Below are 104273 nucleotides of genomic sequence, written 5' to 3' on the forward strand. Positions count from 1 at the left end.
GGGTTGCTAGAGAGATGGGTGATATCTAGGGTCAACATTTAAGAACATAAGAACGGCCATACTGGGTCAGACCAAGGGTCCATCCAGCCCACTGTCCTGTCTTAGAATCATAGAATCATAGAATATCAGGGTTGGAAGGGACCCCAGAAGGTCATCTAGTCCAACCCCCTGCTCAAAGCAGGACCAATTCCCAGTTAAATCATCCCAGCCAGGGCTTTGTCAAGCCTGACCTTAAAAACCTCTAAGGAAGGAGATTCTACCACCTCCCTAGGTAACGCATTCCAGTGTTTCACCACCCTCTTAGTGAAAAAGTTTTTCCTAATATCCAATCTAAACCTCCCCCACTGCAACTTGAGACCATTACTCCTCGTTCTGTCATCTGCTACCATTGAGAACAGTCTAGAGCCATCCTCTGTGGAACCCCCTTTCAGGTAGTTGAAAGCAGCTATCAAATCCCCCCTCATTCTTCTCTTCTGCAGACTAAACAATCCCAGCTCCCTCAGCCTCTCCTCATAACTCATGTGTTCCATTCCCCTAATCATTTTTGTTGCCCTTCGCTGGACTCTCTCCAATTTATCCACATCCTTCTTGAAGTGTGGGGCCCAAAACTGGACACAGTACTCCAGATGAGGCCTCACCAATGTCGAATAGAGGGGAACGATCACGTCCCTCGATCTGCTCGCTATGCCCCTACTTATAGGGGGCAGTGGCCAATGCCAGTTGCCCCAGAGGGAATGAACAGAACAGGCAATCATCAAGTGATCCATTTGATAAGATGCTACTTTACTTCGGTATTCCTTGAACATGCCTCCTCCCCAATCCCCCCTTCCATAGCAGAGGGCCCAGAGTCTCCCCAGAAAAAGAAACAGTCGTCACTTCTGCAAGAAGGCTGCAGGGCCTGTTATCCTGCTGCTGCAGCTATGTTCGCTCTCGCTGCCCTTGCTAAGGCCATATCCCAGGGTGCATGACATGCCCGAGACCCCAGGCAGAGCCAAATCTCTGGGGCTGTGATGATTCAAAAGCTTGGAGCATCCTGGTGTGTAAACAGGGAGCCTCACAATGCCAGGGAGGTAGAATGGAGCCGCTCTGTTTGGACAGTTTGGCAAATGAAGCAAGTGCCTGTCCCATGCCTGGTTGGCTAGGAGCTAGCCGGGGTGAGAGAAGGAAAACAGACCTATCCAGCGAGGTCTCAGTGCTCTACCAACCTCCATGTCTTGTGCACTGAGCTCCCCACCAGAAGCAAGACAAACTAACCTTGGAAGGACCGACCGTCTAGGGCATGTCTAGTGCAATCAGGCTTCCTGCTGAGCTCTGCAGAGGCCAGACAATTGCTCACACCCAGGCTGCCCCCGTGACTTTTCCTCCAGCAGACACCAGCCCTGTGTCCAGCCTTAGTATTTATTCCCCTGCCCCATCCAAAGTGGAGCAGAAACCTTTGCCCAGAAAAATGGTGTCCTGTATGGGTTAGCGAGCTCAGCTCTGAGGTGTGGAAACTGGACTTCAGGTCATTCCTAGAGGCGTTTCCGGTTGCATATTTTGGGGTCTGTGGGCGAGTAGGTGCCCCGGGATCCAAGTGATGCCATAGTCTGCTCCTGTGACTGTGCAGCAGCGCTGCACTGGCGACCAGCTGAATTCCCTGGAAGCCGCGTGGCCGCGCAGCAGGCCATCAAGGGCCGCACAGGTGGGGAGAGGCACCCCTCCCCCAGCCCGGCCCGGCCCTGCCAGAGCTGCTGCAGACATGGACAGGCTGCCACAGCCGGGAGAGGTGCCCTTCCTCCTGCCTGGTCCCGAGTTGCTGCAGCAAGAGAGGGCTGGGGGGAGTCCTCTCTCCCTGGGGCAGCCTGCACCCCAAACCCCTCATCTCTGGCCCCACTCCAGAGCCTGCACCCCCAGCCGGAGCCCTGCACCCCAATCCTCTATCCCAGCCCAGCGCCCCCTCCTGCACCCAAACCCCTCATCCCCGGCCCCACCCCAGAGCCTACAACCCCACTCGGATCCCTCACCCCAGCACCCCAATCCTGTGCCCCAGCTCTGAGCCCACTCCCCCACCCCAAACCCCTCATTCCCAGCCCCACCCCAGAGCCTGCACCCCTGACCAGAGCCCTCACCCCCCACACCCCAATCCTGTGCCCCAGTCCTGAGCCCCCTCCCGCACGCCAAACCTCTCATCCCTGGCCCCACCCCAGAGCCTGTACCCCCAGCCGAAGCCCTGCACCCCAATCCTCTGCCCCAGCCCTGAGCCCCCTCACACACTCCAAATCCCTTGGCCCCACCCCTGCCACACATCACCTCCATATTGGTGCACATGTAACCCTTCTGCCTGTCAAAGTTGGCAGCAACAAGGGCCGGGTTCAGTATCTAGGGGTTCCATTCCAATAACACAGTGCAAAACCGGCTCGAGCCCCCACCCAGTGACCTGAGACAAATATATACCACCCCCGCTGGGCGCCTCCAAGAGGCAATACTTCCCTCTCGCAAGCACAGAGTCTGAGTGTAGCAAAAAGCCTTTTCATAACAGAGAGAAACCATGTGGCATTATGCTGGGGAAACACCACCAACAGGATTCATAACACAACCCATGAGCAAAAAAAACCCACCCCAAGCAAATTGGGGCGTGTCCTTTCCCTTTGGTTCTTGAGTCCAGCAACCCAAAATCACCCAAAGTCCCAATGACCCAAAAGTCTCTGTCCCTGGTCAGGGTAGCTCCAGAGTTTGAAAGTTTATCTGCAGAGTTATACCTCCCAACCTGAGTAGAGATTGGGGGGGGCAGTGGGGGTTAAGGGGCACCTTACATGGTCCAAAGCTGATGGCCCCACCTCTCCATAGGGCTCCGCTCTGCCAGCCGCCCCATGAGCTGCTCTAGACATCCAACAAACTGCTCTGCTCCACAAGCCGCTCTGCTCGCCCTCCCGCAAACTGCTCTGCTGCACAAGCCGCTCTGCTCGCCCTCCCGCAAACAGCTCTGCTCCACAAGCCGCTCTGCTCGCCCTCCCGCAAACTACTCTGCTCCACAAGCCACTCTGCTCGCCCTCCCGCAAACAGCTCTGCTCCACAAGCCGCTCTGCTCGCCCTCCCGCAAACTGCTCTGCTCCACAAGCCGCTCTGCTCGCCCTCCCGCAAACTGCTCTGCTCCACAAGCCGCTCTGCTCGCCCTCCCGCACACAGCTCTGCTCCACAAGCCGCTCTGCTCGCCCTCCCGCAAACTGCTCTGCTCCACAAGCCGCTCTGCTCGCCCTCCCGCAAACTGCTCTGCTCCACAAGCCGTTCTGCTCGCCCTCCCGCAAACTCCTCTGCTCCACAAGCCGCTCTGCTCGCCCTCCCGCAAACAGCTCTGCTCCACAAGCCGCTCTGCTCGCCCTCCCGCAAACTACTCTGCTCCACAAGCCGCTCTGCTCGCCCTCCCGCAAACAGCTCTGCTCCACAAGCCGCTCTGCTCGCCCTCCCGCAAACTGCTCTGCTCCACAAGCCGCTCTGCTCGCCCTCCCGCAAACTGCTCTGCTCCACAAGCCGTTCTGCTCGCCCTCCCGCAAACTCCTCTGCTTCACAAGCCGCTCTGCTCGCCCTCCCGCAAACTACTCTGCTCCACAAGCCGCTCTGCTCGCCCTCCCGCAAACTCCTCTGCTTCACAAGCCGCTCTGCTCGCCCTCCCGCAAACTCCTCTGCTTCACAAGCCGCTCTGCTCGCCCTCCCGCAAACAGCTCTGCTCCACAAGCCGCTCTGCTCGCCCTCCCGCAAACTGCTCTGCTTCACAAACCGCTCTGCTCGCCCTCCCGCAAACAGCTCTGCTTCACAAGCCGCTCTGCTCGCCCTCCCGCAAACTGCTCTGCTCCACAAGCCGCTCTGCTCGCCCTCCCGCAAACTGCTCTGCTCCACAAGCCGCTCTGCTCGCCCTCCCGCAAACTGCTCTGCTCCACAAGCCGCTCTGCTCGCCCTCCCGCAAACTGCTCTGCTCCACAAGCCGCTCTGCTCGCCCTCCCGCAAACAGCTCTGCTCCACAAACCGCTCTGCTCGCCCTCCCGCAAACAGCTCTGCTTCACAAGCCGCTCTGCTCGCCCTCCCGCAAACTGCTCTGCTCCACAAGCCGCTCTGCTCGCCCTCCCGCAAACTGCTCTGCTCCACAAGCCGTTCTGCTCGCCCTCCCGCAAACTCCTCTGCTCCACAAGCCGCTCTGCTCGCCCTCCCGCAAACTGCTCTGCTTCACAAGCGGCTCTGCTCGCCCTCCCGCAAACTGCTCTGCTCCACAAGCCGCTCTGCTCGCCCTCCCGCAAACTGCTCTGCTCCACAAGCCGCTCTGCTCGCCCTCCCGCACACAGCTCTGCTCCACAAGCCGCTCTGCTCGCCCTCCCGCAAACAGCTCTGCTTCACAAGCCGCTCTGCTCGCCCTCCCGCAAACTGCTCTGCTCCACAAGCCGCTCTGCTCGCCCTCCCGCAAACTGCTCTGCTCCACAAGCCGCTCTGCTCGCCCTCCCGCAAACAGCTCTGCTTCACAAGCCGCTCTGCTCGCCCTCCCGCAAACTGCTCTGCTCCACAAGCCGCTCTGCTCGCCCTCCCGCAAACAGCTCTGCTCCACAAGCCGCTCTGCTCGCCCTCCCGCAAACTGCTCTGCTCCACAAGCCGCTCTGCTCGCCCTCCCGCAAACTGCTCTGCTCCACAAGCCGTTCTGCTCGCCCTCCCGCAAACTCCTCTGCTTCACAAGCCGCTCTGCTCGCCCTCCCGCAAACTGCTCTGCTTCACAAGCCGTTCTGCTCGCCCTCCCGCAAACTACTCTGCTCCACAAGCCGCTCTGCTCGCCCTCCCGCAAACAGCTCTGCTCCACAAGCCGCTCTGCTCGCCCTCCCGCAAACTACTCTGCTCCACAAGCCGCTCTGCTCGCCCTCCCGCAGACTCCTCTGCTCCACAAGCCGCTCTGCTCGCCCTCCCGCAAACTCCTCTGCTCCACAAGCCGCTCTGCTCGCTCTCCCGCAAACTACTCTGCTCCACAAGCCGCTCTGCTCGCCCTCCCGCAAACTACTCTGCTCCACAAGCCGCTCTGCTCGCCCTCCCGCAAACTACTCTGCTCCACAAGCCGCTCTGCTCGCCCTCCCGCACACAGCTCTGCTCCACAAGCCGCTCTGCTCGCCCTCCCGCAAACTGCTCTGCTCCACAAGCCGCTCTGCTCGCCCTCCCGCAAACTGCTCTGCTCCACAAGCCGCTCTGCTCGCCCTCCCGCAAACTGCTCTGCTCCACAAGCCGCTCTGCTCGCCCTCCCGCAGACAGCTCTGCTCCACAAGCCGCTCTCCTCGCCCTCCCGCAGACTCCTCTGCTCCACAAGCCGCTCTGCTCGCCCTCCCGCAAACTGCTCTGCTTCACAAGCGGCTCTGCTCGCCCTCCCGCAAACTGCTCTGCTCCACAAGCCGCTCTGCTCGCCCTCCCGCAAACTGCTCTGCTCCACAAGCCGCTCTGCTCGCCCTCCCGCAGACAGCTCTGCTCCACAAGCCGCTCTGCTCGCCCTCCCGCAAACTGCTCTGCTCCACAAGCCGCTCTGCTCGCCCTCCCGCAAACAGCTCTGCTCCACAAGCCGCTCTGCTCGCCCTCCCGCAAACAGCTCTGCTCCACAAGCCGCTCTGCTCGCCCTCCCGCAGACAGCTCTGCTCCACAAGCCGCTCTGCTCGCCCTCCCGCAAACTGCTCTGCTCCACAAGCCGCTCTGCTCGCCCTCCCGCAGACAGCTCTGCTCCACAAGCCGCTCTGCTCGCCCTCCCGCAGACAGCTCTGCTCCACAAGCCGCTCTGCTCGCCCTCCCGCAAACTGCTCTGCTCCACAAGCCGCTCTGCTCGCCCTCCCGCAAACTGCTCTGCTTCACAAACCGCTCTGCTTGCCCTCCCGCAAACTGCTCTGCTCCACAAGCCGCTCTGCTCGCCCTCCCGCAAACTGCTCTGCTTCACAAACCGCTCTGCTCGCCCTCCCGCAAACTACTCTGCTCCACAAGCCGCTCTGCTCGCCCTCCCGCAAACTGCTCTGCTCCACAAGCCGTTCTGCTCGCCCTCCCGCAAACTGCTCTGCTCCACAAGCCGCTCTGCTCGCCCTCCCGCAGACAGCTCTGCTCCACAAGCCGCTCTGCTCGCCCTCCCGCAAACTGCTCTGCTCCACAAGCCGCTCTGCTCGCCCTCCCGCAGACAGCTCTGCTCCACAAGCCGCTCTGCTCGCCCTCCCGCAGACAGCTCTGCTCCACAAGCCGCTCTGCTCGCCCTCCCGCAAACTGCTCTGCTCCACAAGCCGCTCTGCTCGCCCTCCCGCAAACTGCTCTGCTTCACAAACCGCTCTGCTTGCCCTCCCGCAAACTGCTCTGCTCCACAAGCCGCTCTGCTCGCCCTCCCGCAAACTGCTCTGCTTCACAAACCGCTCTGCTCGCCCTCCCGCAAACTACTCTGCTCCACAAGCCGCTCTGCTCGCCCTCCCGCAAACTGCTCTGCTCCACAAGCCGCTCTGCTCGCCCTCCCGCAAACTGCTCTGCTGCACAAGCCGCTCTGCTCGCCCTCCCGCAAACTGCTCTGCTTCACAAGCCGCTCTGCTCGCCCTCCCGCAAACTGCTCTGCTCCACAAGCCGCTCTGCTCGCCCTCCCGCAAACTGCTCTGCTCCACAAACCGCTCTGCTCGCCCTCCCGCAAACTCCTCTGCTCCACAAGCCGCTCTGCTCGCCCTCCCGCAAACTGCTCTGCTTCACAAACCGCTCTGCTCGCCCTCCCGCAAACTGCTCTGCTTCACAAGCCGCTCTGCTCGCCCTCCCGCAAACTGCTCTGCTCCACAAGCCGCTCTGCTCGCCCTCCCGCAAACAGCTCTGCTCCACAAACCGCTCTGCTCGCCCTCCCGCAAACTCCTCTGCTCCACAAGCCGCTCTGCTCGCCCTCCCGCAAACTCCTCTGCTCCACAAGCCGCTCTGCTCGCCCTCCCGCACACAGCTCTGCTCCACAAGCCGCTCTGCTCGCCCTCCCGCAAACTCCTCTGCTCCACAAGCCGCTCTGCTCGCCCTCCCGCAAACTCCTCTGCTTCACAAGCCGCTCTGCTCGCCCTCCCGCAAACTCCTCTGCTCCACAAGCCGCTCTGCTCGCCCTCCCGCACACAGCTCTGCTCCACAAGCCGCTCTGCTCGCCCTCCCGCACACAGCTCTGCTCCACAAGCCGCTCTGCTCGCCCTCCCGCAAACTGCTCTGCTCCACAAGCCGCTCTGCTCGCCCTCCCGCAAACTCCTCTGCTCCACAAGCCGCTCTGCTCGCCCTCCCGCACACAGCTCTGCTCCACAAGCCGCTCTGCTCGCCCTCCCGCAAACTGCTCTGCTCCACAAGCCGCTCTGCTCGCCCTCCCGCAAACTGCTCTGCTCCACAAGCCGCTCTGCTCGCCCTCCCGCAAACTGCTCTGCTCCACAAGCCGCTCTGCTCGCCCTCCCGCAAACTGCTCTGCTCCACAAGCCGCTCTGCTCGCCCTCCCGCAAACAGCTCTGCTCCACAAGCCGCTCTGCTCGCCCTCCCGCAAACTGCTCTGCTCCACAAGCCGCTCTGCTCGCCCTCCCGCAGACAGCTCTGCTCCACAAGCCGCTCTGCTCGCCCTCCCGCACACAGCTCTGCTCCACAAGCCGCTCTGCTCGCCCTCCCGCAGACAGCTCTGCTCCACAAGCCGCTCTGCTCGCCCTCCCGCAAACTGCTCTGCTCCACAAGCCGCTCTGCTCGCCCTCCCGCAAACTGCTCTGCTTCACAAGCCGCTCTGCTCGCCCTCCCGCAGACAGCTCTGCTCCACAAGCCGCTCTGCTCGCCCTCCCGCAAACTGCTCTGCTCCACAAGCCGCTCTGCTCGCCCTCCCGCAAACTGCTCTGCTCCACAAGCCGCTCTGCTCGCCCTCCCGCAGACAGCTCTGCTCCACAAGCCGCTCTGCTCGCCCTCCCGCAGACTGCTCTGCTCCACAAACCGCTCTGCTCGCCCTCCCGCAGACTGCTCTACCATATATCTTCAGGCTCCCCCAATACATAACACAGCACTCAGTGATTTCAGCTCTTAGTACGTTTAGCTCTTTTGTGGTTTCAGCTTGTAGTAGAGGAGCCTCAGTGCTGGTGCACCATTAATCCAGAGTGAATTCAGTTCAGCAGCCTGTAACTAGACTCTTAATGGAATCAGAATTAGCTCTGATATTCCACAGTGGAGAGGAGAAAGTGCAATTAGCATGTAAGGCCCTCACCAGAGGCCCATGTCACCAAGTATTAATACATATCCCCTACCTCTCTCCATTCACGGACTTTTGGAACCCATGTCCCTTGCCTAGTGAGTGCTACTTAGTTGATGGGTTTCAGAGTAACAGCCGTGTCAGTCTGTATTCGCAAAAAGAAAAGGAGTACTCGTGGCACCTTAGAGACTAACCAATTTATTAGAGCCTAAGCTTTCGTGAGCTACAGCTCACTTCATCAGATGCATATCGTGGAAACTGCAGCAGACTTTATATATACAGAGAGAATATGAACCAATACCTCCTCCCACCCCACTGTCCTGCTGGTAATAGCTTATCTAAAGTGATCATCAGGAGTTGTCACTTTGGATGGGCTATCACCAGCAGGAGAGTGAATTTGTGTGGGGGGGTGGAGGGTGAGAAAACCTGGATTTGTGCTGGAAATGGCCCAACTTGATGATCACTTTAGATAAGCTATTACCAGCAGGACAGTGGGGTGGGAGGAGGTATTGGTTCATATTCTCTCTGTGTATATATAAAGTCTGCTGCAGTTTCCACGATATGCATCTGAGGAAGTGAGCTGTAGCTCACGAAAGCTCATGCTCTAATAAATTGGTTAGTCTCTAAGGTGCCACAAGTACTCCTTTTCTTTTTACTTAGTTGATGGCGAGTCTGTTTCTTGACTTTAGCAAAACTTTTGACACGGTCTCCCACGGTATTCTTGTCAGCAAGTTAAGGAAGTATGGGCTGGATGAATGCACTATAAGGTGGGTAGAAAGCTGGCTAGATTGTCGGGCTCAACGGGTAGTGATCAATGGCTCCATGTCTAGTTGGCAGCCGGTATCAAGTGGAGTGCCCCAAGGGTCGGTCCTGGGGCCGGTTTTGTTCAATATCTTCATAAATGATCTGGAGGATGGTGTGGATTGCACTCTCAGCAAATTTGCGGATGATACTAAACTGGGAGGAGTGGTAGATACGCTGGAGGGGAGGGATAGGATACAGAAGGACCTAGACAAATTGGAGGATTGGGCCAAAAGAAATCTGAATAGGTTCAATAAGGATAAGTGCAGGGTCCTGCACTTAGGACGGAAGAACCCAATGCACAGCTACAGACTAGGGACCGAATGGCTAGGCAGCAGTTCTGCGGAAAAGGACCTAGGGGTGACAGTGGACGAGAAGCTGGATATGAGTCAGCAGTGTGCCCTTGTTGCCAAGAAGGCCAATGGCATTTTGGGATGTATAAGTAGGGGCATAGCGAGCAGATCGAGGGACGTGATCGTTCCCCTCTATTCGACATTGGTGAGGCCTCATCTGGAGTACTGTGTCCAGTTTTGGGCCCCACACTACAAGAAGGATATGGATAAATTGGAGAGAGTCCAGCGAAGGGCAACAAAAATGATTAGGGGTCTGGAACACATGACTTATGAGGAGAGGCTGAGGGAGCTGGGATTGTTTAGCCTGCAGAAGAGAAGAATGAGGGGGGATTTGATAGCTGCTTTCAACTACCTGAAAGGGGGTTCCAAAGAGGATGGCTCTAGACTGTTCTCAACGGTAGCAGATGACAGAACGAGGAGTAATGGTCTCAAGTTGCAGTGCAGGAGGTTTAGATTGGATATTAGGAAAAACTTTTTCACTAAGAGGGTGGTGAAACACTGGAATGCATTACCTAGGGAGGTGGTAGAATCTCCTTCCTTAGAGGTTTTTAAGGTCAGGCTTGACAAAGCCCTGGCTGGGATGATTTAACTGGGAATTGGTCCTGCTTCGAGCAGGGGGTTGGACTAGATGACCTTCTGGGGTCCCTTCCAACCCTGATATTCTATGATTCTATGATTCCCTCCATCATAACAAAAGGCCAAGCACAGTTCCACTGTCCTTGATTCCCATAATCAGGGTAATAACAATTTATTCTTCCTGCCCCAATAACAGAGACACTGGGGATCCCACAGCAGCCAAAGTGACCATTTGGGCAGCTATGGCCTCATTCTAGGCGGGGTGGGTGTGCCTATGCAAATGAGATCAGCCCCTGAAGTTCTTTTCCACAACTTGCCACACCTCACCACCAGATGTCAGGGTGGAGCTCATCCTGACTCTGCTTACACACATAACAAAATTCATTCTGCACATGGACGTAAAAAATTACAGAGAACAATGGTCAGCAGCCAGCAGAGACAGCAGCCCCTTCTGCGGCGTCTGTCTGGCATCCACCCCATCTCTGCAGCCTCCCAGGGAGCGAGTCCAGAAATTGCTTGTCAGCCTAGCTCTCCTCCCCAGCAAGGGCTCTAGCATTTCACAGATGTGCATTGCGAAGTCTAGTTCATTATGAACATTATTGTCCTTTCCGAAAATCACAGAAACTGTACATGGAATGGACCTATAGGGTAGGTTCATCAATCCCAATCGTCCACGGCAAGATTGTTTATGACAGTCAGGGCTTTCTCCAGTCTAGTGCAGACATCCTGAACAATTGGGACGCTTCTCATTTCCCCATATCTCACCGTCAGGCATGATTTCCGGAGAGCAAGCCTAGAGCTAACCCCCTTTGCTCCCATGACCCCTACAGGAAGGACTCAAAGAGAATCCCTGTAAAATCCACCCTCCTCCAAAGATGTCCAGGCCTGTGGATACATGGAGACACTTAATTGGAATCCACCCACCCATGTGTGAAAGGGACCCTGCCATCTGGAACAGCGTGCACACCCACAACTCCTGGTGAAGCCAGGCCTCAAGCACACTTATTCGACAGCAGCATGATTCCATGTGCATAACAGAGGAGGTGATGTTGCATTGTACATCAAGAATATATAAACTTGTTCTGAGGTCCAGAAGGAGGCAAGAGACAAACCAGATGAAAGTCTCTGGGTAAATATAAATGAGTGGGGAAAAACTGGGGGGATGTCCTAGTAGGAGTCTTCTGTAGACCAGGAAACCAGGAGGTGGATGAGGCATTTCTAGAACAAATAAGAGAAATATCCAAAGCCAAGACCTAGTAGGAACGGGGGACTGTCACTACCCAGACATCTGCTGGAAAAGTGATACGGCAAAACACAAAATTTCCAGTAAGTTCTTGGAATATATTAAAGACAGTATTTGTTTCAGAAAGTGAAGATAGAACCAGGGGGGCAGTCATTTTGGACTTGATTCTGACCAACAGGGAGGAATTGGTTGCGAATCTGAAGGTGGAAGGTTCTTTGGGTGAAAGTGATCATGAAAGGACAGATTTCATGTTTCTAAGGAAAGAAAGAAGTGAAAGCAGTGGAATAAGAAGAATGGACTTCTAAAAAAGCATGCTTTAACACACCCCGAGGACTGATAGGTAAGATCCCATGGGAAGAAAATCTAAGGGCGAAAGGAGTTCAGGAGAGCTGGCAGTTTCTCAAGGAGACAATATTAAAAGCACAACTGCAAACTATCCTGATGCAATGGAATTATAGGAAGAATAGTAAGAAGTCAATATGACTCCATCAGGAGCTCTTTAATGACCTGAAAATCAAAACAAATCCTATGAAAAGTGGGAACATGGACGAACTGCTAAGGAGGAGTACAAAAGAATAGAACAAGGATGTAGGGACAAAATCAGAAAGGCGAAGGAACAAAATGAGTTACACCTAGCAAGGGACATAAAAGGCAATAAGAAGAGGTTCTTTAAATCGATTAGGAGGAAGAGAAAGAGGAAGGAAAGCATAGTCCTCTACTTAGTGGAGAAGGAGAGTGAATAATGGATGACATCAGGAGACTGAGGTGTTGAATGCCTGTTTGTCTTCTGTAAAAAGGTTAATTGTAACTAGATATGTGATGTAAACAACAAGGGGAAAGGAACATAAACCAAAATAGGGAAAGAACAGGTTAAAGAATAATTAGATAAATTAGATATATTCAAGTCAGCAGAGCCTGATGAAATTAATTCTAGGGTACTTAAGGAAAAAACGGTTACTCACCTTCTCTAACTGTTGTTCTTCGAGATGTTTGTTCATGTCCATTCCAATCAGGTGTGTGCGTGCGCATGTGCATGGTGGCCGGAAGATTTTTCCCATAGCAGCATCCGTTGGGTGGGCCTGGGCACCCCCTGGAGTTGCGCCTTCATGGCGCCCAATATAGAGCCCTGCTGACCTGCCACCCCCTCAGTTCCTTCTTGCCCGCTACTCTGACAGAGGGGAAGGAGGGTGGGTATTGGAATGGACATGAACACCACATCTCGAAGAACAACAGTTACGAGATGTGAGTAACCATTTTTTCTTCTTCGAGTGCTTGTTCATGCCCATTCCAATCAGGTGACTCACAAGCCCAAGTTCAGGAGGTGGGGTCGGAGTTGGAGCACTGCTCATCCGAAGGTCACGTCGTCTCTGGCCTGCTGGGTAGTCGCATAGTGCGCGGTGAAAGTGTGGATGGAGGACCATGTCACTGCTCTGCAGATTTCCTGAGTGGGAAGCCTGCCCCCTGGTGGAGTGCGCAGTGATTGGAGGTGCAGGAACACCAGCCAGGTCGTAGCATTCACAGATACAGGACACGATCCATGACGAGATGCGTTGGGATGACACAAGCTGACCTTTCATTCTCTCCGCCACTGTCACGAGCAATGGGACCAACTTTCTGAACGGTTTGGTTCTCTCGATGTATAAGGCCAGCGCCCTTTGGACATCCGGAGAGTGGAGTCTCTGCTCCCTGCTGCTGGAATGTGGCTTAGGTAGAATACCGGGAGAAATGAGTCCTGGTTGATGTGGAACTACGACACAACCTTCTGGAGGAAAGCAGGAGGAGGCCTGAGCTGCAGCTTGTGCTCAGAACACGGTGTAGCGAGGGTCTGATGTCAAGGCCCTGAGCTCAGACCCCCTCCTGGCTGAGGTTGTCGCTACCAGGAATGCCACCTTGTAGGAGAGGTAGAGCAGGGAGCATGTTGCTAATGGTTCAAAGGGGGGTCCCATGAGCCTAGAAAGGACCAAGTTGACGTCCCAGGCAGGGACAGGCTGACAGACATTAGGGTACAGCCTGTCGAGCCCTTTTAAGAATCAGTTAACCATGGAGATAGCAAACACAGAGTGGCCCTCCAGCCCAGGGTGGAAGGCTGAGATGGCAGCTAAGTGCATCCTTATTGAAGACAACGAAAGTCCCTCCTGCTTTAGATGGAGGAGGTAGTCCAGAATGAGCAGCGCCGAATCGGGGACGAATGGCGCGGCGCCGAATCGGGGACGAATGGCGCGGCGCCGAATCGGGGACGAATGGCGCGGCGCCGACCAGATTGCAAATCTCTTCCACTTGGCAAGGTATGTGGCTCTCATAGAGGGATGACCTGTCTAACCGGGTCTGAACAGGAAAGCTCCAACGGATTTAACCATGGAGCTTCCACCCCATGAGATGAAGTGACTCGAGGTTCGGGTGCTGGAGACATCCATGATCTTGCATCAGAAGGTCCGGGAAGAGCGGCAGGTAATCGGGGCTTCCACGGACATGTCTAGGAGGGATGTGTACCAGTGCTGATGGGGCAAGGCTGGTGCTATCAATATGACTTGAGCTAGTTCTCTGTGGCTCTTGAGCAGCACCTTGTGAACGAGCGGTATGGGTGGAAAGGTGTACAGGAGAGAACCTCCCCAGTGGAGGCTGGAGCCTGGTCTGTGATTCTGGAAGGAGCAGGACTGCTGGCACTTCCTGTTGCGTCGCATGGCGAAGAGATCTATCTGCGGGAAACCCACCTCTGGAAGATTGAAATCGCAACGACCAGGCAAAGGGACCACTTGTGGCTGTGAAATGACCTGCGGAGGTGGTCCGCCAGCTTGTTCTGTACCCCAGGGAGGTACAAACTTGTTGAGTTCTCACAGGTCCAGGATAGGCCTGAGGCTGCCTTTGGCTTTCACTATTAGGAAATGCCAGGCATAGAAGCCCTCACCCCTGTGCTTGAGGAACCTCCTCCACTGCCCTTAGCAATAGGAGCAACTGCACCTCCTGGATGAGTAGATGCTTGAGAGAAGGGTCCCTGAAGAGTGACAGGGAAAGGTGGTAGAAGGGCGGGAGGGCACAGAATTGGTTGGAGTATCCCCTCTACTGTGAGGAGCACCCAGCGGTCTGAAGTGATATGGGACCATGCACGGTAGAAAGGGGACAGTCAGGAGGAAAAGGTAAGGGGGGGCTAGATCCAGTCTCTGATCTGGTGCGGTGTCCTCGACTGCACCTTCAAAAGGCCGGGAAAGAATTTTCTGTAGTATCTGGCTGATGAATCTTGCCCATATGCTCAGGGTTTAGCTGATCGCCATATTTGGGGTCGGGAAGGAATTTTCCTCCAGGGCAGATTGGAAGGCCCTGGAGGTTTTTCGCCTTCCTCTGTAGCATGGGGCACGGGTCACTTGCTGGAGGATTCTCTGCTCCTTGAGGTCTTCAAACTACAATTTGAGGACTTCAATAGCACAGATATAGGTGTGAGGTCTTTTTTAGGAGTGGTGGGTGAAATTCTGTGGCCTGCATTGTGCAGGAGGTCAGACTAGATGATCATAATGGTCCCTTCTGACCTAAATATCTATGAATCTAGGCCACTTTGGGGCCAGACAGCAGTTTGGGTTGCCCAGAGCCCTGGCCTGAAGACGGGTGTTGTCTTCTCCTGCCATTCCTGTTCCTCCTCCAAGAACCATCCTGTCGGTTCTGTTGATGGAATCTCGGAGGAGATTGCGGCCTGAAGTGTCTCCACTGCGTGACGGGAGTGTGCAGACCCAAGGACTTGAGGGTGGCTTGTGAGTCTTTCAGGCTGTGCAGCCTCTTGTCTCTTTTCAGAGAAAAGAGTCTCACCCTCAAATGGGAGGTCCTGAATGGTCTGTTGGACCTCATAAGGGAGCCCTGAGACTTGAATCCAGGTGCCCCTCCTCATGGCTACCCCAGTCGCCATGACCCTAGTGGCGGCATCTGCACCATCCAACACGGCCTGGAGGGAAGCCCGGGAGACTAGCTTTCCCTCCTCCACCAAGGCCGAGAACTTGTCTCAGGAGTCCGAAGGGAGGAGTTCTGTAAATTTGGCCATCGCCGCACAGGTGTTGTACGAGTACCTGCTGACGATGGCCTGCTGGTTCGAAATACGGAACTGCAGACCCCCTGTAGAATAGACCTTTCTCCCAACAAGGTCAAGTCACTTAGCCTCCCTGTTTTTGGGGAGGGCCCCTGGAAGCCCTGCCACTCATGCTGGTTAGCAGCATCCACGACAAGAGAGTCAGGAGGTGGGTGGGAGTACAAATGTTCGTACCCTTCGGAGGGCACAAAATAACGCCTCTCGTTGCACTTGGCAGTGGGTGGTAAGGAAGCTGGGGTCTGCCACAGGGTCTTGGTGGTGTCCACAATAGTCTTAATCAGCAGCAGGGCAATAGGAGAAGGTTCTGAGGGGGCGAGGATGTCCACCATGGGATCAGCCTCCTCAACTAAATGCCCAGATCCTGAGCAGCCCTGCGCAGTTGCTCTGTTGTCCTCAAGCGCCGGGGCTACGGCTGCGCCTGCCAATGCCTCATCCGGAGACAAGGAGGAGGAGGAAGCCCCTGTAAGAAGCGGATGCTCCCCGCCCTCTGCTCCCAAGGTGTCCCGCGACTCTTGGGGCAACGGCAGTGCCGATGGAGCTGGTTGGTACAGCCATCAGCAACCCTGCTGGAACCACTCATGAAGCTGGTGCCAAACCCCTGCCTGCCCCGACGAAGGGGGCGGGGCCGTTGCTGGTGTCAGGCCGGGGTCACCAGTGCCTGCACCGTAGTCGGTGTCGAGATCGGTGCTGGCACCAAAGCTGAACGAGTCCCTGGTGCCGAAGTTGGTGCTGAGGCGGGCGATGGTGCTGCAGGCAAAGGCGTTGGCATGTGGGTGGCACCGAGGCTAGCTGCACGGTTGATGGCGGGATGAACGTGGCTGAGGCCAGAGAAGATGCAGCAGAGTGGTGCCCTTGAATCCCTCTCTGGCTTTGGTGAAAGGCCCAGGGGGTCCAGAATGGCCACTGTGGTGGATTCTGCCACTGCAGCGGCCACTCCTGGGGCTCTCTCCTGTCTCTCCCTGACCTCGATTGTCGGCTCCTACTTCTCCTGGAGCGATACGAGTGGGACTCTGACTCCGAGGTCTCTGAGACTGAAGACCACGGAGGAGCCGAGCTTTGGTGCCTCGAATGTCAAGAGCTTGGGGAGCAAGTAGGTTCTCTGTCCGAGTGGGCCAGTGCCGAAGGACATGGAGAGGGGGAATGCATGGTCATAATTGCTGGCTTCCCTCTTGACTGCCCGTAGGGGTGGGGCGGGACTGCCAGCGCCGAAGGTTCCTCTCTCCTAGGGGGCGAGAACAGTGCCGTAAGGTGTAGCAGGTCCCGTGCAGCTTCAGAAGCTTCTGGCGTTGAAGGAAGCTGTAGCTGGTGGCCCGTAGGGACCTCCCGGGATGAGTCTTTTCTCGGCACTGAGCTTGACGACGGTGCCGGGGTGCTCCACGTCAAGGATGGTGCGTTAGGAGCTGGGTGCCCTGAGCCCTGGTCTGAATGGGAGCGTAGAGTGGCCTCCATGAGGATCACTTTAAGCTGCTGCTCCCTTTCTTTAAGAGTTGTAGGGTGGAACTTGTGGCAGATCTTACAGCGATCCTTTTGGTGGCCCTCCCCTAGGCACCATAAGCACGAGGAGTGTGGATCACTCGTCAGCATGCGCTTTGCGCAGACCACCCAGGTTTTAAACCCCAGAGACTGAAGCATAGCACGGCTCCAGGGAGTCGAAATGTGGTGGGGACCCCCAACAACTCTAATCACTAATAACTAAGGTAAACAATGTACAAAGAACTGTTGAACATGCTTGCTAAGCAAGGGCTATGGGAAGTTCCAGCCAGCGTTACTGGCAGTAAGACGGAACTGAAGGGGTGGCGGGTCGGCAGGGCTCTATATTGAGCGCCATGAAAGCATGACCCCAGGGGGCACCCAGGCCGGTGCGACAGATGCTGCTAAGGGAAAAATCTTCTGCGCATGCACACCTGAATGGAATTGACATGAACAAGCACTCGAAGAAGAACAAGCTGAAACAATCTTGGAACCATTAGCAATTATCTTCAAGAACTCATGGAGGACGGATGAGGAGCAAACATAGTACTTATCTTAAAAAGGGGAGAAAGGAGGACCTGGGGAATTATAAGCCAATCAGCCTAACTTCAATATCTAGAAAGATACTTGAACAAATTATTAATCAATTAGTTTGTAAGCATCTAGAGGATAATAGGGTTATAAGGAATAGCCGTCATGGATTTGTCAAGATCAAATCCTGCCAAACCAGCCTAATTTCCTTCTTTGTCAGGGTTATTGGCCTACTGGATGGGGGAAGCAGTAGATATGATGTATCTTGATTTTCGTAAGGCTTTTGGCACAGTCATACATGACATTCTCACAAGCAAACTAGAGAAATGTGGTCTAGATGGAATTACTAGAAGGGGGGTGCACAACTGGTTGAAAGACCATATTCAAAGTGTAGTTATCAGTCAGTCCTGGGTTTGGTGGTATTCAATGTTTCAGTTAACAAGCTGGATAATGGAATGGAGAGTATGCTTATAAAATATGCGGGTGACACCAAGCTGGGAGGTGTTGCAAGGACTTTGGAGAACCAGATTAGAATTCAGAATGACAAATGGGAGCATTGGTCTGAAATCAGTGAGATAAAATTCAGTAAAGACAAGCGCAAAGTACTTCACTTAGGAAGGGAAAATCAGGTGCAGAACTACGAAATGGGGTCTAGCGGGCTAGGTGACAGTGCTGCTGAAGAGGATCTGGGGGTTACAGTGGATCACCCACTGACTAGAAGTCAATAAAGTGGGTGAGGTGATAGCTTTTAGTAGACCAATTTTTGTTGGTGAGAGAGACCAGCTTTCGAGTTTACACAGAGCTCTTCTTCAGGCTGGCAACAATGTGCGGCAGTTGTGAAAAAAGCTAATTTATTGGGGTGTATTAACAGCAACGGCCTAACACTCGGGAGGTCATTGTCCCGCTCTAGCCAGCAGTGGGGCGGCCTTGTCCCGTTCTGGGCACCGCTCTTTAGGAAAGATGGGGAGAGAGTCCAGAGGAGAGCAGGAAACCAGGAAGAGGCCCATCTCCCGCTGTGCTCTCAGCGCAACGCACAAAGCCAGGCCAGCCTCCCTGCAGCACAGAGCTCAGCGCCCCGCGCGGCGGGCTCACCCCAGGGGCTGTTTTCTCGGCACGGCAGACAGCGATAGTGCCACCTTGTGGCCACAGTAAACAACGCACGCGTCCATGGGGTAATCAGCCCTGAAAGAAATCTGTCCCGAAGCCCCCTCTTCTGGCCCCCAGAGCCGTCCCTTGGGTATGGTAAACTGGGGCAACCGCTCCAGGCCCCGCACTTTAGGGGGCCCTGTGCTGCAGTGTGCATGAGTCGTGGGGGGCGGGCGGTAGGCCGGCCTGAGGGGGGGGCTAGGGGTCTGGGCCAGCCCAGGGGTGGGGTTAAGTATTCGGGGGGGGGACCCCGTCCGTTGCCCTTCCGCCCTGGACACCTCCATTTTCTGGGACCCCCCAGCACAGGGGGGTCCCTTGCCCCTAGCATAGGTGCCACCTTGTGACTCTCCATCGTCCCTCATCACTGGTGTCCCCGCCCCACACCAGATTTCACCTGTATAAAAATGTTAAGGGGGCCCCATACAGGCTGAGTTGTGCCAGGCCCCGCACCCTGCTAGCCCCCAGCCCCTCCAACCTCATCATCAGAAGCAAGCTCCCCACAGACCAGCATCCACCTACTCAAAGCGGCGCCAGACCCTGCCAGAGCAACAGATGCAAAATCTGCAGACCTCTCTCCACTGCTACAATGAGCAACACGCCCCACAACTCACTACAATGAGCAACATCCCCCACAACTCACCTTTCAATATACGTGCCTGTCCCAACACGCGGTATGGTGCGCCTCATCCCGTGCACCCCAATGCCTGTCCCAACAGCAGATTACTGAGTAGGGATGTTAATATCCCTTTAAAAAGTTAACCATTTAAACAACTAAAATTATGTCATTTAATCTGTTAACAGATTAAAGGGAGAGGGGCTGGGGCTGCTGGGCCTGCTCTGGCCAACTGGCGCGGCTGGGGTTGGCGGGCTGGTGCGGCCTGGGGCTGGGGGTTAATGGTTAGGGTCCATTAATTGGTAAGACTAATGCTTACCGGTTAATCGATCAGTATTTTACATAGAATCATAGAATATCAGGGTTGGGAGGGACCTCGGGAGGTCATCTAGTCCCACCCCCTGCTCAGAGCAGGACCAATCCCCAACTAGATCAACCCAGCCAGGGCTTTGTCAAGCCTGACCTTAGAAACTTCTAAGGAAGGAGATTCCACCACCTCCCTAGGTAACGCATTCCAGTGTTTCACCACCCTCCTAGTGAAATAGTGTTTCCTAATATCCCACCTAGACCTCCCCCATTGCAACTTGAGACCATTACTCCTTGTTCTGTCATCCGCTATCACTGAGAACAGTCTAGATCCATCCTCTTTGGAACCCCCTTTCAGGTATTTGAAGCAGCTATCAAATCCCCCCTCATTCTTCTCTTCTCCAGACTAAATAAGCCCAGTTCCCTCAGCCTCTCCTCATAAGTCATGTGCCCCAGCCCCCTAATCATTTTCTTTGCCTTCCACTGGACTCTCTTCAATTTGTCCACATCCTTTCTGTAATGGAAGGCCCCAAACTGGACACAGTACTCCAGTGCTGAATAGAGGGGAACGATCACGTCCCTTGATCTGCGGGCAATGCTCCTACTACTGCATCCCAAAATGCCTTTGGCCACCTTGGCAACAAGGGCACACTGCTGACTCATATCCAGCTTCTCGTCCACTGTAACCCCTAGGTCCTTTTCTGCAGAACTGCTGCCTAGCCATTCAGTCCCTAGTCTGTAGCGGTGCCTGGGATTCTTCTGTCCTAAGTGCAGGACTCTGCACTTGTCCTTGTTGAACCTCATCAGATTTCTTTTGGCCCAATCCTCCAATTTGTCTAGGTCCTTCTGTATCCTATCCCTACCCTCCAGCGTACCTACCTCTCCTCCCAGTTTAGTGTCATCTGCAACCATCATCCAGATCATTAATGAAGATGTTGAACAAAATGAGCCCCAGGACCAACCCTTGGGGCACTCCGCTTGATATTGGCTGCCAATTAGACATCGAGCCATTGATCACTGCCTGGTGAGCCCGACAATCTAGCCAGCTTTCTATCCACCTCATAGTCCATTCATCCAATCCATACTTCTTTAACTTGCTGGCAAGAATACTGTGGGAGACCGTGTCAAAAGCTTTGCCATAATCAAGATATGTCACATCCACCGCTTTCCCCATATCCACAGAGCCAGTTATCTCATCATAGAAGGCAATCAGGTTGGTCAGGCATGACTTGCCCTTGGTGAATCCATGCTGACTGTTCCCGATCACCTTCCTCTCCTCCGAGTGCTTCACAATGGTTTCCTTGAGGGCCTGCTCCGCTCTGCCCTTGAGTGCGATGCAGCCTTGGTGGAGGCCAAGCCCACTAGACTCAGCCCACAGCCAGTGTGTTGGTGCTCCTCTGTCACAGGGCGAGCAGGCGCCTGCCCACGCCCCACCCTGGACCTAGTTCTTACAGGGCTTTTGGAAGTACCATAAAGGAGTGATCGTCCCTTCAGCAGGGCCCACCCCAGCTTTCAGGCACCTCAGCAGACCTGCCACTGCCAGCCCTGACGATGACGACGCCCCACGACTCTGAGCGCACGGACGGGGCAAGATGCCACCGGCCACACACCTCACCACTTTTCCCCAGGAGGCACAGCTCAGAGAGCACGAGGCCGAGCCCTGGAGCCGTAGGGCCGTGCTGTGGGGCCAGCCGGGGGTCTGTCGCTAGCTCGGGCGACGGGAGCGTTCGTCCGTCAGTCCAGCCGCAGCAGTGCGATGGCTGAGCGCAGACTCTGCCTGAACCCTCGTGTGTCGCGAACACAACCCTGACCCGAGTCTCAACGCCTGGGACACGCGGCAGGTGAGGAAACTGAGGCCTGGAGAGAGGGACGTGACATGGGCTTCGACCCCAGGAACTCCCGCCTCTGGGGCCTGCTCTCAGCTGGCGCCTCTCGCAGGGGAAGGGCCTTGGCTGTGTGGCCAGCTTAGGTCTGTTTGTTTTTCTAGAGGGAGGCGGGAAAAGCCCTTCAGCTCCACAGGGCAGCCTGGGAGTCCTGCCAAAGTGTAAAAGCCAGCACTGTCTTACCCAACTGTCCAATCACACAAACCTGAAACCCTTGCCCCGCCCCTTCCCCGAGGCCCTGTCCCTGCCCCACGCCTTCTCCAAGGCCCCACTCCACTCGCTTCACCCCCCACCCGTCACTCACTCTCCCCCACCCACCCTCACTCACTTTCACTGGGCTGGGGCAGGGGGTTGGGGTGCGGGCTCTGGGCTGGGGCCAAGGGGTTTGGAGTGGGAGGGAGCTCCAGACTGAGCCTGGGGTGGGGGTTGGGGTGCAGGCTCCGGGAGGGAGGTTGGGTGCTGGAGGGGGCTCAGGGCTGGGGGAGGGGGTGTGGGGTGCAGGCTCCGGGAGGGGGCTCAGGGCTGGGGCAGGGGATTGGAGCACAGGAGGGGGTGAGGGATGCGGGCTCTGGGAGGGAGTTTGGGCAGAGGATGGGGCTCCAGGCTGCGGCAGGGGGTTGGGGTGCAGGAGGGGGTGAGGGGTGCGGGCTCTGGCTGGGAGGCACTTATCTTGGGGTGCTCCTGGTTGGCAGCACAGTGGGGCTAAGGCAGGCTCCCTTCCTGACCTGGCCCCGCGCCGCTTCCAAGCCACCGGCACATCCCTGCGGCCCCTGCGGGGGCAGGGGTCTCCGTGCGCTGCCCAGGCCCCGACTCCGCAGTTCCCATTGGCTGGGAACTGTGCCAATGGGAGCTGCAGGGGTGGAGCCTGCCTTAGCCCTGCTGCGCTGCCGCCCGGGAGCCGCCCGAGGTAAGCAAGGCCAGGGGGCTCCGCACGCTGCTCCCGGAAGTGGTCGGGACGTCCCTGCAGCCCCGGGGGGAGGTTAGGGGGCTCCGCGCGCTGCCCTTGCCTGCAGCCACTGCCCCCGCAGCTCCCCGTGGCCACAGGTCCCAGCCAATGGGAACTGCAGAGTTGGTGCTTGTGGCAGTGCGCGGAGACCCCCTGCCACCCCCCGACTGCAGGGACCCGCTCGCTGCTTCCGGGAGTGGTGCGGGGCCAGGGCCCCACTGTCCCACCTGAGTTCTAGAGCCGAAAATCTCCCGGTTTGGCTTCAGGGGCCTCCGGGAGATAGATCCTGATTCCGGGAGACTCCCGGCAAAACCAGAAGGGTTGGCAACGCTATCCTCCTGCTCCTTGTGGCCGCGGGATGGGACGGGGCTCAGAAACCCAGTGAAGCTTACGTCTTGCAAACTGCTCTGAGGAAGCTCGTAGTAGGAAGGTGATATGGAAGGGGGGGGTTCAGCTGTTGTGACCTGCACTGGATGTGCCATGTTTGTCTTTCTTCCACAGGACAGAAGCGACTTTGTCTGTACAAAGTGCAAGCTGGTCTCCATATTGGAAGAGAAGATTGAAGGTCTGGAGCAACAGATAACAACCCTGCGTTGCATACGGGAAACTGAGGATTTTCTGGACAAAACTCAGGATAGGCTTCTAGGGGCAAAAAGCTCTACAGATATAGAGCAGGTTGCACAGAGGAGCCAAGAGGCCAGTGAAGAAGCTTGGCAACATGTGACCTCCAGAAGAGGTAAGCGGAATGTCCGGGTTCCAGTAACACAGACACAGGTAACTAACCGCTTTCATGTTCTCTCCACAGGTATCGTTGCGGAGAGTGGACCAGATGATATGTCTGGGGCGAGAAAGCAGAAGGAGACTCCGCTGGTTGGAAGGCATGAGATGCGCTGTCCTGAGGTTGGGGGTTCCATGACCACCGCTCCCAAGAGGAGAAGGCGGGTGGTGGTGGTCGGGGACTCTCTCCTCCGGGGGACTGAGTCATCTATCTGCCGCCCTGACCGGGAAAACCGAGAAGTCTGCTGCTTGCCGGGGGCTAAGATTCGCGATGTGATGGAGAGACTGCCGAGACTCATCAAGCCCTCGGATCACTACCCCTTCCTGCTTCTCCACGTGGGCACCAATGATACTGCCAAGAATGACCTTGAGCGGATCACTGCGGACTACGTGGCTCTGGGAAGAAGGATAAAGGAGTTGGAGGCGCAAGTGGTGTTCTCGTCCATCCTCCCCGTGGAAGGAAAAGGCCTGGGTAGGGACCGTCGAATCGTGGAAGTCAACGAATGGCTACGCAGGTGGTGTCGGAGAGAAGGCTTTGGATTCTTTGACCATGGGATGGTGTTCCATGAAGGAGGAGTGCTGGGCAGAGACGGGCTCCACCTTACGAAGAGAGGGAAGAACATCTTTGCGAGCAGGCTGGCTAACCTAGTGAGGAGGGCTTTAAACTAGGTTCACCAGGGGAAGGAGACCAAAGCCCTGAGGTAAGTGGGAAAGCGGGATACCGGGAGGAAGCACAGGCAGGAATGTCTGTGAGGGGAGGGCTCCTGCCTCATACTGAGAATGAGGGGCAATCAGCAGGTTATCTCAAGTGCTTATATACAAATGCACAAAGCCTTGGAAACAAGCAAGGAGAACTGGAGGTCCTGGTGATGTCAAGGAATTATGACGTGATTGGAATAACAGAGACTTGGTGGGATAACTCCCATGACTGGAGTACTGTCATGGATGGATATAAACTGTTCAGGAAGGACAGGCAGGGCAGAAAAGGTGGGGGAGTAGCACTGTATGTAAGGGAGCAGTATGACTGCTCAGAGTTCCGGTACGAAACTGTAGAAAAACCTGAGTGTCTCTGGATTAAGTTTAGAAGTGTGTGCAACAAGAGTGATGTAGTGGTGGGAGTCTGCTATAGACCACCGGACCAGGGGGATGAGGTAGATGAGGCTTTCTTCCGGCAGCTCACGGAAGCTACTAGATCGCATGCCCTGATTCTCATGGGTGACTTTAATTTTCCTGATATCTGCTGGGAGAGCAATACAGTGGTGCATAGACAATCCAGGAAGTTTTTGGAAAGCGTAGGGGACAATTTCCTGGTGCAAGTGCTAGAGGAACCAACTAGGGGGGGCGCTTTTCTTGACCTGCTGCTCACAAACCGGGTAGAATTAGTGGGGGAAGCAAAAGTGGATGGGAATCTGGGAGGCAGTGACCATGAGTTGGTTGAGTTCAGGATCCTGACGCAGGGAAGAAAGGTAAGCAGCAGGATACGGACCCTGGACTTCAGGAAAGCAGACTTCGACTCCCTCAGGGAACGGATGGCCAGGATCCCCTGGGGGACTAACTTGAAGGGGAAAGGTGTCCAGGAGAGCTGGCTGTATTTCAAGGAATCCCTGTTGAGGTTACAGGGACAAACCATCCCAATGAGTCGAATGAATAGTAAATATGCCAGGCGACCAGCTTGGCTTAATGGTGAAATCCTAGCGGATCTTAAACATAAAAAAGAAGCTTACAAGAAGTGGAAGGTTGGACATATGACCAGGGAAGAGTATAAAAATATTGCTCGGGCATGTAGGAATGAAATCAGGAGGGCCAAATCGCACCTGGAGGTGCAGCTAGCGAGAGATGTTAAGAGTAACAAGAAGGGTTTCTTCAGGTATGTTGGCAACAAGAAGAAAGCCAAGAAAAGTGTGGGCCCCTTACTGAATGAGGGAGGCAACCTAGTGACAGAGGATGTGGAAAAAGCTAATGTACTCAATGCTTTTTTTGCCTCTGTTTTCACGAACAAGGTCAGCTCCCAGACTGCTGCTCTGGGCATCACAAAATGGGGAAGAGATGACCAGCCCTCTGTGGAGATAGAGGTGGTTAGGGACTATTTAGAAAAGCTGGATGTGCACAAGTCCATGGGGCCGGACGAGTTGCATCCGAGAGTGCTGAAGGAATTGGCGGCTGTGATTGCAGAGCCATTGGCCATTATCTTTGAAAACTCATGGCGAACCGGGGAAGTCCCGGATGACTGGAAAAAGGCTAATGTAGTGCCCATCTTTAAAAAAGGGAAGAAGGAGGATCCTGGGAACTACAGGCCAGTCAGCCTCAACTCAGTCCCTGGAAAAATCATGGAGCAGGTCCTCAAAGAATCTATCCTGAAGCACTTGCATGAGAGGAAAGTGATCAGGAACAGCCAGCATGGATTCACCAAGGGAAGGTCATGCCTGACTAATCTAATCGCCTTTTATGATGAGATTACTGGTTCTGTGGATGAAGGGAAAGCAGTGGATGTATTGTTTCTTGACTTTAGCAAAGCTTTTGACACGGTCTCCCACAGTATTCTTGTCAGCAAGTTAAGGAAGTATGGGCTGGATGAATGCACTATAAGGTGGGTAGAAAGCTGGCTAGATTGTCGGGCTCAACGGGTAGTGATCAATGGCTCCATATCTAGTTGGCAGCCGGTATCAAGTGAAGTGCCCCAAGGGTCGGTCCTGGGGCCGGTTTTGTTCAATATCTTCATAAATGATCTGGAGGATGGTGTGGATTGCACTCTCAGCAAATTTGCGGATGATACTAAACTGGGAGGAGTGGTAGATATGCTGGAGGGGAGGGATAGGATACAGAAGGACCTAGACAAATTGGAGGATTGGGCCAAAAGAAATCTGATGAGGTTCAATAAGGATAAGTGCAGGGTCCTGCACTTAGGATGGAAGAATCCAATGCACAGCTACAGACTAGGGACCGAATGGCTAGGCAGCAGTTCTGCGGAAAAGGACCTAGGGGTGACAGTGGACGAGAAGCTGGATATGAGTCAGCAGTGTGCCCTTGTTGCCAAGAAGGCCAATGGGTGTAGGTGCGGGCGACGCCGGTCCGTAGTGTTAGCGCGAGGTGTAGGTGCGGGTGACGCTGGTCAGGTGTGTTAGCGCGGGGTGTAGGTGCGGGGGACGCCGGTCCGTAGTGTCAGCGCGGGGTGTAGGTGCGGGCGACGCCGGTCCGTAGTGTCAGCGCGGGGTGTAGGTGCGGGCGACGCCGGTCCGTAGTGTCAGCGCGGGGTGTAGGTGCGGGGGACGCCGGTCCGTAGTGTCAGCACGGGGTGTAGGTGCGGGGGACGCCGGTCCGTAGTGTTAGCGCGGAGTGTAGGTGCGGGCGACGCCGGTCCGTAGTGTTAGCGCGGGGTGTAGGTGCGGGTGACGCCGGTCCGTAGTGTTAGCGTGGGATGTAGGTGACGCCGGTCCGTAGTGTTAGCGCGGGGTGTAGGTGCGGGTGACGCTGGTCCGTAGTGTTAGCGCGGGGTGTAGGTGCGGGTGACGCCGGACAGGTGTGTTAGCGCGGGGTGTAGGTGCGGGTGACGCCGGTCCGTAGTGTTAGCGCGGGGTGTAGGTGCGGGTGACGCCGGTCCGTAGTGTTTGCGTGGGGTGTAGGTGCGGGCGATGCCGGTCAGGTGTGTCAGCGCGGGGTGCAGGCGACGCCGGTCTGTAGTGTTAGCGCGGGGTGTAGGTGCGGGCGACGCCGGTCTGTAGTGTTAGCGTGGGGCGTAGGTGCGGGTGACGCCGGTCAGGTGTGTTAGCGCGGGGTGTAGGTGCGGGTGACGCCGGTCCGTAGTGTTAGCGCGGGGTGTAGGTGCGGGCGACGCCGGTCCATAGTGTTAGCGCGGGGTGTCGGTGCGGGTGACGCCGGTCCATAGTGTTAGCGCGGGGTGTAGGTGCGGGCGACGCCGGTCTGTAGTGTTAGCGTGGGGCGTAGGTGCGGGTGACGCCGGTCAGGTGTGTTAGCGCGGGGTGTCGGTGCGGGTGACGCCGGTCCATAGTGTTAGCGCGGGGTGTCGGTGCGGGTGACGCCGGTCCGTAGTGTTAGCGCGGGGCGTAGGTGCGGGTGACGCCGGTCAGGTGTGTTAGCGCGGGGTGTCGGTACAGGATCTGAGTAGAGTGATGAAAGCCATTTTGGCCGCCGTCCCCTGGAGAGCTAGAGAAACCCAGCTCTTGACTGTGCCCGGGCCAGCCCCGCTGGATAGGAAATCTGGGGTGAGCAAACGACTTTGCAGCAACGCTTCTAGTCTGTAAATTCGGTTCAAGCCCCACAGCGACTTTGTACCTGGTTGTTTGTAACCGTTGGCAGCCAAACCCCTTTGCTTTGGCAGCACTGAACAAGCTGCTCGGTGTGTTTACACAGCCAGCCAGGCACAGTGGATAATCCCTTTAGCGGAGCGGCCCATGTCCCGAGGCTTTGTGAGCTTGACGGGAGAGGGGCTGTGTACGGCAGAGGAAATGCTTTGGGGCACACGGGGCTGGGGGTCACCCTGCGTGAAGGGACCCGGCCTGTGGAAGCCAAGGAGAGGCCGCTGTGCCGTCAGCAGGCAGCTGGTGTCAGGGCTCCGAGCCAAGCTGCACAGCACGGAGTCAGCCAGGGTCACAGGGCACGCACTGACCCTGCCCCACGCTGCCCTGGGTAGCCCCGTGGGACAGACCAGCCTGTGCTCAGCAGAGAGAGACTGACCAGGAGCAGGGCAGGCCAGGGATGGCTGTGCACTGTTGCCAACCCCCAAGGTTTAAAAAAAAGAGCAAATTTAAGACTCTCTGACTTTTAAGCCAATCGTGGTTGGGCTTGTCGGTTGATTTCCTGCTGGGCCCGTTTTCCAGCTGTTCCCTGCAGCCAGGTGGGCTAGAAATGCACCTTTTCTTTGACAGCCAGTGGCGAGTCTGATAATCCCCCGCCGGACTCCAGGAGCTGGGGCTGTCAGAGAAACCCTTAGAGTCAGCATCACTGAACGGACGCTCGCGGGCGTCATGTCCGTGCAGGCTAGTAAGCCGCTAACACGGGCCCGTTGCAAACAGACTCACCGCCCCTGCTGGGGCACTGGGGCCAGCGGGACAAGACGTGCAGGGCCCCAGCCAGCCGGCTACTCCTCTGCCAGCCGTGACCGGGGGCTGTGGACACCAAGGCAGCAGGCACTACCATGTGGCCCCCTGGCACCGTGCTAGGAGAGCGCGAAAGGAAACTGGCTCAGAAACAGGAGCGATTAAATGGCGCAGCAGGGCAGCCGCACACGAGCACTTACCTCTACGGACGGTGCCCGGCTGGCGCCCACACAGGAGCCCGCACCGGGGAAGGGAATCTGGTGTCGCCTAGGCAGTGACACCCCCAAGGACAGTCAGCGCGACGAACACCCTGCGCAGACAGGCTGGCGAGACAGAGTGAGGGGAGACGAGGGTTTGCGACCCAGGGACCGCTTGACGCCAAGTGGGCATAAGGGTGACCGGGATCCCGGGGGGCTGGGATTTACACTCAGACTCACCGGTGTGTGGCCTGGGAGGTCTCCGCTGAAAGCCGGTGTCCTGCCGGGCTCAGGCGCTGTGGTGCGGGGGACAGGAGTTCCGGAGCAGAACCAAAGATCTCTTCGGCAACCCCGGGCCGTGGCCTCGCATGGTGCCCCCAGCCGGGCGGGGAGACCCATTCGCACTCTGTGTGTATGGGGGAGTTGTGCGCTTGGCAACGGAGGCCCTTTTAATACTGAGTGAAACGGTAGCAAAGAGCTGGCGGAGGCCTCAGGAGGAAGCTGACAGGAATGGTAAGGGGGGCCTAGCTGGAGGTGAGCAGCAAAGGTGTGTCCTGGTATATTTGGGGGTGAGGAGAAACCCGGGCACCCTTCAGTCCATAAGCACAAGCTGCCAGCGGCTCCCTCTTATGAGACGCGACCTCACCCAAAGTGGCTGCAATCGGGGGGACAGCCTGTGGGGTACACACTGGCCTCTAGCGTATGCCAGCCCGGGGATACGCTGGCCTGTAGGGGATGCTCTTGTCAATGGGGTACGCTGGCCTGTAGGGGATGCTCTGGCATGTGGGGTAATCCGGCCTGTGGGGTGCGCTGGCCTCTAGGGGATACTCTGGCTCGTGGGATACGCAGGCCTGTGAGGGATAATCTGGCCCATGGGATACACTGGCCCATGGGGGATACTCTGGCCCGTGGGGGGGTACGCTGGCCCGTGGGGGGGGTACGCTGGCCTGCAGGAGAGTGGGGATGTCCAGCCCTAGGACGTGGTATTGTTTTATTTGCCATGGACCTGTTTGTCCCCATCTCTCCCATTGGTTTCACCGGCCTCGCTGTTCTTGCGGGTCTCTAATGGACCTGGTGCTGTGGGGCCACCGGCATGGCGGGCTAAGGTAAATCTGGGGCCCAAAGGGACTGGGTATCATAGGGGGACACTTGGTAGGGAGGGGGAGGCTGGCATAGGCCAGAGGGCAGCGCTGGGGGCGGTAGGGAGCTGATGCCCTGTGGCACAGGCTGCAGGCAGGGGAACGGGGGCGCTCGGCCCGTGGAGGGTGGAACGGTGCCGGGTGAGGATGGCCCCGGCGCCCCAAGGAGGGCAGTGCAGACATGCACCCCCACAGGAATTACCGTGCTGGCTGTGAGGTCACGGGTTTAGTGCCGACAGCCTCAGCAACGTTCTCAGGCCGTGTCCACACCATGGGTGCTGGAGGAACCGCAGCACAGGCCACACCAAGAACCGGGGGCCGGCGCTGTCATTACCCTGGAGCGGCAGGACACGCCTGCTGATGAAGCTGTATCTACACCAGGGGTTCGGGCGGGTTAGCTTCGGGGGGAGCATGGTAGCTAGTCTGAGCAGGCCACAGACGGGTCTTGGGCTGAGCGGGTACATTGCAGGGGGAGCTCCTGGGGGAAGCCAAGCCCTCTCCCCGGGCAGAGCCATGGCGCGAGCGATGGGGGGTGCAGCGTGGGTCTGTGAGTTCGACGGGGTTCAGGGAACTCCGGGGGTTTCCTTTACTGGCCCCGCAGGGCCGGCTCTGGCCTGAGCGAGGGTCCAGCAAAGAGGTGCCAAGGGAGGGAAGCATGGTGCTGGTGGGGTGTGCCAATGGGAACCACCTGCCTCTGCCCTGGAATCCTGGTTTTTGGTCGTGATGCCACGTTCTGGGCAGTGATGGCCGGGGCCCTGCCCTGACCTCAGGGCATTAGGTGCCCATCCCTCAGCAGCTCCAAAGGGCCTAGCCCTCCTGAGATGCCCATCCCCTTTGGAGCTGGGCCCCGGCCTGCTGCTCCGGAGGAACCCGGTGCTCCATCCCCTGGCCTGGGGTAGCCGAGCCAGAGATGCCCCCAGACACTCGTTTACCACACCAGTTTATTTGAAATCCAACGTAACACAGATGCAGGTTTGCACAGCAGGTGACTGGGCAGACAGGCAATACGAACAGGGAGACGGGCAAGGCAGCAGCGGCTGTGTGGCATTCTCATCAAAATGGCAGGCCCCTCGGCGGTGGTGCTGGAACCCGCAGGGGCAGGGACTGAGCCTCCCGGCCCCGGGTCTCCACCTCCAGGCCCGGTCCCGCACCCCCAGCAGCGGGCCAAGTGCCCTGCACTGCAGTCAGGGAGGGGCTCTTTGTGGGTGACCAAAGGGGAAAAAGAACATTCGCAGATCTCAGTGTGGAGCCTGGGGGCTCCCGCTCCCCCCAGCACAGTCGTGTTAGGGGTGTCCCCTGCTCTGGGATCCTGCCAGCCCCCAGGATAAGTGGACACCTCTCCCCCTGCCCTGGGCATGGCAGGCAGGGGGTGGGGCGCGCTGGGAAAGCCACATTTGCAGCTCAGTCGTCGTTTCTGACGTGAACTGAGACCAAGAAACCAACGCGCCGTCCCCAGCGCCTGCGAGGCCAGGGCAAGGCCAAACCTCGTGTGGTGCAGGGACGCTCCTGGAGCCCGCACGCTTCCAAGCCGTGACAACCGGGCCCCGGTGCCCACACAGGCAAAGTGCAAGTAAACTCCATCCCGGGGCTATACACAAAGGGGTCGGGCTGAGCTATAATACAGGGGCCAGGCTGGGCGGCGCGGGGGCCGGAGCCTTCCCTGGGAAGGCTGCAGCGCTCACACCAAAGGTGACAACTGAAATAAATAAGGGGGATGAGGGGGTGAGGGGCCTGAAGGGCCGGGGCCCTTCCCCACCCTGGCAGCCCCATGCATATTTACAACTCGGTTCTCCTCTCTAGGCATGTGTCGGAGTCCGTGGGTCCCAGGATCTGCTGGCTGGACAGAAAGCACTGGGGTGGTGGGCTGGTTGGTTGAAACTCTTATAATGTGTGATAGCACGGGCCGCGGCTGTACACGCAAACCCTCCAGTGTCTATGTCAGGACGAGCACGGCCGGCGCGTCATGGGATGCAGGAGGGCTCAGAGCTAGTACTCGTCCTGGTCCTCCGGCTGCTGGTCCTCCACCTCGTCATCCTCCGGAGGCGCAAAGCCTTCCTGTGGGGGGCGCAGAGACGGCGTGAGCCTCCCCTGGCCCCGTGCCACAGAAACCACCCGGAGAGACTCCCACCAGGGAGGAGACGGGGGGCCCGGCGCCACCTCCCCTGGGAACTCAGCCCCATCCCGCTCCCCGCGCCAGGTGCACGGCTCTGACCGGCCTCCCCGGGAGCGACCCGCTCAGTGCCCCGCGGGCAGGCACTTGGCCCTGGCAATGAGGAGAGACCTGTACCCAGCTCCCACAGCAAGGCCCCAGAACGGGACGGAGCCAGGCACAAAGATCTGCCCTGGCACCCGCTGACCGTGAGCCCCAGGCCCTGCCCAGAGCAGGGCCAAGAGAGGAGACAGCCTCCCCGATGGCCAGCAGGGCCAGCTGGCACCAGCCCAAGGACCAGCCAGCAGAGAGGCTGGAGCTATCCCATGGCGCTCTCGTGGGCACTGACCTCAGTGGCATACAGGATGCCAATGATGCCCGCGATGACGGGGCTGTTCTCGCTCTCGTGCTCCTGGCAGATCAGCTCAATATCCCGCAGTTTGCTGAAGTAGAAATCGCGCTCCTTCTCCAGCCCGTCCACAGTCAGCTTCAGGTCCATGAGCTGGGCAGGGCAGGGAGAGGAGCTGTTAACAGAGCCCGGCGGGACCCGGCGTCTGTGCCCCACAGCAGGACCTGGCTTCTGTGCCCCCCAGCACCCTGCAGGATTGGCATCTGTGCCCCCTGTGAGGAAGCGGGACTGTTCTTAATGTTTCCTCTGAATAGTGTGGGGGTGCCTCAGTTTCCCATATCCAGTTCTTAAGTATCTAGGGGGTGGGATGGGGGTGTATGATCGTTGCAGAACCCTAGAGGGCAGGGGTGTGCAGGGGTCTAGACACAGAGAATGGCCAACACCCTGTTTCCTGGCCACTGATGGCCTGGGCCCTTCCTCCCTGCAAGTTGAGAGCTAAAGGGCTGGAGAACAAAGGAATCAGGTGACCTCCTGGCCCGGGAAAGGGACAAAGCCCAGAGGAGGGGGGGCTGGAGAGAGTTTCAGTTTGGGGCTGGCTTGGGACATGGAGTGAAGGGCAGACGTGGTTGTCTGGCTCCCTGCCCCCCAAAATGGACCCAGCTGAGGGGTCCTGTTCTCTGCAGCTACAAGCTCTGTGTTAGACCATGTTCTTGTTGTCTAATAAACCCCTGTTTTACTGGCTGGCTGAGAGTCCCATCTGACTGCAGAGCTGGGGGGCAGGACCCTCTGGCTTCCCCAGGACTCCGCTTGGGCGGGGTCGCTTCGGGAAGCGCATGGAGGGGCAGAGGAGGCTGAATAGTAAATATGGCAGGCGACCAGCTTGGCTTAACAGTGAAATCCTTGCTGATCTTAAGCACAAGAAAGAAGCTTACAAGAAGTGGAAGACTGGACAAATGACCAGGGAAGAGTATAAAAATATTGCTCAGGCATGCAGGAGTGAAATCAGGAATGCCAAATCACACCTGGAGTTGCAGCTACCAAGAGATGTTAAGAGTAACAAGAAGGGTTTCTTCAGGTATGTTGGCAACAAGAAGAAAGCCAAGGAATGTGTGGGCCCCTTAATGAATGAGGGAGGCAACCTAGTGACAGAGGATGTGGAAAAAGCTAATGTACTCAATGCTTTTTTTGCCTCTGTTTTCACTAACAAGGTCAGCTCCCAGACTGCTGCGCTGGGCATCACAAAATGCGGAAGAGATGGCCAGCCCTCTGTGGAGATAGAGGTGGTTAGGGACTATTTAGAAAAGCTGGGCGTGCACAAGTCCATGGGGCCGGACGAGTTGCATCCGAGAGTGCTGAAGGAATTGGCGGCTGTGATTGCAGAGCCACTGGCCATTATCTTTGAAAACTCGTGGCGAACTGGGGAAGTCCCGGATGACTGGAAAAAGGCTAATGTAGTGCCCATCTTTAAAAAGGGGAAGAAGGAGGATCCTGGGAACTACAGGCCAGTCAGCCTCACCTCAGTCCCTGGAAAAATCATGGAGCAGGTCCTCAAAGAATCAATCCTGAAGCACTTACATGAGAGGAAAGTGATCAGGAACAGCCAGCATGGATTCACCAAGGGAAGGTCATGCCTGACTAATCTAATCGCCTTCTATGATGAGATTACTGGTTCTCTGGATGAAGGGAAAGCAGTGGATGTATTGTTTCTTGACTTTAGCAAAGCTTTTGACACAGTCTCCCACAGTATTCTTGTCAGCAAGTTAAGGAAGTATGGGCTGGATGAATGCACTATAAGGTGGGTAGAAAGTTGGCTAGATTGTCGGGCTCAGCGGGTAGTGATCAATGGCTCCATGTCTAGTTGGCAGCTGGTATCAAGTGGAGTGCCCCAGGGGTCGGTCCTGGGGCCGGTTTTGTTCAATATCTTCATAAATGATCTGGAGGATGGTGTGGATTGCACTCTCAGCAAATTTGCGGATGATACTAAACTGGGAGGAGTGGTAGATACGCTGGAGGGCAGGGATAGGATACAGAGGGACCTAGACAAATTGGAGGATTGGGCCAAAAGAAATCTGATGAGGTTCAATAAGGATAAGTGCAGGGTCCTGCACTTAGGACAGAAGAATCCAATGCACCGCTACAGACTAGGGACTGAATGGCTAGGCAGCAGTTCTGCGGAAAAGGACCTATGGGTGACAGTGGATGAGAAGCTGGATATGAGTCAGCAGGGTGCCCTTGTTGCCAAGAAGGCCAATGGCATTTTGGGATGTATAAGTAGGGGCATAGCGAGCAGATCGAGGGACGTGATCGTTCCCCTCTATTCGACATTGGTGAGGCCTCATCTGGAGTACTGTGTCCAGTTTTGGGCCCCACACTACAAGAAGGATGTGGATAAATTGGAGAGAGTCCAGCGAAGGGCAACAAAAATGATTAGGGGTCTGGAACACATGACTTATGAGGAGAGGCTGAGGGAGCTGGGATTGTTTAGCCTGCAGAAGAGAAGAATGAGGGGGGATTTGATAGCTGCTTTCAACTACCTGAAAGGGGGTTCCAAAGAGGATGGATCTAGACTGTTCTCAGTGGTAGCAGATGACAGAACAAGGAGTAATGGTCTCAAGTTGCAGTGGGGGAGGTTTAGGTTGGATATTAAGAAAAACTTTTTCACTAGGAGGGTGGTGAAACACTGGAATGCGTTGCCTAGGGAGGTGGTGGAATCTCCTTCCTTAGAAGTTTTTAAGGTCAGGCTTGACAAAGCCCTGGCTGGGATGATTTAATTGGGGATCGGTCCTGCTTTGAGCAGGGGGTTGGACTAGATGACCTCCTGAGGTCCCAGGAAGGTGGAAGCTGTGTGAGCTGTGTGTCCTGCAGACAGGCTGCTCACAGAGAGAAGACTTCCCCAGAGTCCTGACCGGCTTCGTAGGGAGCAGGTCCAGAGCATCGCCCGGGGACCCCGTGACACGCCCCAGCACCGCACAGGATCCGATGTTATGCCCCTCAGCACCCCGTGGGACCTGGCACCTGTGCCCCCCGGAACCCTGCCAGTGGGACTGGTGTCTGTGCCCCCCCCAGCACCCCACCTGGGATCTGGCACCTGTGCCCCCCAGCGCCCTGTGGGACTGGTGTCTGTGCCTCCCATGCCCCACCTGGGATCTGGCATCTGTGCCCCCCCAGCACCCAGTGGGACTGCTGCCTGTGCCCCCCCAGTACCCTCTGTAGGGCTTGGTGTCTGTGCCTCCTGTGCCCCTCGTGGGACCTGGCATCTGTGCCCAGCACAGCTGCTGCCCGTGCCCCGGGAGCAGCCCTGTCAGCCACGCCCCTCACCTGCTGGTTGAGCTCCAGGATCTGGGTGTCGGCCTCGCTGCCCCCGTTGCGGGCAGCAGGCGGGTTTTTCCGGGTGATGTTGCTGGGGATGACATTGGTCACTCGGGTTGGCACCGGCATCGTCTTCGGGGCTGTAGGGGAGGTTCTCTGGGGGGCTGGAGAGAGCCGCCCAAGACAGCCAGAGGTTAGCACGGGTCCCAGTGCAGCCCCCCCAGCCCCAGCACAGCCCCACCCCAGTGCAGCCCCCCCCAAGCATAGGCACCCCCCAGCGTGCCCCACTCCCGGTACAGCTTGCTCCCAGAGCCCCTGCTCAGCACAGGCCCTGCCCTCTCCTGCGGGGTGCGGGACACGGGCATGCGGGGCGCGGGTGTCAGGGGCAGGGGGTCAGGCAGTTGCTGGCCAGGGGTCATATAGGGCTGCGCTGGGCAGGGGGTTGCAGACACAAACCATGGTGCAGGGTGGCACTGCCCAGAGCACAGGAGTCAGTCAGGACACCTGGGTTTCACGCCCTAAGTCCAGGGTCTTCCCTGCCTCAGTTTCCCCAGATGGGAGAACAGGACCTCCCCCATGGTGGTGCGGGCTGCGGGGGGGGTGTCATTCATTAGCAATTGTGGGGGGAAGGGGAGGGCACAAGAATGCCTATGGGGCAGCCCCATGGCCCTGTGGGCAGCGGGGTACAGATATCACCCCCCCGAACTGGTGCTCCCCCCTGCCAGGAGCATGCGGGGGAGGTGCCACGTACAGCCACGCACCTGCCCTAGCTCTGTGGCCCCCCCTTGTGGCCCCCAGAGCTCAGCAGGCTCCTCCCCTGCTGCGCCCCCCACCCCACCCTGCCCTGCCCTGCCCCAGCTCAGCAGGCCCCTCCCCGAGTGTGAGGAAGCGGGACTGTTCTTAATGTTTCCTCTGAATAGTGTGGGGGTGCCTCAGTTTCCCCTAGGCAGTTCTTAAGTATCTAGGTGGTGGGGTGAGGGTGTATGATCACTGCAGAGCCCTAGAGGGCAGGTGTGTGCAGGGGTCTGGAGACAGAGAATGGCCGACACCCTGTTTCCTGGCCACTGATGGCCTGGGCCCTTCCCCCCTGCAAGGTGAGAGCTAAAGGGTTGGAGAACAAAGGAATCAGGTGACCTCCTGGCCCGGGAAAGAGACAAAGCCCAGAGGAGGAGGGGCTGGAGGGAGTTTCAGTTTGGGGCTGGCTGGGACATGGAGTGAAGGGCAGACGGGGTTGTCTGGCTCACTGCCCCCCATAATGGACCCAGCTGAGGGGTCCTGTTCTCTGCACCTACAAGCTCTGTGTTAGACCATGTTCCTGTCGTCTAATAAACCTTCCGTTTTACTGGCTGGCGGAGAGTCACGTCTGACTGTGGAGTTGGGGGGCAGGACCCTCTGGCTTCCCCAGGACCCCGCCTGGGGGGACTCACTGTGGGAAGTGCACGGAGGGGCAGAGGAGGCTGAATGCTCCGAGGTCAGACCCAGGAAGGTGGAAGCTGTGTGAGCTGTGTGTCCTGCAGACAGGCTGCTCCCCGAGAGGAGACTTCCCCAGAGTCCTGCCTGGCTTCATGGGGAGCAGTTCCAGAGCATCGCCCGGGGACTCCGTGATACCGAGCCAGCCCCCACTCCCTGCACTCTGGGGAACCCGCCTGCCCCCAGGGCCTACGGGCTGTGCCCCTCCTCTAGCCACCCCCTCCCTCCGCTGACACTGCAATGCTGCAGGGCCTGTGCCAGGCCGGCACTCACTGCCAGCGGCTGGGTGGGGCAGGTGGATCTGCAGCAGGAGGATCCCCCATCACGCACCCCTTCACCGGCCCCCCACCCCATCCCTCACCCCTCTGCTGGCCTCCCGCCCCCTTGCCACCCATCCCCTTGCTGCCCCCGATCCATCACCGCCCCCCACCTCTGGGAGCACCCCACCCCTCCAAACCTACTTGGCACTCCCGAGCCACCAACACACTGCACGCGGCGCCATGCCACCCAGGGGCTGCCGGCGCAATGGGCAGGGCCCGACTGGCACCACCGGGGCAGGGGCTGGGGCAGGCAGCCGAAGGCCATGCTAGCAAGCTGTGCGACCCCGGCGGAGTCGGGATCCTGCAGGCGCAGGGGCGGGGGCGCCAGCTGCCTCCAGGGGTCGGCGACTTTACCTGCAGTGCCAATGGGTTTCTTGGGTTTGTTGAAGTTCTGATCACCTGGGTTTGGAGACGGTGCCACCTCTTGCCCTTGCCGTGCCAGCAGCGGGTTGTATTCCTTCCCATCGTAGTTGGCATCAAAGAATTTCTTAAACCACTGAATAAACTCAAAGTTATCCTGGAACTTCCCTTTCACCAGCTTCTCCACTGCGATGATCTGGAAGGACAGGCAGGGCGTGAGGGGCCAGCAGGCTCGTGCCCCCCCACTGCGCCCAAGGGTGAGCGCCAGGGCAGCTCCTGCAGGGTCAACTGGCATTTGCCCACAACCACAGCTGCCGATTCCTACCGGCTCCCTGGGCCTGTCTCAGCCAGTCCAAAGCATTGGTGGGGGCAGGGGGTGCTGGTGGGGAGTGGCTGGCGGGCATGCGGGGGGTGCTGGCTGGCACAGGGAGGTGCTGGTGGGGGGTGGCTGGCAGCCACGTGGGAGGGGTACTGGCAGGAATGTGGGGGCGTTGGTGGGCACAGGGGATGCTGGCAGGGGGTGGCTGGTGGGCATGCAGGGGCTGCTGACTGGCACAGAGGGAGGCTGGAAGGCATGGGGAATCTTGCATGGGGTGACTGGCAGGTATGCGGGGTTCTTGGCAGAGGGGTGACCGGTAGGTGTGGGGGCTGCTGGCAGGCATGCGGGGGTGTTGTTGTGGGTATGCATGCGGGGGTGCTGGCGGCTATTCTGCAGGGTGCTGGCAGGTATACTGGAGCATGCTGGTGGGCACAGGGGGAGGCTGGCAGGCATGCAGGGGGGTTCTGGTGGGGGGTGGCCTGCAGGTACAGGGGGAGGCTGGCAGGCACACATGGGGTTCTGGTGGGGGGTGGCTGGCAGGCATGCAGGGGGGTTCTGGTGGGGGGTGGCCTGCAGGCACAGGGGGAGGCTGGCAGGCACACATGGGGTTCTGGTGGGGGGTGGCTGGCAGGTACAGGGGGAGGCTGGCAGGCACACATGGGGTTCTGGTGGGGGGTGGCTGGCAGGTATGGGGGGGCTGGCAGATATGCTGGAGGGTGGTCATGGGCACAGAGGGTGCTGGTGGGCATGGGGAGGCTGGCAGGGAGTGGCTGGCAGGTACAGGGGGAGGCTGGTAGGCATGGGGGGAGGGAGGGAGGCTGGTGGTTCTGTCTTGTCCGCACTCGCCTCAGGCTCCCAGGTGGGCTTCCAACCCCCGGATCTCTGACACCGGGGTCCCCACATTCCAGGGGTCACTGACCCCTGGGCACGCGGCTCAGCGCCTGGCAGGGCAGTCAGGAGAGGGGCCCAGCCCCCTTCCAGGCCGTATGGCACCCGAGTGACTGGGGCAGAGGGTGAGCAGTCCAGGCCCTCAGGTCAGTCCAGCTAACTGGGCCCCCACGTGCCGAGCCGCAGGGCAGATGGGAGCAGTGCCCGGCAGGGACCCACCTTGTCCACCCCCATCTTCTTGAAGGCGGCCTGCAGCACCTTGAAGTTGTGGATGAATTCGTGCTCCAGCTTGGCCTGGAACTTCACCTTCCGCAGGTGCACGCAGCCCGGGAAGAGCATGTCCATGAACTGGCAGTAGGCAGCACCTGCGGGCATAGGGTTGCCAACTTTCTGATGGCACAAAACCAAAACCCTGCCCCACCCCTTCTCCGGAGCCCTGCCCCCGCTCGGTCCTTCCCCCTTCCTCCCTCACTCGCTCTCCCCCACCCTCACTCACTTTCACTGGGCTGGGGCACAGGGTTGGGGGGCGGGGGCTCTCTTGTGGGGTGCAGGCTCTGTGTATAAGGGGTTTGGGTGCAGGAGGGGGCTCAGGGCTGAGGCAGGGGGTTGGGGAGCAGCAGAGGGTTCAGGGTCCCGTGGCACTTCCCACGTCTCCCAGGGCGTGGCCGCCAAGTCCCTGCAGCCCCTCGGCGCATGGGCGGCCGGGGAGGCTCCAGCCCCGCAGCTCCCATTGGTCGTGGTTCCCAGCCAATGGGAGCTGCGGAGCCGGCACTCGGGGGTGGGGGGTAGAGCGTGGCACCTCCCTGGCTGTCCATGCATGCAGGGGCTGCAGGAACCTGGTGGCCACTTCCGGGAGCTGCGCGGAGCCAGGGCAGGCAGGGAGACTGCCTCAGACCTGGGGCCCTGCTGACCAGACTTTTATCGGCCCAGTCAGCAGTGCCAACCGGAGCCGCCAGGGTCCCTTTTCCACCGGCCCTTCCGGTCAAAAAACGGACACCTGGCACCCTATGCAGGCAGCGCAGGTGCTTCCATGCCTGCCAGGAACGGCACAGCTCTGCCAACGCCCCCCCAGTCCCTGGATCCCGAACCTGGGCCCCCCCTTGCCCTGCAACCTCTGGCAGGGACAGGGCAGGAGTTGGGGGCTCGGCTGGTCAGAGGGCACCTCTCCCCAGCTAGGACAGGGCAGGGGCTGAGGACTCAACCGCCCAGAGGGCACCTCTCCACGGCTGGGCTGGCTGGCTGGGGCAGAGCCACTGGGCCCCTCCTGCCCTTGCCCCTCGAGCAGTTCTGGGCCCAGGACCCCTACCTGAGCAGAGCTGTTCGATCTTGGTGTAGTTGAGGTGCAGGGAATCATTGACCCAGGCTAGCATGTCATGGCGACTCAGGTTCTCGCTGGTCACGGATGTGGAATACACATTGACGGCCATGCCCCAGCTGGTGCACAGAGAGAGGGTATCATGGCAGGCTCGGCAACCCAGGCCCCCTTCCCCCCGCCATGGGGCCCCGCGGGCCACGGGCTGCTCCAGCTCAGCTCCCCGCCCAGCAGGGCCAGGGCCGGGGCCAGTGGGCAGCGTCTCCTCCATCCCAGGAGCCAGCCTGGGTCGCCTGCCACCCATCTGTGCTCAGGTGGGAAGTGTCCCCAGGAAACACTGGGCTCCCCAGTGTGCCCGGCTCAGCCTGCGGGTCCCGGGGCAATGGATGCTGGGCTGTGCAGGGCCATTGGCACATGACGTCCCCTGCTGGGGGCAATGCATGCCAGGGGCCGGGGGCAATGCAGGCTGTGGGTACACACCGTGCCCTGCTGGGAGAGCTTCCCCTGCAGGTGCTCCTTGAAAGCAGAACGTCACCAGGCTTTAGCCCAGCAAAGGGCAAGGGTGGGGAGTGGGGGCGCCCAAGAACCCCTCTTGGAAGCAGGTGCTGGGAGCAAACACCCCATGCGATGGAAAGGGCGACGGGATGAGTGAGGAATGTGCACGGCCAGGGCTCAGTGCCCTAGTGCCCCCACTCCCCACAGCCCGGCCCCCCACTGAGCCTCCTACCCTCAGCACTGGGTCTGAGGGGACAGCGTCCCCTAGTGCAGTGGTTCTCAAGCTGGGGTCTACAGACCGCAGAGGGCCTGCATGGCCTAGCCATTAACCCGACACACCCGCTATTTCGGTTTGCACCACACCCTCCCGGGGTACGGCCAGCGCCGCAGCGCTCATGGCACAAGTGTCAATGTAAAACAGTCACTGCCTAGGACAGCAAATCAGAAGCAACAACTTGTTTTTTTCTGAGACATCTGGCGGGTGGAAGTGGAATATTTGTATCATGTGCGAGCAAATTACATTAAAATGGAGACGTTTTTAAAAGGCCCTAATTCTAATCCTGCAGGCTGTGCTGAAGCCAAGGACAACGCACAGCCAAGGAGGAGGAAACAAGTGAAGGACGGAAAGTTTGAGGAAAGCGACAGTGATTTCGGTGTTATGGAACTTGGCGACAGATGAGCACAATGCGTTGTGTGCGTACAGATCCCATCCACCGGAGCAGTGAAACCTGCAAACCTGAACCCACAACTCCCAGCAAGGCACTGGAGTGTAAAGACAAATCCAGAGACTTTGTCCAACAAGAGAGAGAGGCATATAATCCACAGCCAACGCAAATGACAAATGTAACATTGGTTCCTGGCAAGGCTCTGAAAGCATCTTTCTCTCCAGCACTTTGGATTGCAGAGTGAAAACTGCCCTGGCACCGGAGACGAACCGCTTCTCCCAGCGGCTGTAGAAATGTGCATCGTGCTGGTAAGCAAAGCTGCAGCGAAGAAACTTAAGGCTACGCCACTTTCGAAGGACATGGCTAGGAGGAGAACTGACGAGAAATGCCGCCAAACCGTACATGTGAACAGTTTGCAGTTCAGCTTGAGGCGACAGCTGCTGTCGGCAGTGCAGAACGACAAGTTCTTGGTCATTATATGTTTGGCTGCGGGAAATTCTGGAAGATTTTCTTTTTTGTCAGGAGCTACCGGACAGGAGAAGAGGTCAGGACGAGTTCAGGGCTCATGACAGCTGAATTGCTGAACTGGGAGAAGTGTTGCTCTTTGCACGGATGGTGCAGCTGCCATGACAGGCCATAGGAGCAGTGTCGTAGCAAGAATCCGCGCCCGAAACCTGCAGGTGACGAACACACTGTCTGTTGCCTCGCCAGGCCCTTGCAGCAAAGAGACTGGGACCCGAATTCCATGATGTGCTAAATGCAGCTGAGACCGTTGTGAATTTTGCCGTTTTGCCAAGTCGCGGTTAGCGCTGGGAGCAGGACGTGACAAGTTACCGTTCCCTGCGGCAGCGTGCTGGCTGTCTCGCGGCAGCCTGGCCGAGTTCTGGAGCTTCGCACGCAGCAGCTGCTGGGTTTTCTTTCTGTGCACGAGCCCGAGGTCATGGCACTTCTCTGCCCCGACGTGCAGCGCGACACTCGCCGGCCCACAGACACTGTCACTTGCGGGATGCGCGACAGCCAGGCCCGGGGCCCAGAGAGCAGCTCTTCGGAAGAAAGCCGAGTTTGGGACACGGAGACTGAGCGGGGGAATCTCAGACCTGGGTCCGCCACTGAGTGGATTTCTGGACACTTCCAGCACCGCCTCACCGCGGGAGAGAGACGTGGCCGCGCCCCGTCCACGTCCGCAGAGCACTTTGCGCTGGGTCCGGGCTCTGTGCTCAGCGTTTGCTGGAGCTGCTCGAGCAGACCCCTGGCCAGGCGCCGCGGCGGAGCCCCAGAAGCAATGGAAGTTGCTGGTTTTCCCTACGCCATATCTCTGAGCAGCCCCAGTGGCACCATGTCACTGGGCCCAGGCTCCGAAGGGGCCCCAGCCCAGCCTGCTCGCCCCGGCAGCTCTTCTCTGCTCCCAGCCCCCTGCCCACCGCTCGGGCTCCTTTCCACCCCCTGGCCACAGCTGGGGCTCAGAGAGTTGGAGCCCAGTGCCGCCTGTCTGGGGCTTTGGCCCTCCCCCCACAGCTCCGCGCCACCGGGGCTGACCCTTCCTCTCCTCCCCCAGCTCCCCGGGGCCGTCGCCAGGGCTGATTCTCCCCCTCCGCCCCTGAGCTCCCCGCATTGCTGCCAGAGGGCTGGCCACCAACCCCCCCAGCTCCTTTCTGCCCAGGGCTGAGCCTGACCCCCCAAGCCCTGCTGCCTGACACCTCACGTCGCCACCCCCACCCAGACGTTCCTCCACGCCCCACCCGTGGAACACACCCGACGTTTCTGGTAATCTGGGCATGTGTTCGTTTGCTCTGGTCAGTTGGGAAGATCAAAAGGAACAAATGCCGTTTTTTGTCAAAAAAGTCGGGATGGCCAGGACAGGGCTTCAAAAGGGAACTGCCCCAGCCAAAAGGGGGCGTATGGTCACCCCACCGCCAGGCAACTGGGTCGACTGGAGTGGGGGCAGACCCCGGCCTGGCTGGCTGCACCATTTCCAAGAGGCCAGAGCAATTCCCCACCCTGGCCCTGGCCCGGCCCCAGCTGCGCTCCCAGCTCAGCCTGACAGATGCCATCACTTCCGAGCAGGACTGGTGAGTGTGGCCAGGGGCAGGGGGTGAGGGAGTGGGTCTCTGGGGGACTTGTGAGGGGATGCTGGGCTGCAACGAAGCGGCCTCTGGCAGCACACTACTGAGAGTATCAATTCAGGACAAACTGCTTAGAGCAGGGCAGTCACAGCCCAAGGCTGGGGTTTCTCCACTTCTAAGGCACACCAAACCAGCCAGACAGAGAGGACTTCAGTCTCACCCCACTGGCTAACCACAAGTCACACAAGCAATTCCCTCAGACACTCCAGTTTCCCAGTATCCCCACCAGTGCCCCTCGTTGTGGGGACAGATGGTTATGAAAACCAATACCCCAGTAAAAGAACAAAGGGTCCCTTGATCCCAAAGGACCAAGCCCCAGACCCAGGTCAATATACAAATCAGATCTTACCCACAGCTCACACTGTTGCCAATCCTTTAGAATCTAAAATCTAAAGGTTTATTCATAAAAAGAAAGAAATACAGATGAGAGCTAGAGTTGGTCCAAGTAATCAGTTACATACAGCAAGCAAGTTCCAAACACAAGCTGCCCAGCACATTGCCTGAAAGCCTTAAAGTCCTCTCCATAGACATGTCCTTGCTGAGTCCCAAGATGTATCTGCCTTCTCTCAGTGGGTCAGTTGTACAGATGATGGTCCTTGATGGGCCATCAAGCAGGCTAGGCAGAGCTGATCTGTCTGGGGTGTCACCCAGAAGCATAACACAAGTTTAAAATACAGACAGTATAGAACCAATACTTATAACTTTAAATACAAAAATGATACATGCAAACAGATAGCAAAATCACAACCAGCCAACCATAACCTTGTCTTAGACACCTTATTTGACCCCCTTTGTACAAGATTTGGTGCCACTACAGGACCTTGGTTGCAACAATGATCTATACGGTCACAGTTCATGTCAATAATGTCACACTCCCAATGCAAAATTGATGCAGGAAGGGATGACACAAACATCTCTGACTGCATCCCAAGGGCTCCCTCCCCATCCTTGGTTCTGTCTTACTACAGCTTGTACTGGGTTAGAAGCCGTATCCGTGTATAACAGAAACAGTTTATCAAAGTCATGGTCAATAACATGATTGAATCTTTTTACAAACTCAAGATAAAACTTGGTTAGAACAGTGGATTGGATCTGCTCTTGCATCATGGTTCCTGTATGTCTTATGTGATCTTGCCAAGAGCTAAAGAAAATAGCTATTTTATCCATACAAGCTCTGGCAAATGTTTGGAACCCAATTAACATCAAGTCAATGTAGATATTAATGTTGTTCATTGTATAGGAATCTTGGCATTTAGCCTTGAAAGCAATATGGTAGTGTGCCTCAGTTTCCCTTTTCCTACAGCACATCAGGTCTGGAAGTCTTTTCTCCTGTGAAAAGTTCCAAGACTGTTCATAGGCACTAACTGTGAAACATCAGTATAGCAAGGCCTTTTAACACAAAATGTGTTTATGTATCTCTTAACACGTTCTAGGGTTTTCCCAAAGAATTAGGCGCACTGTGCATTTTTACAGTGCTTGGTAACAGCAACGCATTAGTTACAAAAATCACAATTAGCAACAACAACAAATCCATTGCAAGTGTCCATCTACAATCATTTTTGTCATGCCCCACCTTTGGCTCAATACCACTGGGGTTTGGGCATTTTAGGACTACCCTGTGGCTTCCCTTTGCACAATTAAGTTATCTTTTTCCTCCTTGTCCTGTAGAATCAAACCCTGATTTCTCTTGCTTAACAGAATTCACTGGTTGATTGGGTGTGCGCTCTTTGCTAACAGCTATTAGCAAATTTCAGAGCAGCAGCCGTGTTCGTCTGTATCCACAAAAAGAACAGGAGGACTTGGGGCACCTTAGAGACTAACCCATTTATTTGAGCATGAGCTTTTGTGAGCTACAGCTCACTTCATCCGACGCATTCAGTGGAAAATACAGTGGGGAGAGCATAAGCTTTCATGAGCTACAATATAAATCTCCCCACTGTATTTTCCACAGCATGCATCCGATGAAGTGAGCCGTAGCTCACAAAAGCTTAGGCTCAAATAAATTGGTTAGTCTCTAAGGTGCCACAAGTCCTCCTGTTCTTTTAGCTATTAGCAAGTCTTTTCTCCCTCTGTCAGCCAGGTAATTTTCATCAACAGAGACAGGAGCCTGTTCACCAGTTTTCAGATCCTTAACTGCTACCGATTCCAAGGCTGGACTCTGTCTTAAAGATACCACACAAATCCAGAGAGTCCGACGGTGAGAGTTTGCTTGCTCTCCCCGGCATCCTTAAGCATTCAGCCCCACAACTGTTCTGCTCTGAAACACCAGGAACCAAATCTGTCCTCAGACCCTAAGACACAGACGGTTCACTCACAGAATCAGCATAGAGAGATTCCTCTCTCAACAACCTTGTCTCCCCAACGAGCTGGCCCAACACAGCCACTTGGCTACAGGGCTCTTCAACTTTCTTAACAGCTTTCCCTCCGTCTGAGACCTTCTCAAAGCTCTCCACACTGGATCGCTCAACAGGAAAGTCAGTGGATCCATTCACACCAGAAAATTTCTGGCTGTTAGGAACTGAAACTTCCTTGATCAAATCACTTCCACACCCTTCAGCTGCAGCCAATTGCTTGCACAGACCACCCTGAACAATCTTCTCTTCAGGAATCTAAGCACCAGTTCATCTTTACCTTGCTCCACAGAAGCATTGCTCTGCTGAGCCACTACCAACTCCTGAGTTTTACTTACACCCAGAATCACCTCTGGCCCATCAGGCAGATTCCTACACAATCCCCTTTCTGGCAAACTGCTAGGTTTCATAGTCACAAGGTCAGAGGCATTCTCCTTCCCTTTGCCACACACAAGTTCAGGAATCTTTTCCTTCTTGCTACAGGTTTCCACACCCTCAGTAGGTAACACAATCAAATCACCTTTCTGCTCTCCTTGTGCCCTGGCTAGGATCTCACCCTGATTAGACAGAGTTGCTGCACCCTTTCCCAACCACACACTAGCAACAGGCAAAATACAAGCACCAGAATTGTCTGGGCTCTGGGATTTTGCTAGGACACGAACGGGATGCGACCTAGTTACAGGGCCATTCTCCCGAGCAGACACAAACTTAGGACCCTTCCCTTCCTGGGGTTTAGCTGAATCCAGAACCAGCTCTGAGACACCTGCACAACCCTAAACCATCACAGGCTGAAAGGCCCCTTCTGTCTGCTCCACAGACAAAGAAGAGCAGGACACACTTTCTCCTTTCCCAGACACACAGCTTGGGATCTCATTCCCCTTGTCCCAGCACACAGGGCTGGTCACAGATAACTGCTTGGAGATCAGGGTAGCTCCCTCCACAGGCAAGTCAATACCCCTGACAGACACAGACACATTCCCTTCACTGTCCCAATTCTCCACCCAGCTAACAGGTAAGGTCCAGGGACACTCCTCTTCCACTCTCCTCGCCTTCCCACCCTGCTGACTAGACACAGCCATCAGCTCACAAGGCTGCCTAGGCTCATCCAGACTTTCCCTGCCTTCCTCTCCCTTGTCCCAGCACCCAGGGGTGGTTACAGACAAATACTGGGAGAGTGGGGCAGCTTCCTTACCAGGCAAACTGCTGTTCTCCACACTACACTGAGCTACTTCCAGCAAATCGCAGTCACCCTGTCCAGGTTCACTTTACAAGCTGAACAATCCATCCCCCATCAAAAATCCCCCCTTTCCTTCCTCAGTTAGGGCTTCCACCTGACCATTCACTTGAGATCTTTCTGTGCTTGATTGAATCCCAGATTCACTATTGAGACATTAGACAGACATTCAGACACTTCACTCACAGACAAACAGCCATTTCCCACCAGGTTAGAGTCCCCCTCCCCTGGTCAGAGCACAATGGGTTAAACACAGACAACTGCTCAGAGTCATACAACATGCCAACAGGGCCGTCCCTGGTACTATTCTGGGGGGCTGGCCCCAGGCCTCAGCGGTTTGGGGGGGCGGGGCTGGCTTGGGGGGCAGGAGGGAACCATCCCCCAGCACTCGCTGGCGGTGCGGCTGGGGCCAGGTTGCTGCACTTCCCGCCGCCGGTGAGCGCAGGCCTGACTCTGCTGCAGTCCTCAGGGGAGTGGGGGCGAGGCTGGGGCAGGAAGAGGCAGGGCTGGGGCAGAGTGGGGGGGTTTGGGGAAGGGGTGGAGTGGGGGCGGAGCAGGGGCAGGGGGCCTGGGGAAGAGACGGGGCAGGGGCAGGGGCTGGGGCTGGGGCAGTACGCAGCTGCGCAGAGCACCAGGGAATGCGGTGCCCCAAGTTTCCTGGTGCCCCATGCAGCTGCGTACTTTGCCCATGGGTAGGGACGGCCCTGCAGGCCGACATAGTTATAAACTGGACTTTCAAGAGGATCCCGTTTCTGCTGTTCTTCCCTTGCTTTTTTGACTTCAGCTCCAAGTCTGGCAGTTTCTTGTTGCATCTGGCGAACCCTCTCCTCTCTGCGAGCCCTTTCCTCTCTTTCAGCAGCTTCTCTTTCACATTCAGCCCTTTTTCCTTTCGCTTCTCTCCGTCTTTTAGCACCTCTTTTTTCCAGCTGGACCAAGACTTGCTTCTCTCTCATTCGACTTTCTGTCAGGTTTTGATTACGTTCAAACTGCAGGCTGTCTCTCAGGGCTTGCAGCTTCATTGCTTCTGCTGATTCTTTCTGGCTCTTGGTCACTGCTCTTTAACCAACAAAACTCTCATTCCCAAAATTCAAATTTGGACAGCGTGCAGTTCTGATCCAAAGCTTAATTGACCTGGCTCAGTAGCACAACTACACCACTGTAACAAAGCGGCCTTTGGCGGGACACAACTGAGAGTATCAATTCAGGACAAATTGCTTAGAGCAGGGCAGTCACAGCCCAAGGCTGGGGTTTCTCCACTTCTAAGGCAAACCAAACCAGCCAGATAGAGAGGACTTTGGTCTCACCCCACTGGCTAACCACAAGTCACACAAGCAATTCCCTCGGACACTCCAGTTTCCCAGTATCCCCACCAGCAGCGCTCCCTATAGGGACGAATGGTTATGAAAACCAATACCCCAGTAAAAGAAAAAAGGTTCTCTCGATCCCAAAGGACCAAGCCCCAGACCCAGGTCAATATACAAGTCAGATTTTACCTACAAATCACGCTGTTGTCAATCCTTTTGAATCTAAAATCTAAAGGTTTATTCATAAAAAGAAAGAAATATAGATGAGAGCTAGAGTTGGTTGAATGGAATCAATGACACACAGCAATGGCCAAGTTCTTGGTTCAGGCTTGTAGCAGGGATGGAATAAACGGCAGGTTCAAATCCAGTCTCTGGAGAACATCCCCAGCTGGGATGGGTCATCAGTCCTTTGTTCAGAGCTTCAGTTTGTAGCAAGGTTCCTCCAGAGGTCAAAAGCAGGATTGAAAACAAAATGGAGAAGACGCAGCTGCCTTTTATAGTTTCTTGCCATGCGGCCTGTGCTTCCTTTGTTCCAAAAACAAGCTGCCCAGCACATGGCCTGAAAGCCTGGCTGAGTCCCAAGGCGTGTCTGCCTTCTCTCAGTGGGTCAGTTGTATCCCTGATGGTCCACAATGGGCCATCAAGCAGGTTAGGCAGAGCTGATGCCAACTTGTCTGGGGTGTCCCCCAGAAGCATAGAACATGTTTGAAATACAGACAGTTTAGAGCCAATGCTTATAACTTTAAATACAAAAATGATACATGCATCCAGATAGCATAATCCTAACCAGCCAACCATAATCTTGTCTTAGACACCTTATTTGACCCCCTTTGTACAAGATTTGGTGCCACTATAGGACCTTGGTTGCAACAATGATCTATACGGTCACAGTTCATGTCAATAATGTCACATGGGCATCAGGAGTCGGGGCTGTGTGGCACGGCCTGGGCACACCCCCGAGGGGAAGGGGCAGGCTGATAGCACAGGGCCGGGTGGGCCAGTGTGCGTCTGGCAACTGCTGGTTCGTAGACAGTGCCCTTGCGCTGGGCTGGGTGGAGTGGGGACGGCCCCACCATGCCATGCCCCATTGCCCCTGGCCGGCCTCTTGCTCTGGGGACTGACCCCCCCACGCTGTGTTCCATTGCCCCCATGGGACCCCACAAAAGGTTAATCCGGCCCTGCTGCCCGGCCAGCCATGGAGAACGACGGATGAGTTTGCAAACCCCAGGGCAGACGGACTCTGCAGTCGGATGCAGGCAGGCCTAGCTCTGAGACACTGTCCCAAAGCCGGGGGGGGGGGGGGGGGAGCGGGAGGGAGGAGTGAACGCAACACTGTGCAGTCAGTTCTCAGCTGGTTCACATGCATCCAAACGGGGTATAGCAACAAAAACCACTTTCAGATGCTCTGCTGCCCCCGGCACAGCGCTCCCCAGTGAGCCCCCATTCTGCCGCCCCCGGCACAGCACCCCCCAGTGAGCCCCACTCTGCGACCCCCGGCACAGCGCTCCCCAGTGAGCCCCCATTCTGCCGCCCCCGGCACAGCACCCCCCAGTGAGCCCCACTCTGCGACCCCCGGCACAGCGCCCCCCAGTGAGCCCCTCTCTGCCGCCCCCTGGCACAGCGCCCCCCACTGAGCCCCCACTCTGCCGCCCCCGGCACAGCGCTCCCCAGTGAGCCCCCATTCTGCCGCCCCCGGCACAGCACCCCCCAGTGAGCCCCTCTCTGCCAACCCCGGCACAGCGCCCCCCAGTGAGCCCCTCTCTGCCAACCCCGGCACAGCGCCCCCCAGTGAGCCCCACTCTGCCGCCCCCGGCACAGCACCCCCGAGTGAGCCCCACTCTGCCGCCCCCGGCACAGCACCCCCCAGTGAGCCCCACTCTGCCACCCCCTGGCACAGCACCCCCCAGTGAGCCCCCACTCTGCCACCCCCGGCACAACGCCCCCCAGTGAGCCCCACTCTGCCGCCCCCTGGCACAGCACCCCCCAGTGAGCCCCCACTCTGCTGCCCCCGGCACAGCATCCCCCAGTGAGCCCCCACTCTGCCACCCCCGGCACCTGAGCCTTCTCCGGAGGTCCCACCACAGAAGCAGCCAGGACCCTGCTTATCCCGGGACAGCAGAGGGTGACGCTGCTGTCAGTCATGCCGAGAGGCAAGCTGCCCCCTCCACCCTGGGGCTGGAGTGGATTCCCCTCTCCTCCTGGGATCAATGCAGAGCCACCCCCATGTGCCGTGGGGCAGAGAGGGAGCCCTGGCCTGGATTTGCACCACTCCTGCTTTCTGGCTCCGTGCTGCACATTTCAGTCTCACCACCAGGGGGAGCCCCTTGAAAGGCAGAACCGGGCGCCTGGCAGCTGTCTACACTGCAGCAGGGACCCAGGCTGGGCAGACAGACAGGCACTAGGGGGGCTGCAGCTAGTGCCTAAAACTAGCAGGGTGGGTGCCGCGGCTAAAACAGCCCCCCGGACCCCCAGCCTGCCCTCGGGTGGCTAGCCAGGATCTCCGCCCAGCGGCTGCATCCACACTGAACTAACAGCTCAAGCCCCACTCGTGCCGGTCTCTCCGCCCAGGCTGGGAGCTTGTCCCCCAGGGCAGCACAGACATGGCCAGCAGGGGGGAAGCAAGCAGCCCTGGGTGTGGGGAGAGGAAGAGCGCAGCCCAGGGGGAGGGGGGAAGCTAGCAGCCAGCACCAGCTCCCTGCCCTGTGCCCAGGCTTTGCCCTGCCCAGGGTGGGCACGAGGCAGCCAGCGCTGCCCTGTTTGCACACAGCCCCTCTGTGCCCAGTCCCTGGGGCTGGAGGGGCTGCCAGGCAGCCTGTGCCCTCCCGCACCGGCAGCCCCCGCCCGGGGAGAGGCAGCCCCCAGCGCTCCCAGCAGAGTCACCTGGACGAGGCTCTGGCCTGCTGCGGCCCCAGTACTCAACAGGGTGCTGCCCCCCCGGGGCACTGAGCCGCTGTGTCACAGAGCCCCCCCCTTCCCAGCCAATCAGACGGCAGGACTGGGGGCACCTCACCACCAGCCACACGCACACAAAGGGCAGGGGCACAGGTCTAGCTGGGGGGAGGGGGGAGGGCACTGGCTATGGGGAAACCTGGTGGGGGTGCGACTGGATCTTGGGAGAGACTCCCTGGCAGGGGGGCCCGTCCTGGGAAGGGCTGGGGGCTCCGTCACTCCCCAGCAGGGAGATGGGGCTGGCGGGCGGGCGGGGGGGGTCTCCCCAGGAAGGGCTGGGGGCCCTGTGCTGGGATGTTTAGGCTCAGACCAGACACAGCCTGGCTCCAAGGGGGATGGACAAGCTGCGCCCCCACTCCCCAGGGCCTAGCCAGCCAGGCTCACCCATGTGAGGCGGAGCGGGGGCTCTGACAGGGCAGGTGTCCCCGGGCCCAGACCCTGTCTCAGGCCAGCCCTTGCTGACTGCCCAGAGCTCTTGGCCTGGCTCCCCACTTGGGCAGCACTGGCTGTAGCTGGGTCTGGCTGTGCTGCCTGGCGGGTCCCGGCCCCATGGGAGGGGAGAACAGGGGGCCAGGCCCACTACCCTGCACCAATCCCTACTCGGCCCCCCGTGGCCCGAGCCAGGTGATCCCCCTGGGGGTCTGCTCCAGCTCTGGGCTATGCCAGAGAGGTTCCCCCACCAGTGCCAGTGTCCCCTCAGGGACCAGTCCCCACGGCGCAGTGCTCAGCAGCGGGCTCTGGCCGGCGTGGGCTGGGGGGGAGCAAGGCCCTGTGTGACGAAGTGGGACTGTTCTTAATGGTTCCTCTGAATAGTGTGGGGGTGCCTCAGTTTCCCTATGCAGTTCTTAAGTCTCTACGGGGTGGGGTAAGGGTGTATGATCCTTGCAGAGCCCTAGAGGGCAGGTGTGTGCAGGAGTCTGGACACAGAGAATGGCCGACACCCTGTTTCCTGGCAGCTGATGGCCTGGGCCCTTCCCCCCTGCAAGGTGAGAGCTAAAGGGTTGGAGAACAAAGGAATCAGGTGACCTCCTGGCCCGGAAAGGGACAAAGCCCAGGGGAAGAGGGACTGGAGGGAGTTTCAGTTTGGAGCTGGCTGGGACATGGAGTGAATTGCAGACGGGGTTGTCTGGCTCCCTGCCCCCCAAAATGGACCCAGCTGAGGGGTCCTGTTCTCTGCACCTACAAGCTCTGTGTTAGACCATGTTCCTGTCATCTAATAAACCTCTGTTTTACTGGCTGGCTGAGAGTCCCGTCTGACGGCGAAGTTGGGGAGCAGGACCCTCTGGCTTCCCCAGGACCCAGGAAGGTGGGAGCTGTGTGAGCTGTGTGTCCTGCAGACAGGCTGCTCCCAGAGAGGAGACTTCCCCAGAGTCCTGCCTGGCTTCATGGGGAGCAGTTCCAGGGCATCGCCCAGGGACTCCGTGACACCCTGCTAGCCGCTGCCTGGGAGCCCGAGGGCCAGCTGCCCTCCCCAGACTGCTGCCCAGCAAGGCCAGGAGCACGCTGGCACCGGCTGCACGCATTGGCCACACCGTGCTAGGACGGGGTGGTGCCCCCGTGCAGGACGCAGGCTCGGACCCAGTGGGGGGTGGCCATGGGAGCCCGAAGGGCTGGAGCCAGGGTAGAACAGCCCGGAGCCAGCCCGCGGGGTGGAGCTGCCCTGCCAGGAGTCACTCTGTGCAGGGGGTTCCTGGGGAAACGTTAAGCTGATAAGCGGTTTACAGGGGTTCCCATTTTGCCTCAATCGCGTCTTAATCCGCCCGAGATCGGCCACAGGGTACGTTACAAGGGCTCAGGCCAGCAGCTCTGCCCAGGAGTTTGTCAGGGTCAGGCGCTCCAGCTGGCAAGCCCACATGAACCCCTCCTTGGCATGCCCGCGCTGGCCTGGGCACACGGCAGCCCAGCGGTCTGCACACGCTCCGCAGCAGCGACTGAGGGGTTAAGCACAGAGTGCTTCGAGCTGGCGCTTGGCTGAGCAAGGAGCTCCCCCGGCCCCTGGCGAGAGCCGGGGACCCGCAGAATCCCCTCCCTGCCAGCCTCAGCCAGGCAGAGCCGCGGGCAGCGCCGGGCTGGGAGGGACAGGGGATTTCCAGGGAGGGGCAGAGGAAGGGGGCCCTGGAGCCCGAGCAGCCATGGAGCCCGATGGCAAATCACACACCGGCTGCCGAGCGGCGCAGAGTGGGCAAAGGGGCAGCTCTAGCTCTGGGCAAGGTGCAGCGTGGGGGGCGGGGACCCCAGGTGTCAGACAGAGCTGGGCCAGCCCTGGCCAGGGTGAACTGGTCCTGTTCCCGGTCAAGGCAGCTGCCTCAGTTCCCAAGGCTTCAGCCACCCTGGACAGCTCCCCCCAGTCCCAGTGCAGCCAGCCCCCGCCCCCCCCCCCCCGGCTGTATCCGGAGTCAGCACAGGCCTGAGTGTGAGGCTGTAATGGGCGGGGGGGGGGGGGGAGAGGTGATTGCTGGGGGGTGCTTTCCTGTCTGGTTCAGAGGAGCGAGCCCCACAGAACTCTGTGTGCGGAGGGGCCAACAGGGCAGCATAGGTGGCAGAGGGGAGACCCAATGACCTCACAGCGTGGGAGGCTGTCGCTGTCCCCCCACACCCAGGGGAAGCTCGGCTGGTGGCAGACAGGCTGTTAAATACCCCCTGGCTCCCCCCCCCCGGGCGTTTTTTCCCTGAAAAATTAGCAGCAGCAGGAGTCTGCCTACAACCATGGCAGTGAGCGTCGCCTCCATCGCCTGGACCCGGGCCTCCACCATCCTCGGCCTGAGCCGAGGGAGCCACGTGCCCCCTCCCCCAACCCACCGCGCGGCCTTTGGCGTCCCCACTTTATTCTGCTCTTTCCTCTCTTGCTTTTCCTCCTGTCTAACAGGAGCCTGGCTGAGCCGGCCAAGACAGCTGTGAGCCTGGGATCACTGAGGCAACTCAAACAAATCTCCAAACTGGCTGATGCTGGCACGAGTTTGCCAGGTCTCGGAGTCGCTGCTAAAACAGCTAGGTGGGCCTGCGGTTCTCCAAGGCTGAGGCTGCACGGGCAGTCACCACCAACGCCAGAAGCTGCATTTTCTGTCTCTGCGGTTCTTTTCTCCCCCCTCGCATGAGTTTGTCCGGCTCAAGTAGCCAGGTTTAGTGTCACAGCAACAGCCCTGTCAGTGCAGCGAACACAAAGGTACAAAGCTCAGCAACCCTGCGGCTGTGGCAGAAGGACTGTTACCGAAACTCCAGCGTGAACCCCAGCCTGATACATGGGAGATCCTGCTCTGTCGTCCTCTCCCTATAGCTGCTCTGCTCTGCCCCCATATTCCTCCGCTCTCTTGGCTTTTCACCTGATCCCAAAATCAACTGTATGGAGATGAGACCGCCCATCCAGCTCTGCTTTGCCTGAGAAGGACCAGTGAAGGAGAGGATCTGACCAGACCAACCAGCTGATGTCCCTGACCAGGGAGGCGAGCTGGGGTCCAGAGCAATAGCTGGTTTGCCCAACCTTCCAGCACAAAGTATCCATCTGTGACTGACCAGTCGCCCTATACCCAAAAACATCAAGAAAAGCATTTCCCCAGCTTTACTATCCTACCTCTTCTCTCCCTTCTGCATCAGTCTGCCTTGTCTACAGCAGGACAGCGACTATCATGCCCGACTCAGAATTAAACACAACCAGCCCCTTTGTTGACTTGTTGGGGAAGAGTCAACATGGTTTTTGTAAAGGGAAATCACGCCTCACCAATCTACTAGAATTCTTGGAGAGGGTCAACAAGCATGTGGACCAAGTGGATATAGTGTACTTAAATTTTCAGAAAGCCTTTGACAAGGTCCCTCGCCAAAGGCCCTTAAGCAAAGTAAGTTGTCATGGGATAAGAGGGAAGGTTCTCTCATGGGTCAGTAACTGATTAAAAGACAGGAAACAAAGGAATATATGGTCAGTTTTCAGAATGGAGAGAGGTAAATAGTGGTATTCCCCAGGGGTCTGGACTGGACCCAGTCCTATTCAACATAATTTATTATCTGAAAAAAGGGGTAAACAGTGAGTTGGCAAAATTTTCAGGTGATACAAAACTACTCAAGATAGTTAAGTCCCAGGCAGACTGCAAAGAGCTACAAAGGGATTCACAAAACCAGGTGACTGGGCAACAAAATGGCAGATGAAATTCAATGTTGATCAATGCAAAGTAATGCACATTGGAAAACATAATCTAAACTCTACATATAAAATGATGAGGTCTAAATTAGCTGTTACATCTCAAGAAAGAAATCTTGGAGTCACTGTGGATAGTTCCCTGAAAGCATCCACTCAATGTGCAGCAGCAGTCAAAAAAGCGAACAGAATGCTGGGAATCATTAAGAAAGGGATAGATAATGAGACACAAAATATCATGTTGCCTCTATATAAATCCATGGTACGTCCACATCTTGAATACTGCGTGCAGATGTGGTCGCCCCATCCCAAAAAAAGTATATTGGACTTGGAAAAGGTTCAGAACAGGGCAACAAAAATTATTAGGGATCTGGAACGGCTTCCATATGAGGAGAGATTAATAAGACTGGGACTTTTCAGCTTGGAAGAGAGAGGACTAAGGAGGGATATGATTGAGGTCTATAAAATCATGACTGGTGTGGAGAGAGTGAATAGGGAAGTGTTATTTAGTCCTTCTTATACCACAAGAACTAGGGGTCACCAAATTAATTAATAGGCAGCAGGTTTCAAACAAAGAAAAGGAAGTATTTCTTCACACAACGAACAGTCAACCTGTGGAACTCCTTGCCAGAGGACGTTGTGAAGGCCAAAATAATAACAGGGTTTAAACAAGAACTAGACACAGTCATGGAGGAGAGGTCCATTGATGGCTATTAGCGAGGATGGGCAGGGATGGTGTTGCTAGCCTCTGTTTGCCAGAAGCCAGGAATGAGCAATGGGATGGATCACTTGATGATTCCCTGTTCTGTTCATTCCCTCTGGGGCACCTGGCATTGGCCACTGTCGGAAGACAAGATACTGGGCTGGATGGACCATTGGCCTTACCCAGCATGGCTGTTCTTATGTCACCTCCCTCTTCCCTAGCGTATCAAACAGAAGCTCCACTCTTGAGGCTCTTTCTGGCCTGTCCCACCCTACCTAGCATCGCTGACCTGCTACCGAGGTGTCGCCTCTCCCCGCCATCTGTCCATGGGGCCAGCATCCACTGCCCCCACGTTTACCTTTCACACACGTTTACCTTTCATTCCGCTCCCTCCTGGGAACAGCCACAGTGGTACTCCAGCTCTCCTGCAAACCTCTCCTTTGTCTGCAAAACCTGACCCCAGGGAGGCTGCTGCTGGGTTGAGCGCTGCCCAGCGCGGCCCCCTTGTCCTCTCACGTCTGCTTGTCTGTCTGCAGCTGGTCTCTCATTTTATTAAACTTTGATTGTCAGCCCTGTGGGGCAGGGGCTGGCAGTTCACTCTCTGTCTGTCCAGCACCTGGCACAATGGGGGGGCTGAGTGGGTCAAGATGGGGGGCCCAGGTGCTAGGGTAACCCAAATAATCAGAACTCTCATTTTAGAAAGAAATCTAAATCTAGTTCTGATGTGAATTCTCCAAGTGGGGGAGAATTCACGGCACCCTGGCCAGCGGACCCAGTGGTTAACTCACCGTGAGGGAGAATTCACGGCATCTTGGCCAGCAGACCCAACGGTTAACTCCCCTCACCATGAATAACCTGCAGTGTAATGCCTGTTGGAATCTGCCCCATTTCACTCACCAGCCCTGGGGCTGGTTCTGCCTTTGGCTGAGATTAAGGAGCTGCCTGCTCTCAGAAATCTTTCCACACAGATGCCAGCCAGCCGGTCGATCAAGGCACCTCTCAGCTGTCTCACAGATTATTTAGCCTCTCCCCAATCGCCCCGAACGGTCTCCCCAACGCAAGGTGGGTAACTCAGATGGGGAAGGTGAGAGCAGTGTCACACTGGCTGAGTCTGGGGTCAGAAGGAGTAAGGAAGCATGTCCCAGCCCCCACTTATCCTAGCCACAAGCCAAGCAGCTTCCAGCCCCGTGCCCACCAGCCTGCCCTGGAGCCCTGCCCACCCTCTGGGGAGACAGCAGAGAGAAGGGAAGTGGGCTGGAAGAGGCTCCTGCAAATAAACAAACACTGCTCTCCCCGCTGCAAGAACCCGCTTATCCAGAAGCCCTGGGGGCGAGAGCTGGACACCTGCCCTCGGTACAGGGGCACCACTGCCTGCTGATAACAGAGCCCCCAGGCTGCCCCTGAGGTCTCACCACTCCTGAGGGGGCTCTGTGCCCCCAGCCCTCTGCCACTGCTGTCAGGGTTCAGCTGCGGCCCCCCACCCCAGCAACGACCAGTATGTGCTTGGAATGTGTTCTTGCTGAATTACAGATCCCTTTAGAGAGGGAATCGGCGGGTGCGAGGCGTGCCAGGGCGGGTGCGAGGCGGAAAGCTCAGCTTGAGCTCTGCCCCATGAGCAGACGTATGAGTGTGGCATATTTGTGGCTGTACCACTGGCTGAGACCGGCTCCGAGGCTGCCGGCTGCCCGTGGATTAGCTCACTGGAGAAGCCCTGCGTGCTCAGCTCACAACGAAGGTGGTACCTCCATGCATACCAGGGAGGAGAATTAGGGCTGCATCTAATACCTCTCGTTGCCTGATTTCCGCTTGCTTTATAGCTCAGCCTCAGTGGGCACTAAGGCCAGCTTTCATCAATGTCACTTCACCTGCCAGGGCAATGCAGCCACCTCTGCTGGCCAGCGGGCGATCAGCACCCCATTCCTTTGAATGCTCACGCACTGCTGAGCACCACTGTTCCCATCTCTGCCCACTGCAGGGACAGCTTACGGTTCAGTTCGGGCCAGACACCACAGCTGCTGCCTCTGCCCTGGAGGAGAGTGCCGGAGACAGCATCATGGCTCTTCGCAGGGCTGTTGTAGCCGGGAGGGTCCCAGGACATCAGAGAAACAAGGTGGGGGAGGTAATAGCTGGATTGGATCAGCTTCTGTTGGGACAGAGACAAGCCGCCGGTCTAGGCCACCCAGAGCTCTGGGAGCTGAAGACAAGCTCTGTGTATCTTGAAAGCATCTCTCCCCAGCAGAAGTGGGTCCAACAGGAGATGTTACCTTCCGCGGGCCCACAAGCAGTCAGGCCTGACTGTCTCTCATCGCAATGACAACGCAGCGCAGCCTGCTAGGACACCAGCTCCGTCCTGGCTCCATAGGAGAGCAGCCTCCCGCAGCCCCAGGCCCCCCCTTGGAGGTCTCCCACCCAAGCTCTGCCATGTCCTGCCCCTCCCTCCCCGGACGATTTTAACCCTTCTCCTGCCCCCAGCCAAAAGCTCTTCCTGGCCAGTTCACCCGTTATACTCATGCCAGCACGGGCTTCTCTCCCTCCCTGGTGCCCCCAGCACCCCGCTGGGTTTACAGACAGCGCGCAGACCCGGTTCCACACATGACGCAGGCCCTCAGCAGATAGCAGCTCACGCACGCCTCTCTGGATTAGCAGGGGCCCTGCTTGGCCCCCCAGCTCAGCCAGGAGGGGGAGGGTGCCCAAGCCAGGTCTGTGCTTCTCGAGAAACACCAGCGAGGCCCCACTGGTGCTGTGAAGGAGACAGGGCCTTTGCCCTGCCGCCAGCACAGCTCTCGGTGGAGGGTGGGCTGGGCGAGGCAAGCTCGGACCAGCAGGCCGTAGGCCCTGAATGGGGCAGGGGAGTGGAGGAAACTGGCTGCCATCCTGTCAGGTGGGGATGGACGGGTGCCTGAGGTCAGAGCGTGCCAGCCAAGTACAGCCATCGGGCAGGGCGTCTGCAGAGAGACGCCTCTCTAGGACAGCCAGGGCCCAGGCCAGGCTGTGCCGCAGAGCCAACACAGCGCTTTGGAAACAAAGCAGCAGCGAGGGCAGGTGCCTGGCACCAGCGCCGTACTCCCCCAGAGCCACTCTGCGCCAGGCCGCACCGTTCCCTCAGCAGCCCGTGCTCAGAGCCCACTCCGGGCTCCGCCGCGGCCGGCAGGAAGGCAGCCCCAGAGGCAGGCTCTGCCTGCTTGCCGCAGCCCCCTGGCCGTTGTGTGTGTGTTTTGACGTCTCCAGCCCTTCTGATGCCTGGAGCCTCGCGCTCAGCCAACAACCTGCTCCGGCCGCTTGCTCCAGAAATCCATTCCGGGCTATTTCCAGCACTTCCCCACGTAGCCCCAGAGCGTGAGCTGAAGCGGGGAGACCCTGATCGGGGCTGGGCTGGAGCAGGGTAGCTACTTGAGGCCTGCAGAGCGCGGACTACAGCTCCCAGCATGCAACACTCCAGCAGCTGGGACCGGCAGCCTCAGTGGCCCCTTAAGGATGGCCAGGTACCTCCCCACCCTGCCTCTCTAGTATCCTGGGCCTGGACAGCTACAAGAGCCCAGCCGATGGCAGCGATTCCAGCAGCGCCGATCGCTGCCCGCTGCTCCCGAGTGAGCCTCAGAGCCCTGCTGACGGGGGTCAGTGGCACTCCCGGCGACAGGGCCGGGGGGAGGTCCGGCGCCGAGCGTGGAACCCGGTGGGGCCCAGGCAGCGTGGAGGACGCTGGCCTCACAGGGCTGTGCGGTGCTGAAGTGCAGGCCCAGCACCCGTTCACAGGGGGTGGGGGCGATGCAGCCTTTGAGGCGAGCGTGGCTCACAGGCAGGCTCTCCTGCTCTGCCAGGGGTCGCAGGTACCGCCCCGTCTCTGCGGTTCGCATGCGGAAACACCCGCGGGCTGTCACGGCAGAGACTCGGTGTGCAAGGAGCCCAGCAACAAGCAGAGCCAGGGCACGGGGCACCTGCTCAGAGCCAGGCATTAGGCTCCAGGAAGGGCATGAGGTGGGCGGTCAGACGCTCAGGACAGGCTCTGGGGGTGGACATGTGACGGACAGGAGGCGCCGCTCAGCCCTGGAAAGCAGAGGGAACAGAAGCAGGTGCCTGGGAGGGGGGACGGGCTAGGTTTGCAAGGGGCAGATTATTTTGGGCAGGAGAAGGAGGGTCACAGAAGCAACTATTTCCACTCAGCACCTGCCTCAGTAGTATCTGTGCTATTTATTTTTAGCACCCCCAAGCATGCTTGGCGCTTCTGCCCACAGAGCTTACACACCCAGCTGGCGGCCAGCCCAGCCGCAAACGGGGGGGGGGGGGGGTGCGCCTGTGTTCGGGGGGCTTTGCAGAGAGTCTGACTGCACACTGCGGGGCTCCCTGCACCCTTCTCGCACGCAGGCCCCCCAGATCCAGACTAGGTGGCCCATGGCTGACCGGGCTGGTAAGCCCCATGTTCCCAGGACTCATCACGTACCGGTAACACTCCGGTGGGGAGCCAGAGAGGTTCTTACACACAGTGTAGGGCCCAGAAGCTTTGGGCTTTCCAATGGTTACATATGGAGATGGACTGAAAGATTTGGGGGAGTGAGCTCCTCACCCCAGGGACCTCGCCCTTCCCCCACCAACACCCCATCTCCCAAAATCCTGTTGCAGAGGACCCCCCCCAGTTGTGACAGACCTGCCTGATCAGTGCACAGGGCCCCACACCCAGCCAGCTCACCCTCCTGTTAGCTGTGGGCCGGAGCCAGTCAGGGCTCCTGGCCCCTGCTGTCCTGACACAGGCACCTCCTGTTAGGGCCATCGTCCACTGCTCACTTCCTGAACAGCTGTGCTAGAAACCAGCTGGAAACCCTGCTGCACGTGGAGGGGGTTCGGGCCTGTCTCAGCCCCACAGTGTCCTGCTGCCAGAGATGCAGACGGGCTGATCAGAACGGGGATTAGAGCTGGAGTGCAGGAAACCGCCCCTCCCACACTTACCTATGAGACCCACACGGAAAGCGTCACAGCTCAGAGCTACACCTTGTCGGATGCAAAGCTCCTCTGGTTTGCAACATAGTGCCCCAGACTGCTCCAGCCAGGTTCAGCTGCTCTGCAAAAGCAGGTCACAAGGAATCATGTCCCACTTCCAGGGACCCACAAGAGACTGAGCTTCCCACGCAGACTGCGCTGCCCAGCCTGGGCGTTTGGGGCACGGGGCACACACAGAATCCCTGCTTAAAACAGTGACAAGTTCTGCTGATCACAGAGCTGTGTGACAGCATCATGCAGCAAGGCGCACTTAATTATTAAACTATATGCACCAAAATAAGATCAGAAGAAATGACTCTGTATGGCAGACTTGGGGGGATAACGCTGCACGGTGAGAAATACCATGCTAGTAACATGGAGCAGCTCTCTGTCCCCGAGCCCTGATCCTGCCTGACCATGGTCCGGGGCAGCTTGGCTTCAGGACTGTAACAGCTGACACCAAATCTCCACCTTGTTCCAACAAAATCCAACAGTGTTGCAGGCCTAGCCCACAATGCACCAGGCTTCCTGCAAAGCCCGGGGTGAACCACGCACTTACTGCTGGCACACCCACGTGGTGCCCAGAGCTGTGCAACGCTGGTCACTTAGCAGCAGCCATGGGGTTGCATGGGATTTGCACAAAGCAGAGCAGAATGCAGCTGCCCGTACCTACACAGGGGCTACCTGCAGGTCCCAGGAGGCAATGCTCCAGGCTCCCGGATTCTGAACACCTCAGCCAGTACTGTCATCTGCCATGTTGGGGTGTCTCACTCCTGGGGTGCAGGGCGCATGTTACATTCGTACACCGCTGCCAACACTCCCGTAAGACACACTGCAGCTGACTGTATCCCACAGTGCATGCCAGGGTGGGCACAGGCCATGGGGGAGAAGCAGACAGCCATAGCACACCTGGAGAGGGTGCAGGTGGAGGCTGGGTGCTTGGAAACTGAGGGCTATTCCTCACAGGGAATCAGCAGAGTCACTATTATGCACAAGAGACTCAGTGCAAAACAAATACAAGGCAGTTAAGCTCCTTGCCTGCACCTCTAGAGAGCAGCCCATTGTGAGGGGCAGACAGGAACCAACGGCTTTTCTGCACTAGCCCAAGGCACCAACCCAGCTGGGCATCTGTGATGTTATTAATATGAACTGTGACCACATAGATCATTGCTGCAACCAAGGTCCTGTCGTGGCACCAAATCTTGTACAAAGGTGTCTAAGACGAGGTTATGGTTGGCTGGTTAGGATGATGCTGTCTGTTTGCATGTATCATTTTGTATTTAAAGTTATAAGTATTGGCTCTAAACTGTCTGTATTTCAAACTTGTGCTCTGCTTCTGGGTGACACGCCAGACAATTTGGCATCAGCTCTGCCTAGCCTGCTGGACGGCCCATTAAGGACCATCAGCAACACAACTGACCCACTGAGAGAAGGCAGACGCGCCTTGCGACTCAGCCAGGCATGCAGGGACATGCCTATGGACAGAACTCTAATTGCCATAAGCCGGGAGTGAAGAGTCGGTGAATTACTCTGTAATTGCCCTGTTCTGTACACTCCCCTGATGTTCTGGTACAGACCACTGTCATAGACAGGACACTGGGCTAGATGGACGTTGGTCTGACCCATTATGGCAACTCTTATGTTCTTATACCATTGCTAGGGTTTCTTTTGTCCCTAATAGACTTAAACTCCTTCTTGTCGTCCTAAGCCCTGCCAGCCATGGATTTATCCCTGAATTCTTTAGCTTCCCTCATCAATTTTCCACACTTCATAACTTTTAATTTATATCATTTACTATCTACTATTTGTTTGAATTGCTGCCTTCACTTCCCCACTGTCCTCTTTCCTTCTTGGCTGTGAAATTGTGGCTTTTGGGCCCCCTCAAACTCTCCTTAAACAACTCCCCAGTTTCATTCACATTTTCCCCACACATCAGTTTTGCTCATCATTTTTCTCACCTGTGGGGAATGAGCCCCTTCTAAGCGCCAAGTACATCTATCCCTGGCTGGGTCTGTCCTCTCTTTGCCCTTACGGAACCTAACCAGGTGCGGTCATTGGTCCCTAGGCAGCAGGCTGCTTCCAGTCCAGTGATCACTTCATCTTTCTCTGTCCCCATGAAGTCCCAAATACAGTCACCTTGCGGTAAAGAATTCGCGGCATCTGTGTTTAGAAACTCCCCTGAGGTTCGACTGCCACAGGTCTTCCGGCTGTGATCCCAGATGCCGCCACTATGGTATGATGCAGCAGGATGTGGAATCTTCTCCCAGGGAGGGGCCGGGAGCCCCATCACTGGGCACAATCACAACTAGGCTGGATAAAACGACTGGGGAAAAAAGCAGCGATTGGAACCACCAGCATTTGCTTTGGAGCAGGGACTAGGGAGCCTGGCCTCCGTCAGATACCTGGGTGATGGGCCCTGTAGAAATGCAGACAGACTGGCTAGGAAGAGGAGTCTGCATGGGACATGTCTACACTACCACTGCTGTCTCCACCTCCTCCTTTGCCATGGTCTCTTCCAAGCCACAGGCCACCCTGAGCCAGTGCTCAACCCTTTCATTCTGGGCTCATGTGTGGCACCCATACAGGCCTTTAGAGAAGTCATCCCAACCCAGCATCCCCAATAATCCCCGAGAGCACTACACCCCAGCGCCAGCTGATCCTCTCCAGTGGGCACGTCTACACTACGGTGCAGCATCGGCAGAGAGAGAGCGCTCCTCTTGGCATCATTACTCCACCTCCGGGACAGGAGAGTGTCTCCGCCGACATAGCGCGGTGAGGACAGTGCTTGACGCCGATGTAGCTTATGTCGCTCTGGGGGGCGTCGTTTTCACACCCCTGAGCAACGTAAATTACAGAAACTTAAGCGGTAGTGTAGAGCAGCCCTGAGTCTGCGGCTAATCCGGGGACAGAGCTGAGCTCACTACCAGCGTCCCCCGCCAGTGTAAACGTAGAGCCAGTTCCCTTCAGCTCAGGAGCAAGGTTACAATGGAAAGATGGTGCTGCTATGCCATGGAAGCATCAACACAGCACACATCACATTTCAAACCTCAACATGGGAGCAACACCAAAGGAAGGGAGCCAGTCTGACAGGCTGGTGTGTTTGATCAGTGCTGTAATTGGCACAAGAGCTCTCCGTACCTTGAAGGTGAGCGGAAATGCTGTTGTGAAGCTGTGAAAAATGAATCACACTCCCAACACAAGAACAACGCACAGCATGTGCAGCCTAACAAGCGACACATCACCAGAAAGGCTCCGGGAACGCCAGGTCCTCCTCGACCAGTCCGCCCAGACCTGCATTCAAGGTACACCCTGCCTTCCCCTCCTACGGAGAATTCAAAGCTTGTTCTCCGCTGTTTGCGAGTTTACATGGATAGTTTGCCAGGCAGCGCAAACCCTGGCTGGGAGCTGCAATTCAGAGGCACGCAGGCAAAGGACACACCTGCCTTGCTGAGGACATATAATCTCCCCAAAGAGCCCTGCTCTCTGCCCCAGCCAACCTGCTCCAGCACAGCCACCCCCAGCACTCACCTTCCACACCACCCTCCCTGGGGGGGGGAATTACTCACACACTGGCCAGAGGGGTCTAAAACTTCCCGAAGGGGGCCCACAGGGCTAGTCCTGCTCCCCCCACATTGTCTGGCTGCAGCTCTGCCCTCCCCCTCCTACACAGATACAGGGCGGGGGGAGGGGCTCCAGGGAGGGGGCAGGAACCGCACAGCCAGTCCCTCCACACACCCAGCATCCAACAGCAGCTCCTGGTCGCACTCTGCCCAGCCTACGCTGCCACTCCCAGGGGGCTGCACCCACGACGGTGCCATGGGGCGGGCTCCAGGGAGAGGGCAGGACAGAGAAGACTAAAGCCAACCTTCATAATCCTGAGCGGAGCTGGGAGACCCAGCTTGTCTGGTAACCTCCTGACACCCAGCCACACACTGCCCAGAGAATCCCCACACCTGCCCCCCTGCTGTCCTCACCCTTAACAAGCCAGCTGTCACTCGGGGACTACACGTCCCAGCAGCCCCTGCAGACAGGCCGCTGGTCAGCGCAGCCATTGCATTCTGGCCTGCAGCCTGGGAGCTGGGCTAGGGCTGACAGCTGCACTCTGCCCTGGTTCACCCTGGGTCCTGGCAAGCCGGCCCTGGGCTAGGCAGAGCTGTCTGACTTCCCTGCATGCGAGCGCACTCCCAATCCCAGATCAGGGCATGTCAGAGGTTTAAGTCCCCTTCTGATAGCACAGGGCTTATGGCACGTCCCGCTTCCCAGTACCCAGGAACGCCCAGACTGGTCCTGCAGGAGCGCCCAACCCGACTGCTCTTAAGCAGAGACATGCCTGCCGAGCAGCCGCATGCTCGGGTGTTCCATTAAACAGAGCTAGCTCCAGACGATGCAGGCCGTTGGGCCTGAGCTCCGGCATCTGCACGGCTGGCCCAGTTCCCGGGGCTGCAACTCCTGCAGGCTGCATCCCGGGTTGCAAGAGGAGCCCAGCAGAGCGAGCACAGGGCTGGGACCAGGTGGTACTGGATTCTAATGCTGGCTCCGCTGCGTTCCCTTGGGCAAGTCATCCCACCTCCGTTTCCCTCAGACTAGTGGACGATAATGCTTGTAAACAGGCCCACCAAACAGGGCTCCTTTCGGTATGGCAGGCCAGGCCAGAGCCCAGCACCCAGAGAAGGTGTGTCAAACACGGGCAAGCAGGAGGGGCTGGGGATGACTCCTTGGGGTGCTGCCATCTCATGGAGGCTGGAGAGCGTCTGGCAGACAACCCTGGTTGTACCTTTGAAGCTGGAAAGCAGCATGTCTGCCCGGGGCTCCTACCCTGCTCCACCTCCCCATGACACTGCTGTGCAAGGATCTGCCCTGCCCCGCCTCCTCCAGTGACCACACGCCCCCTGCCACAGCACCCTCATGAGCTTCCCAAAACAACCCAGAGGGGACAGCCCCAGGAACCAGCTGGTTTGGGAAGGAGCAACCACTGATGCCAGGGGCCGCAGCACAGACTCCTCTGTCACGGGCCAGGGCCAGGCACTGACATCAGCGGCTCCGCGGCTCTCAGCAGCCCTGGGAAAGGACTTGGAACGGGGTGCTGGCAGGAAAGGAACACAGGACTAGGGCACCAAGAAGGCACCACCCAGCCTGCTATGTCCATGGCCCTCCCTCGCACAGCAGGTGCTGGTGGTGGTCGGCCAGTCACTGAGTGCCCCAGCAGCCCCCCACCTGCCCGCTGTGGAGGAGCCATGAAGCTCAGTTCTGCCCCTCTGACAGTCAGTGTGGGAAGATCCAAGCGGCGCTGTAAGGAGGGGTTATCACTCACCGGCCTGGTGTGACGTTCTCTACGCCGGGGAATGTAGGGCACCTTGTGAATAATTCATGGCAAAGTTGTCCCTATTTATAGGCTCAGCAGCACCCGGAGTGACTGGAATGGTGCAAACCAGCCACCCAGGCTGCAGCCTGCTCACGGGGACAGCGCTGCTCCAGGAGGCTGCGCTCTGCCAGCCTGGCACAGACATTCCAGCCTAGCGACTCCAGCGGGATGGGGAGTCTGGGGACACAGTGTCAGTCACTTGCAGGGGAAGGTGCCCATCAGGCAGATGTGCACTGTGCAGACCCTCTGAGAATCAGCCCCTTTCAAATTCACCTCCTCTGGGACGAACGGGGGCAGCGTGTCCTGGACAGCCAGCTTCGCCCCGGGACAAAGAGCCAAGCAACACTGTCCCAGTTGGTTCCATCAAAGCATAGCTCCCCAGGCCAGAAGGGACCACTCTGATTGTGCCCCTGCATAGCACAGGCCAGAGACCGGCCCCCCAATTCCTAGAGCAGATCTTGTAGAGAAACAGCCAGTCTTCATCTAAAGAATCCACCACAACCCTTGGCAAATTGCTCTAATGGTGAATGACTCTTGCTGTTAATAATTTACACCTTATATCCAGTCTGAATTTGTCAAGCTTTTCAACTTCCAGCCATTGGATCCTATCAGACCTTCTTTCAGAGTAACAGCCGTGTTAGTCTGTATTCGCAAAAAGAAAAGGAGGACTTGTGGCACCTTAGAGACTAACCAATTTATTTGAGCATGAGCTTTCGTGAGCTACAGCTCACTTCATTGGACCTTCCTCTGCTAGACTGAAGAGCCCATTATTAAATATTTGTTCCTCATGTAGGTACTTACAGACTGGGATCACGTCACCCCTTCACCTTCTCTTTGGTCAGTGAGATAGAGTCAAGAAGCTCAATCTATCGTTATAAAGCAGGTTTTCTACTCCTTTGATCATTCTCATGGCCCTTCTCTGACCCCTCACCAATTTATCAGCACCCTCCTTGAATTGATATCATTCTAGTTTTTTAATCAAAACGTCGTGCGGTAAACGCCTTACTCAAGTCTAAGTACATTACGTCAACACTATGAACTTGATCAACCAAACCTGTAACCTCATAAAGAAAAGACACCCAGTTAGGTAGACAGAATCTATTTCCAAACACCCCCCATGCTGACGGGCATTAGTCACCTTACCCTCCTCTAATTCTTTATTAACCAAATCCCGTATCTACCACTCCAGGGCTTGCCTGGGATCGATGTCAGACATACAAGCCTCTAATTAGCCAGGTCAGCCTGTTACCCCTTTTTAAAAATTGGCACATTAGCTCTCCTCCAGTCCTCTGGAACTTCCCCATGCTCCAAGACTTACTGAAAGTCAATGTTAACAGTCCAGCGAGCTCCTCAGCCAGCTCTTCTTAAAATTCTCAGATGCAAGTTATCCGGCCTGCTCCCCTTAGTAGCTTCTGTTTAACAACTCCCAGCAATACTGGTGGAATGGGAAGAGTGTTGTCATCACCATTCGATGAGATAGCATCATCTGCTTTTTCCCCAAATACGGAACAGAAATCTCTATTGAACACTTCTGCCTTTCCTGCATTATTACTGATAATTCCTCCATTTCCATCTAGTCATGGACCGATACCATTCTTTTTGTTCCTAATGTATTTAAAAAACACCTTATTGTCCTTTTCTCTGCAGGTCACAGATTTATTCTTGGGTCCCTTTGCTTCCCCTGTCAATTTTCTACAATTCCTCACTTCTGACTTATATTCATTACTACTAACTTCTCCTTTCATCCATTTGTTATATATATATATATATATATATATATATATATATATATATTAACATTTTTTATAGCTGACTTCACTTCTCTGCTAAACCAGGTCAGTTTTTTAACCAATATGGCCTTCTTCCTCAATTGTGGCTTTGGGGACATCTGGTGAGGCGCTCTTAAATAATTCCCAATTATTCACATTTCTCTGCTTCAATTCTTCTTCCCAGCTAATCTGGCTCATAATTGTTTTCAGCTCTGTGAAACTGGCCCTGTTAAAGCACTAAGTGTGTATATTACCGGTCTGAACTTTATTCTACTTTCACTTTATAAATGTGATCAAGTCATGATCACTTGTATCTAAGCTACCAGTAACCTTTTTAGTTCTGCCATTAGTTCCTCTTTACTGGTTAGGATGAGGTCTAATACAGAATTCCTCTGTGTTGGCTGCAACACTTACTGAGTTAGGAGATGGTCATCTGTACTGTTCAGAAATTCCAGGGATGTTTTAGTTACTGGCAGCATGAGACTTCCAGCACTTGTTACTCCACCATCATGCAGCTTTTTCCGACACATTACACATAGGTGCATACGGAGCCGGTCCTCCTGTTCCCTCATGTCATTTGCGGGTCTGTAGCAGACACCATGTAATGTCGCATCTTGTGCTGTGTCTGTTAGGACACTGATCTATAGGCATTCCAGATCCTTTTTTTACACTCACACACTTTAAGGTCAGAAAGGATCATCATGATCATCTAGTCATTGCAGGCCAGAAAACCTCGCTCGTCCACTCCTGGTTGAGTTGCTAAAGTCCTCAAATCATGATTTAAAGACTTCAAGTTACAGAGAATCCACCATTTACACTACTTTAAACCAGCGAGTGACCCACGTCCCATGCTACAGAGAGGGGTGAATCTGCCAATCTGACCTGGGGGAAATTCCTTCCGAGCCCCAAATCCGGGGATCAGTTAGACCCTGATCATGTGGGTGAGACCCACCAGCCAGACAGCTGGGAAAGAATTCTCTGCAGCAACTCAGAGCCCTTCCCCCTGCCCCATCACAAGCCGTTGGGGATATTTGCTGCTAGAGGTCGCAGATTGGCCATCTGAGGCAGTCCCATCATACCATCCCCTCCATAAACATATCAAGCTCAGTTTTGAAGCCAGTTTAGGGTTTTTCCCCCATTGCTCCCCTTGGGAGGCTCTTCCAGAACTTCACTCCTCTAGAAACCTTTGTCTAATTTCAAGCCTAAACTTGTTGATGGACAGTTTCTAGCCATGTGTTCTTGTGTCCAAATTGGTGCTTAATTTAAATAACTCCTCTCCCCACCTGGTATTTATCCCTCGGATGGATTGACAGAGTTATCAGAGTCTCGGAAACAGGTAATCCCATTTTTGACAAAGAGTGCCTCTTACCCGCAACCCTTCTGCCCACGGGGTCCTTCCTCAATAGGTTATAACCACAACTTTCAACATTCCAGCCAGGCAGAGGAGCCCACCAGGTTTCAGGGACAGCGCGAATGTCCTTATTTAGATTATGGGAGCACCCCACCCTGTGCTGGCCACCTCCAGGAGAGGAAGAGCGCCAGAGAGCTCAGGCTGGAACCAGATTGCTTTCTAATGGGACTCAAATAGTCTCTGCCTTTCCTGGGACAGCTCGGGCCCTGCTGCCCCATTGCAGTGGGGGTTGCCCACAGACCTAGCCAGGGAAGGGCGGTAGGGACTGAGCCTGAAAATTCATGGAATGGGGGTCAGACGAGAGCAGGCCACTGTAGCTTTCAGCAAGCGGCCCAGCAAGAGAGCAATGGCAATGCCCTAGAGCCCGCCAGCCCATGGGGTGAGCCAACGCAGAGCCCCCAAGGGGAGGGTACAGCTCTGCCCGAGCTGAATGGCTGGCAGTGAACACTGAGCTTACGTGGCGCTGGGATAGGGCTGTCTCAGTTGGGGGCGGGGGCTGGTTACGGTGCTCAATGGAAGTGGAGTGATTGAGACCGAGCAGCAGCCCCAGATCCGCAAACAGGCTCCCTCCACTCAGGGACCTGAAGTGCACACGCTATCTCCTCGTCCCAGCGTGCCCCAAAATGTTGGGCTGCTTTAAAAAGAAGAGCAAACAGCTGTACGCACAGACACATCTGGTTCCAGCTGAGCGAGGTGAGGATGCCAGGGCAGCCGAGAAGGAGACTCATCCTGGAGTACGGAAACCTGACATACCTGCACCCAAGGGTCTTTTTACTGCCAACTCCTGCCTCCAGCAACTACAGCAAGCTGGGGAAGGGAACAGCAGCTGAGGAATCCCTCCAGCCAGCACATCTGTGCACCTGCGACATGAGACGGCCCAGAAGCGTCTAGTCCCCTTTTGAAATGCCATGCCTTCGGAGCACGGGACCCAGAAGCGGGGCTCGGAGAGTTCAGAAGGGCTCCGAGGCACAAGTGAATTCCCATGGCTGGGACAGATGATTTTCACTCCACATTCCCCTCCGGACCCCCTAGCGGGGATGGCATGTAACACATGGCTGGTGCAGCAGGCCTGCAATACAGAGCTCTGACACATCCACACCACCATTTGTCCAGGGAAGGCAAAAATAATTTAGATGCCAGTTTAGGGAAATGCCAGACATGGGCGAGTAACTGATACCCACTCACATTCATAGAAAAGCAGGAATGCAAAATCCCGAGCGTGATGAAGCGAGATGAAGGCAGCTGGGCCAGCTTGACATGGCTGTTGGCAGGGACAGCTTGGATGTAAGTCATGCTGTACAAACTCTGCGACGTACGTCCCGAAAAGCGAGGCCTGTTTGAATATAATATTAGGCTGCCCAACGGCGTAAGTGGCCTTCCCAGAATTAACACAGCTGCCTCCGTGAGAGCCTTAGACAAATGGACTGTGTTCTGGGGCCTGAGAAGCCGGTGAGGGAACCTTCCCTGGCTATTTCCCTTTCGCTGACTGAACTCTGCCAGTTTTCATTACACTCCTGGTGTGTAAACTGCACAGCCAAACAGCTGACTCAGCTGCTGGTGGTTTTAACAGGACCTGACACAGAACCAGAGAAGTGCAGGACTGGAAGGGACCTTGAGAGGTCGTCTAGTTCAGCCCACAGCACTGAGGTAGTCCTATGTAATAACCAGACCATCCCTGGCAGGTGTTTGTCGACATATCAAATGGTTTTCCGGGGCTCACATGCAAAAGGAAAAACCCAGCAGCATCTGGCTCTCAGGGAAGACTTGAGCTTGACCAACCCAGGGGGAATGACATGTGCTACCCCACCCCAGCCCAGAGCTGCAAGCCCCCACTGCCACATGGGCATGGAGGGGCTGGATGGCAGCAGGACTGTAGAGGCAGGTTAGTTTTCTTGTCCACCCCAACAGACTCTCCAGTCCGGGAGGAATTCCACACTGGAGACCAAGCAAGAATGTGTTTGCAGGTGTAGCTTAAACTGCAGAAGTGAAGTTCTCGACCTCAGAGGACATACAGGGCATGTGCTATTGACCTGGGACCAAAGGAGCGCCCCTCCAGACAGGATGGCTGTCCGGGTACACCCGGCAGCCTGGGACCGAAGGGAGCGCCCCTCCAGACGGGACCGCTGTCCGGGTACACCCTGTCACGGAGTCCCCAGGCGATGCTCTGGAACTGCTCCCTACGAAGCCAGGCAGGACTCTGGGGAAGTCTCCTCTCTGGGAGCAGCCTGCCTGCAGGACACACAGCTCCCACCTTCCTGGGTCTGACCTCAGAGCATTCAGCATCCTCTGCACCTCCCTGCGCTTCCCACAGCGAGTCCGCCCAGGCAGGGTCCTGGGGAAGCCAGAGGGTCCTGCCCCCCAACTCCACAGTCAGATGTGACTCTCAGCCAGCCAGGAAAACAGAGGTTTATTAGACGACAGGAACATGGTCTAAAACAGAGCTTGTAGGTGCAGAGAACAAGACCCCTCAGCCGGGTCCATTTTGGGGGGCCGTGAGCCAGACAACCCCGTCTGCCCTTCACTCCACGTCCCAGCCAGCCCCAAACTGAAACTCCCTCCAGCCCCTCCTCCTCTGGGCTTTGTCCCTTTCCCGGGCCAGGAGGGCACCTGATTCCTTTGTTCTCCAACCCTTCAGCTCTCACCTTGCAGGGGGGAAGGGCCAGGCCATCAGCTGCCAGGAAACAGGGTGTCAGCCATTCTCTGTGTCCAGACCCCTGCACACACCTGCCCTCTAGGGCTCTGCAACTATCATACACCTTTATCCCACCCCATAGATACTTAAGAACTGCATAGGGGAAACTGAGGCACCCCCACACTATTCAGAGGAAACAAAAACAGTCCCGCTTTGTCACATCTCTCCCCCTTTGAGACCGAACTGAGTGGGGTCACTTTAGCCGGTGACTGGGGAAGTTGGAACCCACCAAAGTTCTCATGAATGACCCAGCATCTCTTCCGTTCCTTGGTGGGAGTTACACCAAGCCCTTCCAGTTTCACGCCCTCCCTTAGGTCGTGGGTGGTCGATAGTACTCGTATGCCGCATGTGGGAAGGTTTATGTGGCCTGTGCCCTTTTGCCACCCCAAAACCGCCAGGGGTCAAACTGGGATCGGGTCTTCTCCCAGCGCTCCTGTCTGAAGGCCTGCAATGTGGGTTCTCTTGGTTAAGAGCCCCCATCTTGATCTGGGCCACATACTGTTCACTTACAGAACCAGCATGGAGACATCCCTTTCTCAGCAACCTTGTCTCCCCAACAAGCTGGCCAAACACAGCCACTTGGTTATAGGACTGTTTAACTTTCTTAACAGCTTTCACTCCATCTGAGACCTTCTCAAAATTATCCACACTGGATCTTTCAACAGGAAAGTCAGTAGATCCATTCACAACAGAAAATTTCCGGCTGTTAGGAACTGAAACTTTCTTGATTAAATCACTTTCACACCCTTCAGTTGCAGTAAACTGCTTGCAAAGACTCCATGAGGATTCCTTTCCCGAAGGCTTTTCTATGCAACAATTCACCCCTCACAGAAATTCTGCTCTTACCCTCTTTACCTAGGGCTTGCTCTAGGGGAACACTTTCCTGAGCAACAACAGACTCTTTCTGGGTCTCCCTTACATCCAGAATCACCTCTGGCCCATCAGGCGGATTCCTACACAATCCCCTTTCAGGCAAACTTACAGACTCCCTAGATAAAAGGTTGGAAGCATTCTCCTTCCCTTCGCCACACACAAGTTCAGGAATCTTTTCCTTCTTGCTACAGGTTTCCACTCCCTCAGTAGGTAACACAATCAAATCACCTTCATGCTCTCCTTGTGCCCTGGCTAGGATCTCACCCTGATTAGACAGAGTTGCTGCACCCTTTCCCAACCACACACTAGCAACAGGCAAAATACAAGCACCAGAATTGTCTGGGCTCTGGGATTTTACATAGACACGAACGGGATGCGACCTAGTTACAGGGCCATTCTCCCGAGCAGACACAAACTTAGGACCCTTCCCTTCCTGGGGTTTAGCTGAATCCAGAACCAGCTCTGAGACAACTGCACGACCCTCAACCATCACAGGCTGAAAGGCCCCTTCTGTCTGCTCCACAGACAAAGAAGAGCAGGACACACTTTCTCCTTTCCCAGACACACAGCTTGGGAGCTCATTCCCCTTGTCCCAGCACACAGGGCTGGTCACAGATAACTACTTGGAGATCAGGGTAGCTCCCTCCATAGGCAAGTCAATACCCCTGACAGACACAGGTACATTTCCTTCACTCTCACAATTTCTCCACCCAGCTAACAGGTAAGGTCCAGGGACACTCCTCTTCCACTCTCCTCGACTTCCCACCCTGCTGACTAGACACAGCCATCAGCTCACAAGGCTGCCTAGGCTCATCCAGACTTTCCTTACCCAGCACCTTGCCACTCCCCACAGATCCCCTGCCCTGCCTGTGTCTCCCCCCACTCAGCTGGGGTCTCAGCTCCCACTGTGCTCAGCGCTGCCCTTGCTGTCCCAGGGGAGTAGGCAGCAAGCTCACTGCTTTCCTCACTGCATCAGAGCCAGCCTGAGCCCCCTAAGCCCCCCTCTCCAGTGTGTAAGGGGGCGGAGAGCATCTCTCTGTCCCACACAGCCCCAGGGGTCTGGTTACAGGCAGGCAGGTAACCTAAGCCTAGCAGCTCCTGCCTGCTGCCAGCCAGGTCATCTGCATTTTCACTGACCATTTCTGTCTCCGCCGATTGGTTCCCTGGATTCAAATTCAAACCCTCGGCAGTTACAGGAGCAAGGCCTGGATCCTGTCCCAAAGAGACACAGTCCCCCCACAACAGGGTCTCACAGCTGGTGTCCTGGAGAACCCCAACAGCCAGCCAGCCCCACCCCTCCTGGGTCTGCACAGGGATCTGGGCCACAGGCAGGGCGAGGGGCTTCGTCCTGGGACCCTCACCCAGCTCACACAGCCCCTCAGCCTCTGGGGCTGCACCACCCAGGGCCTGACAACAGTCCTCTCTGTCCCAGGGTCTCGACACCCCAGGAATGTCTCCCCATTGACCATCACCTTCCACTCCCACTGGAGGTCCGAGGGGCCTGGCCCCAGGAAACTCTACATAGATGTATAGGTTGGGGTCAGGAGTGGGAGCCCATCCACCGCCCCACCCATCTGGCTGATGGAGTCTTTGGCCTTGGGACCCAGCAAGGGAGCTAGACACCAGGGCTTTTCCGCAGGGTCCCTCTGGTTCAAATCTCCAGCCTGCTCAAAGGCAGTGAGGTGGGCATCCACATCCCCCCCCCCCCCTTAACCAGGGGCAGCAATTTAGTTTCAAGGTTCCCTGCGGAACTGGCCCCCCGGGGTCTATCCCCACTCACCCCAAGAGGTCCCCTAGGCCTCTCCGCTCCCCCACTGCCAGTTCATGCTGCTGCTGCTTCTGCAGCTCTTTCTCGGGCTCTCGCTGTCTCCCACAGTCCTCTTGCTCTCTCGGACTCAGCTCCAATCCCATCCATCTCGATCCCCTGATGGGGCACCCGATCGTGAAGACCCCCGTCTGGTCGGGGACAGGAGTCTTGGCGATGCCTGGCTCCCACTCCCGCTGCTCCCAGATCCTGCTATAGCCCCATTTGGGGTCAGGAATCTGCTCCTTAGAGCGGTCATCCTCCTCCAGCTGCATGATTAACTGTGCTTTGGTGAACTTTCCAACGCTCAACCCTCTCTTTTTGCACAGGGTTACAATGTCCTTCTTAAGGAGACGGGGACAGGCCGTCACTCTGCTCTTCCCAAATTGCTGTGGACTCACAGGCCTGTGTCCTCTCAGCTCCCCACGGTTTCCAGGGAGAACCCCTAGTGTGCCAGCCCTTCTCGAGGTCACCCCCTCTTTGCCAGGGTCGAGCTGCAGACTCCTCCGCCCCTGGGACCGCCCACTGCAATCCCCAGTGGAACCCTGTTACTGCAAAAGTCCTTCTCTCTCCCTGGGCCAAGCCGCAGGCTCCTCCGCCCCTGAGACTGCTCACCGCAGTCCCCAGGGGTACCCCATTACTGCACAGTCCTTCTTGCTGATCACACACTCCCAGGGGTTAACCGCCCCCCGAAACTGCTCCTCTCTGAGCCTTCAGCATGCCTGGTCCTCGTCAATTCCGCTTCGTTTTACTGCTCCCCCGTCATTTACTGCAGGAAGCGCCATCCACGGGGTGCTGTACATCCCACTTCTGCCACCAGTTGTCACGGGGTCCCCGGGCGATGCTCTGGAACTGCTCCCCATGAAGCCAGGCAGGACTCTGGGGCAGTCGCCTTTCTGTGAGCAGCCTGTCTGCAGGACACACAGCTCACACAGCTTCCACCTTCCTGGGTCTGACCTCGGAGCATTCAGCATCCTCTGTACCTCCCTGCGCTTCCCACAGCGAGTCTGCTCAGGCGGGGCTCCTGGGGAAGCCAGAGGGTCCTGCCCCCCAACTCCGCAGTCAGACGTGACTCTCAGCCAGCCAGTAAAACAGAAGGTTTACTAGACGATAGGAACATGGTCTAAAACGGAGCTTGTAGGTGCAGAGAACAGGACCCCTCAGCTGGGTCCATTTTGGGGGGCAGTGAGCCAGACAACCGTGTCTGCACTTCACTCCATGTCCCAGCCAGCCCCAAACTGAAACTCCCCCCAGGCCCTCCTCCTCTGGGCTTTTTTCCTTTCCCAGGCCAGGAGGGCACCTGATTCCTTTGTTCTCCAACTCTTTAGCTCTCACCTTGCAGGGGGGAAGGCCCAGGCCATCAGGTGCCAGGAAACAGGGTGTTGGCCATTCTCTGTGTCCAGACTCCTGCACACACCTGCCCTCTAGGGCTCTGCAATGATCATACACCCTTATCCCACCACCTAGATACTTAAGAACTGCACAGGGGAAACTGAGGCACCCCCACACTATTCAGAGGAAACATTAAGAACAGTCCCGCTTTGTCACACACCTGGCCGCCTGGGTCCGAAGGGAGCGCCCCTCTGGACGGGACTGCTGTCCGGGTACACCCGGTAGCCTCTTGGTGCAGTTACTGTTTGTAGTAAAGTACCTATAAGAAAAATCAACAAGGAACCCAAAAGCTTAACTTGCAAGCTCACCCCCGGCACAGAGCGCTAACCTATTCACTAAGCAGGGCTGGCCTGGTCAGTTCTTGGACGGGAGAGCTCAGGGTGAGACTCAGCAACAGTCAAGACCACGCATGCCGCTAAGAGGCTCTGCTCCCGGTGGTGGGGGTCTCCCCCCAGGTCCCTTCGAGAACAAGATGCTCCTCAGAACCGTCCTGGCAAAGATCTCCTATGGTTACCTTCTGCCTCCCAAACCTTCCCCCTGCATTTTCAGCTGGATACAGTATTCTCCTTCACTTCCTGTCCTAACCTCTCACCAGCTGACACCCCGCTCCCTCCTGGGGCCTCTGTTACAGCGTGGAGCGGAGCATGTAGGAACACTGACCTGTGGCAGGGAACGGCTGCCACTAGGACTGGCAGCTTTGACTCAGCACCAGGCAGATGATCTATGCCCGACTGCAGGCTACGTGGGGCAGGGTCGCTCACACCAGAGCTCTGCAGAGAGCAAAGTACGCTAAGGGGACTGTATAAATCAAAGTCGCACGCTTGGCTCAAGACTCTGTAAAGCATTATTGTTAGAAACGTCGACAGGATATTTGAAGTGGCTTTTAACATTAGACCAAACCCCGGAACCTGGTCAGACAGTAGAATTGGTGGGGCAGAGTGGAGAGATCTCATAGACTAAGGTCAGAAGGGACCATCATGATCATCTAGCCTGACCTCCTGCACATGGCAGGCCACAGAACCTCTCCCCCGCCCTCCCCCTTCCCCCCCACCCCCGTGATAGACCCCTGACCGAGTCACTGACATCCTCAAATCAGGATTTAAAGACTACACGTGACAGAGACTCCACCATTCACAATAGTTCAAACCAGTGAGTGACTTGGGCCCCAGGCTGCAGAGGGAGGCGAGACCCCCCCAGGGTCCCTGCCAAGCTGACCTGGGGAAAATTCCTTCCCCGCCCTAAATCCAGGGATCAGTTAGACCCTGGGCACGTGGGTGAGACCCACTAGCCGGACACCTGGGAAAGAATTCTCTGCAGCAACTCAGAGCCCTTCCCCCCCAGTGCCCCATCACCGGCCGTTGGGGAGATTTGCTGCTAGCGGTCGCAGATCAGCTCCATGCCATCGTAGGCAGCCCCATCACACCACCCCCTCCATAAACTGATCACGCTGAGGCTGGAAGCCAGTTCGGGGTTTTGCCCCCACTGCTCCCCTTGGGCGGCTGCTCCAGAACTTCACTCCTCTGGTGGTGAGAAACCTCCATCTAATTGCAAGTCTGAACGTGCTGATGGCTAGTCTCTAGCCGTGTGTTCCTGTGCCCCTTCAATAACCCCTCTCCCAGCCCGGTGTTTCTCTCGAGTAAGGAAGCGATGCGCTTATAACCAGCAACGTCCTTGCCGTGGCGGAACCTCCTCCCAGCCCTGCGGCGCAGGCAGTTACCGTTCTGAAGCCAGCACTTCGGAGGGACCTTGCTACAGAAGGCAGAGCGTGGACGCAAGGCAGCAAAGAGCCCCTGCGCCAGAGGGCCTGGCAGAGAGGACACGCCGAGGCTCCCTGCTGGCCTGAGGGGCGCAGCCTGTCCTAGTTTATCTGGAGCCAGCGGGATAAGCGGCCCGGGTGAGGCTCTGGCGTGTGCAGCGGCGTTTCAGGCTTTGGAGCCCGGAGCTGGAGACGGGGGATGGAAACCCCTGGGCAGTACTACCGGCTGTGGGGCTGGAGGCGAGAGCGACCGGACGGCAGGCTGGAGCAGCAAAGGGCCACACTGTGGGGGCACAGGTGGCTGGGAACACGGGGCGAGATGGCAGCTGTTGTGTTTAACCTGCTTGCCCCTCACACCCACCCACCATACTGGCCCCGGGGGGCTAACGAAGGGCATGTCCTGGCGGCGATGGGGGAGCTGTAAGGAGCGAAAACCAGAGGCCCCCACTGCACCTGCCCCCCACCTTCGGGATGGGCTGGTGTACTGCCGTAGTCACAGCGCTGCAGCCCCCACACGGACCCAGGCAACGAGGTGGAGGGGGGCTTGCAGCCATGCTGCTTGCTATGGTTCCTGGGTAAGCAGCCCTGTGCAGCGCAGCCACTGGGGTTTGCGCTGCTGGAGTTACCACCAACGGGCTCAGCGCTCCCCGGCTCACGTTCAGGGGAGGGACAGTCTGATCCCCTTCTGTCCCCCAACTCCTGGCTGGTCTGTTCTCCCTAGGTCTGCGAGCAGCCAGGCTGGCTGCAGGGGAGCGGGACTAACAAGGTGGGGAGTGTGCGATGGGACAGGACAGAGTCAGGTCCCGCCCAGAGATACAGGGAAGCTGGGCACAGGAGGCCTCTTCGGGGTGGACAGAAGCACCACTCCGGGCTCCAGCTGGGATGCAGCCTCCCCGGCAGGCTGGGCTCTAGCAGGGAACGTAGGCCTTTCTCCGAGGGTCGTAGCCACTGCCCCTCCCAGCTTGGCTGTGAGACTCAACCGGGCCTCTTCCCACCTCGACCACGAGTGCTCTGGGGCAAGGCCCAGGTCTTGCCTCCTGCGTGTACATCGCCAACGGGGCCCAGGCCTGGCGGGGGACTTCGGAAAGGTGCTGCAAACCAAAGGACCTCTGCACCGGGTGTTAGCTGGTGGGGGACGAGGGGTGCAGGAGTGCCTAGGTATTAGCCAGTGTGGGGAGCGGTGGGGAGTCTGTGAGACCCCAGGTTTGTGACCAAGCGACGAAGGGGCACCGAAGCACTGTTCTGGAGCCCTGGAGCCCAGATCCCACCTAAATACCAGCCATAGCTCATGGCACATTCATTTCAGGGGAGGGCACAGCACATTTCCCTTCCATTTCCACAGGACAGCAGTTCCCAGGCTGGGGGCTCCAGGCTCCCTCCCCCACTCACTGCATGGGGCCTGCAGGGTGAGACGCTTGCGCCAGGCCTCGCTCTAGCCAGCGCAGGTCCCGGTTTATCCTCACAGTTGCTCACTTCACTTAGGAACACACCAAACGGAAACTGGTGAAGCAGCCAGCCGGTGGTCTGAGGGGAACAGCTCCCCGAGGGGAACCAGCCCCTGCAGACACTCGAGCAGCAGGCCTGCTGCAGCTCAGGCTATGACAGAGGGGAGGCCTGAAAGCTGCAGGGTAGAGGGGACCTACGGTAATTGCTGGATGTGCAGAGCAAGTGCCAGGCACTGGGAGACCCAAGAGGGACCCTGGGCAGAGAGCAGAGCACGGCGAAAGCCCAGTAGCCATCTTCCCCACTCAGACCCCAAGGGGAAGGGGTCTTCAAGTTCCCAGAGAGGGCAGGGTGGAGCTCCTGGCGGCTGCAGAGTGAGGGGCACAGAGATCCTGTGATCCCAGGGCAGGCCTCCTCCAATGGGCACCACTGTTCCTGTTTCTGGGGGCAGGTGGCTGGAGAGCAGAGCTCAAAGCACACAGGCTACTCTCTGCCCGCAGATCTCATCTCATTCGGGTGTAATGGGAGCGGATAAAGAGAACAGTTGAGGGGAAAGTGAGGCATGGGGATCTGCAGCCTCTGTCTGTGGTTTCTTAGCACCAGGAAAAGGATAAGACAGAAGTATGGGGGCGACGGGGAATCTCACCACCGCTAAGCCAGAGCTCGCAGGGTAGCATAGCAGCTCACTTTAGTTAGGCATCTCTACCTGTATTAGAAATCAGGGCCTCGGGGTGCTGGGCTCCGCACAGACACAGGATGTCTCCAGTGTACTGTCTGCATCCAAACAGTGTGCTCCACGCTCCAGCGCCGAGACCTCTATGCGAGACCGAGCATCTCTGCGGGACCCCGCTACCCAAGAAGCATCGCCAACTACCTGACCACCGCAGGGCTGGGGACATCAGCTCCGCCCCGGTGGTCTCAGCAGCAGGGTATCTGGGTCCGCACTGCAGGGAAGGACAGTCAGGGAGGCTGGATCTCCTTGGTTTTGCTAAGCAAGGGGTGGATTAAGACTGACCTAGAGATCCCTCCAATACCCCCGACAGTTCCCAGGCAGGTCAGGCACAGATTACATTCTCCGAAACAGGACTCAGTTAACGTAGGTCACTTTGCCCACCACTAAATGCAGCCACCGCAGGGCTGGTATGAGGCAGCTGTTTACCAGCTGCACAGCAAGCAAATACCATAGCAAAGGAAAGGAGGCCAGAAGCTGCGGGAGACACAATTGCCTGAAGAGGAGTCTGGGCAGGACACCAGGGTTCATTCTCCTGTACTCTGATGAAGAGCTCATGGGATCTCTAACTACCACAAGCCAAGAGGACATTGATTCTACAGACAGCGCCCTCCCTAGTCCAAATGCCCGGCCCCATGCCAGGGCAGTGTTCAGTAGGACACCTCCTCAGAACACTGCCCGGTGAACAATGCCACAGCACAGTGCATACAGAGCTGTCTCCCGGGCGCCCCGCTGGCATTCGCCATCACGCACCCCCACCTCCACCACCCTGCACCGCTGCCGGGGCTCCGGCCCCACCACCGGTGGGGTACATTTGTAATTGTTTACGTGGAAGAGGGTGACTAGGAGAGAGGGCTTAGGCACTGTTAGCTGCCAAAGCAGCTGGGAAAGACGTGTGCCCCTCTGTCCCACCAGCTTGCCCCACACCATCGGGATCCACACCCCAGTTTCGGAGCCACTGGCTTGGAAGTCACTTCTCCAAGTAAAACCCAACCCAACTCTGTGTCACACAGGGGGCCAGAGCAGTTGACCACAACAGGCCCTTTTGGCCACGGGAGCTACGACTCCCTGATAGGCTGAGAGATGCAGCAAGCTCAGTTTGCAGCCTCTGCTCAGGCCCAGCTGCTCGGACGATGGATCAGGCCCCGGGGGCTGTACTGCAGATCCCCGTCTGTCTTGCTTCTGCATACCCTCGCCGTAGGCCACCCCAGAAAACCACAGCCCTAGGGTGCATTCCATCCTCCCAGCGACGGAGCCCTGCTGTATATTAAGCTGTCTGCTGCGTCTACTACCACTGGTCTTTTGCAAGCACAGATCATTCCTTTCTGCGGCACTTCACTGCAATCAGACAAAAGAAGAGATGCCTGGACACAGCAGCACATGGCTCAGCACGGCAGCTCGGGGCTCCTTCACATGCTAGTGACACCACCGATCCCTCCCCTCCCCAGCACAGAGCCAGCAGATCTGTCTCCATCCATCCACTCTACAACTCTGCTGTTCCAGTTTACCCAGCCGACAGCCGCTGTCCTGCCAAGGCTGTGTGCAGTGGGTGACGACTAGGAGAAGCTTCAGAGCGAGCGAGGGCGTTGTAAGTGTGTGAAAAAGCCACCACCAACTGACCCAGCTCCAGGGTTTAACTAATAGAGGAGGACACCTGCTGAGTCAGGCACACCACAGAGGGAGGAGCACTGCAGCAGGGCCAAAGACCCGGAATTAGTAGGCAAAGCCTGTGAAGGTGGACCCACTCCCAGCAGCTGGGGCAGCCAGTCACATCCCCTCTGCTCAAAGCTCCTTTTGTCCACAGGCTGAGAGCAACCACCTGTCCTGCCTGGCCCAGGGAGGATGGAGCCAGTGGTTTCCACCACCTACAAGTGCTGCCCTGATGAGCCTTTGCCTTCCCTGAATCCTGGGGTCAAACTGCAGCCAGAGGAGTTCCACAAATGGGCTCCCCACATACAGAGACTACAATTCCCAGCATGCAGGGTTCCCTCTTGATCTCTGCAGCCTCCACTAAGATCAGAGAGGAGCACTGTGCTGTGTGTCTACAGATACTACAGGGGAGGGTGGGAGCAGTCTGCTCCTCTGAACGCAAGCGAGGCTCAGCTCTTAGATTCCCATGGGGCCCATGGCGGGCACTCTGCCCCTAAACGTACTCAGCTACAGTGTACCAGAGACATCCCAAGTGCCCCTGCACTATGCACAACAGTTACAAGTAAAACACAGAAGAAAAACGACCTGTTTGACAAATCCCTTCCTGTGACCGACTGGCTGAGATGCAGATCCAGCACACTGGTCATAAGGAAGGGAACAGCTGCCCAGGGGATTACAGAACACGTGCTGCCAAATATCCGGGAAGGGGAGACAGACAGGCCTGTGGGCTGCTGCAGTATGAAGGAAGATTTGCTCTCAGCAGGGGGAAAACAGGGAATCATGCCTCTTTGCAGAGCCAGGGTGAGAAATATGGCGCCACACTATTGCTTCAGATGGCCAGACCCCAGTTCCCATGTCTGAATCCCCAGGGTGGGACAGATATTTATTCCTTTCGTGCAGTCATGACTTAACCAAGCCCCACAATCTTCTGCTGACCCACTGACCCGCCGTGAGTTCACGACATGCTCTCCTTATCACCCTCAGCCCACAGTGAGCAAGCCCAGAGAACAGGGGCTGGGGCTCGTTAATTTCCACAATCCTTCCCTGGTTTAACCAGATGGCAGATTCCAGTTTCCTGTCCCGACTCCTGATCCATCTAACCCTCGGGCAGGAGCACAGACTATTCAGAGGTTTATTTTTGGCAGTTCCAGGGGGATGTTACAAAGTCCCCAAAGAAGCCATCAATCCAGAGAGGTAGGTGATCTTGAGAAGGATGGGAACTGGTCAGGTCTAAGCATGGGCAAGGGAATCTCTGCACTCACATGATGGGTGTCCTAGACTAAGGCCCTTCTGCTTCTACATCTTCTTCACAGCCAGCCAGTCTAGCTTCCCTTTCTGGACTTCTCTGGGCTACTGGAAAAGGGGTGCCAATTCCAGAGCAGATAAAACCAGCTGCCAAATCCAGGAGATTTGTTTCAAAGGTGCCCCCAGCAACCTAGGGATCTGCCAATGCACCCAAAGCATCCCACTTGGCTGGCTAGGAGCAAGCCAACAGCATCCATCCTAGAGAAACGACAGGGTTGTAAATTAAACTTGAACACCAACATAAACTCACAAGGAAGGCACTTTACACCACACAATTGCGACAAGCTGTCGAAGGCCATGCTCAGCCAGCTAGAGCAGCCAAGCCAGCGCGGGGAAAACTGTGTGTTCACCTAGCCCATCCCAGGGCAGGCCTGGGTCACGTGCTTCAGTCTGTCCTCTAGGGCTCTGGCCAGGCCAGTCTCAAATGGACCGAGCCACCAGTCTCTACCACTGATTCCACTGATCATTCACTCTGAACATTGTCCTTGATATTCAGCCTAGGATTCTCTGTGGCAGTTACATCCTCAAGCACATCCCCCCACGCTCCACCGGTGTCTGCCAACTTACAGTTCTCCCCAAAGATGCCTTACCAAGGTCCCCCGCCACACCCCTCTCCATGAAGCAGCCCACGGCTCCACCTCCATGTCTCCCAGGCACCTGGTTCTCCTCCACGTACGGTACCTACCCCAAAGGTGGATGCAGCTCGTCTCGCCTCCTGTGCTCGAAGGGCTAGGATGGGAATCAGGGAGCAGGCTGAGCTATTAGCAATTCGGAACGGAGCTCAATGCGTGCTCCGTCTTCTCCACGGTAGGACAGCACAGACTGCTCGCATGCTGGAACACAACCAGAACACCAAAGAAACCTGCATTTCCAGGCACGGCCCATGCACCATTCATCAGACAAGCAGGGAGTAATTAGGTCTCTGTGCATATACACTGATAACAGAGTGCGCTGATTGGCTCACGAAGACTGTAAGCTACATAACAGAGATTACAGACGCACAGGTCGGAGCTTATTACCCAAGACAATGTTCTAACCCCACGCCGAGGATGCTGTCACTCACCCGGTGCAGAAGACGCCTTTGCTACACCCACTTTGCGTAACGCTGTAATAATCCCACCCCTCTGGTGTGCTCAGACCTGCCTGTTTTGAACACAGACAGTTAGCTGCAGGATGCAAGGAGAATCCAACAGGGACATTCCGGCTAATCACAGCCATTCAGTCTGATCTGCTCGGCTGCTATGAGAACTTGTGTACAAGCAGAAGACAAGCACCTCTCAAACCTCTCACCGTGGTTCCTCACACACCCTCAACACGCATGATTTACTCAAGGGGTAGTCAAAATCCTGCCGCCAGCCCTCTGGTTGCTGCCCACTGAGACTATAGGTCCAGGAAAGCCATGCTCCACCTCGAGCCAAGCAGCCTCCACCTGGCTCATGATGGAGCAGGCATGCTGGGATTTGTAGTGGCAGCCGGTCACCCCTCCTTATTAAAGGTGAGCGGCTCTCAGCAGCTCCATTCCGTGTCCAAGTGCAGTCCCTGATGTCTGCCCCGCACGGCTCCCAGCTGCAGAGCGTAGGCAGCCCGTCTCCTCCAACTCAGCAGTCCCACATTCACATGCCAGTATAGCAAGGCTCCCTGCAGCTAACAGCCACCAAAGGATCGGCTGCCTTAATGCCTAGGCCCCCAGAAAGGGAAGGAAGGATAGCACGGTTAATGACCAATCATCGCTGGACATTTCCGCCGACAGACAACACAGGGCAGAGTGCATAACACATGCAGAGCCCTCCTCCGACAGCCATCCCCACAGGGCCCTCTGCAAATACCAGAGCAGTTCAACCCTCCCAAAGCAGAGCAGGAAACCCAGAACACCAGCCTCTGTCCTTGCACTTAAGTCTCATTAGCTGGGCGGGGCTTACTGATGTTCCCAAGCCTCACCCCTAGCCTCCCAGAGACTCAGAGAATGCCCTGTTTATTCCAGAGCCTGAAAAGCACCCATCCCCCTCTGCCTTACTGCTCCTGCCCAGAGAGCTGACTGCTTAACTCAGACAGAAACCCCACCTAGGACACTGACACCAGAGCCCCACAAGGTCCCTGGGGCAGCAGGCTCGCCCAGCAGGGAGACGCCACATTACTAGCAAAAACAGAAAGGCGTGTCATTCATAGGATGATCAGGGCCCTATTTATTGTGCTAGGTGCTGTACGTAGTCACATTTATAAAACGTACAGTGATCCATGGACGTAAGAGCTGAGGCTTATTACAGGACAATGAGACAGAAATGTGACCCCATTACTGGAACAAAGCACTCTTTGTAATAGTCTTGTGGCCTGGTATCCTTTGCTCAGTTCTACCTACCTATGCTGACCAGTATGCTGGCTGTTGTCTAGATGGCTCTCTCCACCCCAGAGGTGGCCGCATTTCTGAGGACCTGTAGGAGTATAAATCTAAGTGCTCTGAAGCGCTTCAGGATAAAATAAAATATTCCTTTATCAGCCATGAGCTGCAGTTTTCTTTCATACATTTGGTGCCTAGTTTCAAATTCATCATTGCTATTCTGCACCAATGACCTGCTTGAATTCTATGAAACAAAATCCGCCAGCGCCCATCCTGGAGAGTGTACAGCCAGGGCCCCAGCCCTGCAAACAACTTCTTCACTAGGGGATCGAGCACAGGATCAGCGTATAAGAAACGGACACACAGAGGATGGGATGGACCTGGGAAATCCAGAGGGGTGGGGATAATTTGGAGGGGGTCTCTCTCTGGTTACAGGCGGAGGAGGTGATGACACCTGGAGATCAGTTTCCCAAGGGCTACACAATCCACAGAAAGAAAAGGAGGACTTGTGGCACCTTAGAGACTAACCAATTTATTTGAGCATGAGCTTTCGTGAGCTACAGCTCACTTCATCCACAGAGCTTCTTTCAGTAGCTTATAACTTTGTCAAACGGTGACCTTTCCAGATTACATTTTCCGCCTTGGGTCTCAGTTGAGCACAATATTTGTTTTGAAAATCTGAAAAGAAACTTACAGCACTTCCAAGCAGGAAGAGACTGATATACATACACTCACCATTACGTTAAAAACACTGCCAACTTAAAAACCAACCCAGCTCCAGCCGTCAGCAGGCAGCGAGAGGAACCTGCAGTTTGCTACAGAGACGCCATTGACTGGCCGCCCAAAGAGAGACTTGAGTTTAGGCAGATTACAGAGGGTTAAAATGCACTTTGCACAGGCAGTCACTGCTTTGTGTGGCGGCAATGGGTTCCCCAGCGTGCCACTGGCACGGCGTACATGCAAGTATGAGACAGAGGACGCAGCGCTGTTGTAGCCGGGTCTGTCCTAGGATATTAGACAGACAAGGGGGGGGAGGGAATATCTTTTATTGGACCAACAGCTGTTGATAAGAGAGACAAGCTTTCGCGCTAACACAGAGCTCTTCCTCAGGTCTGGGAAAGGTGCTTCTCATGACACTCTGACCTCATCCATCTTGTCTCCATGAAATCAAGTGGAATTTTTCATTCCTTGCGCAATCCCTCTCAGTGCCCTTTTGGTAGTGTGCACGGGGGAGGCACTTCTCCGCACATCCACATGTGTGCAACAGGAGCTGAGGCTCAGTGTGCAATCAGGCAGGCCAGAGGGACAGCCCAACATCCACACAGAGCAGGGCCTTGGTTTAATGTTGCCTTCAAAATCTCACACACAATAAAACACAATACGCTCCAACTGATCTTCCTCTGGAGGAATGAAAGGTAGGAAGTCCAGGCATTTCAAACCCAGCATCCCTCCACAGATCCCAAAGTCCCCGGAAACAGCTCTCAGCTGCCAAGAAATCAGTATCAGAGGCCGACACAGAAACTGTCTCATGAACCAGAATCTGCCACTTCGGGAACAACACGTTTCACAAAACTCCAGGGTCTGGGCCAGATCCAGCCGCGCACGGGCAGGGCTGGATAGACTTTGTTACCTGCCGCCAGAGAAAGCACTGCATGGGGCTCGACAAGGGTGCGCCTTCAACAAAAGCGCAGGGAGTGGGAGCCAGTAAAAACAAATCAGGACAACGAATCTGGATTCTGCCCAGCACAGTGGAAGAGCTCCAAGGTGGGATGAATCTGGGGCTTAAATTGGTGACAAGCTTGCTCTGCCGATGTAAAAGGTACAACAGAAAAAGCAATTCAGTTATTTCTGGCCTGCCATCCAGCCAGCACTTAGGATCATATCCGCATCCCTCACAAGACAAACACATCCCGTAATGGCCCTGCCTAGCATTATTCCACATGGCTGGGATTTTTCCCTGGAACATGGAATGGGATAATCTTGTTTAAGTAACCTTAATACACACTCCACTTTAAGGAGATGGATCCATTTCTGGGAAAAGCACACAGACTGGCAGGCTGCAATGAAAGCTAGCCCAGCCCAGTGTCCTTCTCTGCCACCCATGAAAGCAGACACAGATGGTTACTCGTATAAGCACCAACATTCCCTATAAAGGCAATATTCCCCATTTATCTCTGTGTCTGAAACTGACAAATGTACCCAAACCCATTACACTCCCGTTTCCACACGCTCCCCTTACCAGAGTCGGAAAAACCAACACAGGAAATACGTGTCTCCCCTGACTCGTAGCTCTATTTGACTGAAGCCTGTAAAAAGATCCAAGGTCAAAGGCAGTGTGACTGGGTGTAGACCGCAGGGTCACGTGCATCTGTAATATTTTAGAGAACAGGCTATAAAACATTTTTCAATAGCACCCACTACTTGGCTTCAAGTTAATTCTCAGCCTCCAAGAGACAGCTTGAGGCCTGTATGTAGCACCCACGGCTACCTCAGCACTAGGCACGCTGCTCGCATTTAACGGAAGACAACTAAACAGTCTGCACCAATCCCAAACAAGAGCGTTTGTAAAACAAGCTGTGTGCGAACTCTCCCGATACAAGGATCAGAGGTGTGCAGCCCTTCCCTTCCCCAACGTTATGGTGATGCTTGGACCATTACTGAAGGCTTCCCCTGCAACAGTCACTGCAGGCTTTTTTTAAAAAGTTCAGGATGTTTTAAAAAATCTGCTATTACACCCCTGGATGGCACGAGCTGGACGCTGCTTGGGACAGGCAGACTGAGTGCTGTCAGTCACAACACGACCGCAGTCCCTCGGAGGAAGGCCAGATGCATTTACAAGCAAGCCTGTCTCTCACAAGCCCTTTGGGACCGAGGAGGGTCACAGAATCCCAGCACTAAGGTGTCCATGTCCACCTTGCGGCCTCCTCCCTTGCCCAGCTGCTCAGGTCCTGGCCCTGGTGAAAGACAGCATGCCCCGGGTGAAGAACCGCAGGTGGCTAGGCTGCTTTCACCGCCCCACGCTCCCTGCGGCGCCATTCCCAAGTGCCACGTCCAGTGAGAGCAAACAGCTGCCGACGCCAGTCGGGCACGCTGCACCAGGCAGCTTCTTGCGAAATGAGCCTTCTGGAGCTGGGCTTTGAATCTGCCAAGATCCATCCTCCCCCACACATGTTGTTCTGACCACGTCTCCCCAGTCAGCCTATGTCCTGGCATCCCAGCTCACACCACATTTGGTTCAAGTTTCTCCTCACTTGCAGTGTTCTCCATAGGGCAGCTCTGCCTGCCTCTGCCATCCTCCTGCTGCGGGTGCCTCTGCAGCACTTCTCTCCCGACTGCTCACTTTGTCTCTTCCAGAACCCATACCTGCCTTCACGCAGCCCCATTCATTGGCACAGTAGCCACCCCAGCTCCCCCTTCACACCCCGCAAAATCAGTGTTTTTGCTAGAGCTTGGCTCTGTCTTCCATTAATGTGGTGCCCAGAACAGAGCACCATGTCCCAGGCGGGGTCTCAGCCCTGCTATATTTTGGCTTGCTAATCCTACTGGCTGTGCGGCTGGTGCTGCACAAAATAGAGCAGGTGACAATCCCTGCCCCCAAGAGCTCACAGACAAAACAATCGTGACCAGAGGCTGGGGCCAGGGGTTGGAGGACAAGTGTGACAACAGCTCTTATTGAGGGCACACACCACGGAAGAAGCGACTCTCACAAGTGGTTTGAAGCAAGAAAGGTTTCAGAGTAGCAGCCGTGTTAGTCTGTATTCGCAAAAAGAACAGGAGGACTTCTACCACCTTAGAGACTAACAAATTTATTTGAGCATAAGCTTTCATGAGCTACAGCTCACTTCATCGGATGCATACAGTGGAAAATACAGTGGGGAGATTTATATACATAGAGAACATGAAACAATGGATGTTACCATACACACTGTAAGGAGAGTGATCACTTAAGGTGAGCTATTACCAGCAGGAGAGTGGGGGAGTAAGGGGGTGGAGAAACCTTTTGTAGTGATAATCAAGGTGGGCCATTTGCAGCAGTTGACAAGAACGCCTGAGGAACAGTGGGGGTTGCGGGGGGGAGGGGGGGGAATAAGCATGGGGAAATACTTTTACTTTGTGTAATGACACATCCACTCCCAGTCTTATTCAAGCCTAAGTTAATTGTATCCAGTTTGCAAATTAATTCCAATTCAGCAGTCTCTTGTTGGAGTCTGTTTTTGAAGTTTTTTTGTTGAAAAATTGCCACTTTTAGGTCTGTAATCGAGTGACCAAAGGGACTGAAGTGTTCTCCGACTGGTTTTTGAATGTTATAATTCTTGACGTCAGATTTGTGTCCATTGATTCTTTTACGTAGAGACTGTCCGGTTTGGCCAATGTACATGGCAGAGGGGCATTGCTGGCCCATGATGGCATCTATCACATTGGTGGATGTGCAGGTGAACGAGCCTCTGATAGTGTGGCTGATGTTACTAGGCCCTGTGATGGTGTCCCCTGAATAGATATGTGGGCACAGTTGGCAATGGGCTTTGTTGCAAGGATAGGTTCCTGGGTTAGTGTTTTTGTTGTGTGGTGTGTGGTTGCTGGTGAGTATTCGCTTCAGGTTGGGGGGCTGTCTGTAAGCAAGGACTGGCCTGTCTCCCAAGATCTGTGAGAGTGATGGGTCATCCTTCAGGATAGGTTGTAGATCCTTGATGATGCGTTGGAGAGGTTTTAGTTGGGGGGCTGAAGGTGACGGCTAGTGGCGTTCTGTTATTATCTTTGTTGGGCCTGTCCTGTAGTAGGTGACTTCTAGGTACTCTCCTGGCTCTGTCAATCAGTTTCTTCACTTCAGCAGGTGGGTACTGTAGTTGTAAGAATGCTTGATAGAGATCTTGTAGGGGTCTGTCTCTGTCTGAGGGGTTGGAGCAAATGCGGTTGTATCGTAGAGCTTGGCTGTAGACAATGGATCCTGTGGTGTGGTCTGGGTGAAAGCTGGAGGCATGAAGGTAGGAATAAGTAGTGCACCTTATGCACTATAAGATGGGTAGAAAGCTGGCTAGATTGTCGGGCTCAACGGGTAGTGATCAATGGCTCCATGTCTAGTTGGCAGCCGGTATCAAGTGGAGTGCCCCAAGGGTCGGTCCTGGGGCCGGTTTTATTCAATATCTTCATAAATGATCAGGAGGATGGTGTGGATTGCACTCTCAGCAAATTTGCGGATGATACTAAACTGGGAGGAGTGACAGATACGCTGGAGGGGAGGGATAGGATACAGAAGGACCTAGACAAATTGGAGGATTGGGCCAAAAGGAATCTGATGAGGTTCAATAAGGATAAGTGCAGGGTCCTGCACTTAGGACGGAAGAACCCAATGCACAGCTACAGACTAGGGACCGAATGGCTAGGCAGCAGTTCTGCAGAAAAGGACCTAGGGGTGACAGTGGACGAGAAGCTGGATATGAGTCAGCAGTGTGCCCTTGTTGCCAAGAAGGCCAATGGCATTTTGGGATGTATAAGTAGGGGCATAGCGAGCAGATCGAGGGACGTGATCGTTCCCCTCTATTCGACATTGGTGAGGCCTCATCTGGAGTACTGTGTCCAGTTTTGGGCCCCACACTTCAAGAAGGATGTGGATAAATTGGAGAGAGTCCAGCGAAGGGCAACAAAAATGATTAGGGGACTGGAACACATGAGGTATGAGGAGAGGCTGAGGGAGCTGGGATTGTTTAGCCTGCAGAAGAGAAGAACGAGGGGGGATTTGATAGCTGCTTTCAACTACCTGAAAGGGGGTTCCAAAGAGGATGGCTCTAGACTGTTCTCAATGGTAGCAGATGACAGAACGAGGAGTAATGGTCTCAAGTTGCAGTGGGGGAGGTTTAGATTGGATATTAGGAAAAACTTTTTCACTAAGAGGGTGGTGAAACACTGGAATGCGTTACCTAGGGAGGTGGTAGAATCTCCTTCCTTAGAGGTTTTTAAGGTCAGGCTTGACAAAGCCCTGGCTGGGATGATTTAACTAGGAATTGGTCCTGCTTTGAGCAGGGGGTTGGACTAGATGACCTTCTGGGGTCCCTTCCAACCCTGATATTCTATGATTCTATGAATAGCGGTCAGTAGGTTTCCGGTATAGGGTGGTGTTTATGTGACCATCGCTTATTAGCACTGTAGTGTCCAGGAAGTGGATCTCTTGTGTGGACTGGTCCAGGCTGAGGTTGATGGTGGGATTATCGCTTGACTATCACTACAAAAGGTTCCCCCCCCACCACTCTCCTGCTGATAATAGCTCATCTTAAGTGATCACTCTCGTTACAGTGTGTATGGTAACACCCATTGTTTCATGTTCTCTATGTATATAAATCTCTTCACTGTATTTTCCACTGAATGCATCCGATGAAGTGAGCTGTAGCTCACGATAGCTTATGCTCAAATAAATTTGTTAGTCTCTAAGGTGCCACTGGTACTCCTTTTCTTGAAGCAGGAAAGGGTGTTTGGCTTACACCCTCTCGGAGCTCAGGAATAAGGAATGGGAGGAAGACACACAGAGCAGTGAGGGAGGCAGGGGAATACTGAGCAAGGGTGTGGAGAGACTCCGGCTCCTGCCACAGTCCCAGAGTAGATGATCTGGGAAACTGATCACCAACAAAACCATTAGGGGGTGACATTTAAATGGGCTTCAGGAACCTCACGGATGTGAATCGGCAAATCCCCACCTCCACAAAGCTACCTGAAAAGGAAAACACGGGGGAGTGTTCACAATGTACACACGTGACCTGAAAGTCCAAGCCCCTCTTTCCCTCAAAATAATCTTCTTTGGTTTTTTTAAAAGGTGTAGCTCTCAGCACCTACCTCCGGTGTGCTGGTCAGCCAGTATACCTGGGACATGCCCAGAGCCTGGAATCTGAGCAGCGGAAAGGAGAAGAGATTTAGTCAGACTGTTTTCTTGTTTGTTTTTGTTAACACCTATTTAACTCAAATTCCTGCCAAATGCATGGGAGAGAAGAGCATTTTGTTAAAGATTCAATACACCCACTCCTCCGATTGCGGGCTCAGACAGATGACAAGACTTGGTATTTCTAGATCAAAGCCAAGCACAATTAAATGTTCAGACCTGCAGGGACTTGCTGGATCAGTAAAGCATCAAGCCCCAGCTCACCATGAGATGGGGAGAAGGAAGAACCGAGACCCGAGACACAGGCAGGAGCAGCACTGTGCAAAGCCTGCCACGTGTGATGCTATTTTTACATAGTCACTTCTCTGCCCATGAGCACCTTGAAGGAAAGCAGCACTCTAGACACAAAGGAAATTAAGGAACACCAGGAAAAGCAAATGTCGAAGCATGTCAAGAGCAGAGGGAATTTGCAAAGGTCACTTTCGTTTTTCAAAGCAAAGATGGATTTTCCCAGACCTGCTGCGGAGGCCATCAGGGAAAGATGTCCAAAGGTCTCAACAATCTCTTCTCACTCCCAGCATTCTATTCTGAAACTGACCACAAAAGCTTCCTCACCAGAAATGCTTGCAAGGCAAAGCTAGAATTTAGCTTCCATGGCATTTTAATTGTTGAACTGCTGAATGTTGTTTAATTAATGACCAATTGTTAAACAATGCTTGGATATGTTTTTATTCAGAGAATCACTGCACAGTCCTGACCTCTTTCCACAAGAGTCTCTGGAGGTTATTGGCCCAACTCCTAATGAAGATCCCCAATTAGACAAAGACGACAAAACAACTGCAAATACCTCCTGTATAATAAAAGCAAATGTCAAAAATGTTACACATGCAGTTTTAAACAAACAGAGTCTAGCCAAAAAAAAAAGCAGGAGGAGAATTAAATCAGTCACAACGTTGGACTTGTTTATTCAGTGTTAAAGGCAAAACAGCAAGGACTGCTGCCAAAACCTCATTATCAACTTTTCATCCTGGTTGTTACTTGCTCTGAATGATTTTCCACCAGAATCTGGGCAATCAGTGAGTGGATAACCTGTGGCAATTAACCAAGGAAAAAGCCTAAAGACCATGCCAACATTTCCCCTCCAAACATAACTAAACAGTACAGATTACAGCCGAGCAAGATAGTACTTCGGGAGGTTTGCTTATGCATGTATGAGCGGGAATCAGTTTCATATTTCAGCCCTAACCCTGCTTGCTGTAGCACGCCAACAAACTCACTCCAAAAAAAGAACAGGAGGACTTGTGGCACCTTAGAGACTAACATTTATTTGAGCGTAAGCTTTCGTGAGCTACAGTAAGCTGTGATCTCAGTGACTTTGCATGTTTCTCCTGACTTGTCACAGAGGTGAACAAACAAACAGGAGCTGGGCTGGCCCCATCCCACTCCAGAGTAACCACGCAGTAACACCTGCCAGGAGGAATCATTAACTACAAAGGCTTACAGCAGGTCTTCTGTTCTAGGAGGGGGGACAGGGGGGCGAACACCTGAGGGCCATATCGGGGAATGGAAATTGTACGGAGGGCCATGAATGCTCACAAAATTGAGGTTGGGGTGCGGGAGGGGCTGGGGATGAGAGGCTTGGGGATCAGGAGAGTGCTCCATGCTGGGATCGAGAGGGTTGGAGAGCAGGAGGGGGATCAGACCTGGGGTTGGGGAGAGGCTCAGGGGTGCAGGCTCCAAGCGGCACTTACCTCAAGGGACTCCCGGAAGCAGACCCCTGTCCCTTCTCCGGCTCCTACATGTGGAGCAGACCCCTGTCCCTTCTCCGGCTCCTACATGTGGAGCAGACCCCTACCCTCGGAGCGGGGTGATGCGGCTGCTTCCAGGAGCCACGTGGTGCAGCTCCTGACCTGGCGCCCCGGCTGGATCCCAGGGCAGGGCGGGTCCCAGACCCTGCTCCCCAGTGGGAGCTCACAGGCCAGCTTAAAACAGCTCGCAGGCTGGATCTGGCCCATGGGCCGTAGTTTGCCCACCCCTGTTCTAGGACCATCTCTATGCTGCTTGTTAAAATTACAAGTAAACAAAGATTGGGAAGTCAGATGAATTAGCCTGTACAGTTAGGGTGGCCAGAAGTCAGACCAGGGTGGAACAGTGACTAGAAAACCAGGAGGAATTGTTTTGATGCCCACATGCTTAATCCCCATTGGCAAGATTCCTGCTCACCTGCCAGAGCTGAGAATTCCTGTATCCTGTCCCAGGGCTTGCACAGATGCTCTCAATGTCCTTCCAATGGGTCCTCTCTCCTGCCTGCGAGGGTGTTGGTAAGGTGCCTCGCACCAAGGTATCTAAGCACCTCCAGACTATCACTGAGATGAGACAGCGTGAGCACAAATATATAGAAGTGCATCCCCACCTGACTCTACTGGCTCTCCATTCACACCTGCCTTTTAAACCCTTACAGTGACCATCTCAGACATTGTTTCTCTCTACTCTTCTACCAGCTGTCTCCTCCAGCCCTTCATACACCCCAGCTACTGTTGGTGCAAGAGCTTTCTCCTCTGAAGCTTTGAACTGCCTCACTTACTCTCTCCCACCACAGATTTTCTTGCTCATTTCAACCCTCAGCTGAAAACCCCTCTCTTTTCTCCCTTCACTCCCCTCCCTCCCTCCCACATAACGCCAGTGTTTGTGTGAAGATGCTGTACATAACAACGGAGTGCTCTGTGCCAGCGGGACATATCAACACATGACATCAGTCTTCCCTCCTGGGCAACAGGCTCTTGTACCAAGGGTTTTCTTTATAGATCAGTCTGAGATCAGCCTTCCCTACCTGAATATATCCCGGGGCACAGGAACCGGAGCAGCCTCGAGGCCCGTCTCTGACCAGATGCTTCAGAGAAAGGTGTAAGAAAGCTGTAGTAAGATTTGGGATAAGCTGCCCCCCTATTATGTCTCCCCCAGAAACACAGGAGTTGCCAGACAGAAATTTCCGATTTCCCTTCTCCAGACCATTCATCGTGTTATTAGTATCATCAGCATAGCATCTCCGCGGTTTTGTATTACTGTAGCACCTAGGGGCCCTACTCACAGAGCAGGACCACTTCGTATCAGGCACTGGACAAATACAGAGCAAAAAGATGGGCCCTGCCCCAAGGAGCTGACACTGTAAGTACCAGATAAGAGACACCGGAGGGAGACAGACAGACAGATGGGGGAGCACAAGGAAACAGTGAGACAATATTGGTCAGCACAGTACTTTTATCACATCCCCCCTCGTTCATCTCCTTTCCAAGGTAACAATCCCCGAGGTTTTTTCCAATCCTTTCATCATTCTTATCCCTCTTCTCTGAGCCCCGTCTAGTCTGCAGGACCCTGTGTGTGACGGGCTGTTCGCACGCACAGCACAAATGCATTAATACAGCCTTTATCCTCCATCTTGTTCCTTATGCCGCCTGACACCTTGCTTGCTCTTTTTCCCACAGTCACAATTTAAGCAAACATTTTCAAGGGCACCCAGGTCCCTTGCCTGAGCTGATTGTTAATTTAGAACCCTGTAATGTATGAGCAGCTTCAGTTTCTCTCCGCTATGAATTTATTTGCATTAATCTTCATTAAAGTGCATTTGCCATCATGTTGCCCATTCACCTAGAATCATAGAAGGTCAGGGTTGGAAGAGATCCCAGGAGATCATCTAGTCCAACCCCCTGCTCAAAGCAGGACCAACCCCAACTAAATCATCCCAGCCAAGGCTTTGTCAAGCTGGGCCTTTAAAACCTCTAAGGATGGAGATTCTACCACCTCCCTAGGTGACCCACTCCAGTGCTTCACCACCCTCCTAGTGAAATAGTTTTTCCTAATATCCCACCTAGACCTCCCTCACTGCAACTTGAGACCATTGCTCCTTGTTCTGTCATCTGCCACCACCGAGAACAGCAGAGATCCATCCTCTTTGGAACCCCCTTCAGGTAGTTGAAAGCAGCTATCAAATCCCCCCCACACTTCTCTTCTAAGACTAAATAATCCCAGTTCCCTCAGCCTCTCCTCGTAAGTTATGTGCCCCAATCCCCTAACCATTGCCCTCAGCTGGATTCTCTCCAATTTGTCCACATCCCTTCTGTGGTGGGGGGACCAAAACTGGACCCAATCCTCCAGATGTGGCCTCACCAGTGCCGAATAGAGGGGAATAATCACTTCCCTCAATCTGCTGGCAGTGCTCCTACTAATGCAGCCCAAAGTGCCATTAGCCTTCTTGGCAACAAGGGCACACTGCTGACTCATCTCCAGCTTCTCATCCACTGTAATCCCCTAGGTCCTTTTCTGCAGAACTGCTGCCGAGCCATTCGGTCCCTAGTCTGTAGCGGTGCATGGGATTCTTCCGTCCTAAGTGCAGGACTCTGCACTTGTCCTTGTTGAACCTCATCAGATTTCTTTTGGCCCAATCCTCCAATTTGTCTAGGGCCCTCTGTATCGTATCCCTACCCTCCAGCGTATCTACCTCTCCCCTCAGCTTAATGTAATCTGCAAACTTGCTGAGGGTGCAATCCACGCCATCCTCCAGATCATTAATGAAGATGTTGAACAAAACGAGCCCCAGGACCGACCCTTGGGGCACTCCGCTTGATACCGGCTGCCAACTAGACATCAAGTCGTTGACGTCTGGTTGGCAGCCTAGTTAGATCTCACCTTCTTGTCAACTGTCTAAATGGGCCAGCTTAATTATCACTACAAAAGTTTTTTATTTTTCTCCTGCTGATAATAGCTCATCTTAACTAATTAGCCTCTCACAGTTTGTATGGCAACTTCCACCTTCTCTGTACGTGTATATATATATCTTCTTACTATATGTTCCATTTTATGCATCCGATGAAGTGGGCTGTAGCTCACGAAAGCTTATGCTCTAATAAATTTGTTAGTCTCTAAGGTGCCACAAGTACTCCTGTTCTTTTTGAGGATACAGACTAGCACCGCTGCTCCTCTGAAACCTGGAATTACTCACAGTCCTCTGGTCTTTAATAAACTTAGTACCATCTATCAGAGAGTCCATGCAGAAAACTGATGACTCTGAACAACACCCCACAGGTTTCACTTAGTGACTATGTTCTTGGACTCGCCTTCTCAAACATAATTACGCTACACAATATCCTCTGAAATATTAATGTCGAGTGCATTCTGATCACGCTTACCTTCCACTGGTTCTGAAGCAAACTAACACAGCCTTGCAGGGCAGGCAGAAAAAGAGACAGCAAAGTCTGCTCACTGGCCCTGGCAAAGAGGGTAACGGGAAAGAAACAATCCCACTCAGGCAGGCGGAGAGATCACTGCAAAGTGGAGTAATTCCTCCACACTTTCAGAGCACAGTTGGTGCCCCGCTGTCTTTACTGGCCAGATTTACAAGAAGTCTAAAGCTGGTGAGAAATTTCTTGGAAGCAAGACCCCCCGGCTCACACACACGCCCATTGGCTTGGAATCACAGGATCTCACATTCCCAGCAGGTATCTCATTGTTTTTCATGGGCTTCAGACAGAACGGTGTTCCCATCTGAATACATAAGAACGGCCATACTGGGTCCAGACCAAAGGTCCATCTAGCCCTGTATCCTGTCTTCTGACAGTGGCCAATGCCAGGTGCCCCAGAGGGAATGAACAGAACAAGGAATCATCAAGTGACCCATCCCCTGTTGCTCATTCCCAGCTTCTGGCAAACAGAGGCTACGGACACCATCCCTGCCCATCCTGGCTAATAGCCACTGATGGACCTATCCTCTGTGAACTTATCTAGTTCTTGTTTGAATCCTGTTCTAGTCTTGGCCTTCACAATATCCTCTGGCAAGGAGTTCCACAGGTTGACTGTGCGTTGTGTGAAGAAATACTTCCTTTTGTTTGTTTTGAACCTGCTGCCTATTAATTTCATTTGGTGGCCCCTAGTTCTTGTGTTATGAGAAGGAGTAAATAACACTTCCTTACTTACTTTCTCCACACCAGTCAATATGTAAAGTTCCTTGCTGTCAGACCTGCGAGGGAGAACTGAAACCAAGACAGTGCCGCACTGAACCTTTCTCAGGGCTTGGGCCAGCAGAACCCCCTGAGGAAGGAGAGGGGCAGCCCTAAACATTCAGGTCTCCCCTTGGTTTCTCAGTTCTCCTTGCGGGCAGTGAAATGGCCAGGAAGCTGCTGGGTGCTCAGCATTCTGGGAGCCGAGCCCCTGACCGAGGTGCCCAAGCAGGCCATTAGGCTCCTACATTTTAAGAAGGGGGAGCACAAGGAAATGGTGAGACAACATTGGCTATGATTTTTCCTGCCATGGTGAGAAAATAGCCAATAGAGAGGAGGCCACAAGTTGCCACTTCAACTAGCTCCCGTGGGCCCTAATCCCCCATTGGGATGGGATCAATGCATAACTACTCGAACTAAAATCTTCATGGACAGTTATCCAAATGGCTATTTCTTCCCTAAGAGATGGAACAGTTCCAAGCAAATACACACTTGGCAGCACAGCAGGTAAACAGATAGGCAGGCAGAGATTTGCCATCATCCCAAGGTAAGGTCGGAGGTCGTCTTCTACAGTAAAAACAGCAGCCAGATTGAGAGACAGCAGCCATGAGCTAAGTTGCAGAGAGTCAAAGCCTCACCTTCCATTTATTGCACCAAAACTGTACTGTGGGGTGTTCAGAAGGCTCCTGTCCGAACAGTGCCCACCACCACCAGATACAGAAACAGAGCTTAAGATGGCTAAAGAAAACTTGGTTTGACAACATCCTGCCTGGCAAGGAACCACTTCTCAACAGCTGTGTGTGAAATCCCTACTTCTATTGTTTTGCCTTTATAGTCCCTACTTCTCAATTGTTTATCTGTAGGGTCTCTGTCTGGTTCTTTGATCGGTTCTGCCTGTTGCATAACTAATTCTGTAAGGTGTAAATCAGCTAAGGTGGTGGGGTCTGATTGGGTAAAGAATGGCTTTTCATAATGGGCTAGGATGGGTGAAAAATACTGTCTGGCAGGACTTTAGTTTACAACGACTGGTGAAGGTAGAGCTAAGCAGGACTCAAGTCTCACTATACAAACTGAGGTCCAAAAGGAAGTACTTTGGAACCTAACTCCAGGACTCAGCCCCAAGATCAGAGCTGCCAGACCTCAACACCCTGCCAATCATACTGTGCAGAAGCTGGAGCCCTCCGACAACCTGATCCTGACTGGCCAGCAGGAAAACCTCGTCTGCCTTATGGGGTGTGGTGAGCATTGTATGCTTAGCGTGAGCATTCTGTTTTGGTAACTGATAATTAATAGAGATGTGTTAGGCTCTTTCACTGGTAAAAGGCCCAGCAAACCCACAGAAGATTACATCCTGAGCCCTAGGAACTGGGTAAGGATAGGTGCCTTTCACCCCAAGCCCGAGGGACTAGCTAAGGGTGGGGGTGCTTAAATTATCCGGGTGACCCCTTCAGTGCACGGAAGGGTACAGGTGGGTGCCCTAGAGCGTACGGGTAGCACCACCTCTCCGCTCTGGCCCCTCAGCCCATCCAAAGTGCCACAAAAAGCCTGTTGCTCTGATCACACTATGCCCCCTCACCAGCTCTCTCTTTCTGCACTGAGTTCAGACATCCCATCCTCTTCTTCAAGACTATGCATCGTTCCCTCATCCAGTTCCCAGTGCACTCTGCCCACCCCTTTAACATTCCCTTCCCCTTCTCGCACTCATTCCTCCCCCTGTTTTCATGCTGCCCCTGGGCCTGGAACAGCCTCCGGCTCCTCCTGTCGTGTAGCCTCCACCCCAGCATGGTTCCCTGTTCTACGGTAGCTCCATAACACCAAGCAATGCTGATTCCCAGCTGTCCCAGCCTGTGACCCACAGCTGGTTTAGCTCCATCCATATAAGACTGGGCTGCTGCAGACAGGGAAAGCATCTCAGGCACCAAAAGGAGCAACAACCTCCTTGTCTACTGAGCACAACCCAATCATAGAATATAAGGGTTGGAAGGGACCTCAGGAGGTCATCTAGTCCAACCCCCTGCTCAAAGCAGGACCAATCCCCAATTAAATCATCCCAGCCAGGGCTTTGTCAAGCCTGACCTTAAAAACTTCTAAGAAAGGAGATTCCACCACCTCCCTAGGCAACGCATTCCAGTGTTTCACCACCCTCCTAGTGAAAAAGTTTTTCCTAATATCCAACCTAAACCTCCCCCACTGCAACTTGAGACCATTACTCCTCGTTCTGTCATCTGCTACCATTGAGAACAGTCTAGAACCATCCTCTCTGGAACCACCTCTCAGGTAGTTGAAAGCAGCTATCAAATCCCCCCTCAGTCTTCTCTTCTGCAGACTAAACAATCCCAGTTCCCTCAGCCTCTCCTCATAACTCATGTGTTCCAGACCCCTAATCATTTTTCTTGCCCTTCGCTGGACTCTCTCCAATTTATCCACATCCTTCTTGAAGTGTGGGGCCCAAAACTGGACACTGTACTCCAGATAGGCCTCACCAATGTCGAATAGAGGGGAACGATCACGTCCCTCAATCTGCTGGCTATGCCCCCACTTATACAGCCCAAAACGCCATTGGTCTTCTTGGCAACAAGGGCACACTGCTGACTTATATCTAGCTTCTCATCCACTGTCACCCCTCGGTCCTTTTCCGCAGAACTGCTGCCTAGCCATTTGGTCCCTAGTCTGTAGCGGTGCATTGGATTCTTCCGTCCTAAGTGCAGGACCCTGCACTTATTCTTGTTGAACCTCATCAGATTTCTTTTGGCCCAATCCTCCAATTTGTCTAGAGCCCTCTGTATCCTAACCCTACCTGCCACCGTATCTACCACTCCTCCCAGTTTAGTATCATCCGAAAATTTGCTGAGGGTGCAATCCACACCATCCTCCAGATCATTTATGAAGATATTGAACAAAACCGGCCCCAGGACCGACCTTTGGGGCACTCCACTTGATACCGGCTGCCAACTAGACATGGAGCCATTGATCACTACCCGTTGAGCCCGACAATCTAGCCAACTTTCTACCCACCTTATAGTGCATTCATCCAGCCCATACTTCTCTCGCCCATCGTCAGGGTGGTGCACAGTCTGGGGTCCTACTAGTCTCAACCCCCCTAACATCAAACAGCAGAGCTGGCAGGGACACTTTCCTCATCAGCTGCCAGGGGACTGCACCTGCTCCACTCCAGTGCACTATGCCTGCAATGACCCATGCCTGTCACCCATAGGCTCTACCTGGGGACGCATGTAAAGGCCATGGAGACATCTCACAGCTGGCAACCTTCTAGGCAGGGCCAAGGGGAGCACTTCACACCAGGGTGCTGTTCTGACTTCCCCCCATCCAATTCCAGACTTGGTTCAAGGTTTTGGACCTTAGGTTCAAAGGCCGTTATGTTTACTTCTGTGATCATGTTTCCACGTGCACACTGCTGCAGGGTCAGGATGTCACAGCACAGGGCTGTGGAATTCCCCACCCGCAGGGACCAGGAGGAGCCAGCATCTGACCATTTTAAGGCCTAGTACAAGACTCTTCTCTAAGCAGGCGACTGCTCAGTTAACAGAAGGGCCAAGCAAAGCTTCTCCAAGACTGATCCCACTGAGACAGAACCCTGATAATGGCGACAAGAGTTTGGTTTCTTTCCTAAGTGATCCTTCATTTTGCATGCGGTGACCAGGTGTTTCAGGGATGGCAGCATTAGAAATGCAGAGACCAGAGCTTTACTGATGACTCTCTCCTCTGTCCCTGCTGATCCCCATCACCAATAACCCTGTTATATCTGTAAGCTCCTCTGGGACCTGGCGTCTTTGTCTACAGCCCCATAAGCACAACCACTGCACCAAATACACTAGCATCTGCAGTAGCCCAGCTGGTTTAAGTTAGGAACTGCTCTTTACTCTTTCAGCCATATCTCAGAAAGGCCTCCTGAGTCAAGAGTGGATTTTAATTGCAAACATTCATATTCTATGGCCATTGTTCACCTGAACAGCCAGAGTGTTTAAGGGGTCACAATGACCAGTTCTGCAAAACCATCTTCTAGCACTTCCCATCACATCGCTAACCTGCCCCGTAATTTGTGCATTTCTCCCCCCACCACCACTGCTTCTCCAAAGGCAGGAGCACAAAGAAACGCTTTCTGCTGTTTGTCCAGATCTCTCTTCTCTGCGCTCACCAAGTCATTCCCCAGGGTTCCCAATACAATTCCACCACGCAATCTTCTGCTTCACAAACCACCGCAGAGCTACAGCCCTGACTTCAGATCTCCATGTGCCTCAGCTGGAGCAGATGGACTGGTCCATAGCCACCTTCATCTTTAGCTGGTGGCCATAAAGCCTACAGATCCCAGTATGCATTGCCCGACACCTATATGAGCTCTCAGAACAAAAAATCCCAAGCATGCTGGGACATGTAGTCTTAGTTGTCTGCTCCTCCATATTAAAGTTGAGGGTATCTGCAAGTTACACGCAGCCCTAGGGCTCTTGGCGAGTTGCAGTTGTAGCCCTTGGTAGGACAAGGGTCGGGGATCCCTGGTGTACGGGAAATTTGCATACAAAGCAATTTAGATTGGGTAAAATATCACAGAAACTAAGAGGCTGGCATCTGCTGGCTTTTCAGCTCTCTCTAGCTACTGGTAGCAGCAGGCCCTTTGGCGCGGTGAGCGAGTGTCTAGACGATTACTTTCTCGGAGGAGGTTTTCCCACTCATCCATACGGCACCGAATATGTTGACACTCAGTCTTGGAGTCCAAGGCTCTCATCTCAAAAGCATTACAGTGATCAGAGACTTTTCCGGCTCTGTTGCTGAGCGCGTCCACATCTGACAGCCTGGCCAGAGGCAGAGCCCAGTGGATCACGCCTGCGTTTATGTCAGGAACAAGAAGGATTTAATCCACCCCCAGCGGACGGACAGCTACCAAAAAAGCGACAGCTACACTGAAGCTTCAGTTCTGCCACAAAACTAAAAATACCATGGTGTGAGAGGTGGGAACAGGTGTGCTCAGGACACAGCCTGGAGGGGCTCAGGCCGCTCCCTGTCAGCTGGGTAACAGCAAGTTCGTTTCCCCGGCAGAGCTGGGAGATCCCGGGGGTCTGAGGAGCCACTCAGGGCGATTCCCACAACACCCAACACTGCACCCTGCAATCCGCGCCAGTCTCTCGCCCCCATCCACCCCAGCCCCTCACCCAGGCATCTCCTCCGGCAACGGGGCCCTGCCCCCAGCCCTAGGGCTCGGTCCCCCAGCTCCCCCGCCATGGGGCGCCCGGGCAGCGGGACCCCCCCAGATCCCCCCGCCGTGGGGCGCCCGGGCAGCGGGACCCCCCCAGATCCCCCCGCCGTGGGGCGCCCGGGCAGCGGGACCCCCCCGCCGTGGGGCGCCCGGGCAGCGGGACCCCCCCGCCGTGGGGCGCCCGGGCAGCGGGACCCCCCCGCCGTGGGGCGCCCGGGCAGCGGGACCCCCCCGCCGTGGGGCGCCCGGGCAGCGGGACCCCCCCGCCGTGGGGCGCCCGGGCAGCGGGACCCCCCCGCCGTGGGGCGCCCGGGCAGCGGGACCCCCCCGCCGTGGGGCGCCCGGGCAGCGGGACCCCCCCGCCGTGGGGCGCCCGGGCAGCGGGACCCCCCCGCCGTGGGGCGCCCGGGCAGCGGGACCCCCGCAGCTGTCAGGAAGGCAGGTAACACCCCCGCCGCCCCCAGCCGAGCCCAGCCCAGGCCCAGGCCCAGGCCCGGCAGGCTCGGGGGGCCCGGCGGGCCCGGGGGGCCGTGGGGGGGCCGTGGGGGGGCGCTGGGCCCGGCCCCGCCCCGCACTCACCGCGCTCGGGCCGCCGCTCGCTCCGGCCGCTGCTCTCGCTGCGTCTGCACCGAGCCGGGCTCTGCGGGAGGGGCCGCACCGCGCATGCGCCGCTGCCCCCCCTCCGGGGCCGGCCGCCCCCCCGGCCCGGAGCCATGGCAACCGCCGCCGCAGCGGCCGGGCCCCCCAACCCCGCCGCGCCTCCCATGGCCCCCCACATCGCCCCAGCCCCACCCCCCGCCCCCCACATCGCCCCCCACCGGCCCAGCCCCCCACATCGACCCTACTCCGTCCCCCCCACCCCCACATCGCCCCCACCCCATCCCCCACCACCCCTGCCCCCCACATCGCCCCCACTTCACCCCACCCCCCACCGTCCCTACCCCATCCTCCCGCCCCCCACATCGCCCCAGCCCCACGCCCCGCCCCCCACATCGCCC

The 104273-nt window shown here is 55.9% G+C and overlaps 1 protein-coding gene across 4 annotated transcripts; it reads right to left on the reverse strand.

Annotated features, from left to right (window-relative positions):
- Positions 1-30215: 30215 nt before the first annotated feature.
- MAPRE3 (microtubule associated protein RP/EB family member 3) lies at positions 30216-103936 on the reverse strand. Of its 4 annotated transcripts, XM_073335453.1 has the most exons (8): positions 103855-103936; positions 76153-76251; positions 39763-39890; positions 38676-38821; positions 37244-37445; positions 35109-35263; positions 31791-31943; positions 30216-31347 (listed from the first exon to the last, which is right to left on the reverse strand). In XM_073335453.1, exons 3-8 carry the CDS (start codon positions 39881-39883, stop codon positions 31279-31281), a joined length of 846 nt encoding a protein of 281 aa, XP_073191554.1. In that variant the 5' UTR covers positions 39884-39890; positions 76153-76251; positions 103855-103936; the 3' UTR covers positions 30216-31278. The 4 variants fall into 4 exon arrangements, with proteins under 4 accessions (XP_073191554.1, XP_073191552.1, XP_073191553.1 ...); XM_073335451.1 differs by lacking the exon at positions 76153-76251 and having other exon boundaries at positions 103855-103928; XM_073335452.2 differs by lacking the exons at positions 76153-76251; positions 103855-103936 and adding an exon at positions 83562-83911.
- Positions 103937-104273: the final 337 nt, after the last annotated feature.

This window comes from Lepidochelys kempii, chromosome 3 (assembly GCF_965140285.1).
Source record: "Lepidochelys kempii isolate rLepKem1 chromosome 3, rLepKem1.hap1, whole genome shotgun sequence".
Lineage (NCBI taxonomy): Eukaryota > Metazoa > Chordata > Testudines > Cheloniidae > Lepidochelys > Lepidochelys kempii.

Excerpts from the sequence above, each read along its gene's own strand:
- MAPRE3 (XM_073335453.1), bottom strand. The coding sequence starts at position 39,883 with ATGGCCGTCAATGTGTATTCCACATCCGTGACCAGCGAGAACCTGAGT. Across the intron at positions 38,822-39,762 it reads GATCGAACAGCTCTGCTCAG|GTGCTGCCTACTGCCAGTTC; the intron begins GTAGGGGTCCTG and ends CTATGCCCGCAG. Across the intron at positions 37,446-38,675 it reads AGAAGATGGGGGTGGACAAG|ATCATCGCAGTGGAGAAGCT; the intron begins GTGGGTCCCTGC and ends CTGTCCTTCCAG.